The sequence below is a fragment of the Labeo rohita genome, chromosome 12 (genome assembly GCF_022985175.1).
Source record: "Labeo rohita strain BAU-BD-2019 chromosome 12, IGBB_LRoh.1.0, whole genome shotgun sequence".
Taxonomy (NCBI): Eukaryota; Metazoa; Chordata; class Actinopteri; order Cypriniformes; family Cyprinidae; genus Labeo; species Labeo rohita.
Genome location: NC_066880.1, coordinates 26,629,203 through 26,730,542, shown reverse-complemented (window position 1 = coordinate 26,730,542; position 101,340 = coordinate 26,629,203). Strand labels below are relative to the sequence as shown.

At 34.0% G+C, this 101,340-nt stretch overlaps 4 protein-coding genes across 7 annotated transcripts in view; all 4 read left to right on the top strand.

Moving 5' to 3' along the window:
• The window catches only part of plekhm1 (pleckstrin homology domain containing, family M (with RUN domain) member 1), a 26,238-nt gene extending 2,938 nt beyond the window's left edge, over positions 1-23,300 (top strand). For 2 of the 3 annotated variants that reach the window (XM_051124373.1, XM_051124375.1), the window contains 10 exons: positions 1,519-1,763; positions 3,946-4,581; positions 5,951-6,458; positions 11,032-11,200; positions 14,499-15,416; positions 16,630-16,775; positions 17,094-17,287; positions 18,331-18,394; positions 20,278-20,435; positions 22,188-23,300. In XM_051124373.1, the coding sequence (XP_050980330.1) occupies positions 1,519-1,763; positions 3,946-4,581; positions 5,951-6,458; positions 11,032-11,200; positions 14,499-15,416; positions 16,630-16,775; positions 17,094-17,287; positions 18,331-18,394; positions 20,278-20,435; positions 22,188-22,296 (3,147 nt within the window). In that variant the 3' untranslated portion in view covers positions 22,297-23,300. The remainder of the gene's footprint in view (positions 1-1,518; positions 1,764-3,945; positions 4,582-5,950; positions 6,459-11,031; positions 11,201-14,498; positions 15,417-16,629; positions 16,776-17,093; positions 17,288-18,330; positions 18,395-20,277; positions 20,436-22,187) is intronic. The other variant, XM_051124376.1, reaches the window with a different exon arrangement.
• Positions 23,301-26,941: 3,641 nt separating this feature from the next.
• arhgap27 (Rho GTPase activating protein 27) lies at positions 26,942-71,486 on the top strand. Its single transcript, XM_051124594.1, has 18 exons — positions 26,942-27,332; positions 30,331-31,231; positions 55,642-56,100; positions 58,920-59,129; positions 59,289-59,369; positions 61,751-61,837; positions 62,637-62,705; positions 64,037-64,104; positions 65,275-65,359; positions 65,442-65,543; positions 65,635-65,733; positions 65,841-65,955; positions 67,302-67,427; positions 67,528-67,626; positions 68,593-68,670; positions 69,071-69,199; positions 71,085-71,190; positions 71,284-71,486. Exons 2-18 carry the CDS (start codon positions 30,422-30,424, stop codon positions 71,456-71,458), a joined length of 2,898 nt encoding a protein of 965 aa, XP_050980551.1. The 5' UTR covers positions 26,942-27,332; positions 30,331-30,421; the 3' UTR covers positions 71,459-71,486.
• Positions 71,487-74,343: 2,857 nt separating this feature from the next.
• kif22 (kinesin family member 22) lies at positions 74,344-85,614 on the top strand. The gene is given in 14 exon segments (XM_051125067.1): positions 74,344-74,488; positions 74,735-74,930; positions 75,486-75,613; positions 76,683-76,837; positions 77,472-77,681; positions 78,697-79,090; positions 79,171-79,291; positions 81,620-81,698; positions 81,701-81,742; positions 81,988-82,171; positions 84,077-84,165; positions 84,820-85,041; positions 85,132-85,191; positions 85,303-85,614. Coding segments are annotated over 13 exon segments (1,908 nt in total). The 5' UTR covers positions 74,344-74,488; positions 74,735-74,736; the 3' UTR covers positions 85,333-85,614.
• A 2,754-nt stretch (positions 85,615-88,368) lies between these two features.
• Positions 88,369-100,099, top strand: prrt2 (proline-rich transmembrane protein 2). Of its 2 annotated transcripts, none has more exons than XM_051123603.1 (5): positions 88,369-88,673; positions 89,643-89,935; positions 93,925-94,235; positions 95,354-95,483; positions 98,258-100,099. In XM_051123603.1, the coding sequence occupies exons 2-5, from the start codon at positions 89,707-89,709 to the stop codon at positions 98,272-98,274; spliced, it is 687 nt and encodes a 228-aa protein (XP_050979560.1). In that variant the 5' UTR covers positions 88,369-88,673; positions 89,643-89,706; the 3' UTR covers positions 98,275-100,099. The 2 variants fall into 2 exon arrangements, with proteins under 2 accessions (XP_050979560.1, XP_050979559.1); XM_051123602.1 differs by having other exon boundaries at positions 88,369-88,678.
• The last annotated feature ends 1,241 nt before the right edge of the window (positions 100,100-101,340 follow it).

The following is a 101,340-nucleotide window of genomic DNA, read 5'->3' as shown; positions in this document are numbered from 1 at the left end:
TTTAGCATTCAAACTTGTGGCATTTAAAAAAAAAATAGTAATGTTTCAAAAATATTTTAAATGCATACAAAATTCATTATTATCATTTATATATATATATATATATATATATATATATATAAAATGATACTTGAGTTAAAGTTTTTAAAAAGTTTTCTGAGTATGAGCACCAAAAATTATCATATGTGACCCTGGAGCACAAAACCAGTCATAAGGTTCGAAATTGAGATTTATACATCACTAAAAGTTGAATAAATAAGCTTTCCATTGATGTTTGGTTTGTTGGGATAGGACAGTATTTGGCTGAGATACAATTATTTTAATATATGGAATCTGAGGGTGCAAAAAAAATCAAAATATAGAGAAATCGCCTTTAAAGTTGTCCAAATGAAGTTCCTAATAATGCCTATTACTAATCAAAAATTAAGTTTTGATATATTTATAGTAGGAAATTTACAAAATATCTTCATGGAACATGGTCTTTACTTCATTTCCTAATGATTTTTGGCATAAAAGAAAAATCTATAGTTTTGACCAATGCAATGTATTTTTGGCTGTTGCTACAAATAGCGACTTAAGACTGGTCTTGTGGTCCAGGGTCACACATGTGAATTTAATGGTAATTTAATCCAAAGTGAACAGGAGGATTTATTTAAAAAATAATTTAACCTGAAAACCCAACATTTGTACACTTTTTGAGTAAACTCAAAACCAAAACTAACCAGTGTTTTTAAAGAACTATAGTAGTCAACATTTGAAGTGGATCAAAAAAAGTTTATGAAGTTGTCCAATAAGACAAGAACTGGTATTGTTTTGGTTTCAGAACAACTTTGATGAAACGTTTTGATCCACTTCAAATGGTGACTACTGTAGATGTGTATTCTCAGAACCACATATAAATTCATGTTTTTTGTTGTTTATACACTTGCAGCAAGATCTGATATGAGACAGAATTTCCTCATTCATCTAATTGCATGACTAAGTGCTTATCATGACCGACCCTAAAAGGCAAACTCAGTTTTTTCTAGTCATCTTGGCTTCTTTTCTCCCAGAAACATGACTACTATTTGCGTGTCATTTGACTCAAAGGTGCTATGTTGAATTTCCACAGCGCTTTGGCTCATAAGTAGTTAGTCAGCTGACATCAGGTGACAGTCTGTAGGTATGGCTCAGGTTCACATGGCAGAGCACGATGGATTGTCAGTTCTGCCCTCTTGCCTGAGATCCTCAAGAGGCTGTGCAATGCTTACTCCACATCTTGTGAAGTTGTTTTGTTGTTGCAAGAGCTTTTCTTGATTTGGTGTCACAACGGTTCCAGTGACCTGATCTCACACCAGTGATGCAAATCAATGCAAATGACTTCATTATTACAGCCTCTTATCACTAAAAATCAATAACTATTGATTTCATGTGCCTCCTTGTATTTCTCTCCCTGCTTCTTTTGTTTTGACATCTGGTGCAGGAAAAAATGTCTAAACAGATGCATAACAGCAACATTAACCTCTCTGTTCTCCTCAGTGGATCAAGGGAAAGATCGCACGGACGCTAAAAGCCCTACAGAAGCGGTACATCACCACAGACACGGCGGTCACCAGCGAGGACCTGGAGGCTAACCTGCTGTGTTGTGCTTTGGAGGCGGTGTTCATCCATGGAATCAAGAGCAAATTCATCCGGTCTGACGGAAGTCACGCACGCAAAGGAGGGTCACGAGGAGCACTTCCTCAGCCCGTCTTCTGGAGCCTGTTGAAGACTGTCACCCACAGGTGAGACGTAGGTTAGAATACCTAAATGAGTTTTAATTAACTCATGCATTTAGAAAATAAATATGCTATTGATCTTATTGTGAACAATTCATCCATGCATATTTCATAACTGAATCTTCTAGTGAAAACAGCAGACATATGCAGAACTTCTCCAATCGTTTAGTCTGCTTAAACTGCCCCTACAAGCTCACATTCATTTTTGACCCTGGACCACAAAACCAGTCTTAAGTAGCACAGGTGTATTTATAGCAATAGCCAAAAATACATTGTATGGGTCAAAATTATCCATTCTTGTATGCCAAAAATCAGGATATTAAGTAAAGATCATGTTCCATGAAGATATTTTGTAAATGTCCTACCGTAAATAAATCAAAACTTAATTTTTGACTAGTAATATGCATTGCTAAGTGCTAACATTAAAGGTGATTTTCTCAGTACTTTGTTGTTGTTACTCAGATTCCAGATTTTCAAATATTGTCCTATCCTAACAAACTATACATCAACGGAAATCTTTTTTATTCTGCTTTCAGATTATATATAAGTCTCAATTTAAAAAAATTGATCCTTATGTTTAGTTTTGCAGTCCAGGTTCAAATTTGCTTCCACTTTTGAGTGTCACGCCAACAACTCAACAACCAATCAGCAACAGCTACATGAAACCGAGTCTCCGCCCTACATTTTTTTATTTTGATAATCTATTACACTCGAATGTAGATCAACTTCAATTTCAGTGTCACCTTAAGAGGTGTAGCAACAATTATAAACAATTGAAACACAACTAACTTAATTTACATCAAAAAATGTAGCCATGTAAAATGACTTTTAAATATGTTAATCTGTATATTTGAAAGATTGTATAAAGATAATATAAAGGTATACTTTGTATTTTAATTTTAAATATACACTATTCACAGTTTTGGGGTTAGTAAGTTTTTATTTTTTTCCATGCTTTAGAATGAAGCTTTTTTAGCTTCATGCTTAAGAATAATTTTAACCCTAGAAGTATTTCCAAGTGAGCAACCTGTCAGCCATTTGGAAACAGAAAGAGACACGTCAAGGAAAGGATTGTGACAAGCCTGTAGGATTAGATGAATCATGTGGTTTAGTAATTGGCTGTTAAGTCTATGGGCAGTAGTCAAGTGACACTCACTCACTCGAATCTTTAAGGCCTCTTGACTCACGTTTCGTGTGTAGTTTAACTCAGCAGGACCATTTTTAGGCTTTGTTTTAAATGTAGAGGGAGAAGGTGGAAGTCAGTTCATAAAGACACAGTGTCATATTTAAACTTTTATTCATAAAGATCTAAATTCTTGTGCGATTTACTTTGTCTTGTAGAAGTGACTGCACTGATACATGAATGTATTAATACAGTCGTTGTCAAAAGTTTACATACACCTTGCAGAATCTGCAAAATGTTAATTATTTTACCAAAATAAGAGGGATTTTTGTTCAGTGATAGTTGTTCATGAGTTCTTTGTTTGTCCTAAACAGTTAAATTGCCTGCTGTTCTTCAGAAAAATCGTTCAGGTCCTACAAATTAATTGGTTTTTCAGCATTTTTGTGTATTTGAACCCTTTCCAACAATGACTATGATTTTGAGATCCATCTTTTCACACTGAGGACAACTGAGGGACTCATATGCAACTATTACAGAAGGTTTAAACGCTCACTGATGCTTCAGAAGGAAAAACAATGCATTCTACCTAAATATCATATTTTTTTCATTTAGTACTGCTCTTCAGAAGCTACAGAATAAACGTACATGTTTCCCAAAGGACAAAATAAGTCTTCTGGGAAACATGTAAGTTTCTTAATGCATCGTTTTTCCCTTCTGGAGCATAAGTGAGCATTTGAACTTTCTGTAAAAGTTGAGTCCCTCAGTTGTCCTTAGTGTGAAAAGATTGATCTCAAAATCATACAGTCATTGTTTGAAAGGGTTCAAATACACACAAATGCTAAAAAAACACCAAAGAATTTGTGTGACCTGAAGGATTTTTCTGAAGAACAGCGGGCAGTTTAACTGTTCAGGACAAAAAAAATATCATGCATTTTGTATGATCACTCTTATTTCTGTAAAATAATTAACATTTTGCAGATTCTGCAAGGTGTATGTAAACTTTTGACCTCCACAGTATGTGATACTGTTTATTTAATGATCACACAACGTTTCTGCATACTGTAGGGATGTAGTTCAAGAACTGGAACGACTAAGCTTCATAAACTCAGACATTGGACGCTGCAGAGCATGGGTTCGCCTGGCGCTAAACGACGGGCTTCTGGAGTGTTACCTGACCTCGCTGTTTCGCGACGGGTCCAACTTGGGCTCCTACTACCAGCCCGGGGCTATTTTGCTGGACCCGGAGGACCGCGAGGTTCTTCTCACCCTCCTGCAGGGTTTGTCCTCGATGACCTTCCAGCTCTCCTATAAATCAGCTGTGCTGAATGAGTGGACCAACACACCGCTAGTCCTCGCAGGCCTTTGTCCCCCAACACCTGCCGATGAGCCTCTTGTAGGCCCCAAGCGCAAAGAGTCTTGGGATACAGTCTCCGAGTCATCCGGAGGTTCTGGAAGCTCCGATTGGGCTCAGGATGTGCTCCAGAGGGAGCCGAGGAGAGAGCAGAACGAGGGCTGTGAGGTGAACACGCCGCTGACCTCGTCAAACCTGAGTCTGGATACATCAGGATCGTCACAGCTGTCCTCTAGCCTCAGCTCTGATAGTCTGCTGCAGGGACAGGAGTTTAGGAGTCCAGAGAAGGAACACTGGAGCTGTGACACGGAGATCAACCAAAATGCACAACAGAAGATCACAGCTACAGAGTGAGTATAAGCATGGTCTAGGTTAAAGGGATAGTTCACGTGGTTCTCATGGTTAAAGGGATAGTTCACCTAAAAATGAAAATTCTGTCATTAATTACTCACCCTCATGTTGTTCCAAACCTGTAAGACCTTTGTTGAAATCCAAGAGCTTTCTGACCCTACATAGACAGCTATGCAACTATCACGTTCAAGGCCCAGAAAGGTAGAAAGTACATTGTTAAAGTCCCCCTGCAGTCAAAATTTTGATCCCTTAAAACTGATCTTTGATCATCAAAATGAAATATTTCAATGTTTTTTTCTGAAAATAATTTTCTCATGCCTTAAAACAGCTTGAATGTAACTCTACCCCCCTGGCCTCATTTACTATACGTGGATCTATGAATATGCAAATTAGCCACGCCCCCACACAGTCACACCAGTCAGAGCCCCGTGATCCACTAACTGAACTGTAGTAAACGAAGATGGCGAAACACGGGTAATGACAGATAAAACTATGTTTTTACTAGCGGACAACTACAGTGGATACTGTAACGTGTTAAAGTTACTTACTTGACGATGTTGTGCCCTCAAAATGCCTTGAAGGCTCGAATGCAGCCTAGTTTGTGATTCCAGTTCGCGCCTGTGAGCATACGCGAGTGGTGCGTCTGGCTCCGGACTACTTTTACACTGTTGCCGTGGGTTATTTTTCAAGTTAGCGGTTAGCGCCTAGTGGTTGTGCTCTATTTAGTTCTCTATATGCTTTTTTAAATGCTCTATTTAATATTTGGTTTTGTGCTAATGATCTTATTGGTATATTTTGCACGCTAATGATGGGAATCTATTCTTTGACGTGATTGGTTACTGAAGTTTGTGACGTAGCAAAAAAAGGGCTGTTTCAAACCGCATTTCTGGGACAGCCTTTGGGAAACTACAGTTTTAAGGAGAAAATACTCAGCAATGGTGTTGATTAATGGACTGGCACATGGTTTGTCTAAAAGCATATTAAAAACACCATAGACAAATAAACAACATAACCTTGATTTTCACGACAGGGGGACTTAAAATAGTACTTGTGATATCAGTGGTTCAACTGTTAATTTTATGAAGCTACAAGAATGCTTTTTGTGTTGAATACAGTCATTATTTTTGTTTTCTTTGCACACAGAATGTATTCCTGTAGCTTCATAAAATTATGGTTGAACCACTGATGTCACATGGACTATTTTAACAATGTCCTTACTACCATTCTGGGTCTTGAACGTGGTAGTACTGTTGCTGTCTATGCAGGGTCAGAAAGCACAAAGTAAATGTGAGAGAAATTGTTTAGTGAATTCATTTTGTAAAGTAAGTAGAAGTTTTGTAATCTGAAGTCATGCTTGCTTGTTTTCAGAGAGAACAGTTCCTCTAATCAGGACTTGAAGGAACACTTCGATGTATTCATCCCTGCTTCAGACTCTGCAGCACAAGCAGTTAATGACAAAACGCACATGCCTGACACGTCCCCAACAGCTGCACAAGACGCACATCAATCAGACTCATGCTCTGAAAAGATATCAGCTGAGACGATACAGGAGACTGTAGAAGGAACCACGGAAGAATCCGAGACTGTAGTTAAAACTACCGCAGTCACTGAGACTCCAGAAAGCGAGCAGAAGGAGGAAAACAAAGACTCACCTGTTGATTCCCCTCCGGTTTCTGCTTCGACTGAGAGAGTTGAGAAGACCTCTGACCTTAAAGACCCTGATGCTCTTCTTCCAAAAACCTCTACTGCCACTAGTACAGTGGAGAAATCCCAACATGCTGTATGCAGACGCTCTGCAAGTACAGTCAGCAGGAAAACCTCCACGGACTCGCTGTATTCCTCCTGCGTGAGTGTTTTCCAGGATTCATATTCTCAGGTTTTTATTTCTTAAGCATATACAGTTGAGGTCAAAAGTTTACATACATCTTGCAGAATCTGCAAAATGTTAATTATTGTACCAAAATAAGAGGGATCATACAAAATGCATGCTATTTTTTATTTTGTACTGACCTGAATAAGATATTTCACATAAAAGATGTTTACATATAGTTCACAAGAATAATAGTTGAATTTATAAAAATTACCCTGTTCAAAAGATTACATATGCTTGATTCTTAATACTGTGTTACCTAAATTATCCTTTTTTTTATGCCTGCTGTTCTTCAGAAAAATCCTTCAGGTCCCACAAATTCTTTGGTTTTTCAGCATTTTTGTGTATTTGAACCCTTTCCAACAATGACTGTATGATTTTGAGATCCATCTTTTTACACTGAGGACAACTGAGGGACTCGTATGCAACTATTACAGAAGGTTCAAATGCTCATTAATGCTCCAGAAGGAAAAACAATGCATTAAGAGGCAGGGGGTGAAAACTTTTGAACATAATGAAAATGTGCACATTTTTCTTATTTTGTCTAAATATCACGTTTTTTTCCATTTAGTACTGGCCTTACAGAAGATACTTACATGTTTCCCAGGAGACATGATAAGTGAAATTTACCCTGATTTTCAAATTCAAAAAGTTTACACCCCAGGCTCTTAATGCATCGTTTTTCCATCTGAAGCATCAGTGAGTGTTTGAACCTTCTGTAATAGTTGCATATGAGTCCCTCAGTTGTCCTCACTGATAAAAGATCTCAAAATCATACAATCATTGCTGGAAAGGGTTCAAATACACAAAAATGCTGAAAAACCACTGAATTTGTGGGACCTGACCGATTTTTCTGAAGAACAGCAGACAGGGACTCATGAACAACTATCACTAAACCAAAAAAACAACAACACACAGCTGTCGATCATTCAGGTAACAACACAGTATTAAGAATCAACTGTACATTCACACACACATGTGGAACTAGTGTTGGGTTATTAATATAGATTAATCCATCTTCATTTTGGTTAACCAGTATTGATTCTTAAATCCCTGTGCTGTTTTCAGTTCATGCATGAACCAAACTTCACTAAACTACTTTGTAGAGCGCATCTCAGCCAGTACATGAATAAGCTTTCTGTTTTGTTGCTTTTCATATGTAAATGTAGTACAGTACACACAGTATATACTGTCACGAAACTCAAAGCACAAGTGAACAAATCGCCTCTTCCTCTTAGCTAGTTACAGAACAAAATAAACATAAATGAACACAAGGTGTTGAAAGAAACAGTGCAACTTACTGAAATTGATCACATCTCATGCAGTCTCTCAACGTCAATAAAATGCCTTGTAAATAATGTCACATTCAATTCAATTCAATTCAATTCAAATTTATTTGTATAGCGCTTTTCACGATACATATCGTTGCAAAGCAGCTTTACACCAAATTGACATTTTTACAATATATGTAGTAGTAGTTTGATGTACATATGGCAGAGATGTGTGGTAAAGATCAATTAATGACGTAATCAAACAGACAAAGAACATTATAAATTAGTAGCAGAATTCGGTAATGCTGTATGTTTTCAGGGTTGGCGTCATCTGAAGTCCTCTGTGGGGTTGGCATCATCTCTTCTTAAGTGTTCTGGATCCACACTGGAGCTTGTGAATTCCTAGTTACCATGGGATGTCAATCCCATGGCAGAAACAGAGAACAAATAGGAACATAATTAGCGTAGCTGCTGTTCAAACTAAGAAAAGGAAGGTTTGTTAAACCAGAGCTAAAAGATTAATAATGAACATTTGATCAGATATAGCTGCAGGAAAAGTTTATGAGATGCATTATTTGTGTGCTTGGCTAAAAAGATGCGTCTTTAATCTAGATTTAAACAGAGACAGTGTGTCTGAACGCCGAATGTTATCAGGAAGGCTGTTCCAGAGTTTGGGTGCCAAATGTGAAAAAGATCTACCTCCTTTAGTGGACTTTGCTATCCTAGGTACTACCAACAGTCCAGAGTTTTGTGACCTTAGGGAGCGTGAAGGATTGTACCATGGTAGAAGACTAGTCAGGTACGCAGGAGCTAAACCGTTAAGTGCCTTATAGGTAAGAAGTGCTATTTTGTAGCTGATGCGGAACCTAATAGGTAGCCAGTGCAGAGACTTTAAAATTGGGGTAATATGATCATATTTTCTTGACCTGGTAATGACTCTAGCAGCTGCATTTTGGACTATCTGTAGCTTGTTTATTGAAGATGCAGGACAACTACCTAGTAGTGCATTACAATAGTCCAGTCTAGAGGTCATGAATGCGTGAACTAGCTTTTCTGCATCAGAAACAGGTAACATGTTTCGCAGCTTGGCACATATCGTCCAAAGCTTGATAGTTGCCATGAAAATTAACTGTAGAGAGGAACGTTTTGCTAAATATATGCACTATATTACATATTCATAAATGAGACAACACTGGTTATGTTTAAGTAAATCAGAATCATGACAGCAACAGTAAAAATATAATCATATCATTAAAAAGTTTATATAAAACTGCTTTGAAAATGTTTGTATACAAAGTTTTATTTGTATGTTGTTAAGTCTATGTTTTAAGCTGACAGCATTCCTTGTATAGTTTACAGCATTATTTTTATCTTTGCATGCATAAACGAATCAAAATTGGATTTGAATCGAATCAGAATTTAATTGAATTGATTCATGAAATCAATTGCCTATTCTATTTGGCACTAATGATGGATCCTAATAGCACGTGTACAACGGACGTAACAGTCTGTAGCTACTTAAAGGAGAAGTCCACTTCCAGAACAGAAATTTACAGATAATGTACTCACCCCCTTGTCATCCAAGATGTTCATGTCTTTCTTACTTTAGTCATAAAGAAATAGTTTTTTGAGGAAAACATTTCAGCATTTTTCTCCGTATAATGGACTGATATGGTGCTCAGAGTTTGAACTTCCAAAATGCAGATTAAATGCGGCTTAAAGTCGGCACCAATAGCTTTGTGGGCAGTGCGCTGACTGTGGATGCAACAATACAGTTGGTCCACGGTTCAATACGTATCACTGATAACACGATAAGCATCACTTCGGTTAAATAAGCATCACTGATGACGTTCTGTTCCAGCTTCTCTAATATGGATAAAGGCAAAAACAAGATATAACATTAAACGTGTTGATTGATGAAATGTAAGGACAATAAACGCTCGTCTGCAATAATATATGGTTTATCTGTGTTCTTTAAGCCATCTCATGTATTTTCATAAGCCATTGCTAATCGACATACATAGAATATGAGTATAGAATTTATCGTCTGCCTCATACTGTGATAAGAATCCACATCAGATCACATAAGGAAGTTGTTTCATATACTCGACTGATGTTGTGAATTAAAAACAAGTTATAATGTTTTTTATAACTTTTGTTTTATAACTCTTTTGTTGGACAACAGGTTTAGAAAGGCTTATCACTGCATGTCATTAAAATGGAATTCAAATATAAGCGAGGAGGCGCTTCCTCATTTCAGCACGTGAAATCGTGGGCACACATACAGCAAATTCCGAGAGAAATACTACAGGGAAGTTAATTAAATGCAAAACCGAAAAAACACAATTTACAAGCGTGTATTGAACCGTGGATTTGGTGACATATGGTGAAGTTGCTCTCAGGTGTCTCGAGATTGAATCCCACCTTGTGGACCTTTCCCGAATCCCCCCCCCAGCTCACTTCCTGTCGTATTTCCACTGTCCTGTCATTGAAAAAAGACAGGAAAAAAAACAAAAGTGGCTTTAAACAATCCCAAATGCGTTTGTAAATGATCCCAGCCGAGGAAGAAGGGTCTTATCTAGCGAAAAGATCTGTTATTTTAATAAAAATAATAAAATTTATATACTTTTTAATGTCAAACGCTCGTCTTGTCTTACTCTGCCTGAACTTTTTTTTTTTCTTGGTTCATGGCAGTTAGGGTATGTTGAAAAACTCCCATCGCGTATTCTCCCTTAACTTCAAAATCGTCCTATATCGCTGTTTTACCTTTTTTGTTAAGGGTGTTTGATCTTCTTTGCATGTTCACTTTGCATAGACTAAGTTGGTACTTCTGCAGTGATGTAGGATGATTTTGAAATGATTTTTACAGTTGAGGGAGAAAATACAATTGGAGTTTTTCGACATAGTCTAACTGTCTTGAACCAGAATACACAGAGTTCAGGCAGAGCAGGACAAGACGAGCGTTTGAGATTAAAAAGTATTTAAATTGTATTTTGTTTATGAAAATAACCGATCGTTTTGCTAGATAAGACCCTTCTTCCTCGGCTGGGATCGTTTACATTATTTGGGATCGTTTGAAGCTGCATTTAAACTGCTTTTTGGAAGTTCAAACTCAGGGCACCATATCAGTCCATTATATAGAGAAAAATCCTGCAATGTTTTCCTCAAAAGACACAATTTCTTTGCGACTAAAGAAAGAAAGACAAACATCTTGGATGACATTGGGTGAGTACATTATCTGTAAATTTTTGTTCCGGAAGTGAACTTCTCCTTTAAAATCTGCTCAAATACACCTTTTTGTGTTTCAGAAATCCACATCTTGGATATCAGAGGATGATTTCTACAAACCAGAAGAAATGGGCAGTTCTGAAGCGTATGCCATCATTGACGACGCACAGATGAACGGACAGGTGTCGCCTACCTCTGAACCAGACACCGTCCAGCCACCACCTAGTGTGGTGCACCGGAGACACAACGGTAGGAATTTCCTTATGCCTGAATCTTGGTTAGTAACTACTGGAAGACATTTATACTCACCAAGCTCTGAGCTGCAAAGTGGTGGGAAACTAGTGGTTGGTCTATTTTTATTGGCTACAGTATGTGTGAACTGTGCTTAAATATTCCTGTATTTTTAACAACTTCCTTATTGCAGAGCAATGACCTTAAAAAAAACTATCTGACATATTTATACTTCCCTTTGCTTGGTTTCACATACAGTAGTTAGGTGCTTGATTTAATTTTAATAGCTATGAAAGGCTTCCCAGGTTAAAAGTGACTTAAGTGTTGCTCCATGCACTGAACTTTGAGGTTTGATACCAAGTACGATTGGGATTTAAAGCAGAGAGTTACGTCTCAAACTGAAGAAGGTCAAAACCCTGTTTATAAGATGACAGCTTTACCATCTCTGTCTCCCTGAGTTTCTTTACTGTTTTTACTGCCTTCTCACTTACTATCGGAATGTAACAGGTTCAGTACAGCATAAGCTTTATCGACAGCATCTGTTGGTTACCACACAAGAACAAGTTCATCTACCAACTTTAGTCAACTTTACAGTTTCAATATTACACATATTTGTATGCTTTAACAAAATATGATTTTCACATTTCTGCTTTTTAACCTTCAATGCTTAACCTTCTTTACGTTATTTAAAAAAAGGTATGTTTCACCAAAAAATTAAAATGGTCATCATGTACTCAAGCTCAAGTCATTCCAAACCTGTATGACTTTCTGAGCAACATGAAAGAAGAAATGAAAAATTGTTATTTTGTATCATTGAGATACAATTATAGATTGTGTTAACATTTTGAATTCAATTTATATTTAGTTTCAAATTATATTGTGTTTTTGTCATTTTTATTGGATGTAGTTTAGTGTTTTTTGTTTTAATTTTTTAAATATATGTCTATATAGTAATTATTGGTTTTGGTTTATTTAGTTTTAGTTGAAGTTTTTTACTTCCAAATAAACTTAATGGAAATAAATATATGTTTTTTTTTGTTTGTTTTTTTTTTTGTTTGTAACTTAACAACAATAAGTCTAGTTGCATTGTATGAAAAGTGGGATGTTTTTTTTTTAAATATCATTTTATATTCCACAGTAAAAAATAAATGCAAAAATAAACATAATATTTATAGTTTTATTTTATTTATTGCAGTTATTTATTTATTTATTTATTTAATTATTATTGTTGTTATTATTAAATATATAATTAATCTGTTATAAATAAAATTATTAATCTGTTATAAATATTAAATGATTTCAATAAATGATTTTATAAATATGTCTATCTATAAATTCAGATAGATGGATGGATGGATGGATGAATAATTTAGCCTTGTGTAATGTGTGTGTGTTTTTTGGAATACTCAAACTCAATCTCATAAAACAGAAATTTGATCAGAAAACACATGTTCAATAAAGTCTAGAAATGTTGGATCTTGGATTATGAAATATATGAAATATATCTAACTGTAATTTTTAGGTCAGTAATGTATACATATTACATATGTTTATTTATAATATTATTTCTATAATAACAATAATAATAATAATGTTTATATATAATATTATTTTAGTCTTTTGCAATGTATAATTTTCTTTTTTTTAAATACTTAACCTCAAGTCTCAAGTTTATAAAACAGCAATTTGATTTGAAAACCACAAATGTTCGATAAAGTGTAGAAATGTTGGATGTTGCTGGATTTCAAAATATATTTAAAAATGTAAGCTGTTGTATTTATCATTAAAATAAATAAATAAATTATAACTTAATTCTAACTATAATTTTTTAGTTCAGTAATGTATACATATTACATATGTTTATATATAATAATATTTGTATATAATAATAAGAACAATAATAATAGGTTTATATATATATATATATATATATATAATATTATTTTAGTAATTTGCAATGTAATTTTCTTTTCTTTCTTAATTTTCTTCTTTTGTTTATATTTAACCTCATGGCTCAAGTTTATAAAAGAGCAATTTGATTAAAAAAAAAAAAAAATACAAATGTTCCATAAAGTCCAGAAATGTTGAATGTTGGACTTTAAAATGTATTTAAAAGTTTAAGTTGTTGTATTTATTATTAATTTGAAATAAAAATGAATTTGAATAAAATGAAAATGAATAAAATACACTACCGTTCAAAAGTTTGGGGTCAGTAAGACTTGTAATAGTCTTTAAAGAAGTCTCTTATGCTCATCAAGGCTGCATTTATTTGATTAAAAATATAGAAAAAAAAACAGTAATATTGCAAAATGTTTTTACAATATAAAATAATAAATTATGTTTATAAAATAATGTTTTTTATTTTAACATACTTTAAAATAGAATTTATTCCTGTGATGAAAAGCTGAATTTTTATCAGCTGTTACTCCAGTCTTAAGTGTCACATGATCCTTCAGAAATCATTCTAATATGCGGATTTATTATTAGAATGATCAATGTTGGATAATATCAACAGTTGTGCTGCCAAATATTTTTTGGAACCTGTGATTTTATTTTTTTTTTTTTTTTCTTCTTCTCAGGATTCTTTCATGAATAACAAGTTTAAAAAGTACAGTGTTTATTCAAAATATAAATATTTTATAACAATGTAAATTATTTATTATTAACTTTTAATAAACTTTTAATTATTAACTTAATACATCCTTGGTGAATAAAAGTATTAATTTCTTAAAAAAAAAAAAAAAAAAGAAAGAAACAATAAAAATGTACTGACCCCAAACTTTTGAACGGTAGTGTATATTAGTAAATTAATTAATTAATTAATTAATTGTAACTTGATTCTAGCTCAAATTTTTAGGTCAGTAATGTATACATATTACATATATGTTCATATATAATATTATTTGTATATAATAATGTTATATCTAATATTATTTTAGGCCTTTGCAATGTATATTCTTCTCTTCTCTTTTTTTTTTTTTTAAATACTTAACCTCAAGTCTCAAATTTGAAAACAGCAATTTGATTAAAAAAAAACAAAACACAAATGTTTGATAAAGTCTAGAAATGTTGGATGTTACATTATAAAATATCTAAAAAAGGTTTAAGATGTTGTATTATTAAGTTAAAATAAATAAATAAATAGATCAATTGTATCTTGACTCTAACTCGAATGCAATGTACAATTTTATTTTATTTTTTTTAAATACTTAACCTCAAGTCTCAAGTTTATAAAACAGCAATTTGGTTGAAAAACAAATGTTTCATAAAGTCCATAAATGTTGGATGTGTATAACATGGTCTCTATGTCTCTCAGGTCTTCCTAACCCGTTCAGGGGACTGGTAAAGCTGGGTCAGCTGGAGCGGCGCAATGCGGTGGGCATATGGTGGGATTATTACTGCGAACTCTCTCCATTTGAACTTAGGCTTTACATGAACGCAGAGGAGCGCATCTGCTATGAAAACCTGTCCCTGCTGCGCTGCGAAGACGTCCGCCTGTCCTCTGGTACCGAGGGCCGATTCCGGCTCTCCTTCCTAGGCAAAAAAATCTACCTGCGCGCACCGTCTCGAGGAGAGGCGGAGGACTGGGTGGATCGTATCGTGGAGGCCATCAGCAAACTGCGGCCCATAATGAGAGACGAACAGTGGGAGGTTCTACACACGTCCAACGACCAGGACGTCCCCTCGCCGACACCCTCGAGCCCCGAACACACCATCTCAGAGCTTCCAGACCCTCCACAGTTAGATTGGACACGTCATAAGGACCCAGAGCCAGACGCCATAAAGGAAGCGGTAGTCTATCAGAATTTGGAGGAGAAGGGTTGGCGGTCAGTTTTGCTTTCTCTCTCCCTGGAGACTCTCAGAGGGTACCGGGTTCAAGGCGACTTCAAGACGCCTCTCTTCTCACATCCCATTGGGAACATCAGGGATGTGGTTCCTGATGTTTCTTTAGGAAGCCCTGCGTTTTTTAAGGTTTTGACTGCGCAGGACACTCTGACGCTGAGGGCGGAGAGCGGCGAGGAAGCACGAGGATGGAGGAGTCTGATCAGAGGAGCGCTCGACTCGTATCTGGAGACGGAGGATGATGGAGCGGTTCAGGGCGTCTCGTCGTCTCGCCTGGGGAGTGTTCACAAACTGGTCCAACACAGACTGAAGGGAGATGGGATGTTGCTGTCTCACTTGTGTATTGTCCCAAATGAGAGAGGACTGGACGCACAAAACTACAAATGTGCAGGTATGACAGGTTTGCATGATTATTTTATTTTATTTTATTTTATTTATTTATCATTTTATAATTTTTTTGCATAGAAAGAAATATTTGTAAGTTATTTAGAATTCCAGTTAAATGAAATTAATAATGACTCCAGTTTACAAAAAAAACAACTTTTAAGCAGTAGCGTATGAATCAGATATATCTGTCTTTTATGATATGGCAAGGTTTTCAAATGTCATTAATAACAATTAATAGAATAAAAATTAAATAATTATTTAATATTTCTTTACTACTTTTATTTTATTTTATTTTATTTATTATTAATTTTTTTGTATAGAAATATTTGTGAGCTATTTAGAATTACAATTAAATGAAATTCATAATGACTTTTAATAAGCTCCAGTTTACGAAAAAAAAAAAAAAACTTCAACAGTAGAGTATGAATCAGATATCTTCAATCTTTTATGATATGGCAAGGTTTTCATATGTGAATATTAACAATTAATAGAAGAATAATTAAATAATTATTTAATCATATTTCTTTACTACTTTTATTTTATTTAGTTTTATTTATTATTAATTATTATTATTTTTTGCATAGAAATATTTGTACGCTATTTACGCTATTTTCTAATGTCATTGATAACAATTAATAGAATAATAATTAAAGAATTATTTAATCATATTTCTTTACTACTTTTTTATTTTTATTATTAATTTTTATTAATTTTTTTATTTTTTTATTTTATAATTTTTGTATAGAAATATTTGTAGGCTATTTAGAATTACAATTAAATTAAATTTATAATGACTTTTAATAAGCTCCAGTTTACAAAAAAACTAAATTAATATTAATATTAAAATTAAATTAATATTAAAAATTAATTAAAATTAAAATAATTATTTTAATCATATTTCTTTACTAATTTGACATCAAATGCCACAGATTTTATGATATTTTAAAATATGTTTTTGCTTGATGGTTACACCACTTTTTTTTAATATTTAAGTTTTACATGCTATAAATATTTGACAGAAATGTATGGAACCAGTATTAGAACTGTGCATTTGCATTTTAAACTAGATCTGTCTTATCTTCACTAATTTCCTTTGTATGCTTACATATATGAGATGAGATGAGGAAGTGCTGTGCTCTAGTGTCTATATTGAAGTGTTTTTCTTTCTACCTGTGCTGCCTGGCTCTAAGTAAAAGCTGTTGTAAATGTGCACACAGGTTGCCCTAGTCAGATCGGTATATCTCTGGGGAAAGCCAGACTCTGTGAGTTCTCGGGTCAGTACTACTGTGAGAGCTGCCATCAGGGAGACACGACCATCATCCCCTCCCGGATGGTGCACAACTGGGACCTGACAGCACGTGAGGTGAGCACTTATGACTTCATTTTATTTTATCTGTTTTAGTGCTGTCAAAAATCATTTGTTTATGGTTTCTGAAGGATCACGTGACACTGAAGACTGGAGTAAAGATGCTAAAAATTAATTTTTGATCACAGGAATAAATTACATTCCAAAATATATTAAAATAGAAACCTGCTATTTTAAATTGTAAAAATATTTCACAATATTACTCAATTTTTTTTTTCTTTATTTTCATCAGTTGAATGCAAAATCTTACCAAACCCAAATTTCTGAGTTGTGTATGTGTTTATGTCATTCAGCTGTGTTTGTCTATACATTCAGGTCTCAAAACAAGCCTTTAAGCTGCTGACTCAGATTGAGCACGAGCCGCTCCTGCACCTGGACATTTTGAATCCTGACCTGTTTGATCACACTGACATCATGGAGAAAGTGCAGAGCCTGAGACGGAGGCTTCGTTTTCTTGGAGACTACATCCTCATCTGCCGCAGCGGCATCGGCAAACACATCCAGCCCAGGTGTGTGTGTGTTCTTAGATTCCTTTGTTTTTGTAATTTGGACACCATCTTTAAAGCCTTTAAAGGGTTAGTTCACTTCCAGAATAAAAATTCAGATAATTTACTCACCCCTATGATATCCAAGATGTCTTTCTTTTTTCAATCGAGAAGAAATTTAGGTTTTTGAGGAAAACATTCCAGGATTTTTCTCCATATAGTGGACTTCAGTGTTCGCCAGTGGGTTGAAAGCAGCTTTCAATGCAGCTTCAAAGAGCTCTACACGATCCCAGCCATGCAAAAAGGGTCTTATCTAGTAAAACAAACCATTTTCTTTAAAAAAAAAAAAAAAAAAAAAAAATAATAATAATAAAAATGTGTGTACTTTTTAACCGCAAATGCTTGTCTTGAACCAGCTCTGATGATGTGCATCTTCATGCATTATGTAATCACGTTGGAAAGGTCACACGTGGTTAGTTTTCCGTCTGTGTATTTTGGTTCAAAAAATTGGAAAGGTTGAAAAACTCCATCGCATTTTCTCCTACAACTTCAAAATCATCCAACACTGTTGTTTTTTTTTTTTTTTTTTTTTTTTTTTTTGTAAAGGGAGTTTGACTTTCTTTGCACATTTGGTTTGTAAACACTGGTCGGTACTTCTGCGTGACCTTTTTAACGTGACTACGTAATGGATGAAGTTAAGCTAGTGCAAGACAAGCATTTGTGGTTAAAAAAGTAAATCAGTTTTTATTTTTTTAGAAGATGACAGATCGTTTCGCTAGATGAGACCCTTATTCCTCAGCTGGGATCGTGTAGAGCCTTTTGAAGCTGCACTGAAACTGCAATTTGGACCTTCAACCTGTTGATGCCCATTGAAGTCCACTATATGTAGAAAAATGCTGGAATGTTTTGCTCAAAAACCTTAATTTCTTTTTGACTGAAGAAAGAAAGACATGAACATCTTGGATGACATAGGGTTGAGTAAATTATTCTAAAATTTTTATTCTGGGAGTGAGCTAATTATTTTCCAGGTGATTGCAACAGATAAATAATATGTGTTTTATTTCCAGGCTTCAGCAGCGGACATACTTACTGGATAACAGTGACGTATACAGTGTGTTGGACTTGCAGCAGGTATTGGTTGCTGTTTCTTGTTGTGTATAATTTGAACTAGGGGTGTGCGACATGTATCATCTACAAAAATATAATTATTGTTTTAACAATGGGCAAAGTGAGAATACTGTTAAGGGGAAGTTAGTTATTTTCAGAAATTGAATTGTGTGCCAAGAGAAATAAGTTTTGTTTGGTAATACACTACCAGTCAAAAGTTTTTGAACAGTAAGATTTATAATGTTTTCCAAAAAAGTCTCTTTTGCTCACCAAGCCTGCATTTATTTGATCCATAGTACAGCCAAAACAGTAGGATTTTGAAATATTTTTATTATTTAAAATAACTGTTTTCTATTTGAATATATTTTAAAATGTAATTTATTCCTGTGATTTCAAAGCTGAATTTTTAGCATCATTACTCCAGTCACATGAGCCTTCAGAAATCATTCTAATATTCTGATTTGCTGCTCAAAAAACATTATTATTATTATTATTATTATTATTATTATTATTATTATTATTATTATGTTGAAAACAGCTGAGTAGATTTTTTTTTTTTCAGGTTTCATTGATGAAAAGAAAGTTCAGAAGAACAGCATTTATCTGAATTAGAAATCCATTATAAATGTCTTTATCATCACTTTTGATCAATTTAAAGCATCCTTGCTAAATAAAAATATTAATTTCTATAGTTTCTTCTCCCCTTCCCCAAAAAAACAAATATATATATACTGACTCCAAGCTTTTGAATGGTGTAGTGTATAATGTTACAAAGGCGTTTTATTTCCGATAAATGCTGATCTTTGGATCTTTCTATTCACCAAAGAATCCTGAAAAAAATTTTTTTTAAAAAATATTAATAATAACAATAAAAAATGTTTCTTGAACAGCAAATCAGCATATTATAATGATTTCTGAAGGATCATGTGACACTGAAGACTGGAGTAATGATGCTGAAAATTTGCTTTGATCATAGGAATAAATTACATTTTTAAATATATTCAAATAGAAGACAATTATTTTAAATAGAAAAAAAATCACAGTATTACTGCTTTTGCTGTATTTTGGATCAAATAAATGCAGGCCTGGTGAGCAGAAGAGACTTCTTTAAAAAACATTAAAAATCTTACTATCTAACAACTTTTGACTGGTATACAATATATATATAAAATATATATATATAAAATATATGGTATACTTCCACTTTGCAAAATATTTTGATCTTTGTCCTCAATATGAGCATGACCATGAGTCTCTTGGTTGTATAAAACAGTTCAATAAACAATAAGTTAACAATTTTGAATTACATTTTGGACAATGTTGTCAATGTTTTGTTTCTGCTGTATTTTGTCAGTTAAAATTCCCAAATGAAACCACAGCAGAACTGTTTTGTACATCCAAACAAGTAAAACATAGCTGTGCTTTACTAAATGAATTCACATTTTGAACAAATCTGCATAATGAATGATTCTGTGATCAAATGAATCAGCCATTTGAATGACTCTTATAAATGAATCACTTAACTCATTAAGATAGTGACTTGCTGCCACCTACTGGTGGTTTTAGTTTCATATTTAGTCTCAAGTATTATTTCATTTTTTAAAAATCAGTTTAAGATGGCACAGATTGCTCTTAAATGAAAAGGTGTGAACTAACAACGTTCTCAGTGCAAAAAAGCTACAAAAGTTGTCACTGGGGCGGTACCTTTTCAAAAGTACACTTTATTGGTACCTAAACTGTGTATCTTTTGAAGTGGTATGACACAAGTGACATCTTTTGCACTTTTTTTGAATATAAAAAATAGGAATATCACACAATATCGCACACCCCTCACTTAAACAAAACCCCTAACCTTTGTTGAAGAAAACAGTGCTATTAAGTGATTAACCTCTTATTTTTGCACACAGATAGCAGACGGGCACTATGAATCTTACCTGCAGTCTTTGATTCAATTTGGCTCCAAGCACGTGCACAACTGTGACCTTTGCACCCAAAGGGGCTTTATATGTCAGATCTGCAACACCGACAACATCATCTTCCCTTTTCAGTTTGACACCACCACCAGGTACTACTACATGTACAGGTGCATCCCAATAAATTAGAATGTTGTGGAAAAGTTTATTTATTGCAGTAATTCAACTCAAATTGTGAAACTCGTGTATTAAATAAATTCAATGCACACAGACTGAAGTAGTTTAAGTCTTTGGTTCTTTTAATTGTGATGATTTTGGCTCACATTTAACAAAAACCCACCAAATCTCAACAAATTAGAACAATTCATAAGACCAATTTAAAAAAAAAAAACATTTTTAGTGAATTGTTGGCCTTCTGAAAGTATGTTGATTTACTGTATATGTACTCAATACTTGGTAGAGGCTCCTTTTGCTTTAATTACTGCCTCAATTCGGCGTGGCATGGAGGTGATCAGTCTGTGGCACTGCTGAGGTGGTATGGAAGCCCAGGTTTCTTTGACAGTGGCCTTCAGCTCATCTGCATTTTTTGGTCTCTTGTTTCTCATTTTCCTCTTGACAATACCTCATAGATTCTCTATGGGGTTCAGGTCTGGTGAGTTTGCTAGCCAGTCAAGCACACCAACACCATGGTCATTTAACCAACTTTTGGTGCTTTTGGCAGTGTGGGCAGGTGCCAAATCCTGCTGGAAAATGAAATCAGCATCTTTAAAAAGCTGGTCAGCAGAAGGAAGCATAAGGTGCTCTAAAATTTCTTGGTAAGTGGGTGCAGTGACTTTGGTTTTCAAAAAACACAGTGGACCAACACCAGCAGATGACATTGCACCCCAAATCATCACAGACTGTGGAAACTTAACACTGGACTTCAAGGAACTTGGGCTATGAGCTTCTCCACCCTTCCTCCAGACTCTAGGACCTTGGTTTCCAAATAAAATACAAAACTTGCTCTCATCTGAAAAGAAGACTTTGGACCACTGGGTAACAGTCCATTTCTTCTCCTTAGCTCAGGTAAGACGTCTCTGACGATGTCTGTAGTTCAGGAGTGGCTTAACAAGAGGAATACGACAACTGTAGCCAAATTCCTTGACACGTCTGTGTGTGGTGGCTCTTGATGCCTTGACCCCAGCCTCAGTCCATTCCTTGTGAAGTTCACCCAAATTCTTGAATCGATTTTGCTTGACAAGCCTCTCAAGGCTGCGGTTCTCTCAGTTGGTTGTGCATCTTTTTCTTCCACACTTTTCCTTCCACTCAACTTTCTGTTAATATGCTTGGATACAGCACTCTGTGAACAGCCAGCGTCTTTGACAATGCATGTTTGTGGCTTACCCTCCTTGTGAAGGGTGTCAATGATTGTCTTCTGGACAGCTGTCAGATCAGCAGTCTTCCCCATGATTGTGTAGCCTAGTGAACCAAACTGAGAGACCATTTTGAAGGCTCAGGAAACCTCTGCAGGTGTTTTGAGTTGATTAGCTGATCGGTCACCATATTCTAATTTGTTGAGATGGTGGGTTCTTGGTGGGTTTTTGTTAAATGTGAGCCAAAATCATCACAATTAAAAGAACCAAAGACTTAAACTACTTCAGTCTGTGTGCATTGAATTTATTTAATACACAAGTTTCACAATTTGAGTTGAATTACTGAAATAAATGAACTTTTCCACAACATTCTAATTCATTGAGATGCACCTGTATATACAACACATTAGACATAAAATATAAAACCCTACACATCCTCTTTCACTCTAAACCAGTGCTGTGCTAGCACTTTCTTTTTTAGTAGAGTCACATGATTCAGTCACATGCAGCACATGATGATGATGGTTTAATTCTGTGTTTTCTGTCTCTCAGGTGTAACATCTGCAAGACGGTGTATCATTCTGCCTGTAAGGCCAAGTGTCCGGTCTGTCCACGCTGCGTTCGCATACAAAAGTATATGGAGAGGGATTTGGACGGCTGATTTAGGTGTTCTATTCTAAAAAAAACGGTCGTGCTACAAGCTCAAAATGCAGGGTTGTTACTTTATTATTGTTGTAGTCCATATTTAAAAGTTATTTTACTTAGTAGCTGACCAACTGGAAGCGTTTGATCGTTTTCTCACACTAAGCATTTTATTTGACTCTCAACCTTAAGTGCACTTATTTACACATTCATATGTACATATTTACTCACGTCGGCACTCCCATGTATGTTCTTTCATGAAATGTCAATAATGCCAAACAGACACTGTTCTGCAATGGTGGGAAAGCTGTTATTAAATCTGACTTTTGCTGTTCAACTTTATGGAAACACAAAATTCTTCGGGCTTCACGTGTTTTTCTGCAGGTTTGTGTTTAGAATCATAAGTCTCGGGTTCTCTCTTTGTTTTTGTTTTTTTGCATAGTCCTAATTGATTGTCAAGCCAAGGATTTCTTTATTTATGAAAATTAAGGCACTCGAATGCCAAGGATCTTATAACTCTCGTTTTTATAGTACTTTTTTTACATCTGAATGTCACATGCCAAGTTTTATATGAAACATTGTGAGTTTACAAAGCGTTGTATGCATTAATAAGCATGTTGTATATGCAGGAGTTGTATGCATTTAATAAGAGGATGGTTTGTGAAATAACAAACACTTACAACCTCCTTTAACAGGTCATTTTTGTATGATACTGTGCCTTTATTTTCAATTTTGAGTGTAGCATTCATTATCACTAAACTGGATTGTGCCAAAAATGTAACTATTGTAAATCACCAATGTGAATTATTAATGCTTGCCACAAAATCAGAAACATAATTGCTGACATTCATCTCTGTAAATGATAAAATGGATAAACTCTTATATATTATATATTGTTTTCTTGGTTTAAAGAATGTCTGCATATGAAGAAGGTTGACTGCTGCTTCGTTAGCACTTGTTTTATATTGAACAATGAAATGGTAGAGATGACATTTTTCTTTTTGAGTTTTTTTTTTTTTTTTTTTACTACTTTTTAACAATGCTGTTTTTCCTGATATTTTTATGATGAGTTCATTATATCATCTGTTAAAGGAAAATCCCAGATGACTTTTTGTCTTTCTTGTCTCATGTTTTGCCACTAGAGGCAGTGTCACATAAGCAAAAGTCTTAACAGGCGGATTTTTTTTAGAGTCATGAGTACTGAAGCTTTTCTCTGGTCTATAAGCAAAGGTCATTCACAATCCTAATGTTTTGATCTTTTTGACTTATTTTCTTTTATTATTATCAATAATTCTTCTTAGTAAATCCCTCATGCAACAGTATTTACCAAAAAAGCACCAATATTTACAGTGCACACAGCACTACCTGTACATTGTGTGTGTTAATGTGTGTTCGCTGATCTCATGCTAAAATAATATGTTTGTGCCAATGGAACTTAACAGCAACAGCAACAACGTTTCCTAGAATCACCGAGCAGCTATAGAAATATGGATGCATACTTTTGTCTTTAACTTGTCATTCCCCTCAAACCACATTGCGCTATGTTTGTCTCTGACTGGTTCTTCCTGTTTTCTTACCTCTTGGCACTCTTTTTCTGTCTGTTTGTTTCTGTCCCTCTCCTGTATATACCAAACAAACTCCTTGATGTCCTTTTTATCTCACGATTCTTTTTTTTTTTGTCTCTGACTTTCTTTGTTGCAATCCTGAGTTTACAACTTGCAATTCTGTTTTTCTTGTTTCTGCAAGAGAATAAAAACGGTCATTGTGACTTTATCTCACAATTCTGGCTTTTTTTTTTTTAGTCTCGGACTTTGTTCCTTGCACTTTTTTCTTGCAATTCTGAGTTTATAACTTGCAATTCTGTTTTTCTTGTTTCCATGAGAAATTTAAAAAAAAAAAAAAAAAAAAAAAAAAAGGCTAATTGAGACTTTTTATCTCACAATTATCTTTTTTTTTTCCTCTGACTTTCTGTCTTGCACTTTGAGGGGAAACAAAATCAGAATGAAGATATAAGATATAAACACAGACTTTTTTCTTGCAATCCTGAGTTTACAACTTGCAATTCTGTTTTTCATGTTTCCGCAAGAGAATAAAAAAGGACATTGTGACTTTATCTCAATTCTGACTTTTTTTTCACAATTCTCTCTTTTTTTTCTCACAATTCTCTCTTTTTTGCTCCTTGCACTTCTGAGGAAACAAGAAAATCTGAATTGCAAAATATAAACCCAGAAATTCAGACTTTTTTTCTTGCAATTCTGAGTTTATAATTTGCAATTCTGTTCTTCTTGTTTCCGCCAGAGAATAAAACAAGGGTAATTGAGTAATTACAATTCTCTTTCTTTCTCTGACTTTGATTCTTGCATTTCCGAGGGAAAGAAAAATCTGTTTTTCTGTTTTTCTTGTTTCTGCAAGAGAATAAAAAGGGTCATTGTGACTTTCTCACAATTCTGACTTTTTTTCCTTTTCAATTCTCTCTTTTTTGTCTCAAACTTTGATTCTTGCGTGATATAAACCCAGAATTTTGATTTTTTTTCTTCCTTGCAATCCTGAGTTTACAACTTGCAATTCTATTTTTCTTGTTTCCACAAGAATAAAAAAAAAAGGCCAATTGAGACTTTTTATCTCACAATTCACTCTTTTTTGGTCTCTGACTTTCTGTCTTGCACTTTGAGTGGAAACAAAATCAAAATGGCAAGATATAAACCCAGACTTTTTTCTTGCAATCCTGAGTTTACAACTTGCAGTTCTGTTTTTCTTGTTTCTGCAAGTGAATAAAAAATGGTCTGGCTTTTTTTTTCTTCACAATTCTCTAATTTTATTTTGTCTCAGACTTTGTTCCTTGCACTTCTGAGGAAACAAGTAAATCTGAATTGCAAGACATAAAGCCAAAATTCAGACTTTTTTCTTGCAATTCTGAGTTTATAACTTGCATTTCTGTTTTGTTGTTGTTGTTGTTCCCGCCAGAGAATAAAACACAAAAATAAAACAAGGGTAACTGAGACTTTTTGTCTCACAGTTCTGACTTTTTGCGTACATTTCCCCTTTTTTGTCTCAGACTTTGTTTCTCACATTTCTGAGGGGGGGAATCTGAATTGCAAGATATAAAACCAGAATTCAGACTTTCTTTTTTTTTTTTTTTTTTTTTTTTTGCAATTCAAAGTTTACATATTTCAGTTCTGTTTTTCTTGTTTCCGCCAGAAAATAAAAAAAGGATAATTGAGACTTTACCTCACACTTCTGACTTTTTTTTCTCACAGTTCTTTCTTTTTTTTTGTCTCTGACTTTGTTTCTTGCAATCAGAATTGCAAGATATAAACCCAGAATTTTCTGGTTTCCACCAGAAAATAAAAAAAGGATATTTGAGATTTATCTCACAATTCTCTTTTTTTTTTTTTTGTCTCAGACTTTGTTTCTTGCACTTCTGACAGAAAAAAAAAAATTAATTGCAAGACATAAACCCAGAATTCAATCCTGAGTTTACAACTTTTCTAAGTTTATTATTTTTCTTGTTTTGCAAGAGAATAAAAAGGGTAATTGAGCCTTTTTTTATCTTTTTTTCACTTTGTTTCTTGCACTTTGAGGGGACAAAAATCAGAATCACAAGATATAAACTGACTTTCTGACTTTTTTGTTGCAGTTCCGAGTTTACATCTAACAAATTCAGAGAAATTGCCAGAAAATAAAAAAGAAAGAAAGAAAACAAACCACAGCTTTTTTTTTTTTTTTTAATCTCACAGTATCTCACACTGAATACTCAGTTTCAGCAACACTTACAACTTTCCAGTTTTATTCCTACACTTCAAATAATGTTTTTCTTAGATTTTTTGTCTTGTTTCTAGCCAAAATATCTAAAAATTCTTAAATCAAGAAGGATTTTCTAGACAAGCAATAATTATTATCTTGCTTTCAGAAAAAAGACATCAAATTTAAGTGAGTTTTTGCTTAGAACAAGCAAAATAATCTTATGTCAAGATGAAAACAAGATTATTTTGCTTACCCCACTGGCAGATTATTTTGCTTGTTTCGAGCAAAAACTCACTTAATTTTGACTTGTTTTTTCTGAAAACAAGACAATCATTTTCGCTTGTCCAGAAAATGCTTCTTGATTTAAGAATTTTAAGATATTTTGGCTGGAAACAAGACAAAAAATCTAAGTAAGAAAAGCATTTTTTGCAGTGTATCTGTATTCTGAAGGTTTTTTGACAGCATTTTCTGTTCTTACAATAGGCTATCTATTAGCCTGTTAGTTTGTATTTCTGGCCTCCACATGAATATGTGGATGCCTTTTTCTCAATGATAACCTATTCTACCTCAACCCCACCCCATACTTCAAAATCGTACAGTATTCAAAAGAGGGCATGTCGTTTCCTGTTGACCTGGACCACGTTATCAGCGCAGCACAGACAGACTAAAGGAAAACCAACGTGAGAATAACACCATTGACTGTGAGTGAGGTGAACATAAAAAGCTTCCATAAAGTCAGAGTGTTCGCACCAACACCCATGTCTGAAGTATGCGAACTCCAAATATGACTCGAAACATGAGTCATAAAGCCAAAATAGCCTTGAATGAAACACGCAAAGTACAGCCCTAAAGTTTATACTCACGCCTCTGTTAGCGTTACCATGTCAATGATTAAAAACACAGGCGCTGACAAGTTCTCTTCATCGTTTCTCTTTTTTATTGTCTGCTTCCTCATTTTCTCAGTTTTTCCAACTTTGGACAATTGTTCCTTCGCTTGGTTATTGACTGTAAATGCAGTGATGGTTTAATATGCAGTTTTATTGTAATTCACCTGCTCGTGTCGTTTCAGAACTGATGTTTATACGCTCACACACCCCTCCTGCTCACTTCCACTCGCTCAAACTCGTCGAGCAACACAAATCTGGGCACATTTTTTTTCTCACACTGACAGAACAGCACTACATGTTTAAAGTATGGGGGTGAGACGTCCCGGATTAAACCAGAAACAGACAGAGATGCGTTTCTTACTGAAGTGAACTACTCCCAGAGCTGAAAGAAGAACGAGTTGATGGATTATTCTGTTCTCTGAAGGTAAATTCATTTGACTGTATTTATATCGGTGTGTTTACAATCTGTGCCGCATTTTGTCTAGATTTGCATGTACTATAGGTTTGTTATGAACAACTGTCAACAGTTGTTCATAACAGTTGCTATCTTCCTGCAATAATAAGTACATCAGGAACTGATAATAATAGTAACAAATTGAGACTTCCAGCATTATAATGACTAAAAGAAAGCATTTAGTTGTACTTTAAAACTTGATTCACAACCACGTACAAAGTTTAAGTGTTATTTTGCTTTACTTTGCTTGTTTTGTTTTGATATGATTTGTCACTGTGTTGTTTTGCTTTTGCTTTTAAAGTTACAAAACAGAAATTATGATTTAAAAGATGAAGATATTAGCTAAGCATAAGATGAAAATACTTAAAAATGAATTAATATGTCGTGTTTTTGGCCTACAGTAACTATTCAGTTCTATATGCTCAGTTATAGTGTGTATATATGTGAGTGTGTGTCTGTATATACGTAAGGGCTGTCAAACGATTAATCGCAATTAATCGCATACAAAAAAGTTTGAGTTTGCCTAATATATGTGTGTGTAAATATTACGTATAAATACAAACACATTCATGTGTATATTTAAGAAATATTTACAAGTATATGTGAAGAGTTCAGATGCAAAACAGGCTAAAAGCCATCTCGGTCAAAAATGAGATAATGATACTGAGTGAATGCTTCTGACACATAATATACATCCATCAAATACTTTTACTTCAGACTCACTAAATTCCAGCCTCAGCCCAATCAGAAGTACAAAGAAGGCAGAAAGAAATGCTAATTTTAAAGAAATACGTCAGATGTATTTATACTCTTCGTGTATTTATTATATTTTTATATAATTTATATTATATATAATATATAATCATTTGAGAGCCAGTTTTGTTTGAATACATACATATACATATATATATATATATATATATATATATATATATATATTGCGAGTCATGTATGTATGTTTTATATGAAACAATTGCTAATTGTTCAGTCATCTGCACAATGTCAAACCAGTTGTTGGATGCAGTGAGGACTCCTAAATCTGATCACGAGTTGTTCGGACACATTTTTCTTGACATTAGAGGCGTTAACTGCCTGTAGTTCATTCCATGAAGGCACAGCATTTGATGGCTGTACTTAAAACACACGCTCACGTCTTTGGCAGCAGCAGCTGCTGGTGTGGCAGTTTTTATGATTAATACACTAAGGAGTCAATTAACCAGTCATCACAAAAACGTCCAACAATGTGTTCTATACATTATGTAATTAGTATTTTGCAAGAACCACAGTGAAACCGAGATTGCAGTTTGCACATAGCATGATGCGTTTTCCTGTTTTACCAGTTGATGTTTCCCCTATTTCTGTGTCTCTTCTTCTGTGTAGGTTTGGGGTTAGTGCAGCGTTCCTCTGCAAAATACACTCACTTCCTGTAGCCGGGGTTGTGCAGTTGAGTCAGCTGCCACTTTGTGTTTAGCAAATCTGATTGCTACTAGTGTACTCTCACCTTCCAAATCTTCATTTAAAATAATACACTCATTTAAAAAACAGTGTAGGTTTTCTTTTGCACTGCACTACAAGTCACAAACAAAATGTAACTACCTGCCTTGAAGGCAGTATCTTAAAACAATATTCTGTTTTGAAGACGTCTGCTTTTACAAATCCTGACAGGTTTCTCTCATCTCTCTCTTTCTCTCCGACACACCTGTGGTTCCCCTGGTTAGTCTGCATTCCTCCGTTTCACAAATATTTTGTGTTGTGAATATGACTGCCCCACCCCTTCGCCCCTTTAAAAAGTCATATCTGTAATTTAACAAACAGTGTATTTTATTATATATGCTACCAGTCGAATGTTTTTGAAGTTTTTTAAAGTCTCTTCTGCTCTTCTCTTAAGCCTGCATTTATTTGATCCAAAATACAACAAAAGCAGTAATATTGTGAAATATGTTTACTGTTTCAAATAACTGCTTTCTATTTGAATATATTTTAAAATATAGTTTATTCCTGTGATCAAAGGGAGGAAAGAAATTATAGAAATTAATACTTTTATTGGGTTGTTTATTTAGCAAGGATGCTTTAAATTGATCGATAAATACATTTATAATGTTACAAAAAAAATTCTATTTCTAATAAATGCTGTTTTTCTTAACTTTGTATTCATCAAAGAATCCTGAAAAAATTCTACTTGACTGTTTTCAGCATAATAATAATAATAATAATAATAATAATAGGTTTGTTGAGCAGCAAATCAGAATATTAGAATGATTTCTGAAGGATCGTGTGACTGGAGTAATGATGCCAAAAATTCAGTTTTGAAATCGCAGGACTAAATTACATTTTAAAATATATTCAGATAGAAAACAGTTCTTTTAAATAGTAAAAATATTTCAAAATTTGTTTTTGCTGTCTTCTGTATCAAATAAATGCAGGCTTGGTGAGCAAAATAGACTTCTTTAAAAAAAACATTAAAAAAATTTTACTGTTCAAAAACTTTTGAATGGCAGTGTAACTATATGTAAATATAAATAAGTAGATTTCAGGGTAAATACTCTGAAAGAGCACGTATCTTCTTCATTCTGTGCACTACAAGTGACATTCTTGCCTTAGTAAGTCTGTATGTGAAGTTTTGTTTTGTTTTTGTATTATGTTCTTGTTCCTAGTAAGTCTGTTCATAAAGTTCTGCTTTGTGTTTTGTTTTTGATTTGTGTGTGAGTGGATTATTGTCTCTAGTAAGTCTTTATGCAAAGTTTTACTTTGTATTTATTTCATTTATTCGTTTTGTTTCATTGAATTGATTTTATCTGATTTGATTTTTTATGTCAAGTTTTGTATTTTGTATTATTGAATATTATTTTTTTCAAGCAAGTCTTGTTTTGTTGTGCGTTTTGTTTAATTTTGTCTGAACCACAGATTGGAGTTATTCCAAACAAATGACCTATTGTTTTTTTTCTCTCTCACACTTCTTTATCTTCAGATCTCACGATGACTGTATACAAACCCTGATTTCCTGTTTGCACTGAACACCAGCCACATAACAGGTTTGGGATCCGCAGAAGTGGGCCACTATGTCACTTTCACAGCAGGTTCTGGTGAATTATGAGTACACATACATTGCTAGAGATGGCAGAGAGGTGTCCATCAAACCCAACGAGCACTACATCCTAGTAGCCAAGACCAATGAAACATGGTGGCACGTCCGGCGGGATGAAACCGACAAGCCTTTTTTCATCCCAGCTAATTATGTGACCGAACTCCCACCTGAGAACAACCAACCTCCACTGGACCCTCCGGAAGAGTTCAGTGGAAGTGAATCCTTCAAGTCCAAGTCAGAGACGGCTCCTGTTCGACTTCCCGCCATCATCGAGCCCGCGGAGGTCACGCTTCGAGTCCCTGCCTCTATAAAACGAGACACGGAAAAAGACGGTCATAGAATATCAACATATATTATTCCAAAGGAATTCTTTGAACTAAAGGGTTTGGATCCAGATCCCATAAAGACTGAAGCAGAGGCCGGTCCTGTGCCTGAACTTCACATCTATGACACAGTTCCAGATAAGTCTTCCAAAACTTCTTCTCCAACTAATGGGGAAACACCACCGTCTGTCATACTGCCACCTGAACACACAGTCAACATACCTCAATCCTCAGAACTGGAGATAAAATCAACCGTAAATGCAACGGAAAAGCCTCGGGTGGACTCGAAGGCCCTGGATCAAGATATTCAGATGCTCAATAGAGCAGGCTGGGGTGACATCTGGAACCCCATGAATAAAGACATAAATGTGTATGAAAGTTTGGATACGTTGCAAGAACCAGAATCCTCAAAAGCCCAAGATAACATGACTGTAAACACTCTCACACCACATAAGAATATGGTAAGTAACACTTCATGTGCAAAGTAAAGTTACACAGCTATTTAGTTTCTATTCTCCAAGTATTTTTATAACAACACTGAGCAATGTTCTCTCTTCACAAATGTGACCCTGGACCACAAAACCAGTCATAAGGGTCAGTCTTTTGAAATTGAGATTTATACATAATCTCAAAGCTGAATAAATAAGCTAAGATGTTAGGACAGGACAATTGTCTGTTGTCTGAGATACAACTATTTGAAAATCTTGAATCTGAGGGTGCAAAAATTCTAAATATTGAGAAAATGCCCTTTAAAGTTGTCCAAATGAAGATCTTAGCAATGCATATTACTAATCAAAATGCACGTTTTGATATATTTACGGTAGGAAATTTATAAAATATCTTAATGGAACATGATCTTTACTTAATACAATGTATTGTTGGCTATTGCTACAAATGCACCCGTGCTACTTATAACTGGTTTTGTGGTCCAGGGTCACAAATGGTAAGCTATAGCCTATTCATTAATAAAAATTTATGGATTTAATAATTTAGCTGCTTTTCTAAACCACACGGGGGCGCTGTCTACAAATTAGCATCAGAGCCTACAAAAACAAAACTACAGGGAAGTTGTCTCATGTGTCCAAAAAAGAAACAAAGAAAATATAATAATTATAAATAACAAGAATGAATAAATTGTGATCAAACTGATAACATAGCTATAATTGTCAGTTTAGAACTTTGGCATTCCTTAAAGATGGTGTAGAAGTGGCAGCATCAATAATTGATGGATTTAAAAATAATAAACTTTATGCTGTATAGGCTATAAACAATGTTTACTTTAATCAAAGCTAGTAAGGAGGTAAAAAGAAGTTAAATATATTATTATCCTTTTCACATTTCAGTGTTATGTATTATCTGTACAAGAGCTGTTGTTTTAATCCTCTTCAGTGTAAACATCAAAAAGTATGTAAATGCATTATTGTGGCAAGCCACAATATTGTGTAAAGTCCTCTAACCGCGTACTCGGGCGAACTGTTGCTATGGTTACATCCTCAAAGTAGTGTTGTGTGGTAACTGAAAAAACGACGTTTGAAACTTTGCTCATTTAATATGAAAACTTAAAGCTGTTCTTACTGGTCAGGTGTAAACTGAACAGTCAAACCGTTAGGAGTCAAACAATCCTCATTAAGTTGTCTTGAGAAAGCCAACTTACTGATCTACTATTTAAGAATATTATTCTTCTTCTTCTTCTGAGCCAAATTTCGGTATCTACCTCCTCCTAGAGCTTTCAAGCTAGAACCACCAAACTCGGCCCAGACCTTCAGACCCGTCTGACTCGGTGTGCTGTATCTTTTCAGACTGATCCGGCTTACGGTTTTCGTAAACCAGACTTTCAAACCCACCAAAAATCCCATAGACTTACATTGACGGAATGTTCAAATGAGCCAACACTCTTCAAACTCCAACTGACAAAATTCAAATCTAAACTCCCAGAATCCCTTGAGGCTCAATCAAGCTTCCCTTCTATGTACTATTTCTAATCAATTTAGACTCATTTAAGCTTCCACTCTAATATTTCTAATCTATCTAGCTATCTAAATCATGCTAGCAACATGCTAGTAACATGCTAATCATGTTAGCAACATGCTAATCATGTTAGAAAAATGTTAGTAACATGCTAATCATGTTAGAAACATGTTAGTATCATGCTAATCGTGTTAGCAACATGCTAATCATGCTAGCAACATGCTCGTAACATGCTAATCTTGATGGAAAAATGCTAGCGACGTGCTAGTAACATGCTAATCATGCTAATAACATGCTAGTAACTTGGTAATGGTAGTAACTTTCTAATCATGCTAGCAACATGATAACCATGTTAGAAACATGCTAACAACATGCTAGTATAATGCTAATCGTGCTAGCAACATGCTAGTAACAGGCTAACCATGTTAGAAACATGTTTGCAACATCCTCACAACATGCTAGCAACATGCTAGTAACTTGCTAATCATACTAGCAACATGCTAGTAACATGCTAATCATGTTAACAACATGCTAGTAACTTGGTAATCATGCTAGCAACGTGCTAGTTACATGTTAACAACATGCTAGTAACATGCTAATCATGTTAACAACATGCTAGTAACGTGGTAATCATGCTAGCAACGTGCTAGTTACATGCTAACAACATGCTAGTAACATGCTAATCATGCTAGCAACATGTTAGTAACTTGCTAATCATGTTAGCAGCATGACAACCATGTTAGAAACATGCTAACAACATGCTAGTATAATGCTAATCGTGCTAGCAACATGTTAGTAACAGGTTAACCATGTTAGAAATATGTTAGCAACATGCTAGTAACTTGCTAATCATGCTAGCAACATGCTAGTAACATGCTAATCTTGATTGAAAAATGTTAGCGGCGTGCTAGTAACATGCTAATCAGGGACGATTAATAACATGCTAGTAACTTGGTAATCATGCTAGCAACGTGGTAGTTACATGCTAACAACATGCTAGTAACATGCTAATCATGCTAGCAACATGTTAGTAACTTGCTAATCATGCTAGCAGTATGATAACCATGTTAGAAACATGCTAACAACATGCTAGTATAATGCTAATCGTGCTAGCAACATGCTAGTAACAGGCTAACCATGTTAGAAACATGTTAGAAACATGTTAGCAACATGCTAGTAACTTGCTAATCATGCTAGCAACATGCTAGTAACATGCTAGTCATGCTAGCAACATGCCAATCATGTTAACAACATGCTACTAATGTGCTAATCATGCTAGAAACATGTTAACAACAAGCTAGTAACTTGTTACCATGTTAGAAACATGCTATCAACATGCTAATCATGCTAAGAACATTCTAGTAATTTGCTAATTATGCTAACAACATGCTAATCATGCTAACAACATTGTAATCAGCCTATAAAAATACAAGCAACAAGCTAATCACATGTTAACAACATGTTAAATCATGTAAGCAATGTGTTAAATCATGCTAGCTGCTTTCATACTTTTACAACTGCTTCAAACTTTCAGGCTAGGCTTTCTCAAGCCAACTTAAAGTTTGTTCTCAAACTTTACTCATCTAGTTCTCTAATAATTCGCTTTCTAATGTGGACTAAACGTATTCCCATATTCTATTTCTAAGTTTGAAGAGAATGTACATTTATTAGCGACGTTTCGACCCTGATCAAACCCCCGCTCAGACTCCATTTGTGGAGCTCCCTGCCAAGTGATCTGCATGTCAATGGTTTGCTTGTCTGTTTGTGTGTACGGCCGCTGCCCCTCACCGGTACAGAACCGGCTTCTCCATCCGTTTTATCCACCACACCGGTCTGAAGACGCTCTATACGGTGCGTATGAAAACTTTTATTAGTCTTACCTCGGTATGTTCTGAGAGGAGCAAAACAAGCTGCGTGGATCTAAATATAAACCTGCTAATTTGACTGTGTATGGGGGAAGGGGTTTTCAACCATACTACCAGGCAAATGAAGAGCACAACAGGTTAGGTGAGTTGCTGCCGAGTGCCCTAGTGAGTGTGAGTGGCACTGTAGGGAGGTACAGTACCAGGCGTTTGCAACCACTCCCACAGACGCACCTGTTTCCCTGCGGAGGGACGATTAAAGCAAGGTAGCATTAAAAACGCTGGATTAAAAATAGCGGTTTACTGCCGGTTGGAATATCGTTTGGCTTTTGTAATCTAAGCGTTTGGAGACGGAAAAGTTTCACCTGTGCAAACACCTGCTGTAAGGTACGACAAAATAATCCCGCGCTTCCTGTTGGGAGAGATGCGATGAGCAATCTGACAGAACTGAGTGGATAAAACTGGATAAAACGCGATTTCTGCTTACATAATTTAAATGCATAAAAGTAATGGTATCACGGTCACATCAGCCAGCACGACCAGGTTTAAAATTAAAATGCATTCAACTTGAATACAACACTTCTGTTATGTTTTCTGTTATGTTCTATTATGTTAATTTCTGAATTAAAAGTAATTTTAATATTTAGGATTAAAGACAGATTGGAGTTCTTAAAACTCCCCAAAAAACTTGAGATTGTAGGAATGAAAAGTAATAAAGGAGTAAATACACTATCGGTCAAAAGTTTATGAACAGTAAAATTCTATTCTGCTCTCCAAACCTGCACTTATTTGATCTGAATACTATTTAAAATAACTGCTTTTTATTTGAATGTATTTTAAAAAGTAATTTATTCCTGTGATCACAGCTGAATTTTACATGATCCTTCAGAAATTATTCTAATATGCTGATTTGCTGTTCAAAAGAAATTTCTTTTTATTATTATTATGATCAATTTTTAAAACAGTTGAGTAAATTTTTTCAGGATTCTTTGATTAATAGAATGATCCAGAGATCACCATTTATCTGAAATAAAAAGCTTTTGTAACATTATACACTATACCATTCAAAAACTTGGAGTCAGTATAATTTTTGCGGGAAAGAAATTATAGAAAATAATACTTTTATTTAGCAAGAATGTTTTAAATTGATCAGAAGTGATGATGAAGACATTTATAATGTTACAAAAGATTTCTATTTCAGATAAATGCTGTTCTTCTGAACTTTCTATTCATCAAAGAAACATGAAAAAAATCCACTCAGCTGTTTTCAACATAATACCAATAATATTTTTTTTTAGCAGCAAATCAGAATATTAGAATGATTTCTGAAGGATCATGTGACTGGAGTAATGATGCTAAAAATTCAGCTTTGAAATCACAAGAATAAATTACATTTTAAAATATATTCAGATAGAAAACAGTTATTTTAAATAGTAAAAATATTTCAAAATTTTACTGTTTTGCTGTACTTCGGATCAAATAAACGCAAGCTTGGTGACTTTAAAAAAACATTAAAATCTTACTGTTCAAAAACTTTTGACTGGCAGTGTACATGCATTTGTGTGTGTAGCCCATGTGTTTGAAAATGTTTTAATTTTATAAAATAATAATAATAATAATAGTAGGTTAAAATTAATGTATTTTAGTATTCTTGATTTATTAGTTACACCACTTTGAAAACAGATTATAATTTCTACGAATTTTGAAGTACGTTTTTTAAGAGCTTTCACTTTTTTATTTAGACATCCTTATTCATTTTTGACCCTGATCTGATACATCACTGTAACATTGTACCACCACACTATTTTTAGTACTTTGGCTAGGTATTAACATCGCTCTTTGAAATTAGTGGTTAGTCAGAGCGTGATATGCAAACACAAATGTCATCACAGACCCAAGAGCCTTCCATGTTGCTACTAAGATAATTGTGCATTAAATGTCATTTTCTTTGCATTTGTCCTAGCAGTGTACATTTCATCAGGTCTGCAAGTGTGTGCTGGTCTTCTCTGTGGGTTTTAGATTGGTGGGATAGCACAAAAAACTCTGGAGGCCTGCCAGTAAAGTTCTGGTTTCCATAGAGATGGTGGTTTCAGCAGTGGCATGGCTGAGGTGCCATTCAGTTCGACGGGCACAATGCGTAGCGCTGGTGTGCAGTCCCGGATATGTAGGTCAGCTTATGCTAATGCATCTCACACAGCGCTGTGCACTGGAAGACCCCGGATCCTAGTGCATGTGCACGACTGGAGCGTCACGCGTGAGTGTGAGCAGCATAGGTGGAGTAGTTTAGGATGCAAGTTTGTGCCCAGTCGAGTGCTGGTAGTGCTACTACTATTGTAAATGAATCCAAGTGCAAATATTTGGCAGGCATATAAAGACTAAGTTACTGCTTGTCTATCCACTTAATCATTGCAAAAGCTCTGTTCAAACTGTGCAAAGCAATCGCAATCTTAAAACCGTGTGCAAACTACATTTTTGTCAGCGCTTTGCAACTGTAATACTTGTGCAATTACAACATTTTCAAGGTGTTATAAAATGACACAATTTCAGCAGTGCAAAAAGTCACCGCCTGTAGTGGGTTTTTGTTTTTTTTACAGTTTTTTATCTTTGTGGCTGTTGCTTTGTGCTAATGTGCTCATTAATGCCTTTGCGCTTCGTTTAATAATTAGGACAGCACTTTATAGGTGGGGAGTTTAATTTTAGCATAGTGGTACGCTGATGCAAATTTCCACGACATTTACTAATGTTCAGTTATTCTCCTCCTCCAGTATCTAAGTAATTGGATCAACATTGGTTCATTCTAGACAAATAAATCAGAGTTTTGAGTTATTTGTTGCCTTTCCAGCTCCTTTCAGCATGGCCGATCTTAACTTTCTGCCTTTCTCCATTCAACAAAATATGGGAAGTTCTTCTTCCACCAGTTTGTTTTGACGGTCGCAGGAAAAGAACTTGCTTGTTGGATGGTCTGCATGCTATAATTGGGCAGCTGCCATGAAAATTCAAGCTGTGTCAGCACTGTCTTGCAGTGTGTCATCATGGTATACTCCATTGAAAACTATTTTAAGCGGTTTTATTTATCTGTAATTATTGTTTATTTTTTATAGTTTCTTTTTGAGAGATTAAATGTTGTATTTATATATTGTCAGGGCCGATGCGGATACCAATTATTTCAGATCAAGTAGACTAATATTTTTTCCAATATTTTGAACCAATATATTATATGCTACCAGTCAAAAGTTTTTGAACAGTAAGATTTTTAATGTTTTTAAAGAAGTCTCTTCTGCTCCCCAAGCCTGCGTTTTTTTGATCCAAAGTACAGCAAAAACAGTAAAATTTTGAAATAGTTTTACTATTTAAAATAACTGTTTTCTATTTGAATATATTTTAAAGTATAATTTATTCCTGTGATCAAAGATTAATTTTTAGCATTATTACTTCAGTCTTCATTGTCACATGATCCTTCAGGAATCATTCTAATATGCTGATTTGCTGTTCAGTTCCAGTTGCTGTTCTTTTGCAGTTGAGTAAATTTTTTTTCAGGATTTTTTTAGGTAGAAAAAATTCTACTCAGCTGTTTTCCACATAATAATAATAATAATAATAATAATAATAATAATAATAATAATAAATGTTTTTGTTGAGCAGCAAATCAGAATATTAGAATAATTTCTGAAGGATCATGTGACTGGAGTAATGATGCTAAAAATTCAGCTTTGAAATCACAGAAATAAATTACATTTTACAAAATTTTACTGTTTTTGCTGTACTTTTAATCAAATAAATGCGCTGTTCCAAACCTTTTGATTGGTACTGTATGTCTGGTGTAAAAATGAAAATTAATTAATGAAATTAATCAAAATTAAGAATAACAAGGGCTCTGACAAAAGCTTCTTTTAAATGCTTTTAAATTATTTAATTGTTTTGAAAATGACCGATACCAATGACCATAAACATGCTTAATTTCAGCGCCAATAATTGGTCGACCTCTAATTTGTACTATTAAAATGAATTTGTCAGACCACAGATCTGTTTAGATGCCAAAAGGTTGATTAAACAAGGGGAAAACCTTATATTATTTGTTCATCAAACCACTTATAGGGTCGCAGGATGTTGGAGCCTAGGCAGGGGCGAAGATTATATTATATTATATTATATTATATCAGTTTCACTGCTAATGGAAAGTAGTTTCAAAAGGTTAAAAACATGCCTAAACTTCCTCAGCTGGTAGATTGAAAGCAGCACTCAAGTTCTCGGTTCTCTTTTGCACTGGACGTGTCTGTACATTTTGTTGGATTCCAGGTGTGAATAGGGGAAGTTTCCGTTTTAGCTTTTGGAGTGTTAAATCCACTCCAAAAATGAAGAATCTTTCAGATGTTTTTTTTTTTTTTTTTTTCTATGCAATGGGATTTCAGGAAGCATTAGAGTTTCAGGAAAGAAGTAAGTAATCCAAAGTTATTCATTCTCAAATTAAACTGAAAACATTGATCAACTCTTGTATGAACTGACTGTGACTAAATGTCACGATGTCATCACACAAGAGCCAGTGAGGTTTGAAAACCTTGATTGTCAGGAAATATGAGGTGATTTAAAAAGTCAGTCATGTTTAATTGGCTTCCCTGTGAATTATATAGGCCTAGAATGATAACTGGAGATTAATTGGTCAGTCAAGTGAGACCGTTGGAAGGCTAAGTGTTAAACTTGCTGTTTCCTTACTCATAGTGTAAGACTGTTTTCCACACTTCTTAGAAAAGGATGTGAAACATCAACTTAAGATATAACATATTTTTAGTATGGCCATGCTGCCGTGTGTGCTTAAAGTTCTTGTCTAGACCGACAAAAAGACAGGCTAAGAAAAACTTGCCTTGAAAGAGGGACCAAAATATCATGCAGACCTATCAATAACCCTAGTAGAAACCACCCAGAGCACAAGGGCATAGTCAGTCATCACAACAATCTAGAAATGTGGTGATGAGTTTTTAATCATGTTGAGTTTGAATGCTGCAGCAGTCTATTTTAAGGTAGCTGCCTTTGCCACAGTATGTAAATGTGCACATTTGAGAGAAGGGGAAGAAAAGGTACCTGAGTGATGACGGGCAGATAATGGCTGCAGTGTGCTATAAGCTCTCAGACTTTTAGATTTCAATGAGGTAATCCAGGATTCCAGGCCATGATTGGTGATGTAACAGAGGGGGAGCTGCTAGGTCCCCTGAATGGCCCCTCTGTAAAAATGTGTGTGTGTGTGTGTGTGTGTGTGTGTGAAAAGAGCAGTAGGAGTTCAAGCGGCTGATTCTGCAGCCTCAATTTCATTGGTTGATAAGTAATTTGGTTAAGTAATCAGCAGCATGCTGTCCTCTCTGTGCTCCCTACAATCACTTCTTTCTGAATTCATTATAGCTGTAAATTCCTTGGCTATCGGTATGTTAGACAGAAGTGATGTTTGTATCTAACAGTGCTGATGCACTCCTGCACTCCGCCCATCCTCTCAGTGTTATTCAGAATCAGATGGCGTTTGATATAAAATGTGTCTGAACGACTCTTGCATTTCCAAATATATAGTTGCAAAATGTACAAATGAGGCCAATAGATGGTATATTATTTTCTACATAATGGCTACGGTTACATTATTTATATGGAAATCAGATGCTTTTGGAAATTTCGTACTAGTCGTAGTTTGTTGCATTCAAGTGGTTTGTTATCAGATAGAAGAGAACTCAAAGAGGACACCAGGTTCATTCTTTCCTAATATTTGGGGAAATCTTATTAAAGCCAAAAATGTATTAAAGATACAGTTGAAGTCAAAAGTTTACATACACCTTGCAGAACCTGCAAAATGTTAATTATTTTACCAAAATAAAAGGGATCATGCAAAATGCATATTATTTTTTTATTTAGTACTGACCTGAATAAGATGATGTTTACATATAGTCCACAAGAGAAAATAATAGTTGTCAATTTATAAAAATGACCTTGTTCAAAAGTTTACATACACTTGATTCTTATACTCTGTTGTTACTTGAATGATCCACAGTGATGTTTTTTTGTTTAGCGATAGTTGTTCATGAGTCCCTTGTTTGTCCTGAACAGTTAAACTGCCCGCTGTTCTTCAGAAAAATCCTTTAGGTCCCACAAAATCTGTGGGTTTTCAGCATTTTTGTGTATTTGAATCCTTTCAGAGGACGAAATAAGTGAAATTTACCCTGATCTTCAAATTCAAAAAGCATAAAATCATACAGTCATTGTTGGAAAGGGTTCAAATACACACAAATGCTGAAAAACCACAAAATTTGTGGGACCTAAAGGATTTTTCTGAAGAACGCTGGGCAGTTTAACTGGCAAACAAGGGATTCATGCACAACTATCACTAAACAAAAAAACATCAGGTTAAGAATCAAGTGTGTGTACATTTTTGAATTGGGTCATTTTTATAAATTCAGCTATTATTTTCTCTGGTGGACTATATGTAAAAGTCTTTTATGTGAAATATCTCATCTTATTCAGGTCAGTACTAAATAAAAAATAACATGCATTTGATCCCTCTTATTTTGGTAAACTAATAAACATTTTCCAGATTCTGTAAGGTGTTTGTAAACTTTTGTCTTCAACTGTATTTAGTCAAACATATTCAGAAAAAGAGGTGCAAAAGCTGTCACTGAGGCAAAAAGTTATACTTTTCTACCTTATTTATCCCTAAAAATTAATATATATACCTTAAAGATACATATTAATACCTTGAAGTGTACCTAAATTAGTACCTTTTTCTGAGAGTGACTATTCAACAGATTTCAGTAAAATATAGTATCCCATATAAACATGACAAGCGCCCATATAAACATTACAGGCGCTTTTTATAAACATTCACATTATTATAGTCAGCTTGTTGACAATTCCATTAATTTTTGTCAAATAACTGCTATTTTCACTGTGTGAAATGCAATATGCGTCAAATGGTTGTTTATATATATAAATGTGGTGGAAAAATGAATAAAAATGAACAGTCATTACCACAACAGTCATGCAAAGTTTATGGCCCAACTTGAGTTTACCAGTTGTAAAAACAACTTGAGAGGCCGTTCATGGCAAATTTCCAACTAGGAAGCTTGTGTTTATGATTATTCTGATGTATGTGAAGGCAGCATTTAGGTTAGGCTGACTTAGTAAGACAAATGTTTTCCTTTACTGCTATGCATAAAGAGACGCATAGAAACCATTAGTCATAAATGACCATAATTACACAGAGAGTATCATATCATTTTTCTATATGCAGTCATTGCTGTAATGACTGTGTCCATATAGGTTTCCAGACCACTCCCCCTGTCTTCCAGTGGCCAAACTAACAGAGAGTCCCGCTCCCAAACTTACACCACTGGTTAAATGATTGGCTGTATCTGCTGATTGGGATGCTCAAACAAAAAGAGACAGGTTTTCACAGTGCGACATAGTTTTTTTTTTTTTTTAAATGACACACATGGCATAATCGGTTTGCAAATTATGAACCGCATAGAAATGCACAAAGGACAGTTATGTTGTCACACCCCTGGACGATTTGTATTGGTTTTTCCTTTGTGTGTCCATATATGGTTGTTCCTGTTTCTGTCCTTGTTATTGTCGTTATTAGTTAATCACGAGCATCTGTCTGTCTATCATTAGCCACCCTTTATAAGTTGTTTGAGTTCTATGCTTTGTGTCCGGTCTCGTCGATGTATACGTGTGTTCCTGTCTCCCCCTGTGGATTTACCTGTGTGGATTATATTAAAGACTTTACATTCCATTTCATCGTCGTGTTGCGCCTTCCTCCTTACACGTTTTGTGACATGTAAATATTCTTTTCCTTTTTTCTGATAAATCATGTGACCAGAAGTGCAACAAGGCATTCAGACTGAGACTTAAATAATGAAAACATACCTATTGCTTCTAGTTTTGTCTACACCCTGACTTTAAGTGCGTGTATTATCTATGGTAATCTCATGGGTGGTTCAACGCCTGAGAAAGAGTGTGCGTGTGTGTTTCCAAACAACTAGTGCAAAGAACTTAAGGACTAGACTGTTGTTCACATTCCACTGTATGGCCTGAGCACTAAATCATGATGGATTTCATACCATTGATGCTTAAGGAGAGAAACTCTTAGCCGCTGTCAATCAAGTGCAAAGATTCCCTCAGGGTAAAAAATGAAATTGCAGCGTGCTATGAATAGTTCAGGACATTGCGTTACACATTAACTCATGTCGTTCCTGCTCATTTTTGGAGTGGAGTTCAAAATGAAAGTTCAAGAGGAGATGTTCATCTATATCTGCGTTTTCTGTGTTTTTATTTAGCCCGACTTGGTAGTATCCAGGTCATATAGCTTTAGGCTGCCATGTTAAAGATTTGAATAACAAAACTTCTTGTGAATAGTAATCCCTAATACAGGCTCGTTCATTTTTACTTCAGGCTTGTTCCAGGAACTCTATGTACCTGGTCTTTGTCGCTTAACTTTGTCGATCATTAGAAGGAGGAAAAAGAGGTTGATCATAGGTGTGATATCCTAACTTTAGGATCTCTGTCTTCTCGACCACAGACAGGGAAAAACAGAGTTATTTAAAATTTGCAAAGACTGGATTTCAGACAAGGAAGAAGTTACCAGCTGTTGTGCTGCCTTTTCAGACTGCTTTGATGTACAACAGTTGAGTAATTCCCCCCCTGCGTATCCTAAATATATTTCCTGCTTTGTACATTGCTAAACATTCACAGTTGAAATGTTGATCAGATGTCACAGCTCAACACAGTGGCCCTTGTCCTCTTAATTCTATCATGATACCACATCATGGCATTAAAAATACACATCATTTCGCAGCTTTCCAAGGCTTGTGTATTTGTGTTGAGTTACACTTTAATCTTTCAAAAGTCCCCATAATATCAGAATTGAAGTTTTTTGGCTTTTAATATAAATATGTTAGCCTTAAGGTTTTCTATAAGCTAGTGTGCTCCAAAAACGATGACGAAATTTGCATTTACAAGATAAAAGCATTCAAAACTTAGTGTGTAACTCCTGCCAATATGGATCAACGATTTTGATGACGTCACCATGCACTTCAGCTTCTCATCAAACTTTTTGTAAAATCAAATGCTCTCTTGAATCCGAAGCGCCGCCCCCTATACATGCTGAAGTTGCAGCCGAAATTGGTTACTTGTTTACAGAAGTAGTATTTTCTGTACAGTGAATGGGACGTAGTGCACTATTGGGGATAAGGAACGATTCAGACAGTGTAAATATGCTTTCCAAGGGGGGCAAAGGAAGTTGCGCTGTGTCCGCTCCGATCTGGAGAAACAATAGCATGGAGCGGATAAAATGCACAAGTTGGCGCAGACCACAAAACATATCGGTCCCATTAGAATTCCACACAGAATGGTATATTTTATAGCAATATGAATGAGATTGTAGCTGTCATATGCGGCTTTGCTAAAATTAAGGGCTCTGGCCCAAGCTGTGATATACGAAGCACTATTGGTACAAATTAACGGTGCATGTTTCAAAGCACTTCCGTGGACTTTTAATGTTAAAGTTGGCATGAAATGAAAATTCATCCTCTGTTGTTAATGCATGTTATAGATCTATAGTTACACTCTAATGTACATTACAATATGGTAGCAAAGATCTGTTTCTATTTCCATTTCATTCTGTGTTTCAAAAACCTGCTTCTCTGGTTCTCTGATTCTCCAGTAATTGTACATAAATTTCATAATAGATGTTAACATTTGTCAGCTCAGATCAGAATTATTATAGATAAATAAAAAACATAAAAATTGTTACTGTAAATACTAGCTAAAATAACTAAAACTGAAAATGAGTAACAAACTATATAGACATATTAAAAGATAAATATAACAAAAATGGACCAAAAATGGCTAAAGCTAAATAAAAATAAAAATTAACATGAAAAATTAAAATATCTAAAAATAAAAGCTGAAAAAAATATATATATATTTATGAAAACTATAAAAGTATCTTAAGATACTGTCTTGAAAAATCAATTCGAAGATCTTAATATGAATGTATATATATATATATATATGTCAAGAATTATGCCTATATATATATATATATATTTTTTTTTTTTTTTTTTTTTTTTTTTGCAAGAACAAATTATGTTAAACAATTTCTTTTATAACTATGAACTCGTAATGTATTCTACCAGTGAAAAGTTTTTGAACAGTAAGATTTTTAATGGTTTTTAAAGAAGTCTCTTCTGCTCACTGCTTATTTTTACTATTTAAAATAACTGTTTTCTATCTGAATATATTTTAAAATGTAATTTATTTCTGTGATTTCAAAGCTGATTTTTTGGCATCATTACTCCAGTCATATGATCCTTCAGAAATCATTGTAATATTCTGATTTGCTGCTCAAAAAACAGCTGAGTATAATTTTTTATAATTTTTGGAAACATAGTCGCTCATGCGCCCTAAGTGAAGTCATTGAGGAAGGAAATTTGTTTCAAGTTACTACATTTTGAAGAAAGATAAACACTTTATTTTTTTTTTAAATAACATGCATGAATAAGACCAGGAACATGTTTTAAGAAAATAACCAAGGTCAGTTATGAATTCATGTTCACTTTAGGTTATAAAAGACTGACCTCTGAGCAATCCTGCATTGTTTATTGAGCAAGCAAGCTTTTTTTGGCTGTCAAAAGGGTTACGGTCAAACGGTGTAATTTGGAGGAAATTGAGGAAATGTGCTCAAGTCAGTGACTTTGACTAGTGCAGGTTCTGTTTCGATGAGGAAATAGAGGAACTTAGACAATTCAGACTTGAGAGTATAAGGTTCTTATGTTCACAAAGTGACCTGAAATCAAACAATCACACACCTTCCCAGTGTCAACACTTCTGTTTTGACCCGTTGTCTCTGCATCTTCATGTATTTATCATAGTACAGTCAAACCTGCCTCTGTCTCTCTCCATCCGTCTGTTCTATTTATTTGCACCCTCCCCCTTTCTCTCTAGCAGAGTCGCGCTTTAAGGCAGATGTTCATTAGTGGCAACATCGGCTGCAGACGCAGAGGGTGTATGTGGTTGCATGAGTGTGCGTGAGAGCGCGTGTGCGTGCGACTCAGGGTCAGCTTGTTCACCATGATGCTCGCTACTGGATAACTTAAGTTTGACTTTTTCTGATCAGCTGTACTGACTGATCTAAACCAAACATGGTGGATTTTTACGCTAAGGTTCGGATCAACCACCGACCAAAAAGCGCAATGCCTCTCTCTCTGAACACGCAGGTACGTCCACAACTCTTTAAAACTTGGTTCCTGGGCACGGAATGCTCACTTCGATGTTGAAAAAGTAATGAATTGGGTTGACTGTTCAATATGTAACGCTTATGTGTGCATTAAAATCAGCGGGTAGTGTGGATTTTGCGTGTAAATGTGCTTCAGTTGTGTTGTTCTCAGTTAGGATGTGGTCTCTTCCTGTTGAGACACTCCCCGTCATAGATATCTCAAGTGCACTTGTTAAACATCATCAGGGTCAAGTGTTTATCACAGTAAAGTTGTCCAGCTCTGAAGAACTCTGTAAAACAGAGCAGCTGGAAGAGGTTGACCTTTCGCATCTCTGCAGTTCTGATTGGAAAAAGGAAGCGTTTGTTTAATTGCTCGGTCTGCATCGTTCCCAGCTTCCATAGTGTGATGAACTGCATGCTGTCTAACAATGCCAGTTCCTGCTTTATAGGTTTCTCTCTAAACATCCACTGCTGCTTTTTCTTTTTCCCTCAGTTAGCCTACTTGTACAATGACTTATACAGGTTGTGTGGCTGTCTCTGTTGGCCAGCGCATTCAGATCATCTAAATTTATCTCACAAAAGGATGGCATACATTTAAGGCTGGGGATTTCATCGCTCCCTTTGCTTTAAAGTGTTTTAATTTGTGCCATTTGTGCCTGATAGTTCAGGCACAAATGGAAATTCCGGCTTCATTTGCTCAACCTTATGTTATTAGAAATGTTAAAGAATGTACTGGCCTTTTTGCATGTAGTGAAAGTGAATGAAGATCCAGACTATCAAGGTCAATCAGTTGAAAGTGGACAATTGGGAATTGATTGAATCCAAATCATTCTAATATGCTGATTTGGTGCTTAATTACAAGCAGCAATTATTGGTGCTCAATTATTAATAATGGCTCTTATTATTACTAATGTTGGAAAGAGTTTTTGCTACTGATTAATATTTTTGTGGAAACTGATACTTTTTTTTCCAGGATTCTTTGATGAAGAGAAAGTTCAGTATCAGAAGAGAATTTATTTATTTTTTTATTATTTTTTTTTTTATTTTACTTACCCTTACTTTTGTATGGAAGCCAGTTTCCACCAGTGATTAAAAAAAATGTTATTGCAACTTTTTATCTCACAATTTTGACTTTTTTTCTCAGAATTGTCACATAAACTCGCAGTTGTGAGTTATAAAGTCAGAATTGCAAAAAAAGTCACAATTCTTACTTTTTTTCTCAGACTTGTGTGATATAAACACAATTGCAAGAAATAAAGTCAAAATTATGAGATAAAAACATGCAATTCAGATTTTTTTCAGATTGCAAGTTATAAAGTCTGCATTATGTGATATAAAGTCACAATTCTTACTTTTTTCTAAAAATTGCTAGATAAAGGCTAAAGTAGAATTAAACTTGTTTGAAAATAAACAAGATAAAAACTTTTTACAACATTTTTTTAAAACATTTTCCTCATAATTACGAGTTTATATCTCACAATTCTGATTGTTTTTCTCAGTATTGCAAGATATAAACTCACAATTGCAGGAAATAAAGTCAGAATTAAACTCGTTTGAAAATAAATGAGATAAAAACGTCCAATTCTGACTTTTTTCTCACAATTACGAGTTTATATCTCATAATTCTGACTTTTTTCTCACAATTCTGACTGTTTTTCTCAGAATTGTAAGATATAAACTCGTAATTGCAAGTTATAAGGTCAGAATAGCAAGATATAAAGTCATAATTTGTACCTTTTTTCTCACAATTTCGAGATATAAACTCACAATTGTGAGAAATAAAGTCAGAATTAAACTCATTTGAAAATAAACGAGATAAAAACGTGTAATTCTGACTTTTTTCTCACAATTACGAGTTTATATTTCACAATTCTGACATTTTTCTCATAATTCTGACTGTTTTGTTCAGAACTGTGAGATATAAACTCGTAATTGCAAGTTATAAGGTCAGAATTGCAAGATTTAAAGTCATAATTCATACTTTTTTTTCTCAGAATTGCAAGAAATAAACTCACAATTGCGAGAAATAAAGTCAGAATTAAACTCGTTTGAAAATAAATGAGATAAAAACATGCAATTCTGACTTTTATCTCACAATTACAAGTTTATATCTCATAATTCTGACATTTTTCTCACAATTCTGACTGTTTTTCTCAGAATTGGAAGATATAAACTCACAACTGCAAGATATAAAGTCATAATTCATACTTTTTTCTCAGAATTGCAAGATATACCCAGCAGGCACTGGACGTCTATATAACGCCAGGTTGACGTTGGACATGATGTCGGACAGACGTTGCATTTTGGTTGAGAATGAAAATCGTGTTGACGTCAGTATTTGACGTCAATTTGACGCTGACTTAATGTTGGATTTTGGTTACACAATCTAAAAACAACAAAATATCAACGTCAGCTGACATTGGTATTGGACATCAATTTAACGTTGTCATTAAACGTTGAATTTACATTGAATTTTGGTCAGCCGATGTCGCAACCCAAATTTAACCAAATATCAGCGTCTTATGACGTTGTGTGCCTGCTGGGTAAACTCACAATTATGAGAAATAAAGTCAGAATTAAACTCATTTAAAAAAAAATGAGATAAAAACGTGCAATTCTGACTTTTTTCTCACAATTACGAGTTTATATTTCACAATTCTGACATTTTTCTCATAATTCTGACTGTTTTCCTCGGAATTGTAAGATATAAATTCGCAATTGCAAGTTATAAAGTCAGAATTGCAAGATATAAACTCACAATTATGAGAAATAAAGTCAGAATTAAACTCATTTAAAAAAAAATGAGATAAAAACGTGCAATTCTGACTTTTTTCTCACAATTACGAGTTTATATTTCACAATTCTGACATTTTTCTCATAATTCTGACTGTTTTCCTCGGAATTGTAAGATATAAATTCGCAATTGCAAGTTATAAAGTCAGAATTGCAAGATATAAACTCACAATTATGAGAAATAAAGTCAGAATTAAACTCGTTTGAAAAAAAATGAGATAAAAACGTGCAATTCTGACTTTTTTCTCACAATTACGAGTTTATATTTCACAATTCTGACATTTTTCTCATAATTCTGACTGTTTTCCTCGGAATTGTAAGATATAAATTCGCAATTGCAAGTTATAAAGTCAGAATTGCAAGATATAAACTCACAATTATGAGAAATAAAGTCAGAATTAAACTCGTTTGAAAATAAATGAGATAAAAACGTCCAAATCTGACTTTTTTCTCACAATTACGAGTTTATATTTCACAATTCTGACATTTTTCTCATAATTCTGACTGTTTTCCTCGGAATTGTAAGATATAAACTCGCAATTGCAAGTTAGAAAAGTTAGAATAGCAAGATATAAAGTCATAATTTGCACCTTTTTTCTCAGAATTTCGAGATATAAACTCACAATTGTGAGAAATAAAGTCATAATTAAATTCGTTTGAAAATAAATGAGATAAAAACGTGCAATTCTGACGTTTTTCTCATGATTACGAGTTTATATCTCACAATTCGAACTTCTTTTCTCACAATTCTGACTTTTTGACCTCTTGCAAGTTATAAAGTCCGGGGAAAAAAAGATTTGCAAGTTTATATTTCTCAATTCTGACTTAACTTGCAATTGTGCATTATAAAGTCAGATTTGCAAGACATAAATTTGTAATTCTGACTTTGGAACTCACAATTGCAAGTTTATAACATACAATTAATTTAGAGAAATTTTTAAATCTACAATTGTGAGATAAAAATTCATTACCTTTTTTATTCAGTGGCCGAGATTTCCATACTTTCAAATGGTAGCATGGTTTCCACAAAATATTAATCAGCAAAAACTGTAATCAGCATTGATAATGATAATAAAGCAAATCGGCATATTAGAATGATTTCTGAAGAATCCTGTGACACCAAGACTGGAGTAATCATGCTGAAAATTCAGCTTTGATCACAGAAATAAATTACGTTTTAAAATATATTCACTTAGAAAAGAGTTATTTTTAAATTTTAATTTAAATAATATTTCATAAAATTACTGTATTTACTGTATTTCTAATCTAATAAATACAGCCTTAATGAGCATAAGAGATTATATTTAAAATGTATTAATTAAAATCTTAATTATTTCAAACTTTTGACAAGTCAAAAGAGAGAAGAACATTTTGAATTTCACTAATAATAAAGACTTCTCATCACACTAAGCTGTTGAAAACTTAAAATATAGGTCATATTGACTTCCAATATAAGTCACTTTCATAACTAACTTTCATAACCATTTACTTTCATAACATGGAAAATAGTGGCTAGTACTTAAACACTTCTCCTTTTGTATTCCACAGAAAAAGAAAGCCATATGGGTTTGTACAAGTATGGTTTATGTTGAGGGATTAAATAATATTTTGACAGAATTTAGGTGAACTATCCCTATCTTGATCTCTCAGTTCTTTAATGTTGAATATGGTGGGTGTATTTGTGCGGACGTATTGTTTGATGATTTTAATAATAAAGCTGTTTCCTGTCAGTTGCTGCGTTTTGGCACTTGTGGCTGAGAGACAGGCTTGGTTTGCACCAAAGGCTGGTAAATATAGACCCAGGATATGACGTGCCGGCGCGCTAGCTTCTATTTCCTTTGTTGTGCTTCAGTAGTCACCCTTGCTCTTTTGTTTCCTTTTCTGTCTTTATGTCTGTCTCTTTCTCTCAGACGTTTCTCAGGAGAGGTGTGTCCTCATACAGGCCTCTCTCAAGGCTAAAGGTGAGATCAGTACTGCAGTAAGCATATAAACATCTATTCCAGAGCCATTTTCATTCTGCATGCATGCAGAGGGAACTTCATGTGTTCTTCCGTATCATGTACTGGGTGTTGAAAAAATATTTTGCAATCCTTCTTGAGCACTGGTACATAAAAGAACGTTAAGGGCAAACTAAAGCCTGCTACTCATTTTCAATTATCTTACAGCACTTGTTTTTACTATATAGCTTGCCAGCTTTTTAATACTATTACTGATTTTCTCGTACTTGGAGTTAAGCATTTGAACAAACCCCTAATCCTAAATAGTAAACGTCTGTGTATTGCTTATGTATAAGCATATTAATATGGAGGCATAAAAATGACATGAGGCAGGGTTTGGTGTTACTTTTCTAAGAGAGCATGTTTATAATTTTTGCCTGGAAGATATTGGATAAAATCTTATTGCCTTGCCTAGATGAGAATATCAAACCACATAACAACCACATAAAAACCCCATAAACCATTGTGAACACCTTAACAACCACATAGCAACACTCGGGTATTGTGTCAGTGACCATTGCACATCCTTGTGAAAAAAAAAGTGCACTTGATTACAATGAATATGCAACTGTAGTGTACTTAGTGTACAACTGAATTTTTAAGAAACTGTTCTTGCAGATAATTCAGTGTTAATTAAAAAAAAAAACACTTTGTGTGATCTTAAACACACATTTTTCATTTGTAAATCATTTTAAGAATCTTTTGCCGCAATTTAAAGAAGTACACTAATTTTGATGTGTTGATTAATATGCTAAAGCACATGTAAAGTGCTAGATTGTAATTTTAACTATAGTGTGTTGTTTGAATTAAAATTTAAATTAAAATTGTAAATATATTTTAAATGCACTAAATTGCATCTTCATCATAGATGTGTAAATGCAAATTAATTAAACACATGACACACAAGTTTAAAAAAAGTAATTAGTTTTCATTAAATGCTTGTTAGTACGTTCAGCAATACATTTAAACCATATATTTCATTTGAAGTCAATGGCTCCCATCAACTGTTTGGTTACAAGCATTCTTTAAAATATCTACTTTTTGTGTTCAACTAAAAGAAATTCATACGGGTTTGAAACAGCTTGAAGGCGAATAATAACAGAATTTTCATTTTTGAGTGAACTAGCCCTTTAAGTGTGTCAAAAATTAAATGTGTATTTAATAAGCATTACAATAAATACGTAATACGTGTTAAAGGGGAAGTCCACTTCCACAATGAAGATTCACATAATGTACTCACCCCCTTGTCATCCAAGATGTTCGTGTCTTTCTTTCTTCAGTCGTAAAGAAATTATGTTTTTTGAGGAAAACATTTCAGCATTTTTCTCCATATAATGGACTGCTGTGGTGCCCCGATTTTGAACTTCCAAAATGCAGTTTAAATGCAGCTTCAAACGATCCCAAATGTGGTTGTAAACGATTCCAGCCGAGAAAGAAGGGTCTTATCTAGTGTAACGATCGGTTATTTTCATAAAAATAATGCAATTTATATACTTTTTGTATGTCAAACGCTCGTCTTGTCTTACTCTGCTTGGACTGTTTTTTCAGGTTCGTGACAGTTAGGGTATGTTGAAAAACTCCCATCTCACGTTCTCCCTCAACTTCAAAATCGTACTATATCGCTGTTTTACCTTTTTTGTTAAGGGTGTTTGATCTTCTTTGCATGTTCACTTTGCAGAGACTGGGTCGGTACTTCTGCAGTGATGTAGGATGATTTTGAAATGATTTTTGAAGTTGAGGTAGAAAATACGATTCAAGTTTTTCGACATACCCTAACCGTCTTGAGCCAGAATACACAGAGTTCAACGAGAGCAAGGCAAGACGAGCGTTTGAGAATCAAAAGTATTTAAATTGTATTTTTTAAATGAAAATAACCGATTGTTTTGCTAGATAAGACCGTTTACAACCGCATTTAAACTGCATTTTGAAAGTTCAAAATCGGGGCACCATATCAGTCCATTATATGAAGAAAAATGCTGAAATGTTTTCCTCAAAAAACAATTTCTTTATGACTGAAGAAAGAAAGAAATGAACTTCTTGGATGACAAGGGGGTGAGTAGATTATATGTGAATCTTTGTTTTGGGAGTGGACTACTCCTTTAAGATACTTTCGTTTTGATCACTACTGTAGACAGTAAGTGTTTATACACAAACGAAAAGCTTTTATCCCAGTACTTCTGTTATTTAAATGTCTATAACACAGAAATAATTATTGTGTGTGGTGGATGAGTGTGGTTAAAAAGACTGTTTGTGTTGCTGTTTCTGGCTCAGTAGCGGTATGAATGCAGATTTGAACGTCTTTAACACCTGTTTCATATCGTACGTGTCAGTGGAGCGTCAGCAGGGCGTTTTGTCACCGCCCATATCAGTGAATAACAGCGTTCACATCGGAAGCACGATGATGGCCGATCTTCTGATTCATCAACATGGCCAGCGACAAAACGTGCTTCTCGTGCTCCACTGACACTCGTGATGTGAAACAGTCGTAATTGACATAGCTGAATCGTTGTCGTTTAGGAATAAGATTGCGTGGGTGTTTGAATTGAGATCGCAATCTTTAACATTTAATCTTGCAGCTATAATGTAAACATTGCAAGGATATTTTCACATTCTTGCAAGACACATCTTGTCACATCCCTAGTGAATGATGATAGAATTTTCATTTTTGGGTGAACTAGCCCTTAAGTGATTAAGTTGAACTAATTGCATCTAATTTGAATTTTCATTTAATTGCAAATAATAGAGGTACATGAACAAAACATGCATTCAGTTCACACTAGAGTATATTTGCCAAAAGTATTCTATTTCTATACTAAATACTATTTTTAAAAGTATGCTAAAGTATTCAGGCAAGGGCAGGCAAACACCACTCACACTCTCTTTAAAAAAGTGCAGTTTGAAATAGCGAAATGCACACAGAACAACAATATGAATGTGTCTTTACTGAAAGAATGTTCATGCAGTAACCCTCAAGTTGACAGGTTGCCCTGTTCCGGGATAAGTCCTCTAACTGCTGACTTAGAATCACCTCAGTGTTCGTCGCTACAGACAGTATCACAAACACTGACAATCAAACACTATCGCTGATTCATAGCCCATCTGTGAGATAAAACATGCTTCAATTCTCTAATCAGGACCATGTGAGCTTTATCTTCTGGCCATCTGTAAATAGTACAAACAAAACAGAAAAAGTTAATGCTATCTGTTTGTGGTTTTCTTTTTTACAACTGTCAACTCTTGTTCTGTTTCCTGAGATCAGCACACACAGGAAGTGTTCTCGTTCTGTAACACACAAGGCTTCAGGCCTAGTCGAAATAACCTTGTTAGTTTGACAATAAATGTGTGTGTTTCCAGAACTCAGTTGGCAGTGGTGTGGGTGTTGAATGTTCCTCAGGTTAGGGAGGTTGCTTGATTTTGCATAGGGGAGGATTGCAGGAGGAGAGCGTGAAAGCAGACGCTTCATCCACTGTTTTTTTTTTGCTCTTTGTATAAGCATTTGTGACATCACGTGATCGCCTGCTTACATAAGGTCAGTTTCACTGTGAAAGGTCATCTGAATCAACTTTACACATGTGTTTTTAGCCAAATGCATGCCATTCATAGCATTTCATGATCATGTAATGTGATATGATTTGATATGATATCTTCATACTGACTAGCTTCTGGCCTGTTGACATTTAATTTGACTCTCCTTAACAAAAAAAAGCTAACAATAAATTATAGATTTATTGTTTATAGATAGATAGATTGCTTGCGTGTGTGTGTATTTACAAAATATAATTTTTTCATATATATTTTATATATTTGATCACTTATGCTTTAAATAAAATCTTGAAAACTGTTCTTGCAGTTATTGAACAGTGGGTGTCTGAAAAAAATATTTAAGCAAAATATGTATTTTTTTATAACTTACAGGTTAATGTGTTCAAAGATAATTTAAGTTATTTTTTTATTTTATTTCATTTAATATATAATATTTTCAATTACATTTTTAAATAGTGCATTTACTTATTTTGTATTACTGATTCATCAATGTGCTATTAATCTAAACACCTAAATAAAGTTTTTTCAGTATTTTTATTTATTCATTTATTTTTGAGCATTTGTTTGACGATATTTTTTTAATTTTCACTGTTATTTTTGTATCATTGACTTACTATTTTAATTTTGTTAATATTTTGAATTATATTTTATTTTGATATTTTCTGTTTTCATTTTATTTTTTTTAAAGTTCTGGGATTTTTTTTATTAGTGTTTGTTTAATTTGTAATTTTTTTTAAATTAAATTTTAATAATGAATTTACTTATTTTACTCATTAATCTATGTGCTGTCAACCTAAAAATCTGAAAGTAGTTATTTTCATTTATTTATTTTTTTTTAATTAAATTTAAATTTATTTATTTTTTTGTTACTACAATAACAATATAAGGCCAATTATTATTATTTTTTTTTTATTAGTGTTATTTTTGTATCATTGACTTTTATTACTTCTACTATTATAGTTTTTGTTCATATTTGAATTATATTTTATTTTGGTATATTCTGTTTTCATTTTATTTTATTTAAAGTTTTTTTTTATTTATATTAGTGTTTGTCTAATTTGTAATATTTTCAATTAAATTTGAATAGTGCATATTAAATATGTTCATCTTTTTTTTGATTGGCTTTTGGTACAATGACAATATTAGGCCAATTATTTTTTTTTTTTTTTAGTAATTGTCAGTGTTATTTTTGTATCATTGACTTAATATTATAGTTTTGTTAAGTTTTTTTATTAAGTTTTATTTTTATTTACTTTTAGTTATAAGCCCTTAAATGAAAATGAGAAGTTTTGCTTTGGTAACTAGCCAAATAATATATATATAGGAAATATAGCTTCCTTAGTTTTTTATAAATGGGTTCCTTGTGAAGAGAGCTTTGATTTGAGTGTATTTGGTATCGAGTCTGAAAGTTCTGCCTTGTTTAAGTATATGCATTAACTGCTGTAATTTTTGTCCATCAGGTAGAGGATGACAACGCTCTCACGGCGGTGTACGTAAACCTCCCCCGGGTGCGTCAGAGTACCACTGAAACCTCCAGTACCTCTCCATTACAGGAGTTCCCGGATCCTCCCGATACCCTTCTTTTAGACTCAGCGGGATGGGAGATCCATACTGACGACGTGAGCGGGCTAGATTACTACTACCAACCCTCTACGGGCCGCAGTACCTGGGATTATCCGCTCAGCCACTCCATGGAGTCGTCAGCGGGAACGGAAGAGGCCCGTTCTCCTCCCTCGTTCCCCCAGTCTCCCATCAGCTCTCCCGTAGGCCCTGCTCCTCGGAGGTGGAGCTCGGACTGGGAGAAGGTGCTGGATGAGACTTCTGGCAGGCATTACTTCTTTAACACTGTGTCGGGTCAGAGCTCATGGGATCCCCCAGAGGACATCACCTCACCAGGGGAGTTTCCGGACGATTGCCCGGTATGGAAGTTTTATGTTACCATATTATGGTATTTATGTGCATATGTGACCCTAGACCACAAAACCAGTCATAAGGGTCAATTTTTTGAAATTGAGATTTATAAATCTGAAATCTGAGGGTGCAAAAAAATCAAAGTATTGAGAAAATCACATTTAAAGTTGTCCAAACTGAGTTCTTAGCAATGCATATTACTAATCAAAAAGTTTTGATATATTTATGGTAGGAAATTTACAAAATATCTTCATTGAACATGATCTGTACTTAATATCCTAATGAATTTTGGCATAAAACAAAAATTGTTAATTTTGACCCATACAATGTATTGTTGGCGATTGCTACAAATACACCTGTGCTACTTAAGACTGGTTTTGTGGTCTTTGGTCATATAGACATTAGTCAGGTTAGATGCCATATTGGTTTTTACGTGACTGAAAAAGAGGCTGTGAGGGATAGAGAGTCAGTGCAACACATTGTATAAGTACTTTCAAAATTGTTTTATGAAGGTTTTTGTCTACTGAAAGTTATTAGGAAAGACATTTCAGCAGCTTAACAATCACTATGTTGTTAAACAACGTTACATCTTTTGAACACACTCGACTTCTATCTCTCACAGCCTTGTTTTCAAGGTCAGAAATTAAATATAGAACTACCCTATCTAAAGTCAATAGCTTTTAATTATTATTTTTATTATTATAGTGGTTCTCAACCATTTTAAATCCACGGTCCCCCATTGCCCACAACATTATTAATAAGGCCCTATGACATTTGCAGTTGACAATATTTTTTACAATTTATATTTAGAATAGAATAGAATAGAATAGAATAGAATAGAATAGAATAGGCTTTTTTTTATTAATACACATTATTTTTCTAAAATTAGGCTTCCTCATACAGCATATATAGTTTTTTTTTTTTTACCATTTTTGAGGGAATTTTAGTAGGCTTATTTTATTGCTTGCTTTGTCTTTTAATCATTTTAGGTTATTTAGGAAATTTAGCCTTTTATCTTCAGGAACCCCCTGTTTTCTACAGAAATATAAAAAAAATGTAAAAGCATTTTAAATAATATTTAAAAAAGTATTTTTTAAATACTTTAAATGTAAAATGAGATTGCCTCATATACAGTTTTTTTCAAGACAATTATTAAGAGGATGAATTAATAGAATTTTTCTTTTTAGATTTTTAGTTGGTTTGGCTTATTATTTTAGTGCATGTTTATTTTTTTTTTTCTCTTTAGATCTGATCAAATGTCTCCTAATAGTAGGCTACAGTATTGTTTTGACTAGAGTTACATTAAAAAATAGTATAATTAAAATTGACATTTGTAATTTATGATACATGAATAAATTGCAATAATAATGTTTTCAAGAAGGTTTCTAAAACACTACAAGGTTAATAATGAGTTCTATGTCTATTGTTAGAAAAACTGTAAAAATAAATAGATTTAAATACATTTTTTTTAATTACATTTTAAAAGTAGACATTTGGATGCCCATTTTCCACAAAATGGTATGATTCTTTAGGGTCTTCATGACATCTCTGCAACATACTTTGGTTAAAGAGCAGGTCATATGGTAATTTAAAGTGCCTTAATATTATGTTGTTAAATGCATCTAAGGTCAGAAAACATTGTAATTTTCTTGGAATATACATTTAATATTAGAATCATTTTGCAAAGATTTTGAAATGAGCTTAAGGTCGGTAAACCCCTCCGTTACATAAGCCTACTCTGCTCTGATTGGTCAGCTGGCCAAGTCTGTTGTGATTGGTCTTTTTCTGTATAAAATGCAAGCGAATCATGCCCACAGCTACAGTTTAGCTGCTAAACTGTAAACACTTCACAAAAACATAATGGTGGATATTTTATTTATCATGCACCTCTTTGATTAAAGGAGAAGTCCATTTCCAGAACAAAAATTTACCGATAATGTACTGACCCCCTTGTCATCCAAGATGTTCATGTCTTTTTTTCTTCAGCTGTAAAGAAATTATGTTTTCTGAGTTAAACATTTCAGGATTTTTCTCCATGTAACAGACTGATATGGTGTCCCGATTTTGAACTTCCAAAATGTAGTTTAAATGCAGCTTCAAATGATCCCAAATGCAGTTGTAAACGATACCAGCCGAGAAAGAAGAGTCTTATCTAGTGAAACGATTGGTTAATTTCATTAAGAAAAAACTATTTAAATACTTTTTAATCTCAAACACTCGTCTTGTCTTGCTTTGCCTAAACTGTTTTTTTTGTTCTGGAAGTGGACTTCTCCTTTAACAACTTCGCAGACTGTATAGGATAGCTACGTTACAAACTGCAAAAAATATATATTTTTCGAAAACCCATCAATCCATAAATTCCTCAGTGGTCATGTAAAACATCTTTTTTCCCTTGTCAAAAACACCTCTGTTCACAGCGATCTGTTTCAGTGGATGTCTCTTTAAATGATAATGAGCTACGGCTTACCCCGCCCCTCTCTTCCGTCCTTTGTATGTTTGGTGGCACGTTACTATCAAAAACAAAACTAATCCACTGTGTCCTCAGTGGCTCTGATGTCAGGAAAAAATGAAGACTCTTACATTCACTACACTAAACTACAAAACACCTGCATTGCTTACGAGACATTGTTGTCACTATAGCTGCTCGAGTGTGGAGAAAAAGATGAGAGTAAAAATATGCTAATACGGGACAGTCTGTCAGCAGCCATGGGCGAGACGTCATACTGCTCAGGAAATCAAAATGGCTTGATAATTGAGAAAAAAGAAAGAATGGATTGTAAAAGTAAAAATAATATTTTTATTGTCTTCTTTACTCTTCAAAATGTAGCCTCCGCTTCCAGAGGAAGACTACCCCGCATCTCCAGATCTGGAGGAGGGATCATCTCCTCTCTCTATGCCAGCAGAGTATTCTTCGATTAATGTGAAGAAGGTCTCAATCCCCAGGGCCAGTGTGGATCACAGTGTCCCGCCGGGCTGGAACCTCAGCATCGACCCTGAAGGAGTTTGGGTTTTCACTAGCGACTACACACAAGAACAGGTACAGGACACTTGACGCTGACCTTGGCATGTCCTTGTTTTGGACTGGCTTACTTATTATTTGGGCTGATTAGCTTGCTATTATTAGTGAGGTGTTTGATAGTATGGCTCTAGGCTAGTTTTGCAATTTGGTGAACTTAATAAAGCCTTATGTTGACAGTGGATCAAGTCGCTAGACGATCGAGGACGGACGTATTACTACCTAATGGACGGCAGCAAGTCCCAGTGGAACTTACCTGAGGTAAAGTACGCTGGGAAATTTTGGGATGGTCCAACTGAAGGCCTGTTCACACCAAGAACGAGGACTATATTAGCGCTCAAACTTAGCGTGACAATAAAGTTCTGTTTGTTTTAAATGCTTGCGCTCTTGAAAGTCAGGTGGATTCTGATTGGCTGTCAAAGTTTGGAAGCAATTGTCCTAAAAGTGATTCTGGTCTGATTTTGTTTCTCTCTGTAGTTATTGATATAAAGCAGTCGTTCTCATCCATTTTGTCCCCCCATCGTCCATAACAATCTTTAAAAGCCTCATGACTTTTTCAGCTGTTTGTGATTTACTGGTTAAGGACTAAAATGGAAAGTCTGTTATCATTTACTAACCCATGTGTTGTTTCAAACCTGTATGACCTCCTTTCTTCTGTGAAACACAAAATAAGATATTTTGAACAATGCTGGTAACTCATCATTTCAGGTCTGATTGATGTCCGTAGTATTTTTTTGTCCATACTATGGAAAGGAACCGAAACAGTTTGGTTACCAGCGTTCTTCAAAATATCTTCTTCTGTGTTCCTCAAAAGAAAGAAAGTCATACAAATTTGGAATTACTTTCTTCTCTAATGTGTAATGCATTATAAAAGTAGTTTTAATGCATTATTTTGCCTTGTAATGCACCTTTTAATACATTGTGCAATCTCCTGAATAATTGTATCCACAGTTAATACATTATAACACTATGCATTTTAAATTCATTTATAATTATTTATTAGATTTAATGTATTGCAACACACATTATGAATAATTCTAATGCATTATACCCTTTAATAACCCTCTATAATGCATAATACATAATGCCTTTAGTAAAGTCTTACCAATTTTTTTCTTTCATTTTTACTCACAATTTATTCCTGTCAGTAAAATTGTTTAGAGTATGGTATACACTACCAGCCAAATGTAGTGCCAGCCAAAATACAGCAAAAGCAGTAATATTGTGAAATATTTTTACTATTTAAAATAACTGCTTTTTATTTAAATATATTGAAATTTAATTTATTCCTGTGATCAAAGCTACATTTTAAGAATCATTACATCAGTCTTTAGTGTCACATGATCCTTCAGAAATCATTCTAATGTGCTGATTTGCTGTTCAAGAAACATTTTTTGTATTATTATTATCAATATTCAAAACAGTACATTTTTTGATGAATAGAAAGATCTAAAAATAAGCATTTATCTGAAATAAAAAGCCTTTGTAACATTATACACTATACCATTCAAAAGCCTAGAGTCAGTATAATTTTGTTTTGTGAAATAATTTATAGAAATTATTACATTTATTTACCAAGGATGCCTTAAATTTATCAAAAGTGGTGATAAAGACATTTTTAATGTTACAAAAGATTTCTATTTCAGATAAATGCTGTTCTTCTGAACTTTCTATTCATCAAAGAAGCCTGAACTGTTTTCAACATAATAATAATAATAATAAATGTTTTTTGAGCAGCAAATCTAAACAGTAAAGTGTTTTCTGTAAGGTTCATGTGACTGGAGTAATGATGCTAAAAATTCAGCTTTGAAATCACACAAATAAAATATATTTTAAAATATATTTAAACAGAAAACAGTTATTTTAAATAGTAAAAATATTTCACTGTTTTTGCTGTTCCAATGGTTTAAATAAATGCATGCTTGGTAAGCAGTAGAGACTTCTTTTTAAAAACATTTAAAATCTTGACTGGTGGTGTAACTAGAAAAATGTATATTCATAAAATGTATTCAAATGGCCAGTTAATTCATTTTTATTCATTTTACTAACTTTCACAAGTCTAGAAATCATACTTTCATAATTAGACTTATATATCTACTAACATAGCTAACTTTTCCATGATCATGGGAATCCTGACTGTCGAGGGGTGAATTAAGCTGAGACAGATCTTGATTTTTTTTCTGATTTAGCATACTTTTTAATCATTTTTGAAATCATTCTTAATTATCATTGAAAGATTACTGAGAAGCACTGTCCTAAAGGAATAGTTCACCTAAAAATGAAAGTATGACTTAATTTCATGTCATTCCAAACTTAAATGATTTTCTGTATAAAGGGGAAGCACGAAATTATATCTTTGGCAAAATGTCCACGCTGCTATTTTCTTTTTGTAAAAATGCATGGTGATTAATACACTTAGAAAAATGGTACAGGATTAACTTTTACAATTTTCGCTCAGAAATGACTTGTAAATCTCAAATAATTACAAAGAAAAGGCAAGTAAAATTGAATCAAACATGAAATTTTGAGTTAGACTACAAATGTACTCTAATAACTTTTAAAAATCATTTTAACAGTGTACTAACAAGCTCAAGACATGTCATAAAGATATCATTTTTGAATATACATTCTCTCTCACACAGTATGGAGTGGGTAATGGGGCCTCACCAGAGCAAGACACAATGGGATCCAAACAAACCTGGAGGCACAGTGCAGGATACAACGAGAATGTATGTACTCACACACATTTTCTTTAAATTTCTATATCTGCATGTGTTTAGTTCATCCAGCAGCTCACCCACACTCATAAACAAAAAGTGATGCCCTGACGCGTGTGATGCACACCTGATCCTTCATGCGTGTCCTTAGTGACCGTGTTTCCTAAATAGGCTCTAGAATGCACCTGAGACTCAGTTTGTTATAGAGTTGCTCTATTTAACTCCCTCCTCCCTACCTAGTGTTTTAGATCCTATCATTTCATTATGCAAACAAATGCTCACCTTTTATCCTGTTTTCACTGAACTGATCCATGCAGATTAATTCTGCTATTAACACACTTGCATACTGTACTGTATTACTAATAGTGTTTACCTAGGCGTGCAATGTCAAAATGAAAATTGTATCTTTAAATGGTCTTGTATCTTTTGTTGGGTTTCTAGGGCAGAGTGTGATTTACGCACGATTCTGTCTTAAGAGAAGAGTCATTCATCATGTCCATTATAAAAATGCCCATGGAGATCTATGTGAATTTACATGACTTTTCAAGGTCTAGAAATCAGCCTTTAAAACGATTCTTACTTATATATCCAAGTTTTCCAAGACAGTTGACGGGGTGAATTAAAATAATAAATATCTTGATTTTTCGTTAGTTTGGCTTATTGTATTGCTTGTTTTGTTATTGCTAGAGCAATGAAAACATGTAGTGGTGTAATAAAAATGAAAATTATTGTTGTGTAATGTAAATTTACTCTCTCTTTTGAGTTTATAGGGTAGTACTGTACTAATTCACATGTTATTTTCTCTTAACAGAATGCTTACTCATATCCTCAGCATACAACGGACAACATCATCTACAGCTCTGCTGAGATAGGACATAATGTAAGACTCCACATCAAACATTTATGCCTTTTTAAATATACATTTTTAACTGAATTTGACAGTAAACTACACGAATGAAGGCGTCGTCTTTAGGCATTATTTGTGTGATTACGTTATAGGCTTATTGCTTAAATCATGTGAGTTGAGTAGACATGCCCTGTCATGAGGAAACAAAACTTATTGAAATGTTTTTCAATCTTTTCCTTGGTAAGTGTTGGGTTTGGTAATGCCAGTATAGAGGTGTTCCATGAATTCCACAGGAGAATATAATTATACAGTTACACAATACATGCTTAGTAAAAGTATTTATGCAGGTTAGAACTAGTGGAGCGATGTCTAATGAAACGTTTTAGATTATGGCTAGAAGAATGACCCATTTAATTCATTTAAAACAGCCTATACAAACTAAACAGATCATCAATACTCACTGTATACTCATGAAGAAATATCTAAAGTACCAGAACATCTGCAGATAGTCACATGAATGCATTATTATTTTGTCACACTGTCCCCTGGTGGATACTAGTGAAACTTACAGCCTGATTGCTCCCTAATATTCAACTAAGCAGTATCTAAGAATCAAGATACTACCATGAGTTTGGGACATGATTTCATGGGATTACCTTGTTTTTTTTAGGACATTTACTATGGTGGTACAATAATATTTCTTAAAATATCTTAGAGTTCCATTAAATTAATTATTCAGGACCATGGCAAATATCAAAGTACCATAGTATTACCATCACTGTTGAAATTCCTAGTAAATTACACAAATAATTACAAGGTAACAGTAAGTCATTGAATTAAATATAACACTTACAATAATCTTTGTATTACTTACTACATTTTTACAGTGTATATGAGCATATCGCACAGCTTTTTATGTAAAGTTGGATACACAAGTTACATTTTTCTGCATATATATATAAAAAAGCTAAATATAAACTACATCGCACAGCTCTAAACAGCTAAATGTGGCTATAAAGAATGATGATGTTGAGACAGTATGAAGATTAACATCATGGTTTTACTGCGTTTTAGCTCAAACTATTCTTGATGATGTGCTGAAGAACACTTCTGACCTGTGGATACTTGTGATTTTATTAAATTAGCATTTTAAAGAGTAAAATGGAGTGTTAAATGATTTGCTCCTAAATTCCAAACCATTACTACACTTAAAATGATAAAACAGTAATCTATGTTTTCTGTCTGACATTTTAAAGTGAACTTTAAAGGTTATAATTTACTTCACCTTCATGATGTCAGACATTATCCTGTACATTTTTTCCTTCAGAGAGGCTGTATTAGCTCATTATTATTATTTTTTTTAGGTTTCAAATTTGGAAAAGGCTGGAATCCTGAACAAAACAAAGGTGTCTGAAAATGGGAAGAAAATTAGGTAAGGTTTGCCATCATGAACTTAATTTAGTGGTAGTGGTTTTATAGCTATTTGCAGCATTATATAACATTAATAATGAAAAATACTTCTAAAGCATTTAAAAGTAATTTCATTTGTTAATAATTTATTAATAAATTATTAAAATCAAAGGTTAAATTATTATTATTTAACAGATCTGGACATGAACTACTGTTCAGTGAACAGTGGTATTTTTATTAACTAGTATTAACAACAACGAGAAATGTATTGCTCAGTGTTAGTTTATGTTAGTTAACTCATTAAAGTGATAGTTCACCCAAAAATTAAAATTACTCACCATCAAGCCATCCTAGGTATATATGAGTTTCTTCTTTCAGACGAATGCAATCGGAGTTATATTAAAAAATGTTGAGGCTCTTTCAAGCTTTATAATGGCAGTGAATGGCTGCTGAGATTTTGAAGTCCAATAAAGTGCATCCATCAATCATAAAAAGTGCTCCACATGACTCTGGTTGTTAATAAAGTCCTTCTGAAGTGAACTGATGCATTTGTGTAAGAAAAATATCTGTATTTAAAGTGGTGACGAACACAGAAGCGCAAAACGTGAGAGCAAAACACCGGTCACAAATTAGTAGTACAAAATGAGGATTTGCCAAGAAAAATATTGGATGATTTCAGTATAAGCAAAGAGGAGACTGGTTTTCCTTTGCAGTAAGCAAAACTTGATTCTCATGAGACTAGCATATGCCCACAGGAGCGTGTGCTACGCCTGCGTCCTACGTCACAAATTGGTGAAATTTAGAGATTGCGGTTTATAAAGTTTTAAATATAGATATTTTTCTGACACAAACACATCAGTTCGCTTCAGACGGCCTTTATCAACCCCCTGGGGCCGTGTGGAGTATTTCTATGATAGATGGTTGCACTTTATTGCACTTCAAAAAATCAACAGCCATTGACTGCCATTATAAAGCTTGAAAGATTCATAACATTTTTTAATATAACTCCGATTGAATTCGACTAAAAAAAGAAAGTCATATACACCTAGGATGGCTTGAGGGTGAGTAAATCATGTGGTAATTGTCATTGTTGGATAAACTATCCCATTAACTAATGTTTACCAATGGGACTTTATTGTAAAGGGTTACTATGAAAACTGTTAGGTATAACATTTTCTCAATCATCCCACAGGAAGAACTGGAGTAATTCCTGGACGGTTCTCCATGGAGGAGTACTGACATTCCATAAGGATCCAAAATCACCAGCTGGAGCATCGGTGAGAAACAAACCTACCAAATGTGGACTCTGCATTATTTAATTTTTGCTTCACAGCACTAAATGTATTTTACATTACGCAGAGTAAGACAAATCAGATAGTCCCAGAATTCACAGTGGAACTGAAAGGGGCAACAATTAACTGGGCAACCAAGGAAAAATCAAGCAAGAAAAATGTTTTGGAGGTATGGCTGTTATAACACTACCTACAATCATTTTAGATGATCTGCACTTTACTAGTGTGTCTTTATACATTTCATGTGTTTGTTCATTCAGCTTAAGAGTCGTAATGGCGTGGAGTACTTGATCCAGTACGACACTGAGAGCATCATCACTGACTGGTATAAAATCATCACAGATACCATACGCCAGCTGGTGAGCCTTGCATTGTAGTCCAAAAATGAACATTAACAAAACCCAGTTGTTGTTTTTTTGAGTTTGCATAGTTTGTAATTCTGTGTTTGTGCATTGCTCTGGGCCAGGATCTGCGTCAGGAACCGGATCAGCACCATTCTGAAGATGAAGAGGAAGTCAGTGAGAAGTCCTCAAGCTTAGACAGAGAGGACAGACCATTCGACAAAAGAACTATGAGCAATGGTAGTGTGTCAAGTAATTCCTAATCCTCTGGCATAAGCATATAAGGAATGTGTTATGTTTTGTTTCAATAATTTATGCACTTTTTATTATTTTGTATTTTTATGGTACTAGACAAAATTCACCTTTAAATTATGCATTTATTTAAAATAATACAGTGTTTACATTAATAAAAACAGAGCAAAGATAATCAAAATCCATACATTAAAGGCCATCTGGTGGCAGAAAGAAAGAAAATCATATGTAATACCACAGTGTAACCACTAGATGACGTATACTCTACCAGTCAAAAGTTTTTTGATGTTTTTTAAAGTCTCTTCTGCTCACTAAGCCTGCATTTATTTGATCCAAAATACAGCAAAAACAGTAATATTGTGAAATATTTTTACTGTTTAAAATAACTGCTTTCTGTTTAAATATACTTTTAAATCACTGTGATCAAAGCAAAATTTTCAGCATCATTACTCCAGTCTTCAGTGTCACGTGACCCTTTGTTGTTCGAGAAACATTTTTCTGTTATTATTATTATCAGTATTTAAAGCAGTTGAGTACATTTTTTTCAGGATTCTTTGATGAATAAAAAGATCCAGAGATCAGCATTTATCTGAAATAAAAAGCTTTTGTAACATTATACACTATACCATGGGAGGGGGGAAGAAATTATAGAAATGAATACTTTTGTTTAGCAAGGACGCTTTGATCAGAAGTGATGATAAACACATTTATAATGTTTCAAAAGATTTTTATTTCGGATAAATGCTGTTCTTCTGAACTTTCTATTCATCAGAGAAACCTAAAAAACTCTACTCAGCTGTTTTCAACATAATAATAATAATAAATGTTGTTTGAGCAGCAAATCAGAATATTAGAATGATTTCTGAAGGATCATGTGACTGAAATAATGATGCTAAAAAGTCAGCTTTGAAATCACAAGGATAAATTAAATTTTAAAATATATTCAAATAGAAAACAGGTATTTGAAATAGTAAAAATATTTCAAATTGTTACTGTTTTTGCTGTACTTTAGATCAAATAAGTGCAGGCTTGGTGAGCAGAAGAGAATTCTTTAAAAAAACATTAAGAATCTTACTGTTCACAAACATTTGACTGGTAGAGTATGGTTTCTTATAATCCCAATTTTCAATGGTGGTCATCATTTTTTGTGTGTGTGTGTGTGTGTGTGCTTATATAGCAAATACCAATAAAGGCACCAGGTTTCGTTATTTTGCAATAAAGCAAAACTTTTTAAAATGTCAAAAGTCAACTTTTCAATCTAAAAATGATCAAAAAAAAAAAAAAAAACGTTTTGAGCAGAAAATGTTAATGTACTGTTTCTTCCTGTTCATTAGCATCTCGTCATCCTTCATCCACTTCGGCATCTGAAGCAGATCAGAAGAAGGTTCGCACCAAACTGAAGAAGTTCCTCCTTAAGCGGCCCACCCTGCAGTCAGTCAAAGACAAGGGATATATCAGAGGTTGATCACTGCCTTCCCTCATCCATGTTCATTCCTTTTATTTTTACTGAAGATTTTAGATTTAAAAAAAAACTGATTCTTATGACCCTTTGATCCACAGAAAATGTGTTTGGATGTCACTTGCACAATCTCTGCAGCCAAGAAAGGACGAGAGTGCCTAGTTTTGTGGAGAATTGCATCCGGACGGTAGAGAAAAGAGGTGTGTTACCTTTACACCACTGCCAAACATGATGATTGATTATTGAAATCGACTTTGGATTAATAATTTAAATAATTTATATCTTTTAATATCAAGACCAGACCCACGTCTTGAACACTGGGAGGGGACCAGTTATTCTATTTTATTTTATTTTTTTATTTTTGGAATTGTATTTAATTTTTTTAATTGTATTTCATTTTTTACATTTTTTTTACATTTAATCTTATTTTAAGCAACAAGTACAGTTTTAAGTACAGCAAGAATGAGATTTTTTTAAAAGTAATAAATTTGACCCTGGACCACAAAACCAGTCATGAGTAACATGAGTATATTTGTAGCAATAGCAAACTATACATTGTATGTGTCAAAATTATCGATTTTTCTTTTAAGCCAAAAATCATTAGGATATTAAGTAAAGATCATGTTTCCGGAAGATATTTAATGTATTTATTTTTTTTATTAGTAATATGCATTATTAAAAACTTAATTTTAAAGGTGATTTTCTTAGTATTTTTATTTTTTGCACCCTCAGATTTCAGATTTAAAAATAGTTGTATCTCGACAAAATATTGTCCTATTCTAACAAATATTATTTATTCAGCTTTCAGATGATGTAGACATCTCAATTTTAAAAATTTGACCCTTATGACTGGTTATGTGGTCTATGGTCACAAATATTAAATATTTAGTAACTTATATCCTACCTCACAGTCTTTCACCATTAAAAGCTAAAGCATCACACTGGAATTTAGGTTTGTTTTCTGTCTAGAGACGGCCTACTTTGATATGATTGGTCAGCTCAGTCATTTTAATATTAATGAGTACTGTTAGACTGTTGAGGCAGAATAACCTAAAAATGCAACTTTTAATATGTTTTGTCAAACACTGAATATCAGAAATCTCAGCCCTGTTTAATATTTAATCTCAAGCTGCCTGAACTGATTTTTATTCTTGTTTATCCATCAGGTCTGGGGATCGATGGACTCTACAGAGTTAGTGGGAATTTGGCGGTCATCCAGAAACTGCGTTTCAAAGCAGATCATGGTAAAATTCATCAGCATGCACTTCACACTTCATCAGCTCAGTTTACTTGGTCTTTACTTTATGTCTGCGCTGAGATTGTATACTCTTTATTATAGCTTGTTTGTTTCTTCACTATTACATTTGCTCATAATAAGAGCTGTACCTTTAAGCATTAAATTTTGGTGCGTAATTTGTCCTGACAGTTCATACTATGGATAAGTGTCACCTCAAATCATGTGGGTTATATAAATAGAAACTCGTGCAAGAGGATGCATCACTTAGTAGTTATCATATTCTTTTTTCCCTTATATTTGGTCAGTAATGATTTTCCATGACTTAAGTCCTCTTGACACTTCAGCTCAGTTTAGCAGCGATTCCCTGCAGCTCTGACTGACTCATGTGTTTCTCTGTATTTCTCCAGAGGATCTGGACCTGGAGGAAGGGAACTGGGACATCCATGTTATTACAGGAGCGCTGAAGCTCTTCTTCAGAGAGCTGCAGGAGCCTCTCTTCCCTTACAATCTCTTCAGTGATTTCATCACTGGCATTAGTAAGATCCTGATTGAATAGATTGTACATACAAACATGAGAGCAGGACTATAGCTGGTTTCCAGTGTAGGGTTTTCAATGGCCAAAAATAGCACATGAATTAGTCAAATTTCTGTATCTAAATAACACAAGCATCAGGTTTACCAGAGACTTTTATGCAGCTCAGGTGCTGCTTATTAGGTTATAAAAGCTAAAAACATTCTTAAATAAGACATTCTGAAATCTGTTCAGCTTTTCAGTTCAGCTTTTCTCTTAAATTATTATGCTGGTAATAAAATTTGCAGTGCTGGTTGTATTAAAATGCAATATAGAACAATTTTAATAATTTTGCTTTTTTTTCTCAGATTATTTTTGACTCCAGAATATATTTATTTTTATTTATTTATTTATTTTTATACTGATAAAACAATTTGTAATATAACAACGTCTAAAAAAAGAATAATAATATTTTATTAAACTACAAAAATGCAAAATGGAACATTTTTTTGTGAATTTTCTTCTCAGATTTTTTGACTCTATATTATAGATATTTTTATTTAATACAGTTATTATGTGGATAAAACAAATTGTTGTATGAAACTACAAAAATGCAAAATATAAAAATTTACATGATTGTTTCTTTGTCAGATTTTCATTCCACAGTATTGATGTCTAATGTATTTTGTCTAATGTAGTTATTATGCTGATAATATAATTTGTGGTAAAAAACTGTTGAAATCTCCATAATAAAGATATTTTTAATGAATATAATTATTATACTGATAAAATGATTTGTAGTGATATTGTTTTATTAAACTACAAAAATGCTAAAATAGAACAATTTTAATAATTTTCTATTCTATTTTTGACTCTACAATATGCATTTTTTTATTTATGTAGTATAATTATTATGCTGATAAAACAATTTGTAATAAAATTGTTTCATTAAACTACAAAAATGCTAAATAGAACAATTTTCATGAATTTTATTTTCAGATTTGTGACTCCATAATATAAAAAATTGTGTTTAATATAATTACTATGCTGATAATATAATTTGTAGTAAAACAATTTGTTGTATCAAACTATAAAAATGCTAAATATAAAATGTACATGATTGTTTCATTCTCAGATTTTCTTGATTCCACAATTTTGAGATTTGTATTAAATGTAATTATTATGTTGATAATATAATTTGTAGTGAAAATTGTTGAATTAAACTTTTTTTCTCAGATTTTTGATCAATAATAGAGATATTTTTATTGAATTTAATTATGCTGATAAAATAGTTTGTAGTAATACTACAAAAATGCAAAATTGAGCAATTGTAGTAATTTTTATAATATTTTTGACTCCACAATATACATATTTTAATATAATTATTTTTCTGATAAAACTAGTAGAAAAACTGTTTTATTAAACTACAAAACTGCAAAATAGAACAATTTTCATGAATTTTTTTCTTAGATTTTTGGACTCCATGATATAGGTGTTTTTATTTATTAGAATTATATTAAATATAATTATTGTACTAATAAAATAATTTGTAGTGATATTGTTTATTAAACTACAAAATTGCAAAATAGAATAATAATTTTAATAATTTATAAAGAATTTTTTAAAGAATAATTTAAAAAAATTATTACAAAGCTACAAAAATGCAAAATAGAACAATTTTCGTGAATCATATTTTTATTTAATATAATTATTATGCTGATAATATAATTTTCAGTAAAATGGTCATATTAAACTACAAAAATGCAAAATCTTCAACCTTTCATGATTGTTTCTTTCACAGTTTTAAGATTTTTATTCAATTATGTAATTATGCTGATAATATAATTTGTATCTTTCTATGTAGTGATCATTTTTAATTCATTTGTGCCTTTTCTTGTGCTCTGATACAGAAATCCCCGATTATTACAATAAAATATCACACATGAGAAATCTGGTACGGTCTTTGCCACCACCCAACCGAGACACAATGGAGGCCCTCTTTAGCCATTTACGCAAGTATGTCGTTTATTTCACATACATGTATTTTACATATTGTTATAAACATTACGGTATATATCTACAGCATATCTCTCTATCTTTTTCTTTCAGGGTTATTCAACATGGTGATGAGAACCGAATGACTGTGCAGAATGTGGCTATCGTTTTCGGCCCGACGTTGCTCAAACCTGAGGTGGAGACGGCAAACATCACCACTTACATGGTCTTCCAGAACCAGATTGTAGAATTCTTACTCAATGAATTTGAGTCGATCTTCCACATGTGATTAACATGAACTTGCACTGAATACAAAACCCCACTGGAGATGAAGATGCAAAACTGATCTCAGTCCAGTGAGAGGGACAACATGTAACAGATCTGTGAAGAAAAGCCTCCGACTGGCACATTTTGCAGCGGGTTGTGAATAGAGATGCTACAAGAATGTAGAACGGTAGCATCTATGATTAATATATTAATATCACTGAAATGGAATGAAGCTTTTACGTAAGCATTGGCCAATAAGGGCAATACACATTTTAAAACTGTATAGCTAAAATGTAGTTTAAAATAATGTGTTGTATTTCCTTTTAGAGGACGTTTTCTAGGAATATCAGTGAGCTTTCTTTTTAAATAGTTATCAGCTACTCCTGGTTTTTCTTGCTACAGAAAAACAGGTCGGTTAAATAATAATATAGTTTACCTTTGCTTTTCTGTGATCTTTTACCTTTCTGTAGAGTTGTGCAAAACACTGCAAGTTTTTACCCTGTTCGTTTGGAATTGCAATGTGATAATAGATGAATTATATTAAACGACAACATTTTTATGTTTAGGTTTTATGTTTCTTTTAATACTTTCATCTGTAACATAGAACTTTACAAAGAAAATACTGCAGGCCTGTAACTGTAAATTGGAAAGTTCTACGACTTGTACATTGTCATTAAAGGCCCAATATTTTAGATTTTGTGGTACCAAAATATAGAATCTGAATTTGCACATAGATTAAGCATTAATATTTTATAAAAATTGGCACACTTATATAGGAATCACTGTAAGATGTTTGAAGGTGTGTGTGTGTGTGTGTGTGTGTGTATATATATATAGAAAAGGCATATTTATGCTGTACATTACCTGGAGTAAGCGAGCTTTTAATAAAGTAACTCTTTTATAAATGAATGCTTCACTTTTTTATTGATTTATATTGTGATTGATATATTAACTAAATGATATGGAATATACTGATAACTGTTAAAAGGTTTCAGACATATGCTATAAATTTAGGATTATATTAGGTTTAAATAAAACCAATAAAAAATATGTTTAGCAAATAGGAGCCCTGTAGTTTAACTGTATGAACCTGTGTTTACTTGTTGGCGGCGATTCAAAAAGGATAAGCCTACTTTTTTATATATTAAAGTTTTTAAAAATAATTCACATTACAAGGTTATTAAGTTGTCTTGAGAAAGCCAACTTACTGATCTACTATTTAAGAATTTTATTATTCTTCTTCTGAGCCAAATTTCGGTATCTACCTCTTCCTAGAGCTTTCAAGCTAGAACCACCAACCTCGGCCCAGACCTTCAGACCCGTCTGACTCGGTGTGCTGTATCTTTTCAGACTGATCCGGTTTACGGTTTTCATGAACCAGACTATCAAAACCACCAAAAATCCCATAGACTTACATTGACGGAATGTTCAAATGAGCCAACACTCTTCAAACTCCCAGAATCCCTTGAGGCTCAATCAAACTTCTATACTATGTACTATTTCTAATTAATTTAGACTCATTTAAGCTTCCACTCTAATATTTCTAATATTTCTAATCCATCTAAATCATGCTAGCAACATGCTAGTAATTTGTTAATCATGCTAACAACATGCTAGTAACATGCTAATCATGTTAGAAACATGGTAACAAAATTCTAGTAACATGCTAATCATGCTAACAACATGCTAATAACTTGCTAATCATGATAGAAACATGCTAGCAACGTGCTAATAACATGCTCATCATGCTAACAACATGCTAATTATGTTAGAAACATGCTAACAAAATGCTAGTAACATGCTAATCATGTTAGAAACATGCTAACAACATGCTAATCAGCTTGCAGCATGCTAGTTATTTGCTAATCATGTTAACAACATGCTAGTAACATGCTAATCATGATAGAAAAATGTTAACAACGTGCTAGCAGCATGCTAATCATGCTAACAACATGCTAGTAACTTGTTAATCACGCTAGCAACGTGCTAGTTACATGCTAATCATACTAGAAACATGCTAACAAAATGCTAGTAACATGCTAATCATGCTAGCAACATGCTAGTTACATGCTAATCATACTAGAAACATGATAACAACATGCTACTAACTTGCTAATCATGTTAGAAACATGCTAGCAACATGCTAGTAACATGCTAATCATGCTAACATCATGCTAATAACTTGCTAATCATGCCAGAAACATGTTAGGAACTTGTTAATCATGCCAGAAACATGCTAGCGACATGCTAGCAACTTTGCTAATCATGCTAGAAACATGTTAACAACTTGTTAATCATGCCAGAAACATGCTAGCGACATGCTAATCATGTTAGAAACATGCTAGCAACTTTGCTAATCATGCTAGAAACATGTTAACAACAAGCTAGTAACATGTTAGCCATGTTAGAAACATGCTAGTAACATGCTAATCATGTGCGAAACATGCTATCAACATGCTAATCAGGCTAATCATGCTAACAACATTCTAGTAACTTGCAAATTATAACAACAACATGCTAATCATGCTAACAGCATTGTAATCAGCCTATTACAAGCAAATAAATACAAGCAATAAGCTAATCATGTTAAAACATGTTAACAACATGTTAAATCATGTAAGCAGTGTGTTAAATCATTCCATACTATTACAACTGCTTCAAACTTTCAGGCTACGCTTTCTCAAGCCAACTTAAAGTTTGTTCTCAAACTTTACTCATCTAGTTTTTGATATCATCGTTTCTTGCATAACGAACATGTTTATATTTCTGATTTTGAAAATAATAGCAGTGTTATTTCACTACACTGTCGAATGATGGCAGTACAATGTGTCTCTTCCGTTAAATGTCTAAAGAAGAAGGCGGGCTCATTGATTGGTTAAAACTAGTGAAGGGGGCGGGGGCTTCATCTTTTGAAAATAACCGTGCTTCACCCGACAGGCGCCATTGTAGAGAAGCTTATAGAGATGTGGTGATGTATTGAATAAAGTTATTTTGTGCCAGAGAGTAGACTATATAAACCGAGGTGTGGATTAATAGTCGCACAACGCTATAGGTACGTTTATTTTTTTTTTTTTTTAAATGTAGAATGTGCGTGTGTTTTGCTTTTTGAAAGGGAAACGCGTCAGTGCTTTAATTCGGCGGCCGCTCAGAGTTAATAAACGGAAGTGTTTTTCCGTACAGTGTATATACGGTGATTTTTATATTGATGCTGTATTTATTTATTATCTTTAGCTATGAGGATGTATGTTTGTATTTATATTTGTGTATTTGATGGTGAGTTTGTAATGGTTGGTCTCAGAAATGGCACAGCGGGTTGCTGTGAACGATTGTGCTCCTGGATCTAAACGGACCTCTCGAGTTCGTGTGGCGGTTCGGCTCAGACCCTACATGGACAAGCAGGATGAGAAAGGAGAGGGCCCCTGTGTAAGGGGTTTGGGCCCACAAAAGCTGGAGATCATCAACTGGAGAAACGCCACTGAGACCCTTCAATACCAGTCAGTCATAATCCTTAAAGTTTGCACTTTTAGTGTTTATAGTGCCTCCCTTTTTAGTCTTCATTTCTTCTGTTCTCTGTTTTATTAATAAGCACTTTCACATGCATGGCCTCTGGTGCAGTAGGTTGCTAAGTTAGTGCTGATATCAAACTTGATATCTTTGACTAAAGTCCACTGGCTGTAGACGTGGCTGTTTGGATTATCAGAGAAAGAAATTGAAGTTATGTAAATTTTGTTGGAGGTATTTACAGTTTAAATGGCTCAGGAAATATGATTTCATTAGTTGTATATGTGTGTGTGTGTGTGTGTGTGTGTGTATATATATATATATATATATATATATATATATATATATATATATATATACAAATATATATATATACATATATGTTTATGTATGTGTGTGTGTATATATGTGCATATATCTATATCTATCTATCTATATATATCTATATATATATATATATATATGTATATGTGTGTGTGTATATAATTTTTTTTTTCTTCCCAGTTATTGATTTAACTTGGTATATAAAATTGTGCCTTGGATTGTAGGTTTGACGTGTTTCATGGTGAACAGACCACACAGCAGGAGGTGTTTCTGACCTCCGTCAAGCCCATCCTTCCCCACATCCTTAATGGTCAGAATGCCAGTGTATTTGCTTATGGACCCACTGGAGCAGGTATGACTCCAATATCACTTGCAGATGATATTCCTATTTGGGGAATGTTTGTGTGAGACCGATTTCTAAAGTTTAACTAAAAATGGTATTTTGAGGGGCTGAAAGTGCAAGTTTTTGAGAATGATACCGTTATCTTAGTATGAACTATAAAAAATGCAACTTTGTGAGAACAATGACATCATGCGCATACATGTTGCATACTGAGTCTATAGAAAGTGCACACATATAGTGTTTCTTTACCAAATGCTGGCCTGGCATGCATAATGCAATGTTTTTAGACAGTGCCATCTTTACATGAAACTTTATAAAAATGCTAAAGAAAATGTTTTCTGTTTACATTACATAATTGTCATGTAAACATACCTTTGGATTTCTTCCACCGCCTCCTTGATAAACTTGTGTGATGTAATTCTTAGGATTATTATGAAGTGCCATTTAAATAGTGATTCACAATCTAGAAATTCTTCTTATAGAGGGTTTGCACTTACAACACGGTTTGGTCAGTTTGCGTGGCTATATTGGCAATACTCAGATGTAAACAGCAGAAAAGATTGCACAGTTAATGTACTACTGAATACGTTGTCCTGCTAATTTCTGCTGTTTAAACCACATAAAAAAACGTGGAAGCTGCTAAATCATATAGCGAAGGACTTGGTAAGCAGGAAAGGATGCAATATTTTGACAAACTAAAGTTAATAGGTGGTAAAGATATGGACAAGCAGTATTAATTAAAATATTAGCCTAATATTTCACCTACCTGAATGGAAATGAATAGAACAAACACGAATGTTATCAAGATTTTTGCTCAGGAAATCCTGGTTCAGTTTTGCCAACCACAAATACATTTTGTTTCTCAGACAGTTTTTTTGCAATCCTCTTCTTGATTTATAACTTTTTCTGGTCCAACCAATTAGTACAGCCCAAAACATGATAATAATTGACCATTTTTAACAGCAATCATTGGCAAAATGTGCAAGTTTCGTTCAGTTCAGTGGCATTGCTCACATTTGGTGCCACCAATATGGCCGATTGATGATGTGTCGTGAAAACACACTACTCCTTCCTTCAGGAAAGACCCACACCATGCTAGGCAGTCAAGAGCAGCCAGGCGTTATTCCCAGAGCTGTGAAGGAGGTCTTCAAACTGGTTGAAGATCAGGAAAAGGAGCAGGATGGTTGGAAATACGCGATTGGGATGTCTTACCTCGAGATCTACAATGAAAAGGTAATATATTTTGAAAAATAATTTATTCCTATTTAGTGTCACTAACACATGATCCTTTAGAAATCATTCTAATATGCTGATTTGCTGTTCAAGAAACATTTTATCAATTGTTGGAAGTTTTTGCTGCTTAATATTTTGTAAAAACTGTTTTTTTCCAGGCTGTTTAAATAGAAATTTCAGAAGAACAGCATTTATTTATTTTATTATTATAAATTTCTTTGTCACTTTTAGTGCATCCTTGCTGAATAAAATATTAAAGGAATAGCGTTTAATTACTCAGCCTTATTTTGTTCCAAACCTGCAAGACCTTCGTTCATCTTCGGAACACAAATCAAGATGTCACATGTATTGTTTTATTGATGTCCTTCCTACATTTCTGTGCGTTTGCTGTCTATGGTGGGTCAGAAAGTTCTTGGGTTTCATCAAAAATATCTTAATTTGTTTTCCCAAGACGAACGTAGGTCTTACATGTTTGGATTAACATGAGGGTGAGTAACTAATGACAGAATTTATTTTTGGGTGAACTATCCCCAGCCACAAACTTTCCGATGTTAGTCGTTTTTTCCTGTAATATAGACACAACTCATTTCAGTGTGCAGCTGCTCTGGAATATTGATGCACTTTGTGTCTGTAGGTGCTGGACCTGTTGTCCCCAGGTTCCCAGGACCTGCCCATCCGTGAAGACAAGGACAGAAACATCCTCATTCCCGGGTTAACGCACACACCACTCTCATCCTTTGCCGATTTCGACACTCATTTTATTCCCGCGAGTCTAAACCGCACCACGGCCTCTACTAAACTCAACCAGCGCTCCAGCCGCAGTCACGCTATCCTCCTCATAAAGGTTTGATCCTGTGCACTTCTCTTCATTCTAGTTCTCCTTTAGCACTTCAGCAGGTCCTGGTCTCCTGGTTTCTCCCATGATTTGGTAGCTGATGGTGAAATTAAATTACTCCCACAAACAAAAACCACTGACTTTTACAGCATTTACTGGTTATATTTGAAAGAGAGAACACAAGACTTATATGTATACATTGCATATGTAGGGCCCTATGATTTCTGCAAATTTCTTCTGATTGCACTACAGTCTATTATCTGAATATTAATTTACAAAATGTTTATGCATTTTAATGTTTAAATATGATTTTGCAGCAAAAAATTAAAATACAAAAACCTGTCAAAATAAAAGTTTGAAGGATTAGGACAAATATATATTGTATTTTTAAAAAACAGTACATTGTATTAAATCATATGAATCCTTTTGAAATAGACACAGAATAAAATTTAAGGCCTGGAAAACCCTTGAAAATAAAAACATTCCTGAAGAGGTACTTGAAAAGTGCTTGAATTAATTGAGAAACAATGAAATAAGCATTTTTTAATAAGCACATCTTTTCATGCAATTTTAAAAAACATAATACTTTAACTGCACTTATTTCAGTTAATGTCATAAAACTAGGACTTCTGAGTGGGTTTATAAGTAAAAATCTAAAAAATAAATATAAACTTATAAATAAAAATCTGAATTGATGGTTCGCGAATCATTGTCCAGATCGGGATTTTGGAGCATGTATTGTGAATCATTAGATTTAGATCAGGATTTTGGACTGGGTTCACAAGTCATTTGATTTAAATCGGAACTTCGCGTATCATGTTATTAGTATATTTTTATCTGTTTTTAGAATTTGAAAGATAAGACTTTGTTTGATAAATGAGATCTCTGATGGAAGTCCTCGAAAATCAAAAAAGTTGCTTTGAAAGTCCTGGAATTTCATGTTGCAGTATCTGTATGAACTCTCTATAAAGTTACTGGCCCTCTGCAAATTAATAATCACATAAATGCTTACGTTTGCTCTCAGGTAGTGAAGTCTCAGCGTGGACCGCCACACAGACAACAAACAGGAAAGCTGTATTTAGTTGACCTGGCTGGTTCAGAAGACAACCGGCGCACAGGAAACCAGGGCATTCGTCTGAAGGAGAGCGGAGCAATCAACCTGTCCCTCTTCACCCTCAGTAAAGTGGTGGACGCTCTGAATGCAGGGGCCGGGGGCCGCATCCCCTACAGAGACAGTAAACTCACCCGTCTGCTGCAGGACTCTCTGGGTGGTTCGGCCCATTCAGTCATGATCACAAACATCGCACCGGAGTACAGATACTACTTTGACACCTTCTCAGCCCTTAACTTCGCCGCCAAGTCTAAGCAGATTGTCAATCGGCCCTTTGTCAGGGAAACCGTTTTGGCTCCTACGATTGGTGAGCAGTGCAGTATTACATAATTTCAGATTTTTCTAATAATAATGTATGTGATGATCATCTTATCTTTTTTGTCTTAGCTCCTGGAAAGAGAGCCAGAGAGGAACAGGAGGCTGGAGGTTCTGGTGAGCCCCAGAACAAAAGGTCTAAAGAGGGGAAGAAAGCTGAACCGTCTCTATCACCACCTGTACATCCACAAAGGTAAAACTGCATGCGTTACAACAGGTGAACTAGTTTTTTGTATGAGCACTTAAGCAGGTCGTGGCTTTGTGCGGTAGGCCATGATTTGGTAGCTGGTGCTTAAAGGAAAACTCCCTATAGCGAAAACCACAGGCTGAATGTGCCTCGCTGGTCATGAATAGGGAGGACATGTGCTGTAGTGCTGGGGGATCAAGCTAAAACTCTGAATTCTCAGCCTTTTGAAGCTATTCAGTGTATGTCTGATCTGTTTGCTGTAAATACCATTCAAATCCATTTAGTTTTGCACTGGGGTAGGGCCCTATGATTTCTGCAATGCAGAAAATTCAGTCATAAAAATGGAATTTACTGTATAATGGATTTATTTTGGATGAATAAATCAAAAGAAGATCAGTACACTTGAATCAAAATGTGATTTGGACTAGTGTCTGTGAATAGCAAGCCGCAAAAATACTATTTAAATATGAATCCTGCGTGTTCTGCGTGTCTCTGTGTGACTGAATGGTGCAGACGTGCAGTTTTGTTTACTGTACTGAAGTGAACGCTTGCTGTGTTTCCAGCCTCTGCCGCCTCAATAAATATGGGTACTTTGATACACAAACAAGCTCTAGCTCTGCTCTGAGAGTCACTTCATAAGCATTTTACATTTTCTTTTGAGGAAAACCTGTGGTCATCTTGCAGTCAACCTTTCTGTCTTGCAATCATTTTGTTGTCGCAGAAATACTGGGGTAAAAGTTTTATAGTTCGGATATGCACACTGATGTCTATGGTAGTGATCAAAATAGAGCAAATAACATTTGTCTCGATTACATTTTTTCATCACTAGGTGACTAAAAATGACTTGATAAATTGTCACTGAATCATTCAAAAGAATTGTTCAAAAACACAGATTCATCCAGTAATGAAACGATGAACTATTTGAGTAAATCATTGAATCATTCATTTTAAACAATTTTTCATAGTTTTAATATTAAAAATTGGTTAAATACGTTTATATTTATTTATATATTTTTATTTATTTAATACATTTAAATTAAGACTGTAGCAGTTCGTTTTTTGTCACAGCCTCTAGTAAATTACATTTATTTTTAGTTCAGAATCTATTTGAGACAAAAAAACAATTCTCAATTTATCCAGCAGTCATGCAGCTCTGCTTAAAGGTCTTCACAGCAACCCGTCAAACAAGTTTGGTTTAACTTGAAGAAACTGTGACAGAAATGTATTACTTAATGTAATGTTAGTGCTACTACTACTAATAAAGTCATTATCAAACATTATTTTTAAGGAACATTTTTACCAGGAAAAAAAAAAAGTAAATGCATGTGTGTGTGTGTGTATATATAGGGCCCTACTGGGGCTGATGAATTAACCCATGAAAAGTAAAGCTAATAAATCAACCTAAGGTCAAAAAAAAAAATAATAAAATGGCTACCATCTATTTTTAAACATTTTCATTTGTTTATCTATTTGTCATGTGACCATTAACCAACATCAGAAAACATGAGTCAACATGTGAATGTGGTGTTAACTTATTGAACCATTAATTTAATTATTGTAAATATTGTTTTGGAATTCCAATATAGTAATATGTGATCTTGGACCACAAAACCCAGTCATATGGGTCAATTTTTTATTTTTTTTTAATTGATGAAACTGAATAAATAAGCTTTCCGTGGATGTATGGTTTGTTAGGATAGGATGATATTTGAGATTTTGGAATGGAATTGTGATGGAATCTGAGGCTGCAAAAATCAAAATATTGAGAAATTGCCTTTAAAGTTGTCCAAATGTAATTCTTAGCAATGCATATTACTAATCAGAAATTAAGATTTGATATATTTACAGTAAGAAATTTACAAAATATTTTCATGGAACATGATCTTTACTTAATATCCTAATGATTTTTGGCATAAAAGAAAAATTGATAATTTTGACCCGTACGATGTTTCATATATTAGACAATAATATGGCATCATCCAAAAATTTGTGCGGTCCAGGGTTTTTTTTTTTTATTTTTTATTTTTTTCCATTCAGCAAATATGGATTACATTGAACAAACATGACAGTATTGCAATTTTATAATGTTAAAAAAAAGTTCCTGTTTTAAATAAATGCTGATCTTTTAAACTTTAGATTTGTAAAATAAACCTAATCAAATGTATCATGATTTCCACAAATGTTAAGCAGCACAAAATTTTCTTTATTATTATTATTATTATTGATTATAAGACCCAGTGCAACACTATTCACAGTATTGCTAGATAAATGTGTTACATGAATCTGATGCAGTCTGGCTGATGTAAATGTGCTTCAAGTATGCATGTCTTTCAGTTCACCAGATTCATCGGTTCTGGACAGACTTCTGGCCTTGGAGAAGATGATGATGGGCTCAGCTGAGAGAGAGAGAGACTTAACCTGCTCAAAACTGTAGCACAGTCCCGTAAAGAAATACAGGTATTGTACATACTCTTTCAACATTTGACTCAGAGCAGCATTTCTATCTCAGTTTTGTGAAATAAGCAGCAGTGAGACAAACATCCCTCCTGATTGTAGCTAATCCATCAAATTAGGCCAGATTACTAATACCAAATGCAAACTGTACTGGAGTCCACATGAACCTTGTTTTTAAATGGGCGTGAGTGCTCAGTTCTCATCGACCAATGGGTGATTTATGAATATGTTCTGCTGTCTCCCCATAGATGTTGAAGGAGAAACAGAAGGAGCTGGAGGACAAAGCCAACAAGTTTAATAAGCAGAATGAAGCCACTGAGAAAGAGTCCAAAGATGCACTTCTCTTTAAGACAGATCTGCCCCCACTGCACAGAAAACAGTCCACAGCCGCCAAACCACGCAAACAGCAGGCAGTTGTCACACCATTACAGGGTAAGTTGTGGTTAACTTCATCCTTATAGTCCTCCTGGGACACTCTTTATGCATGAGAACCCAATATTGATGTAAGTGGTTTAGCGTTTCATGACCCTTTGAAGAATCTTTTTTTTTTCCCCTCCTCTTTCCTCTGCCTGTTGAGTTGTGCTGTTAGTATGCTGTATGTATCTGTGATGCTGCGGTTGCTTTGTTCTTCAGGGCTCAAAGCGGTTCCGCTCTGTCCCCTCTCTCATCCTGCTACTGTCAGCTTCTGTGGTTCCAGATTGGAAACTGTGAATTGTGAATTGAGTGCATTTCCTGAAAATCTAAACTCCAAAAATGAAAATATGCAGAAAATGGACTCACCAGGCCATTCAAGATGTGGAGGAGTTTGTTTGTTTCTTTAAAACAGATTTGGAGAAATGTAGCATTACATCACTTGCTCACAAATGGATCTTTTGCAGTGAATGGGTGCCGTCAGAATGAGAGTCCAAACAGCGGATAAAAACATCACAATAATCCACAAGTAATCCACACCACTCCAGTCCATCAATTAATGTCTTGAAGTGAAAAGCTTCATGTTTGTAAGAAACAAATCCATCATGAAGATGTCTGTAACATTGTTTACTGCTAAAATTTGAGTTTCTAATCTATAATATTACTTTCTTCAATTATAAAGTTGTCTGAATCCAGAGAAAAATATTCACAGATCAAGCATTGTTTGTAACAAAAAAAAACAGACTTCACTGGAAGAAGCATTATTATGGACACATATTTTGACCAGAAACAACTCGTTAAAGCTAAAATGCCTAAATTATGGATTTGTTACTTACAAATATACAACTTTTTACTTCACAAGACATTAACTAATATCCTGGTGTCAATTGTTGTGATGTTTTCATCAGCTGTTTGGACTCTCATTCTGATGGCACCCATTCACTGGAAGTATGTGATAATGCTAAATTTTTCCAAATCTGTTCTGATGATGAGTTAACCTCATCTATGTTTTGAATGGTCAGACATTAACTACTAGAGATGCATCAATTGCAATATTCTTGGCTGTTTCTGATTTCTGTTTTTTTGTTTGTTTGTTTTTTTGTTTTTTGTAAGTGTGACCTGCTGATTCCGAATGTCTTTATAAGAAGTGTAATTGACAGCATATACAAACAAAAATATATACTTATGCCAAAAAATTAATGTAATGAATTAAATATTACAATTCCCCCAATCTGGACTAAATTACAGATATTTTCTATAAATGCATTTACACTGCAAAGTTTCAAATGCATAAATAATTTGATAATGTATATTTTAAATACTAAACATACAAATGAGAAATGTTGTGAAAAATGCAATGATGCTTTTAAATATGAAACAAACGACCAGTAGGTGGCAGCCAAAGACTGTTTTAATGAGTGAGTCATTTAGTCTTTATGAATGGGTTTCTGAATCATTCAAAAATGTGGATTCATTTACAAAACACCGCTGTGTTGCTCAGAGACATGCAGCAGTTTTACTGTGGCTTTGATTGATAACTCTTTTCTGCAATGAAATTGAGCAAAAACAGTCAATATTGTGTCTAAAATGTAAGTTACATAATTTAAACTGTTTATTGAACTACTGTTGTATAAAAACAGTGTCACATTGCGGTCGTGTTGACTTCATCTGTCACGACATAAATACACTTATCAGTCATCGTAAGTGTTATGTCAAAACGGATCGGCTCAGAATCGGCAGACTGACTGGCCTTTCACAGGTCCGGGCTGATCGTGTGTAAAACTGGCTAATTCTGAACCCTGGCTGTCTGATAGGTCCATCTCTAGTGATTACATTAAATTCTTTTTCATTTTTGGCTGAACTCGCACCACATTTCAGACTGTATTTGGTAAATGAGTTGTTTCTTCCTGTCCAAACACATTTCAGTCTCTCAGGTGCAGCCCTTGCAGCAGTCTGCTCTTGTGTGTAAACCCTCACAGATCTTGGATAAGAAGAAGAAACGTGTCCAAACTGAGGTCAGTGTGCTGCAGGTTGTTCTTTACACGTGTCTATTACAATGTACAACAATATTTTAAAGGGAACCCTGGATATTAAGACTTGTATGGCTTAATATAACATAATGTCTCTTACTGAAATGTAGTAGAAAATCCATGAAAGAAAAAAAAATATCCACATCGTTTTATATATGTTTTGGACTATTGGGGGTGCCATTATTTTGTTGAGGTGAAATGATTGCACTCGGTGAGTGACTGCCGCTACCTGTTGCTATTTTTACCACAACACAACTTGGAAAAATAAAATACTGATACATTGATGCATTGTATCAGTATTTGTTCATATTGTTTTGTCCACTTAGTTAAAAAAAAAAAAATAAGTAAAAAAAAATATAACGTTTATGTCAGGTCAAAATCATGTGATGACAGTAATGGCCAGTAGATGGCTGAATTTTTCCATTCATCCAGCTTAACTACTTTTTACATATGCACTTGTTTACATTGCCTTTATGAACTTTCTAAAGCGTCAAACATTTGGAAAAAAAAGCACTTAATGAAAGGACAGAAATTTCTCAGGTTTCATTAAAAACCTGTCAAGCAGTGGTGCACTTGACAGTAATTGGATTTTACTTTCACATTTGACATGAAGGTTAAATGAGGTTTTCTGTTTATAAGGTGGGTGTGGGGAAGGAGAATGGAGGTGTGGATCCTCCCTCAGCTGATGACGTCAACTGGGAGTCCCACCTGGATTCAGCATTACTAGAGCAGTCCAGGAAAAAGATCCTGCAGACGCTGAACTCGGGCTCTCTGAAGGATCTCAAGAGCCTGCAGCTGATCGGAGACAAGAAAGCCAAACTGATCATGGGCTGGAGAGGGGTTCACGGGGACTTCACACAGGTAGAAGTCTGGCTCCTCACCAGTGATGTGCAAAACTCGAACATGGAGAGGCTCAGTTACTAGTTAGTTTTCTTTTCTCTTTATTTGCAGCTGGAAGACCTGAAGAAAATCGAAGGCATTACAGCTAAACGTTTCTCCTCTTTCATAAAGGTTTGTGGTTTGTGCTATAGATCTTTAATAATGTGTCTCGAGGGAAGCACACCAGAATGTGATTTAGGAGATTTCCTTTGAGTAACACACATTTTCTTTTTACCTTCACAGGCTAATATTCTCAGCAGTATGGGAAAGTGAAGCGTACGAGCCGCCATGTCTGAAGAGGAGCGTTGAAACACTTGTGCTTTGTATTTTTAAGATGTTTTTACACTCATTTTATGCGTGTAACATTTTGTACAGGGATTTTTTTGTGTACAAGCTTCTGTGTATACTTGACTGCTTTTTTTTCCATGTTTTCTGTTGTTTCTACATACTATCTTTCTTTTTTAGTATTTAACTTTTTTTTTGTTTTTTTTTCTCGTTTTAAATGAACTGATCTTTTATTGTGGCACCAAATAAATGCCACCATCACAGAAAGAAGCTCTGAGTTTGTTTGTTTGTTTTTTCCCTCGCATGATTAATTGGGTGTTATACTTGAAATGGTTAATTATATAAACCACTTGAGGTAAACTACTAAATCATTTGTATTCCAAAAAACATCCCTTTCCAGAGATTTTAGTCAGAAGTATCATGCCCATTCAAACCAAGCATATTTTTAAACCAAACTGGTTATGTTGACAATTAAAATTTTGTAAAATTTGGGACGATTTCTGCAAGCACCTACATGCGAAAGCTATTATAAAATAAAACATTTCTAAAAGGCAAATGTATACATATGTATTAATAGGGCCCCAAAGTCATTGCCTTCAGGGTAATATCGGTTTTAAAGCCAAAATATGGCTTCAAAAAGGTTTTTGTGAGAAGGTTGTTAAAGAAATCAGTCTAAATTTTACAAAATGATAGTCAACACAACCAGTGAGTTTTAGCATTAAATGAGAGGCTGTATGTTGTATCCCTTGTAAATGTCAGCTTTTTGTGACAAGGGCTTGCCTGCTGGCTGAACTCGGTGCACGCTAGGGAATCTGTGTCACAGGTGCAGCATGTTTCTTTGAAGGACTACAGAGAAAAACCTCTTGTTCACAAAAAGCGCAGTTTAGCCTTTGAGTGTCCAGTTTTGAATAGCTAAAAATGTACTCAGCCTCAGACCATTCAAGATGTAAATGAGTTTGCTTCTTCATGGGAACAGATTTGGAAAAAATGTAGCATTACCTCACTTGCAGTGAATGGGTGCCGCTAGAATGAGAGTCCAAACAGCTGATAAAAACATCACAAGTAATCCACACTACTCCAGTCAATCAATTATTGTCTTGTAAAGCCAAAAGCTGCATTAAGATGTTTTTAACATCTGGCTAAAAAGGTTCATAAACCATAATATTAGTTTCTCCAGTTAAAGTAATCTTGTTTAAATCTGGAGAGAAATATAAACAGGTTCTTGTTCCTTTAAAAAAAATTGAAAAAGTGATGGTGCAAAAGCAATAATAATGCTTGTTTTCTTTCAATTCATAATTTTTAAAAGTATATAATTATTACAGTAAAAGCTAAACTTACTTTATTTTGCGTTTGGGTTTTCCTGGAGAAGCAGTGTTATCAACCTTACTATATTGTTCTATACCTTCAAAATTGGAAAACATTGCAGCTAAAAGTGGCAGTCGGGTGAAGCCAGCTGATTTGGTGTTTACTCCATTGTGCTATTCATACATTTTAGCTAAAGCTTAAATGTCCATTTATTCTTTGAGGACTCTATATCCTTGACTTGTCATTCAGTATGTGCATTTTGAACTGAACGCGAATGTAAATGCGTTGTTGGTGAGTGGATGTGTCTGCAGCAGCAGTGGCTGAAGGCCTGCAGTCAACACTGCTTATTCATTACTCACACACGCAGTCCTTCAACCAGCCTGACATCCTTGCGGCAGACCAGAACTGCAGGACATAAATAAGACCAGAGCGTGCATTCACTTTCATGTTTTCATTGGTGTTCATAATAGTGGTTGGAAGCGTTTTCAATAGACAGAAAAGAAAACTGACTACCAAACGGAGATAAGGGATGCTTTCATAAATAATTAATGGAAATAATTTTCAAAAAGTAAATCATTCATTACTCCGTTTTTGTTATATATATATATATATATATATATATATACACAAACACACATTAATTAAACTGTTATTATGTATAGAATACCCCTACAAGATTTAAAAGTAGCGTGTGTGTGTGTGTGTGTGTGTGTGTATCTCTCTCTCTCTCTCTCTATGTATATATATGTGTGTGTGTGTGTGTGTGAGAGAGACTCTGGACCACAAAACCAGTTATAAGCAGCATGGGTATATTTGTAGCAATAGCCAAAAATACATTGTATGGGTCAAAAATTATTAGGATATTAAGTAAAGATCATGTTCCATGAAGATATATTGTACATTTCATACCATAAACATCAAAACTTAATTTTTGATTATTAATATGCATTGCTAAGAACTTCAATTGGACAACTTTAAAGGTGATATTCTAAATATTTAGATTTTTTTTTTCACCATCAGATTCCAGATTTTTAAATATTTCAAATATTCTATCCTAACAAATCATACATCAATGGAAAACTTATTTATGCAGCTTTCAGTCTATGTATAAATATCCTATGTTAATCACTGTAAAATAAATTTTACAGTAAAGAACAATAGTGACATTTCAGGGATTGCAGGATGGGGTCTGGATCATGTATTTTACAGTTCATAACTACTGTTTTTGTGTTAATTTACTACATAAAACTGCATGAGTTGTTTAAAAATTTTTACTGGTAAATTGTTCACTGTGAATTAGTAATTTTTTGCAGTATTTCACAATAAATATATTAAATATACTTAATAAGATAATATACATGCGACTGTATTTTAGATTGTTGCATTTTTTAAAAGTGAACATTTTTTTACCTTTATTTAAATTTCTTTATTTGTATTTTTTTTATTATTATTACAGTGTAGCTAATACTTTTCCTTTCCAAATTTCTACTTATTTTGTTGTTTAGTGTATCTTAGTTTACTTTGCAATGTTACATTGTTACTGAGTAATACTACTGAAATACGTAGCTTATTTTGTGGAAATGCTTGTTAATTGTATCGTATAAATACTATGAATGTGCACTCTGATATAAATATGTGATTATGGACTGTAGCCTATAATCAGCCTTCATAATAAGTGTGTCACTCATCCACTCGTGTTTTTTTTCTATCACAGGCTTCTCCAGTGCGCGCAGTTCATGTAGTTTACTCATTTCACGCTGTTTTACTCTCCTCCCGTCTCCTCCTTTGGTCCAGTGAGTGTGAGCCTGCAGCAAGTGATGATCCCAGCATCCCTGCCGTTACGACCAGCGCACTGCACAGATCACACCACCGCGACAATTCGCGCGGTATTTTTCTTTTAACGCGCGTTTAAATGCCACAGTGGAATATAGAATTTTAATTTGAATCGCCCGAGCGACCGTTTATGCAAATGGACTAACCGCGTACGTGCGACTACAACCGCACACTGGCTGGAACCGCACGGTGTAAGGTAGCTTATTTGTGTTATATATGTAATATGTGTACTAATATACGTCTGAGTGATTTGTAATGCCTGTGTTCGACAGTCCTTTGTTTTATTAGAAAACAAAAGGGTTTCCCGACCTGGATAGGTGAATTGTACCTGTGTTATTGCACGCATGAGGACAAAGAACAGCTTATGCACATTGTGTTATTAATTAACGTTAATCTTTATATTCCTCTTTATGCCGTAGCCTATAATTGAACTATGGACTAAATTGTGTTTTTTACACTCTCTTTTCCTTTCTCTCTCTCTCTGTCCCTCCATATGTCTCTTATTTTCCCTACGGCTTTGTCTATTTGCCCTCATGTTCTCCGCGGATGTTTTCTTGAGAGAATCCACTGATTATTTTGGCTGTCACCATATGTTCCCACATACCCAGAGAAAAATTTTGTTTTTCATGTGTTTAATTATCACATTTAACCGAGAAAAACGAATAACGTGCTGTCAAAAAATCTACCACATTTTCTGTCAAGTTTACGGCCGTTAAAACATCTTTTGAAAAAAAGGCGGTAAATTCCTTTATTTTTATCGCGATATATCGCGTCGTATTTGACAGACTTTAGTGTATTAAAATCGAGTAAAAGTATCTCCTGCTGTAAAAAGGAATGTTATAACATCTCTCTGTAATTGAGGTCAGTTTTATGACCTACATATCTAGGTTAAGAGGTTAAAATGAGATAAACAAGCACATATGTTAATGAACAAACATTGCTTGATAAAAATGATCTTCTAACAAAGCAGCTGAGTTGTTTTTGTGTGAATAAATAGCTCTGAGATGCTGAATTGTGAAGGATGTGATGTGTGTGTTGATGACACTATGTGCTGGAGTGTGAGTTTGCATCTCATCATGCGTTTCTGTGCGCGCGCGGCAGACGGTAATGAGATTTATCCCCTGTACGCATAAATCTCACTATTTTTCTCTTGTTTTCAGCCACAAGGGACACCGTCTGTACATCAACGTTACACTGGCCGCATTCGCACCCTCCGTCATCTCTATGGAAACCGAGTACCGTCAGGCATCCCTGGGCTCTCTGGTGTGTACCCAAGATGGGGAGCCGATGAGCTGCCAGACCCCGGGCCCTGTGACGTACCAGCCGGGGACCACCGGGGTCGGATCCGACTCCTTCCCGTGTCTGCGCCCCCTTACTTTCCCCCAGCCATCCAATGAGGAGGCACGGCGCTCGGGAGAGGTCACCGTTATGGTCAAGGAGAAAGCTGAGAGTGGTAGTTTATCATTTCATCAATAATGTGTCGTTCTGGGAGGGTTTTGTGAGGGAGAAGGGATAAGAATAATTGATATGAAAGCATCTGCTTTGTCTTCAGGAAGAATAAAAGACTTTCAGGTCCTGCTGTGCCAATCACACTACAGTCATTTGCATACAGCAATCAGGATAATGACTTTAAAAATGGCATGTAATTAAATAGGCAAACATCGGAGATGAAGTGTTTTCAGAGCTCAAACTGCAGCTACAAAAAGACAAAGACTAAAGTTATAGTCTAGAAAAAAATAGACCTAAAATGTCTGAGCGACTGTAAAACCAAGTATAGAAAACCAAATTGGTGTTATTTTAGTATTTATTTATTAACTATTAAAGCATTTCTTAATAATTTGAATAAGCTTTTGTTTTTATATATGTTTTCACATTAATTTTAGATTGTTTAAATAATTTTATTATGTGCTTTCAGGCTTTTTTATATATTATAATAAAATTATATATATATATATATTTATATATTTTAAGTTTGCTTTTGTCGATTTTATTATATTTTATTTTAGCTTCATTTCAGTTATTTTTAATAGTCTTAGTTAACAAAAACAACCCTGAACCAATTCAGTAATAAATACTAAACATTAAAATACTAAATATTTAATTTTTGTCTTTTATTTAAGCTTCATTTCAGTTATTTTTAATAGTCTTAGTTAACAAAAACAACCCTGAACCAATTCAGTAATAAATACTAAACATTAAAATACTAGATATTTAATTTTTGTCTTTTATTTAAGCTTCATTTCAGTTATTTTTAAGTCTTAGTTAACACTAACAACACTGAACCAAATCAGTATCGAATATTAATTTTATTGGACTTCTTTTTCTTTAATTTACGTCTATATGTATCTTTTCATCTATATATATATATATATATATATATATATATATATATATATTATTTATTTGGTTTTATTTTATTTTATTTTAGTATTTTTTAATAGTCTTAGTTAACAATAACAATGCTGAACCAAATCAGTATTGATTTGATTTACATTTTTTAAATTTACATTTTTCATCTATATTTTTAATTTTTGTGTTTTATTTTACTTTATTTCATTTTGTTATTATTATTATTATTATTTTTATTTTTTTTTTTTTTGTCCTAATTAACAGTAATAACACTGAACCAAACTGATATTAAATGCAAAAGCAGCTGTAACTTCAAATTATACCATCCCTGTTTCAGGTCTAGGAGTTGTTGGGGTGAGTTTTCTTCACGTTCAGTGTTTTTAGAGCTTACCAGTTCTTTTTTTAAAACTGAAAACCCCTTCATTAGCCACATATTCAAAAATAAATACAGATATCTGACAGTTACAGGTCACTACAGTCACTGCAGAGCCACTGAAACCATAAATAGACAGGCCTAGAATAGAATATCGTTAAATCAAACGCTAGGTAACTAATCAAAAAGAGCAATTCACTACAGTGGTACATTCTGTCCCCACATTTTACATATCTGGGGCATATATGTATAGTCATTACTGCTCAAATCCCTGGTTATTTTCTGATCCTGGTTATGCGAAATACTGAGAATAGTAAAGGAAGAAATATATGATGCACACTTTCAGGATTTAATAAGCAAATAGCTTTAAAAAAGCAAAAATAAAAACGAAAAGTGAAAATGATTAATTCAGAAAGCACTTCCTGGCAGCACTGTTAGAGGAATAGTTTGCTGCACAGCAGATCCGATCATTGTAAATAATGCACAGGCTCTTCTGAGGGGCATTTCTTTGTTACTCACCACTGAATGATTGAGAGCTGGCAGTGGACAAGCTCAACAACTCATGACCGCTTTGTTGTTTATTATGGCTCGGTGATGCTCCGATGAGTTCGTTTGAGGTTAACAGCGAGATTTTTTATTTCCCTTCTTTTTACAGTCGCTGAGTGTGTCGTAAATACTCTTAATTAAATTAAAGTTGTGCATCCTAATTAAAATCGCCAGAGGGGCTTCCTGGCAGGAGGGGCTGAAAGGCATGACAGAGATTAGTGAATTAATTCCATTGGTGGCTATTTAATTAAAGTTGGTATAAAGAGCACGTCATCCTGGGTTTCTGTCAGCATCATGTTTAGAGGAAAACATGGTGAGACAAACAATCATGATAACAGAGAGGTAGAAAAAAGGAAACTATGGTCTTAGTGCATGTTATATAAATGTATTGTTCTCTTATATACTACAGGTCAAAAGTTTGGAATCATTATCATTTTTTAATTCATATCATTTTTATGGAAAAGACTTAGCAAAGCTGCATTTATTTGATTAAAAATACATTAAAAACAGTAAAATTGTGTAATATTTTTTACAGTTTGAAAGAACTATTCTCTGTTTGAATATATTTTAAAATATAATTTATTACTCCAGTCTTCAGTGTCACATGATCTTTTAGAAATTCTGTGCTGCTCTGATGCAAATGATTATTATTATTAATGTTGAAAAGAGTTTTTGCTGCTTAAAGGAGAAGTCCACTTCCAAAACAAAGATCACCCCCTTGTCATCCAAGATGTTCATGTCTTTCTTTCTTCAGTCGTAAAGAAATTACGTTTTTTTGAGGAAAACATTTCTGCATTTTTCTCCATATAGTGGACTGATATGGTGCCCCAAAAAACTTCGAACTTCCAAAAGGCAGCTTAAATGCGGTTGTAACGATCCCAGTCAAGGAAGAAGGGTCTTATCTAGTGAAGTGATCTGTTATTTTTATTAAAAAAATACAATTGAAATACTTTTTAATCTTAAACGCTCATCTTGCCTTTCTCTCCCTGAACTCGTGTGTATTCTGACTCAAGAGAGTTAGGGTTTGTCGAAAAACTCTGAACGTATTTTCTACCTCAACCTCAAAAATCATTTCAAAATCATCCTACATCGCTGCAGAAGTACCCACCCAATCTTTGCGAAGTGAACATGCAAAGAAGATCAAACACCCTTAACCAAAAATGTAAAACAGCGATATAGAACGATTTTGAAGTTGAGGGAGAACATGAGATGGGAGTTTTTCAACATACCCTAACTGTCATGAACCGGAACAAAAACAGTCCAGGTAAAGACAAGACGAGCGTTTGACATTAAAAAGTATATAAATTGTATTATTTTGATTAAAATAACCAATCGTTACGGTAGATAAGACCCTTCTTTCTCGGCTGGGATCGTTTACAACCGCATTCGGGATCGTTTGAAGCCACATTTAAACTGCAGTTTGGAAGTTCAAACTCAGGGCACTATATCAGTCCATTATATGGAGAAAAATGCTGAAATGTTTTCCTCAAAAAACAGAATTTCTTTACGACTGAAGAAAGAAAGACATGAACATCGTGGATGACAAGGGGGTGAGTAAATTATCTGTAAATTGTTATTCTGGAAGTGGACTTCTCCTTTAGTATTTTTGTAGAAATATTTTTTTTCACATTCTTTGATGAATAAGAAGTTTAAAAACAGCATTTACATAAATCTTATGTAACATAAATGTCTTTACTGTTACTTTTGATCATTTTAAATTGTTCTTGCTGAATAAAAGTGTTAATTTATTAACTGTTGAATCGTAGTATATCACAGTTTCTACACAAATTTAAAACATTTTTAACATTGATAATGATGAATGTTTCTTGAGTGGCAAATCAGCATATTAGAATGATTTCTGAAGGATCATCTGACACTGAAGACTGGAGTAATGTTGCATCACAGAAATAAATTGTATTTTTAAAACTATTCAAATAGTAAGAGTTGTTTTAAATAGTAAAAATATTTAATATAAAATATTAAATATTTTTCAATCAAATAAATTCAGGCTGTGTGAGCATAAGAGACCAAAAAACATTGAAAATAAAACGTACTCTAAACGTTCGACCAGTACTGTAAGAATTCTGTCCAAGACCTAATTGCCAAGTGACTAATTTATTAGTATTTTTTGTCTCATCATTTAGTTTGCTTACATCCTTTCTTTCTTTTGGCAGTCGACAGGATTTGTTCCTCCCCGAACGATGCTTCTGCCTCCAAACCCATTCTCTCGTCTCCTCCTCGCCGGCATCATTCTCTCCCTCATACGCACCATCCACATGTGGCCCGCACCCGGATGGGCAGCCGCTCCAGCTCCATCGCCTACACAGCGTTCTCCCCGCGGCCCTCTATTTCACGCCACTCCAGCATCGCCACCAACCCCCCGATGGACCGCTCCAAACCCAAAGACTACCTCATCCTTGCTGTCATCGCCTGTTTCTGCCCTGTCTGGCCAATCAACATTGTGGGATTTGTTTACTCCATCATGGTATGTAGAACTTAGGCCCTTTGAGTCATTCTACACAGAAAAAACACAAAGAAAAAAGGTCATTAAATGTTCCAATTGAATGTAACAATGAATAGCAAACTTTTTGTTTATATATATTTATATTACATGTTGTAATATTTCTAAACATATAATAATATTAAATAAATTAAAACCCATATATAGGTATTTTTCAAAATAAAATAATATCATTTTTTGTCTGTTCCCAATTAGCAAATATAAAAATGTTAATAATAATAATAATAAAAAAGCCAATTAGCAAATAATAATAATAAACATATAATATAATAATATATATAATTATATTATAATAATATAATAACATATAATACTATTAAATAAAATTAAATCCAGTGATTTTCAATAATATTTACTTATTTATTGTATTTTTTTAAAATAATATAATTTTTTGTCTGTTCCCAGTTAGCAAATATGCACATTGTCATATTTTAGTCTCATTTAGATAATTTTATAGGAGTTATTATTGTTATTATTAATGATAAGAAATATAATAATAATATAATCTAAATATATTTCATTTTAATTTTGGTAAAGTTTTACAAATTTTGTTGTTTTTGTTATTTATTTTTATTTTTATTTTTTATTTTAGTTTTAGTTAAGTACTAAGTTAGGTACTAATTTTAGTTGACTAACTTTAGTTGTCATCAACTAACAATTGGAATATTATTGCATTATTATTACTGAAATATAATTATACTTATATATTATTTAATTAATAATAATATATAATATATTTTATAGCACAAGACTTGCAGTGTCAACCCTGTTAGTTTTCTGGAGGAATAATTATATCCTAATATATTCAGTTTTAATAATTTTTGGCATTTAAATGCATTGTATGTCTAATAGAATGTTTGAAATGACACAAACATCTCAGAAATTCCTTTTTAAAAAACAAAAGGCATCACTGAATGCTTCATTGAATGATCCTGTCTGTGCTGAAATATCAAATGGATATGCAAAATCATTTTTTCCCTTTGTACAGCAGACAGAAATTGTCATTGTGTGTTACAGTGTTGAATATATAAAATGCTTCAGACTTTAATGGAACCTCAGATCTGACTGTCATGTTCTGTTAGTCCCGAAACAGTCTAGAGCAGGGGAACATAGACGGAGCGAGACGACTGGGTCGCGTAGCCAAGCTGCTCTCTGTGGTCTCTCTGGTGGGAGGAGCTGTCATCATCGTAGCATGCGCTGTGAATCTGTCAAGTAAGCGATCTCTAACCTCTTCACCCGTGCCTCACGGGACTTTCTCCTTTTCGTTGTCACACGCACTCATTCAACATGAAATATGCTCCTCAATGCTGGATATTTTTGCAGAAGGGATTATCTGAATCATAACTCTCTATACATAGGACATCTAAGTAGGTCAAGAAGCAGAGAATCCTTTGTGGCTGGAGATTTTCTTTCTTTTTGCTGCTCTTTTGAAGTGTTTAAATACTGCTACTTTTTCCCAGTGGACATTCAGCCTTTTCTTCTAATGTTGGGAAAAGTGTTCTACAAAGCTGTGGTGATTAGAAGACATTTACATGGGTTGCATTTAATTACTTGAATAATGAACCATATATGAATTAATAATGACTCAGAAATGACAAAACAGATTGATCTACTGTATCACAGACTAATGTTTTACACTGTTATATGTTTTAGAAAAAAAGTCAGAGCAAACGTTGATGGTAACCAACAGAATAGTCAAATAGAATAGTCTATTCTCTTCCTTGAGTTAACATCAATGAAAGGGCAACCCATTTACTTCCATTATGTGACATATTACAGAGTGAATAGGACATTTAGTTAAAAATAGGGCAGGACTGGATTTAATCCATTGGGAATTGATTGGATTATGAACATTTACTGATAAATACCAGAGAAGTCAAGTGACATCAACGAGAAGTAATGGAAAGAAAGCAATTTAATAATGGAAAGAGAGTAATTTATTTATTTTTATTTTATTTTATATATATATATATATATATATATATATATATATATAAGTATTCAAATCTTAGATTTTTTTTAAAGTGGTTCAAAAAATATATTTTATATTTTGTTTTCTAAATTATGAAACTTTATGTAAAAAAAATTTCACATCACTACTGAAACAATGTATGTTTTAGTCCATTGGCTGAGATCGATTTTAACTACACCCCTACATTTATGATCAGGAAAAATGTATGTGTCACTCTTTTTCATAACTACATGGTGAATAGATATGCCCCATTATTTTAGGTAATTGTGTTTGAAAGTATGAAAAATTTGTGTTTAACTTCAAAGAATGTCTCTACCAAACACCATTTTTCTATAATTAAACACTTTTTTTAGGGGTTTCATTAACATTTAGTTTTTATATGTGTACCACTGTTCAGGACCATGCTTGATAACCATGTGGTAATTAGCATCTTTGAGCTAGGTTCAAAAGTGTGTCATGACCTAAACATTTGGTTAAATTTCGGTAGTGAAATCTTTGTTTTTTGGGGTGTTATCCCATAAAATCGTCACTACCATAACAGTCACGACCAAAACTTTTGGTGGAATTTTGGCAGTGACATCGTTGTTTTTTTGTGTGTTATTGAATAAAACTGTCACTACCGAAACAGTCACGATCGAAAAATATTATGTTTCGGTAGTGACAACTTTGTATCCTTGGGTGTTATTCTTTAAAATTGCCACAACCGCAACAGTCACGACTGAAACGTCATCATTGTTTCAGTAGAGACAAAAGGGAACACATATCCTTTATTTGGGGGAAATAAACAAAATTTTTGTACAGTTATGCAAATTTTAGTATGTTTTTAGTAGTGTTTTAGTATGTGAGTTAAAATTCTGTAATGTGACATGGTCGCTACTGTCACTACCGAAAATGTGTTGTCACTACCGAAACATGGGATGTTTTGGCAAAAATAAAGTATACTGACTTATCAACTAAGATATTATGAAAGTTTTTGGTTTAGTGTATATATGTTCAAACTAAAGAATTCTGAAGTTTGAAATCAGTATGATCAACTTTTTGCCTTTCACAAAGAAAAATTGCATTCAAAATACAACAAATCTCATAAATCACACTTTAAAATTGTGATTGTTATTGACTTACATCTGAAAACTTTTTAATAAAATAGAAAAAATATATATATGTGACCCTGGACCACAAAACCAGTCATAAGTGTCAGTTTTTCGAAATTGAGCTTTATACATCACCTGCGAGCTGAAAAAATAAGCTTTCCATCGATGTATGGTTTGTTAGGATAGAACAATATTTGGCCGAGATACAACTATTTCAGTATATGGAATCTGAGGGTGCAAAAAAATCAAAATATTGAGAAAATCGCCTTTAAGGTTTTCCAAATTAAGTTCTTTGCAATGCATATTACTAATCAAAAATTAAGTTTTGATATATTTACAGTAGGAAATGTACAAAATGTCTTTATGGAACATGATCTTTACTTAATTTCCTCATGATTTTGACCCATACAATGTATTTTTGGCTGTTGCTACAAATATACCCCAGCGACCTAAGACTGGTTTTGTGGTCCAGGGTCACATATTTACAAAAAAGATGTAAGCAAAATCTTAATTGGTCAGTATAACCCTTCAGTTTGTTAAGTAGCAAATCAGCATAAAATGAATTCTGAGAATCATGTGACACTGAAGACTGGAGTAATGATCCTGAAAATTCAGCTGTTCATCACAGGAATAAATTACATTTTAAAATATATTTAAATAGACATCTAATTGGTCTTGGTAAGCAGAAGAGACTTTGGAATGGTAGTGTACATTTTAATAGCCCTGTTAGTACAGGAAAACCATCAACAAGTGCTTTTAGTCCTTTAATATGATTAGAAAAAGCATCCCAGAATGCAACTCATGAAGTTCAGAGTGAGCAGAGCTGGAATCTAGACAAAGAAGGTGCACAGATATATGATATCAGGTGTTTGTGAGTTTGTTTGTTTTTTACATCAGTAATATGATTTATCTGTGATTTTCAGTTAATGTCAAATCCTGAATGCGGTGAGCCTGCCACGAAGCCAGTTTCACATCAGACCACTGACCCGAACACCACGGCCCATTTGTTTTGCCCCACTGCTGCTGTGACGGCAATCACAACGTAGAGAGCAATCGATAATCGGATGACTTTGCTCTCTGAAAGAACCCTTGGTAATCTGCACCAACATGCCATCCTTCAAACAGATGGAGCAAGATACTTCACTGAAGTCTCACACAACAATGAGAAAAGAGAGTTTTACTCTTGCGTCCGTTCCTTGGCACTTACTCCGAGGCTATTGGAGTCTCTCACACCAAAACTATAGCTCATGCTCTGCAAAGACTGGCTGCACTCACACGCTGTCATTGAGGAGAATTGCTGGTAAAGCAAAAGTATTTGTCCTTCTCCAGAAGCAGAAAACAAGCCAAACCAATATACAGACGTGGGTTTGTCAGATTGTTCCTCCTTTAAAGTATCTGATGAGAAACACAAGCCAATTGTTCTGAAGATTGTCAAGTGGCTCATATGTGATGAAGTGGATCTCCTCAGTCGTGAGAAACCTCAAGTAAACTGGAGTCGTGATCATGTCCTTATATCAGAGACGCACTTATTGACAACATTTGTTCAGTTTTCAAAATCTCAGAGAACCATTTATGAGAAGATCACCTGTGAGTAAAGAAGAGAGATATCTTAGTAAAAAGAGTACAAGAGTCATCTTTTTGTTTATTTTCTTGTCCTTGTATACTGTACATTTTTAAGAAGATGACAAAAATTTTTTGATTTATTTTCTTCCATCAGACATTTGGAGTTTATATTGTGATTCTGTTTTAAAATTATTTTACATTTTTCATTTAACTGATGACAATCAAATCTTCCTTTCTGTTCATTTGTCTTTTTCTCAAAAAAAAACAAAAAAAAAAAACTGACTGTTCTTGAACGTCACAAACGTGTAGTCGTGCTTACACAAAATGTAGCTAACAACCCTAAAATTGTGTTTTGGACAACCAAAATATTGCAGCCGAAAATAATCCACACCCCTTTTGATGAAGCAATATGCAAGCACTCACAGTCGAAATGGATTTTCATCACATCGTAAAAGTGTTTCTGAAAATATTAATCTTTATAAAAAAAACACACTGTGTCTGCTGCAAACCTTTGTATTGAACTGTGTTGTTGGGTTATTTATATACACTGTGTAATCTGAAATATCTGTAGCTAAATGTAGCCAAATCACAACTGAATCTTGCAATATTGTATTAATTAGACGTTGTGTTAATGACCCCATCCTGTAGATCCAAATGGGACATTTGGCTGTTAATACTGATGAGTCTATGAGCTTGTGGGGCTCTGGAGGATTTTATTGCTCTAGGTTATGAATTGTATATAAAGAGGAATGTATGATGATGAGATTTCAACATGTGGGATGCTGGGTTTGTAATGAGGGCAACTGATGTCATCATTCTCTGGTTGTGAATGGATGTAGCTTTTGTGCATTTCATTTCTGTTTAGGTACTGCATATGCTATACTACAGAACTTGTGATATGTGACGATTATATTTACGGTAGGTCAAGTTGGTTAATTCCATGTATTTCTTTATATCGTTTTTTTTCTAATACATATATTTATTTTTCCTAATACCCTTTTGGCACATGGGAGTACATAAACATTCTTGTTTCAAACCACCCTGATAGAGTGATAAAGAGCTGAGACTTATGAAATATTTAGCTATTGTGCACTTATTTTTGCATGCACCCTTCTTTCTCAAATATTTTGATAGTCTTGTAAGAAGCACTCTTTCCCTCTATGTATCCTCTGTAGGGAAACAGAATAAAGCATTAAAAAGATGTGAAACAGCTGTGAATTCTTTCCGTTGTCTGACTGCTGGATTGTTCTTTGTCCTCAAATTATTAGTGTGACTAAGTTTGAAGCTTCTGTTGCCAGGGATACCATCTGCCGCTCTTCAGGTGTGTGAGACATGAGAATGAGACTGGACATACTGAAGACAGCATGGAGACAAGAGTGTAAAAATGGAGATATATTTAGGTCTGACGATTTATAACTTGGTCACAGTGGAAAGAGACGGAAGAAGATGAGCACAGAGATTTTGACTTTTAAAGGTCACTGTTATTTACTAATTATTCAAATCCTTGCTCAAAATTTATATTTTTTAAATCTGCTGAGAACAAACCACAAAATGAGTCAGACAGATAGATAGATAGATAGATAAACAAATACATAATAGACAGATAGATAAACAAACAGACAGACAGATAGATAGACATAGATAGATAGACAGATACATAGACAAATACATAATAGACATAGATAAACAAATAGATAACAGACACACAGATAGATAGACAGACAGATAGATAGATAGATAGATAAACAGACATAGATAGACAGATAGATAGATAAACAGACAGACAGATAGATAGATAGATAAACAGATAGACAGACAGAGACAGACAGATAAATTGATAAGACACACAGATAGACAGATAGATAAACAAATACATAATAGACAGACTGACAGATAGATAAACAGACAGATAGATAGACAGATAGATAGACAGACACAGATAGATAGATAGATAAACAGACAGACAGATAGATAGATAAACAGATCGATAGATAGACAGAGACAGATAGATAAACAAATTGATAATAGACACACAGATAGATAGATAGATAGATAAACAAATACATAATAGACAGACAGACAGACAGACAGATAGATAGATAGACAGAGAGACAGATAGATAGATAGACAGACAGACAGATAGATAGATAAACAGATAGACAGACAGAGACAGATAGATAAACAAATTGATAATAGACACACAGATAGATAAATATATAGACAGATAGATAGATAGATAAACAAATACATAATAGACAGACAGATAGACAGACAGAGACAGATAGATAAACAAATAGATAATAGACACAGATAGACAGATAGATACACAAATTGATAATAGACACACAGATAGATAGATAGATAGATAGACAGACAGATAGATAGATAAACAGAGAGACAGATAGATAGATAGACAGACAGATAGATAGATAAACAGAGAGAC

Excerpts from the sequence above, each read along its gene's own strand:
- prrt2 (XM_051123603.1), top strand. The coding sequence starts at position 89,707 with ATGGAAACCGAGTACCGTCAGGCATCCCTGGGCTCTCTGGTGTGTACC. Across the intron at positions 89,936-93,924 it reads CAAGGAGAAAGCTGAGAGTG|TCGACAGGATTTGTTCCTCC; the intron begins GTAGTTTATCAT and ends TTCTTTTGGCAG. Across the intron at positions 94,236-95,353 it reads GATTTGTTTACTCCATCATG|TCCCGAAACAGTCTAGAGCA; the intron begins GTATGTAGAACT and ends ATGTTCTGTTAG.
- arhgap27 (XM_051124594.1), top strand. The coding sequence starts at position 30,422 with ATGTCACTTTCACAGCAGGTTCTGGTGAATTATGAGTACACATACATT. Across the intron at positions 67,428-67,527 it reads AGACAAGGGATATATCAGAG|AAAATGTGTTTGGATGTCAC; the intron begins GTTGATCACTGC and ends TTTGATCCACAG. Across the intron at positions 68,671-69,070 it reads GCGTTTCAAAGCAGATCATG|AGGATCTGGACCTGGAGGAA; the intron begins GTAAAATTCATC and ends GTATTTCTCCAG.